General features: G+C 38.1%; 2 long non-coding RNA genes across 3 annotated transcripts; one reads left to right on the forward strand and one right to left on the reverse strand.

Moving 5' to 3' along the window:
* Positions 1-50,811: 50,811 nt before the first annotated feature.
* On the reverse strand, positions 50,812-96,503 carry LOC113435674 (uncharacterized). The gene is made up of 4 exons (XR_003373973.2): positions 96,423-96,503; positions 53,784-53,937; positions 51,655-51,703; positions 50,812-50,899 (listed from the first exon to the last, which is right to left on the reverse strand). It is a non-coding gene; the product is annotated as an uncharacterized LOC113435674 (long non-coding RNA).
* On the forward strand, positions 84,706-101,210 carry LOC148125648 (uncharacterized). Of its 2 annotated transcripts, XR_015743900.1 has the most exons (4): positions 84,728-84,770; positions 97,492-97,689; positions 99,265-99,372; positions 100,548-101,210. It is a non-coding gene; the product is annotated as an uncharacterized LOC148125648 (long non-coding RNA). The 2 variants fall into 2 exon arrangements; XR_015743899.1 differs by lacking the exon at positions 97,492-97,689 and having other exon boundaries at positions 84,706-84,770.
* The last annotated feature ends 30,889 nt before the right edge of the window (positions 101,211-132,099 follow it).

A 132,099-nucleotide genomic window follows, 5' to 3' on the forward strand; every position in this document is an offset into this window, starting at 1 on the left:
TTTCATAGTATTCCAGGTATAATTTTCTCAGTGTAGCATCAAGCAGGGTGATGATAACTCTTCATGATCTTGATATTTACATCTCTATATGCTTCAATATATTTCAAGAAGTATACCACTATACTTATTGGTTATATTGTTTAAATAGAAAATAATGTATGGAGCAGTGTCTAAAATTAGTAGAAACAAGAATGGTCTACAAACGTATTTAAAAAATGAAGAAGGAAGATATGTTTCTTTTTAAAACAAAATAGCAAACCTTACATTTTGGGATTAATTTTTTTGTGTGCTTTGCATAAAACTGCTAACCCTGAATGGGAATGGTGTGACAGATATGTATGTGCAGTAGGTAAGAATAAATCAACAGGCAGAGACACATTGCATTTCTGGCCTAGTTAGTCCCCTGCTTTGCCATATGATATATGCTCCCATGGCTCTTTTTATATTAGGATAATGAACTAGCACTGACATTTCTGTCTGTGCTCTCAGGCCAACAGAAGGCCTAGATTGATCCTAGTCCAATGCTATCAGCCAATTAACCTTCATACAAGTCTTTTATTTCCACAAACTTGTTGAAAATGCTTGGAATTCATTTTCATGTCTAGGAATTTGAAAAAAGGGAATGAAAATTTATCATCAATTATAAAGATATTATCCTCTTAAATAAGGACACAGCATGTAGTGTTAGGCCATACCTGTCCACAAAATTTTGGGGGGTGTCTATTAATATTATGAACTAGATTTGTGAGATTGCTCATCATGATGTAAAAGACTATGATTTGCTTTGTCATGACATCTTGCATAATTTTGAAGCTTTTCTGGGGCTTCCAGTTAGTAACTGGAAGACTGGTTTTGGCTAATCAAACTATTGGAAAACGGCTTAAGAATGACGCTCAGTGTATCAGCATGGATGTTTGGCTTCATTTTTAGAAACAGCAAATTGGTTTGCTTTACAAAATTGCTCAAATAATTTTATCATGTGAAATCTCATTGACATTTTCAATAGTCCTACTTAATCTCTAAAATGAAGATCATCTCTCTCTCTCTCTCTCTCTGTCTCTCTCTCTCTCTCTGTCTCTGTCTCTCTCTCTCTCTCCTATAAAATGTGGGTGCTGCCTGACTCTCAACCATTTTGGATGCTCACAAGTAAAAGCATTGAAACAAGAAAAAATATAATAATATAATACAGTAATAATACAGTTGCAATATCTTTTATTTTGTACTAATCCAACGCATTGTGCTTGGAGTGATTACTCTTCAAAATGGTTAAAAACTGTGGAAGATAGAGAATGGTCCAGACTAACTCCCATATGAGCCCATTATAAAAATAAAATAACTATGAGATTGTTAAAACAAAACAAAAAAGATCTGTCTACCCTCCCTCTCCCACTAAGACATAAAGTGTGCAACTTTATTCTTGAGGCCTGGGCACACACACCCTCCCCTAACTCTTGCAATTGGCCTCATTAATACAAGTTGTAGTTTTGTTGTCAAACATAGTTTCAGAGAAAGTAAGATTACTATCAGTCATGATGTCCCTTTTGGCCAGCAGATGAAGAATATGAGCAGGAGAATCACAGATTATTCCTTTTTCATAATTTTTGTGTCCTCTTGCCTCCTTAAATAATGCTATGTAGTGAAAAGACAAAATTAAACATTTACAATTAAAAATGCATATTCCTTAAATAAAAAAATAGAAAGAGATAATAAAACCCTTTAGGTTTAATCTACTGCAGCAATAAGATACTGATTAAATCATTTTCTTCTGCAAAGAGATAGCAATATGTACTAGCCTAACCTATTTTGATGGGGAACTCAGAATCTACCTAGACATTGCGGTCTTTTCCCAATGGCACTTTTTATCTGGAAATTGCACAGAGTTTTCCTTGCATCCAGTATACCAATAAGCATAGAACTGTCAATCTGAAGTTTACTTTAGAGATCAAGAATAATTAAAAAAACAGGAGCAAAATGAATCTTGAAGATACCCATTAAAATGAACATTTGGACAACAGGATAATAAAATACACAGTCTTTAAAAACACATTATTCCCTAATTTAAAAAGAAGGCAGGAGTAGCATAAATTATGTGTGTGATAATTTCATGTATAAATGTAAATTTAGATGTAATCATTACTCAATCTTTATCCAGGAATATAATTATCCTGGATCATTTGCATATATTAAAGATATATGCAAAGTGTGTGTATTCCAGGTCGTAGGATATGGACTGTAGTTTTGTGTCTAATGCTGGATCCAGAATAAAAATCCTCTTTGCATGTTTCTGTATAGCTGTAGTGGTCAAAATGTGCCAAGCCAGTAGCAGGGAATATTGCATGTAGCGTGCAGGCTACTAACTTAGTTTATTACTTTTCTGTATTGCTAAAAAGTATTGCGTGAAAGCCTCAGTTGACAAAAACCACAGTTATAAAAACTAATGGACAGCAATGAGACAAGAAAGTACAGAAAAAAAATGACTGGATCATTTGAAGACCCAATAACTCTTTATGATGAAAGTTATAATGAAGAACATTAGAATGATGAGAGATTATAAAATTTATGACATGCCATTATTTGATACTGTCAAGTGGATGATCTTAGGAAAAATTTAAGTGAAAGCATGGTGTATATATATATATATGTATATGTAAGTGTAAATGCAAATGAGCATCTTTTTTAGTATTTATTTTGACAATTATCTGAATGATATATACAGTTTACCTTCCATTAATTTCTCAGAGCAGAGATACAGATGTTATATAAATTCATGACCTAATATAAAATTTTTTACATGACTTCCATTCCCTTCCCCAAATTTCTCTGTTTTTACACATCATATACCATGCACAATGTTTTCAGTTACTGTAATTATCAGGAGGTATATCACGTGATTGGTTTAATTCTGTTAGGACTCATCATAGATGGGCAGCCAGATGTTTTTCTGTAGGGTTTATCTGTACTGGAAATGAACTCTCAGATCTTCACACCTTATGTCATTTATATGATTATATAAAGGTTCTCAGTAGTTTCAGGAGTGGATATAGAAGTTAGCAGAATGGTATATATATAGTCCACTTGAATAGACTGTATTTTGAAATATATTTCTGCTTTTTGGGTGATCTGCTTTTAATGTTAGCAGCCCTATATTGCCAATAGTAAAGGTCTTTTCTGCTATGAAAAATTTATTATTGAAGGTATCTCAGAGTTACCTGGGGTCCAGAGGATAAAAACATATATGTAGATGGCAAGAATAGAATGATTTGTGTTTGCATTTATCTGTACAATTCCCAGTGTAATTAGGGTCACCAACTCTTTATTTGAAAAAAGACTTCATCTACTTACCCACTCAGTTGAACAAATCTTACTGATACTTCAGCCTGGTATAACAATAAAGTTGCTCTACCCTTGGAATGCAAAAGCTCTGCTGGATTCAATAAATCACTGTTATTTTTTAAAAGGAGAGTTAAATGGGCATCACATTACAAACCACAAAGCCATTAATCAACCTGCTAGAAATTGTAAAGTACATCCATCAAATTACCACCTTTCTTTCTGGTCTATATACATGAATGCTAGGAAGTTAATGGGCTTAGAAAGTTCACCTTTTTTAAACACACATTCTTGATCTATTTGTGTCTTTTAGACATCATAGTGACAGGAGTTTATGTCATAGCTCAGCTTTTAATTTGCGCCACAGACTTACTTCTTGGCTGAATCAGGATTCTTTATAAAAATGTCTCTCATCTATCTAGGAATTACCTACTAAACCACTTTTAAGTGATTAAGTTGTCCTTCTATAAATCACCTCACAATGTTACAATCCGATAATGGAGAAATTATCAGACTTTACTTTACATCCCATATCTAAATATACAGAAATTAGTGAAAATCACTCCGTATGCTATCATATGAAGCTGGGGAGGTTGCATGTAGCAAAGCACACATTTCAGCAAAGATCTGTGATCTGGAAAACGTGCAAATTTTGAAATGAAGATCCTTTTTTAAAAGAAAATTCTTCTTGCTCCTCTTTGTATTCTATGTACATCAGTCTTTTCTAGTTTAATCCTCTCCAGAAATGTTGGACTGCAATGGTTTTCTCTGTAGTTTTATTTATTTATTTTATTTTATTTTTTATCTGTCAATTGCTTACAAGATAATATGTATAAATAAAAAGATAGTTATGAATACATATAAGAAAAATAAAAAAATATTAAAAAAAAAACCAATAGGACAGGGAGGGTAGGCACGTTGGTGCACTTATGCACACCCCCTACAGACCCTTAGGCAAGGGGTGAGGTCAATAGTAGACAGTCTATGGTTAAAGTTTTTGGGGTTTGGGGAAAAAAAACCACAGAGTCAGGTAGAGTATTTCAGACATTGGCCACTCTGTTGCTGAAGTCGATTTTATTGAAGTTATTGAAACTGGAGAGGGTAGTTTAATTTACCTTAAACTACACAGGAAATAACTGAATACCAATCCTGATAGAGATATCATGAGGCTTCTGGCTTTTAAAAAGGTTGCCCTTTTTATCCAGTAGTATTTATTATTATGTTTTTTTCCTGAAATGTGTTTTCTAAAGAAGTTCAGGTCAGATTTTGAGTGTCCATTCCTTTGCACTCAGGAATTTCCAAACATTTAAAATATTCCAGCAGGTCATTGTGTGATCTCTGGCTAAGCCCTTTTTTGTGACCTCCCGTATCCACTCCTAAGAAAGTTATTGAAGATCTTGGATATAATACTTGTTATTTTGAAAGGTAAGCCCATTAATGGTGTAATTTAAAGTCTGAGAGGTTGTGGTTTTTTTTAAATTGTGAATAATGCTTCTCAAGACTCCTTCTCACCTACTCCAAATCAGAAAAAAGACAATTCTTGCTTTACTCCTTGTATTCTTTCATCATCTGCCTAGTATTTTTCTCTCTCTCTCTCTCTCTCTTCCAAATGTTAATCATAGACCCTGGCTACAATCACATTGCTTCCTCCACTAGACCAAGTATACTACAGTACCAGGAATGGTAAATTTCTGGATTAAACCATCATTCAAGCCTAGATGAAAAATTAGATTGCTTATGATTGAGAATGTCCTTTAATTTTAAAACTCTCATCGCTCTTTCATTTTTTATTGCAGCTTTTATCATAAACAGTTATTAGCTTTCTAAATGCCCCAGTTAATTTTTTGTACTCTCTCATGTAATTTCTATCCACCAGTTCTAAACTAAAATAATATTTCCCAACCACCTACCCCCATCACACTTATTGAAAAGTTGCATAATTTTTATCAGAACTCATATCTACTGAATTATAATATGAAAATGTTTTCTAAACTTCTCAGAATCATGAAAAACACAGGTAAAAGTAATATTCAAAGTATAAATAAATATCAAGTTACAAATTTCTATTTCCATTGATAACCACTGAAATCTGGGTGATACTAGTATGTACATTCTGACTCATGTTCTAACCCTTCCATTCATGATTAAACCTACATCTTCATTTACTGTATTCATTTATCAACTCCACTCCACAAAAATATGATGAAAATCCAGTTGTCTTATACCATCATATTATTTGTTTGGGCATGACAAACTATGTTAAAATACAAGAATAATGTTAAGTTGTGGTTTAGTGTTTTGTGTGGCCATTGTCTTGTTCATTTTTTTAGTCTGTAAGCATCCTGTGATGTGTTTTTGTAAATATTGGGGGAGGCATAGTAGAAATATGTAATATTATAGATGTTGTATAAGGAGGCTTTCCTTGTTTCTTTTTTTAAAAATTATTTTTAAAAACAAACATACACATACAAAACATAAAAACATAAAACGATCTTCCATTTTATATACATTCAGTGTGTCAGTTGGTTACACATCTTTTGTGCTACCCTTTTGTAGTCATTTACTCACAACTTATATCAATCTTCACATTGTCGAACTAACATATGCTTATATATTTATCAGTTATTAATCATCCATGACTAAACTAGTTATTCCATCATTTTATATGAGATGTTCCAAGTTTTATCTTAAAATTTGTGTTATACTTTCAACCTCTGGTTATATATATATCTATATTATGTTTTATATCAGTCTATTAAATTTCTATCACAAAATTATCTAGTCTATTATATTACCATGCCTTTTTATCCAACCATTGATAAAACAAATCCCATATCATATAAAATTGCTTGTCTTCTTGTTCTCTAATTTCATATGTCAGTTTACTCATTTCAGCACAGTCCATAATCTTTTTGATAACTTCCTCCTGCATAGGTATTTTGTCATTTTTCCAGTTCTTCGCAAATACAATTCTAGCCTCTGTTAAAACATTTACAATGAAATATTTCAGTTCTTTATTGTATATGTCTAGTATGACTCCCAATAAAGAGATGTCTGGTTTAAAGTCTGTATGTTGTTTTATCATTTTTTCCAACCATGTGCGGATTTTAGTTAATATTTCTTCGCGTCCAAACATATCCACCACATATGGTAATATGAACCAGGTATCTGATGACATTTCCAGCATTTATCCAATTTATTCTTAAACATTCTCGCAAGTCTCATCAGGGATAAATGCCACCTGTAAAACATATTATACAAATTTTCTTTATATGCAGTTGACATTGTCATTTTATAATTCTGAGACCACAATTTTTGCCATTTTTCTAAATCAATCCTGTATCCAAAATTTTCCCCCCAAGCAATCATCATTTCTTTGATTTGTTCATCCTCCAATTTAAATTCTAATAGATGTCCATAAAGTTTTTAATTACCTTTTCATCAGTACCCATCAACATTTTATCTAAATCAGTCAACTTGTCGTAAATACCTCCTTCCTTAGAATCTTTATCAAACCTAGATTGTATGCAAATATGAAAATCAATTCATTTTTACAACTTGTTCTTCCAACACTTGCATAGATTTAAGTTCACCCTTTTCATTCAATATCTCCCCATATCTAACTATTTGTTCCTTTTTATATATTATTGGATAAGAAAAAGCTTCAATAGTTGGTATCCATGTTGGAATTTTTAAGTAATATTGTCTTTTTATCTTCTCCCAGTTCAAAAGCAATGCCTTACGAATATAATGTCTTCTGAAATACCCCTGTGTTTTAGTTCTCTTATACTAGAGAAAGGCATGCTATCCCAGCAGCAAGTCATGGCCTTCTAAAGTCAATAATCTACTGTTCCTTAGTGTTATCCATTCCTTTACCCACATCAAATTTGTCGCCTGGTAATACAGCTCCCAACTGGGCAAGGCAAACCCTCCTCTTATTCTTGCATCTTGTAACAGATTTAATTTTATTCTTGCTTTTTTACCTTGCCAAATATGCACTGCTCAAAAAAATAAAGGTAACACAAAAATAAGATATCCTAGATCTGAATGAATGAAATATTCTTATTAATACTTTGTTCATTACATAGTTGAATGTGCTGACAACAAAATCACACAAAAATCATCAATGGAAATCAAATTTAGCAACCCATGGAGGTCTGGATTTGGACTTACATTCAGAATTAAAGTGGAAAAAAACACTACAGGCTGATCCAACTTTGATATAATGTCCTTAAAACAAGTCAAAATGAGGCTCAGTAGTGTGTGTGGCCTCCACGTGCCTGTATGACCTCCCTACAATGCCTGGGCAGCAGGATCACAGCACACTAGCTCAAATCCCCCAGCAACTAAGACTAACCTGAGCACAACCAAGCCCCCACCTGAACAGAACACACCTCCAGCAATCAGAACATGGCCAACCCCCCAACCAATCAGAACACAGCCAAACCCCCTACCAATGAGAACACACCCCCACCCAATCAGAACACAGCCAAGCCCCCACCCAATCAAGTCCCACCCCCACTAGCAGTTAAAAGGAAGAAGCAGCTGCAATCTCACATCACTCTGAGAAGCAAGAGCTGAAGACAGAAGCCTGAAGATGATGAATGAGACTTCATCGAAACGTTGCCTAGATACTTCGAATCTTACGCGGGAGAAAACCCGAACAACCAAAGATCCATATATATATATATATATATATATATATATATATATATATATATATATATACACACACACACACACACATACATACACATACATATATATAAAGTGACTTTCCTCTTTATCATAAAAAGTATAAAAATTTAGTAATTCTTTAGTAATTTCTTTTTAACCATTTAGTAATTTCTTTTTAACCATTTTGATTTTTAATTTCTTCAAGTACTGTAAGTAAAATTTGATTTCTTTTCATTTTTCTTTCTGTTTCTCACAATTTCAAACTTTAACAAGACTCTTTTGTAAATCCAATATGGGAAAGTTATCCAAGTAACTGTTTTGGTTTGTTATTTCACCCACTTTCTTGGGCTACAATAGTCCAAGAAAGTGGGTGAAAAATGATATGGCTCATGGTTTGTTATTTGTATATCCCTTTTAATCATTAAGATAGTTGACTTCTGTTATACATCCAGTGTAGCATTTTTCCCCATATCATTCCTGAAGTCTGTTATTTTAAATCCACTTTCAGATCAGTTTCAGTCTGTCTAGGATAGCTTGTTCATCTTCCAGAATATATTTTAAAATATAATCTATCTATAATAGCAGTCACTCCCAGAATTAACAATGGATCCATTGTTCACAAATATCCTTCAATGATATTTGAATGAGGGTATTACATTATTTTGTTCCGTTCTGCAATAGCAAGTTAAAGTGTTCTCCTTTAATGTTTAGCTCTGGTTCCTTCTAGGGCCCAACCTTTAAAGTTTCATCCTGTTATGGTTTTTTTTTAAATTAGAAACAAATACATGGGAAGTATTTTTATTAATAAATTCTAAATTTCTATTTCAAATACTTTTGGATCCTTAATATAGTTATAACTTTCCAAATCAATGTTCTAATCACTCTTTTGATATTTATTATTTGTTTTAAGTCCTTAAACCTGCATTTAAAAATTTTAAATTAAGGATTGGAGAAAACTCGCCTGGTACAGTAAAACTTCTTCATCCAAAAGTTCCCAACAGCTGAGAAGCAGATAATAAGCAATAATCAAAAGGAAAGAAGTATAAGAACCCTAAGTCCATAAAGACACTGACTGCAGTTTGAGCGAAGATTTCTGGACCAATTGTGGGCAGTCTCAGGTAGTCTCTTTGTTTGGAGAGGAATTTGGAAGAGCCAGTCTACTTTTTGGTATTTTAGTTTGCCGGGGTCATCAGCTTCACTTTTAGCAGAGCTATCTCCAGTTTGCCATTTCTTCCCCAGAAGTCATGATCTGAAAAACTCTTAAGCAATATTTTATTGACATTGCTGGCCTTCTGGGACAAGATATCTCTGTAAATTGCAGTGTCAGAAGGAAGGAGAGGCAGTCTTGCCTTTCTTAGCAAATCTCAGAAATAGCATGTTTTTCAGAGCAACAAGATTTCCCATCTCAGGGGTGGAAAATATCTATTTTTCAAAAAGATTATTTAAAAAAACCCTCCTCATACAATAAACCTGAGATAGGGGAATCAAAATGCATTTTGTTTCAAGCCTGAAAGAAAACTTAGCATTTTTGAAGTTCTGTTGATCCAGGAGCTGGTTATGGTTTAGCAAAAACAAAACCAGAACATAAAAATTGCTCCCTCAACTAAAACAAAATCTTAAAAATGTAAGAAATTTCAGTCATGGGAGACATTTAATACCAATTACTACATGAAGAGGATTACTCAAAACAAACTTGTTTTATTTTTATTTATTTACTTTCTCTTTAAAATCTATATGGCAGACATTTAAACATACTCTTTTCCTCTATCTCATTTTTTATATTTTTACTCACACATCTATTCTTTCCTTTTCCTAAGATATATATAAAGAGCACTTTTGATCTCTAAACACCTTTGATTAATTTGGCAATTGGAAAAGAACATTCTTTCTTTACCTCATTCTCTTTACTTTCATTGTTTTTCTTTTTAATAGCCATCAGCATAGACCTTTTGCAAAAGATAATATTAATAGTTGCAGGTGCATGCTAAATGTTTTTTGTGTTCTTGATTTCAGCATGCCTTTGAAGATGATACATTCACTGGATATGCAGTCTGAATCTCAACCTCAACAGGAACCAAGAACATACTCTATGTGCACTAACTCCTAAACTTATTAGCCCAATGAAGAATAAGTGTTTTGCATATTAAATACACTTGGAAGTCTTCCTAAACAAAAGGGCATAAGAGGATGTGATATACAGACAATACTAAAATTTAAAACTGGGCTCCCCATCTAAATAGTTTTGTCCCAGGCAAGAAAAAAAATGGGCATCATTTTAACATTCCTATTTAGAAGAAGGATATTTCTCCCAAATAATGTTTTATAAATGTACTTATAAATAAATAAACCTGTTATGCTTTAAATATAGGCAGAAAACATTTTAGAATGCTGCACATTTTTCATCCCATACCCATGTTATGAAGCTATGGTGGTAGATTGGGGGATGAAATCATGTCATTACAGAGCCATGGTGGTGCAGTGGTTAGAATACAGTACTGTAGGCTACTTCTGTTGACGGCTGGCTGCAGGGCAGTTTGGCAGTTCGATTCTCACTGGCTCAAGGTTCCATCCTTCCGAGGTGGGTAAAATGAGGGCCTAAATTGTTGAGGGCAATATGCTGGCTCTGTAAACCACTTAAGAAAGGGCTATAAAGCCCTGTGAAGCACTATATAAGTCTGAGTGCTATTGCTATTATTGGCAGGCTTAATATTTTTGAAAAGTATGTGTATGCACCATACATGCAGATATACATATAAGAAACTACTTGATCATATTTTTAATGTTTGATGGATAATCCAATCCCAACATGTGCCATGTGCTTCCCATACCCATCCATGCTATTATATTAGTATAACAGAAAGATGACAAATGAGGCCAAACTAGAAAAATTAACCTTAATAGTTCCTATGACATAAAATATTAGGAAACTGCCTTTGTCTGGCCAGACCATGGTCTATCTCTATCCAACCCAATACAATTAATACTAGTTGGGAATGTTTCAGGCAGCAATGTTTTTATTGCAGAGTTATCTGAGACCAGAACACAATATACCTCTTGTTTGTATCTGTGTTTTTATCTATATCTTGTTTATATCTTTATTATGTATTCCATTTTCAAGCCATCAATCCTCTCAGCACATTGCATATACAGTCCCAGTTTCATCTTTAAAACAACTCTGTGAAATAAATTAGACTGAAAATATTGGAAGGAGCTTTCAAACAAGTCAGAACATTGTTCTATTTCAGTATTGGGATATGCTGATTATTCAGAGCTCTTCAAGGTTTTGAGAAAAAAAAATCATTCCCATATATATCAGGACATGGCAAGGCATTTTAATTACATCTTTTTGCATGTGGAATGTTAATCACACTAAAGGGTTTTTTTTTTTGCTTTTCTTTCAGGGAGAAAGTGAGAGAGAGAAAGAGAGTGAGCGAGTGAGCGAACTTTTATTTATATTTAGAAAAAAGTATGAGGTCACTTCGAACTCAAATATAGATTTCAAAACAATTGTAAAATAATTATGAAAAAAGGGCAGCATAGTTTTGTATTAATTTGTAAAAAAGAAGCCATGAAAACCCATTTAGGAAGCATTTCCATAGTTACAATTACAAAAATTCCTGCCATAAGATAATTTAGACAGTATGAAATGGGGATTAGACACATTTATGCAGAATTAGGTTATTAGTGGCTTTCAATTATAATGAAAATACAATTTCTCCCTTATGTGGGTGGATGCTCCTATATATGAATCGAGTGAATACCTTGTTCACCTACTATGAGTGCAAGATGCTGAATACATAGTTCTGTTTTGCATTTCTGAATGGATTCCAACCATTAATCTCCACAATTCAATTTGAATTGTCAATCACATTTAGAAAATTAATTCAATAATCTTAAAATCCAAAAGAGAGACTGAAACAATGTTAGAAAGCAATATAACGATGATGGAGTTAACTGAAGCACTCAAGAAGCAAAATAATGGAAAGGCACCAGGCCCAGATAGACTTCCAGCAGAATTTTACAAAACATTACAAGAATCATTGAATCTTCCATTGCTAGAAGTTATGAATGAAGTTATGTTAAAGAAGAAGACACCTAAATCATGGTCAGAAGCCTATATTACACTTATTCCAAAAGAGGAGGCCGACCCATTACAAATCAAGAACTATAGACCCATTTCTCTACTAAATGCAAATTATAAAATTTTTGCTTCAATGTTGGCAGAAAGACTTAAAAAATATTTAAATAATTTTATCCATCCTGATCAAAATGGATTTCTGCCAAAGAGACAAATTAAAGACAATATGAGAGTAATCTTGGACACCTTGGAATACTACCAGGCACATCCTGAAAAACAAATGGCTCTGATATTTCTAGATGCACAGAAAGCATTTGATAATGTGAATTGGTGATTCATTTTATTACTGTTGGAACAGATGGGTTTTGCTAGAAAATTTAATCAAGCAATAGAAACTATATACTATAAGCAAACGGCAAAGGTAATGATAGAGGGAGAACTGACAGACTCTATCAATATAAGAAAAGGAACAAGACAAGGGTGCCCACTATCACTGTTGTTGTTTGTGTTAACTTTGGAAGTTCTAAACAGAAATATTAGAGATGAAAAGAATATAAAAGGAATGAAAATCAAAAAGGAAGAATTTAAGCTGCAAGCATTTGCAGATGATCTGGTTTTCATCTTAGAAGACCCTTTAGAAATAGCATCAATATTGATAGAAAAGATAAAGACATATGGAAAGGTGGCTGGTTTGAAAATAAATAAAGATAAGACAAAGATCTTGACAAAGAATATGCTATTAAGACAAAAGGAAGAACTGGCGGACCTATTGAAAATTCAGGTCACGAATAAGATCAAGTACTTGGGGATATATTTGACAGCAAGATGTACTACATTAAAAGAGAATAATTATATCAAACTTAAACAGCAGATAGTGCTAGATCTGGTGAAATGGGAAAATTTACAACTGTCACTAATAGGGAGACTTTCAACAATCTAGATGAATATATTATCCAGAATTTTATATTTGTTTCAAATAATTCCAATTAGACTTGGAAAAGATTACTTTGAAGATCTAAATAAAATTGTGTTAAAATATATATGGCAAGGTAAGAAAGCGAGAATAAAGTTAAAACTTTTGCAAGATGCTAGAATTAGAGAAGGGTTTGGTTTGCCTAATTGGGAGTTGTACTATCAAGCTACAAATCTGATGTGGGCCAAGGAATGGATAACACTAAGAAAGACTAGATTGTTGACATTAGAAGAACATGATTTGTTGTTGGGCTGGCATGCTTTTCTATGGTATAAGGGAACTGAAACATAGGGCTATTTTAGAAGACATTATATACGGGAGTCTATGTGGTTGAACTGGGAGAAGATTAAAAGACAATATTATTTGAAAATTCCAGTCTGGTTATCGACTATTGAAGAATTTTCTTATCCTATAATATACAAAAAGGAATAAACAGTTAGATAAGGTGAAATATTGAATGAAAAGTGTGAACTCAAATCTATACAAAAACTAGAGGAACAAGGTATAAAGATGAATTGGTTTTCATATGCGCAAATACATTCAAGGTATGATAAAGATTCTAAAACAGAAGGTTTCTATGATAAATAGACTGATTTAGATAAGATTTTGACAGGTACTGATGAAAAGGTGATTAAAAAACTGTATGGATATTTATTAGAAATTAAATTAGAAGAAGAACAAGTTAAAGAATCTATGATTGCTTGGGGGAAAAATTTTGGATATGGGATCAATTTAGAGAAATGGCAAAAATTGTGGTCTCAAACTTATAAAATGACAATGTCAACAGCATATAAAGAAAATTAGTATAAGATGTTTTACAGATGGCATTTTCCCCCAACAAGAATAGCAAGAATGTTCAAGAATAAATCTGAAAAATGTTGGAAATGTCATCAGATACCTGGCTCATATTAACATATATGGTGGACTTGTGTGGATGCTAAAAAATACTGGACTAAAATTCACATGTGGTTGGAAAAAATGACAAAAAAAACATATAGACTTGAAACCAGAGATATTTTTATTGGGAATTTTACCTGAAATATATAGTAAAGACTTGAAATACCTGATTGTAAATGTATTAACAGCGGCTATGATTGTATTTGCTAAAAACTGGAAAAATGAGAAAATACCATCATAGAAGGAAATCATTAAGAAAATATTGGAATGTGCTGAAATGAGTAGATTGACATTTGAAATTAGAGAACAAGAGGATAAACAATTTTATAAAATTTGGGATCTTTTCTATCAATGGTTAGATAATAAAATACAGTAATGAAATAGGTAGACTTTTAGAAAATAATAAATATATAAAGATGTACTTCTTTCTTATTATATCTACAAAATGATTTTAGGATAGATTTGGGATGATAATATGAACTGTTATAAAATAAGCTAAGTAAATTATGATTAGCTTGTAAAACATGAATGAATAAAAGTATAGTCAAATGATTGATTAATAATGATACTAAGGTATTTAATTTTTGATTGAAAATATGAGATTATATGCAATGTAATTGTAATTGAAGACTATGAAATAGAAGCCCAAAACAATTTGTAAACCAACCGGCACACTGTATGTACACCTATGGAAGATAGCTTGATGTTTTTATGTTTTTATGTTTTGTTTGTTTATGTTTGTTTTTAAAAACCAATAAAAATTAAAAAATTAACAACGTTTAAACATCTGATTACCTTCCTCTATCATGATTTGTCCATGGTGTGGATGGTACAATATATGACAGGGTCTCTGCATATACAAAAAAGAAAAAAATGGAACAATTTTTGAATGATATATTACGGTTTTGCAAATAACAACAAATGGAAAAGCCACAATATAGGACAGAAAAGACTCATCTTGGACACAGTTTATTAGATATTTAGCAAGAAACTTTCATTGGCACTGCTGTTTTGCTTAACCAACCTATTGTGCTTGTAATCTGTGTTTTCGTCTTAATGACAATAAGGAGAGCTATAAGCTTTGTTTGACTTGCAGATATTATATGAAGGGGCGGATAAACACTTTTTTTTTTTTTTTAGCAGGTGCTGTGAAAACTTGTGGCAAGTCAGATACCCTGGTCTTTTTAGTTCAGAATCATATATCCTGGCTAGTTGTGTGTTTTGGGTTGAAGTCTTTTCCAACTGTATTACGAAAAGGCAAGGATTGAACCCGAGACCTGCATATTAAGCAGATGCTACACTACTGAGCTTTGACCCTTTTGTAAATGAGGTTTCCCCCTGAAGAGCCTTTTGGAACTGCTTGCTGTGAGAAAAGAGTTTTTTTTTAATTTCAGAGATCCTGGAAGAAGAATTGACGAAGCAGATCAGTTCCTCCATTTATCAGCCAGCCTAATAAGACACCTTGACAAAAGGCAAAGAATGAAATTACATTTGGCCTTTGCAGAGAGACAGTAGAGAGGGCACCATGCTATCAGACAACCTGCCATCAAATCCCAGAATTGATATAGATGACAAACTGGCACTGGGGATCAAACTCCAAACTAACAGCATGTGATTCTTGTCCTATATAAGTTTTGCACACCCTTTGAAAAAGACTTGAGAGGCTGTCTTTTTGCTAGCTTCTTATTTGATGGGGCAATAGAACAATGATTGAATTAGACTGAACTGCTGCCCTGTCAATGTTTCATCACTAACACTTTCTCCTATGTTGTCAGCATCTCTCCTTGAGTTCCCAGAAGCTTCTTTGAACTAGCCAACTTGCAAAATTCACATGGCAGAATGCCAACTTCCGGAGACGATATCAGCTCTGTGGATTATCTGCCAGGCCTTTTGCAGACTCAGTTTCCCAAGTAGGTGCATACTTCTGCTTGGTAGTTCTGAGCAAAGCAATTTGGATACACCAGGGTGAAAAATAGAGGCAATGCTATTTTCCTCATCAGGAGAAGAGGGAGACAATTGGTTTCTTTCTACAAGGTATTTCAAATCACCCTGATTTGTAGTTTCAGTAGTTGGAGGAGGTTTCTGTGTAATGCTTTCCACAACCCTTTTCTGGTTATTAGAACTGCTGAAGAAAGCTTAGAAAAGAAAGCAAAGAAGTGGTTATTCTTTGCTTTTGAAAATCAGAGATTGTATTATTTAGTGAAGCAGTTTTTGCAAGGCTCTGTCCAAGAAAAACATATCTTCCAAGATCTCAGTAACCCTGTTATTTATAATAACTGGTGGGATTTTAGGTCTGGTTATTCTTTTACTAAGCCTGCTTTCCTTAATCAGCCATATTTGAGTTATGTTGGAGCTGCAGTCCCATGACATCTAGAGACAACCAGTTGGAAAAGGCAGTCTTTCAGTGACACTCTTAAGGTCACCCTTAATTGTTTCTAAGATCACATCAAGGGGGATCTGTGGTACAAGCTTTATGTAATAATAGGATGAATGCTCACTGGATTTCTCTAGGGAGTCATAGAGATGATTTTGGAGAAGTGCAGAAACATGCACTGTGTCCTGAAAAGGAGAAAGTATTAGGAAGAGACTCAGCTGGCTTTTATTCTGACTTGCTGGAGTATAAGAGAGAGGGAAGATAAAACACAATCAGATTTCTGATATAGTAATTCTGTTACTATAGTCTCAATGAAGTATAGTTGTTGTCTTTTTATGGAGTCTGTTTCCTGATCTGGACAAACTTCATGGCTGATTATTTCCAGGGCTAGGTTGAACCAATAGCTGTGATAGAGCATGTCATTTAATGGGGCGAAAATTAATTTTTGTAATTTGTTTCAGTGTTGGTTTCTAAATGGAGGTTGGGCTCTTGGTGTTTTTACACCAAGAATTCAAATCTGCTGTTATTTTTGCAACTGCACGACGTTTAGCTTGCTATGGTAAATCCGTGTGCGATCATACACCCCACATATACTGTTAACTTCATCTTCTCAAAATTACACCTCGTGCTACAAAAATTAAAGTTTTTCCCCTGAAAGAATCTTACCTAGATAAACAAAAAAGAATTTCTGCAATCATAAACTAACATCAGAAAGCAATGATCTGAGTTTCAAAAATGTTTAAGTAAGTTTCATCAAGTCTTGTTTTGATTTGTTCTTGCTTCTTGGCCTCTTTTATAACTTGCCAACTTGCTTCTTGGCCTCTTTTATAACTCTCACGTTTGGGTATACACTCTGCTTGCTGCCTCTGTGACCTGTTTCACACATCTCACTGTTGATTGAGCATGACAGGGCCACTGTGGTACTAGCATTGGTTCATCAATGAACTTCTTTATTTCCGCTGTAGTCAGTTTGCACAACAAAAGTGGCTCATATACATCTTCAGCCTAGTCAATCAGTTCCAGCAAAGTAGATGCTCTGGCTTGATCATTACCAGTACATGGTACCACCTTCACAGCCAGTATTCACATTTGTAGAATCACCTCCTAAAAGTATCTTCAGTAGTTTGTGCTTCAGCACATTTTTGCTATTTTGTTAATTTGCATTGAAGGTTAATGTGAAGAGAGCTATAGAACTTTAGCCATACAGTTGACTTTACACAATATAACCCCCATGCCTTCTTATCTTGTGGATGGGCTTCTTTTTTTTCCTCACAGATAAGCCTCAAGGACATATGATACAAACCATATGAGATGGTTTCTGGTTTTCTGTCTAGACATCCTACTTCCTCATTAGTGGAGCATTAAGAGTGATCTTGATTTGCTTGGAGAAGGAGAATGGGACTACTCAGAACAGGCCACTCTTTAATAATACAACTATGTATCTGGAGAGTGATTTGGGGAGTACCATCCATATTCTCTAGCTTTGTTTGCCATCAAAACACCAGGACCATCAATACAGTTATTTCTTCGTAATGAAATCTTATTTAATTCCAAGGTGGCTTTAGGAGAAAGGGGTAGAAGATGACATATTTCACAGAGAAACTGCTACCTATCAAATGCTTTCCTGGGGAAACAGCCCACACTTCTTGGTAACTCTTAATACTTTTCTGATCCTCATGGCTTGTTGGAATAACAGCATGGCAGTGAGAAAAGCAAAACTCCAGTTTTTTTTTGTTGATAACTAACCTTAGTTACAATTCTGACATTAGACCATTATCTCCTTTATTAATGAAATAATACAGTCGATCTGTCTTACTGGGAAAGACCATGATTCTTTTGACAGGCAAAAAAAAAAATGTTTGCAAACATGGAATGGGACTTTTTCCTTTTTGCTTCATTCCCAATAGCAGCTTATTTTAATGCAGCATAAAGGAGGCAAGGAGGGTCAAGTTTATAAATGGCTGGAAAGTTAGTTTCCATAGCTGCCAGCAATTACTGTGCAGACTCAGACATGTGGCAATTACAGTCCAAGGCTGTTATTCTGTGCATCAGTGAGACATAGTAACAAATGACAAATTTAATTCATTATTGCAGCAAGTTGGTTTCAGCTCATTCTGAGCATAGGGCATAGTAAGTGTCTTCGGTAAGATTTTTCCACCTATAATATTCACCTCATTTTGTCTGCACACTTTGATGGTTTTAGCAAATAGGTGTGCATTCAACTCATAGAAGACCGAATGGCATCGGTCATTCACAATCACCGTGTGTTGACTGGGACTTATCAACTGAATCTTTGTGCATACAAGATGGATGCATACATGACATTTCAAGGAAAATGAATATGTTCACTGCTCATGGTCAACAGATACATCCACAGTGGTAGTGGGACTTCACAGTGTGATCTGGCTTCCTTTTGATTGACTGATGTGAGCATAAAACCCTTTCATTACATGGCTTTTCAAGTCTAATACTATATTTGGCTTTTCAGAGATAGATAAATTGTATAGGACTAAGAGAAATAAAGGGCAAGGACAAAACACCCTAAATTCAATTCAATTCAGTGTAATTTATATGATTACCCTCTTTCTTAATACCTTTTTCCTTCAACATATTAAAATGCATAATTTAATGGAAATGTTTAAAGATCTCTGGAATCCAACCCTAAACCTTTGGATAAGACCAGTGTTGGGATTCAATTTTTTTTCCGATCGATTCTGTGGGTGTGGCTTGGTGGGCGTGGCAGGGGAAGGATACTGCAAAATCCCATTCCCTCCCCACCCCACTAACTTGCTTTTCAGCTCTGTTCTCCTGTGCAGGGCAACAAAAGAAGACCCAGCCGATCAGCTGGGACCCAGGAGGCAGAGGGGCTGTCAGAGGTGGTATTTGCTGGTTCTCCAAATTACTTAAAATTTCCGCTACTGGTTCTCCAGAACTGGTTAGAACCTGCTGATACCACCTCTGGATGAGACATATACTGTACATCTCTGGTGCTATATCCCTGGTGTATCCCTGCACCAGTATGCCAGCTGGGGAATTCTGGGAGTCGAAGTCCACACATCTTAAAGTTGTTGCAATTTGGAAACATTGCTCTGGGTGGTTCATTTAGAAGTATAGCCTGCACAGTTGTCCATCCTTCCCTACACAGAATAGTATTTAACCCAGGTGTATGGATTTTATGCTGTGATAAGAGACAAAAGAGTTTCATGCACATCTTTAGCCATTTGGAGTTCTCTTTCCCTTCATTCCTTTTTTCTTTTATTGGGAGTGCAAAGGCATTAAAAGTAGATAGGCATAAAAGAGAAACATCTGCCCTTCTCACCCTGTGTGTGCATGTTCAAAATTTACTGTAAGCTTAGTCATGTCCCTTATGATACGGAGGGCCAGCTTGCTTTGCATGTGGGCAGAGTCAAAACTCCCCCCAGATTTCCACACATCGCCTGCCATTAATATAGTTGTCAGCTGCTTTATTTATAACATTATCAGCCCATATTGCAGAGCCATTCATTACTATTAGCACTCAATTAATAACAGATTACCATCTGTGCTGCTGCAGCTTGGTATTGCTATTTAAACCACAGTAAAGGTTACCCAATTAAGCAATGTATAGTGATTAATATTCCTACCAGTGGGACTTTACTAGGGCGTCCCAAACTACCTTCACACCATCTGTGCATTGATGAAGTGAGAGAATGAAGCAGTGTTGCTTTGGTGGGAAGAAAGATAATAGGAAGATTGAAAAGCAGACTATGAAATGGAACAGTACTGTAGAACTGTACAGCACCAGTGCTGTGTTTTCAAGCAGGGATTTACTGCAGATTTGTCTCTAGGCACCCACTGCACCTATGGACAGGATTTTGAAGGGTTGTAGGCTTGTAGCAAAAGGCTAAGACTACAATTAATGAACTTACACTACTGGGTCACAGTATGATGTAGAAGGTAATCAAAGAATAGCATTTACCCTGTAGCTGGGATATACAGAAGTGATCACACAAGTAGATGTATTTCATCTACTTGATCAAACAATATCAGTGTTTTACTATATTGTATCCCCTACTGTCTCAGAAATGGGATAAAATATAAATACATGGACCTCTATCAGTAACATTTTCCATCACAACTGCCACTTCTCATTTATTTGTCAATTTAAAAATATAGATCTTAATAATCTATTTCATTGATTAAAAATCTAGAAAACGGAAGGCCATTTGTTAAAGTTTCACAACTCACTGCCAAAATCTGCAAAAAACCATAATTAGGGTCATATGAATGGAGTCCATTTTGAAACCTTGGCTCTTGTTCCTTTTTTGCCCACCAGTGATTTTTGCACACCATTTGATTACATCTGCTTATTTATACTGTCTTTGGCTGCTTTCCTCCCCAAATAGTTAGTGTAATTGACAGTTATCTCTGAGTGTGTGCATCCTGTAATCACAACAAAGATAACAGTCAATTATACCCACGATGAACAAAATAATAGACATGAAATTTTAATATTAGAGGAAGGCAAAATAGGAACGAGAGTCAAACCTTTTTGGTCATTGGATGAGGTGCTATAACATAACACAAAAGTCTTTTCTTTAATTATTCAATCCATTCTTCCATGGAATGTTCATAAACATTCTGATAAGATTTTTTTTAACAGCAAGTATTATTAACACTTTTTTAATTGAGAGAATTTAGAAGGCAATTGCTAGATTATTTTAAAATGTGATGTGGAAGGGAGAATTGCATCAAGCTGGGCAAGTAAATGGCAGGTGACTGGCAAGAAATACAGAGATAAAATTATAAGCCAAACCCACAGCTGTGATTTTGCATGAATCTTTGTTTTCAGTGAGTTCCCAACTGGTGTACTGAATTAGATGAACAACAATAGATTTTTTTTAAAAAAAGTGGTCTCCAGATTTCATAAGTTTCAAAGAATAACAGAGTTGGAGGGGACCTTGGAGGTCATCTAACCCAACCCCCTGCTCGAGCAGGAGAGTCTATTCCAAATATTAGCCTCTACCTAGGACCAATTGTGATTTTTCTGCCACCTCTGTCAACAATGTTATATAAACAGGTGCACTTGCACTTATAAACCATGAAAAATTACTGGCTTAGATAAGTATTTAAATAGACAGTTTGAGCTGTTGGTCAGTTTAAAAGTAAATAAACAAATTGATTTTAAATGGACAAACAAAGCCAGATGGAAGTAATCATTCATAAATAGAATAAAAAATGGCTTGGTTAGCCTCTGGACTGGCCTGTTAATTTTCAGAATCCTAGTTTAAATATAAAAATGTAAAGGGATAAATATTATTACTATAAATGGGAAGAATAGAATGGCTTAGCTGAGCAAAATAATTTTTGTTACCTAGGAAAATGGTGGATTTTAAGGACATGATTGATAGCTGCAAAATTAAAAAATATATATCAGAAAATAGATATATATTTCTCATTTTCAAGGAAAAAACAAAAAGAACTTTACTTCTGAATTGTTAATTGAAAGTTAGGAAACTGTGTTCATATTTGTCTACAAAACTTAGTTTAAGATGCCCATCAAAATGAGGAGAAGCTGCATTGGCCTATTTCATGCATGCTTCCTCCCCCCACCAAACAAAACTCCCTAACCAGGTAGCAAAGCTGCAAAAAGAACAAACCTCTTATTAGTTTAGAGAAAGATTAAAAGCAGATAATTTACTTGAGACACTAGGAATCAGTTCTTCCGAGACTATATTTCGTGCTTGACTAACACAATCATTTGTTTCAAAGCTAGAAATTCACCCAGGGGATTTGCTTTCTGTCAAACATCCAAAAGGATGAACAGTGGACTGGCAGCTAAAATCATGACATGCACAGAACTGAATTTTGGACCCATATGCTTTAAAAGATAAAGCATTATTAAGTCAGGATATTTCTGGCTTAAAAGTAAAGTCTCTTTTAACTCCAGGTAACTTCATACAGAATATAGAATAACAGAGCTGGAAGGGACCTAGTCCAACCCCCTGCTTAAGCAAGACACCCTATACCATTTCAGACAAGTGACTGTCCAGTCTCTTCTTAAAAGCCTCCAGTGATGGAGTACCCTGAACTTCTGAAGGAAAGCTGTTCCACTGATTAATTGTTCTCACCATAAGGAAATTTCCAGGGGTGGGCTTCAAAAATTTTAGAAACCGATTCTCTGCCCGGTTGCTGGGGTGGGCGTGGTCATGGTGGGCGTGGCCTAGTCAGCTTCCTGCACCACAAGGTTTTCACCCTTCCCAGGCTCCAGAGGCCCTCCCGGAGGCCAGAAACAGAACTTCCGGGAGGCCCGTTTTTCACCCTCCCCGAGCCTCTACATGGGCCCTGTACTTACACGGCATCCAAAATGAGCTGCGTGGAGACTCCTGGGTGGGGCGGGGCAGGGTTGATGGGGCCAGCCAGATATGGATTAGAGGGCTTGCCAAACTGCGCAGCATCTTGCCCGAACCCGTGCAAACCTGAAGCAGCCCATCCCTGGAAATTTCTCCTTAGTTTTAGGTTGCTTCGCTCCTTGATTAGTTTCCATCCACTGTTTTTTGTATTGTCTTCTAGTACTTTGGAAAATAGGTTCACCACCTCTTCTTTGGCAGCCTCGCAAATATTGGAATACTGCTATCATATCACCCTAAGTCCTTCTTTCCCCTAAACTAGCCATACCCAGTTCCTGCAACTGTTCTTCATATGTTTTAGCCTCTAGTCCCCTAATCATCTTTGTTATTCTTCTCTGCATTTTTTCCAGAGTCTCAATATCATTTTTTATGTGGTAACCAGAACTGGATGAAGTATTCCAAGTGTTATTAGGGCTTTAAAAAACAGTACTAATACTTCACATGAACTTGATTCTATACCTCTGCAAACCTAGGATTATATCAGCTTTTTTGGATGTTGCAAACATTGTTGGCTCATATTTAAGGACTCCATGATTCCTCTCACAGTTACTGCTATTGAGCCAAATTTAACCTAATCTGTACCTGTACATTTCGTTTTTTTTGCTTAATGTGAACTCTTACTTTTCTCTACATTGCAGTTCATTTTGTTATATAGGGCCCAGTGTTCAAGTCTGTCCAGATCTATCTGGATTTTGAGCTTGTCTTCTGAGCTTGTCTGCTGGGGATACTTACCCAGCTTAGTGTTGTCTGCAAATTTGATGAGTTCCCCTTCTATTCCTTCATCTAAATTGTTTATGAAGATATGAAGAGTAAGGTAAAGGTTACCCTTGCGCATAGTTCCCCTCGTGCTAGTTGTTTCAATTCTAGGGGGTGGTGCTCATCTCTGTTACAAAACCAAAGAGCCAGCGCTGTCCAAAGACCTCTCCATGGTCATGTGGCTGGCATGACTAAACATCAAAGGTGCATGGAACGCTGTTGTCTTCCCACCAAAGTGGTCCCTATTTTTCTACCTGCATTTTACATGCTTTTGAACTGCATCATTTTATACGAGATATCCCAAATTTTATCTTAAAATTTATGTTATACTTTCAACCAATGGTTATATATGTCTATATTATGTTTTATATCAGTCTATTAAATTTCTATCACATTAAATTTTTATCACAGAATTATCTAGTCTATTACATTGCCATGCCTTTTTATCCAACCATTGATAAAACAAATCCCATATCATATAAAATTGTTTATCTTCTTGTTCTCTAATTTCAAATGTCAATTTACTCATTTCAGCACAGTCCATAATTTTCTTCATAACTTTCTCCTGCATAGGTATTTTATCGTTTTTCCAATTCTTAGCAAATACAATCCTAGCTGCCGTTAAAACATTTACAATCAAATATTTCAACTCTTTGTTATATATTTCTGGTATAATTCCCAATAAAAAGATCTCTGGTTTAAAGTCTATATGTTGTTTTATCATTTTTTTCCAACCATGTGTGGATTTTAGTCCAATTTTTTTTGCGTCTGAGCACGTCCACCACTTTTTTACAGAAGTCTGTAAAAATATGTTCTGTGACAAATTTACTTTTATTCTATTTAAGGAGTAAATAATTGATATTTGTGTTAATCTTGATTCAAATCAAATACATTTTAGTCAAAGTAGCATGTAGCAAGGAAAATCACAGAAATGATAACTAGTATCTTGATTTAAGAATGCTTTAATGTCTTCAAAGACCAGAAAAGACTCAGTGAAGGAAGGATTGTCCTCAGATTAGAACAGAAATGAATAGAAGAATAGATACATACACTTCCATGAGAAGAGAGTAGTTTATAAAATGGGAGCAAACTCCATTGCTTACTAGCACTGATGATGTTACCTAGTGTGGTAATGAAATGTCTTCAAAAAAACCAACAAAACAAAACACCCCCTAAGCTCAGAGACCACCAAGGACAGCACAAAAGAGAAACTTATTCGAATCTGTATGCTGTTTTTATTCTTTTTGCAGAGGACAGGCAACTAAAAGGATCATTGTGATCAGAAGGATAATTAAAAGTTACCTTGGTAATGCTTCAATATTAGATTTTTTGTATGCCATATGTGTGGGATTGCTCAGCTCAGAAGTTTTCTATATGAGTTTACTGTCAGAATGGAATTTCGGAAACTTTGAATAGTATTTCAAGAGAAACATTTTTTAAAAATCCAGATTTCAGCTCTCATTATCCATGCATGTAAATATATGTATAATATTTATGCATGAATGCCAGGTGTGCATGTATGTATTACCTATCTCTCTGCCTTTGTTTGCCAATAGCAGAACTATTTATGCTTAAGAAAGAATGTAAAATTATAATATATAGTATCCCCACATCAATCAGATTAGTAGCTTCTTTTCTGTTGTTTTTTTCTCTTTCAGATAAACTCTTGATTTTCTTATTTTTCAACATTGGCCTACCAAGTACTTTCTGCAATAAATAAAAAGATATCAGAGTGCTTTCCCCACTTCACCGTGATTCTTCAGGTAAAAACTACAGGTCAACTCTCCAACTTACAACCACAACTGAGCTCAACATTTCCATTGCTAACCAAGACAGTTGTTAAGTGAGTTTTACCCCATTTTACAACTTTTCTTGCCACGGTTGTTAAGTGAATCATTGCGCCTGTTAAGTCAGTAACACAGTTGTTAAACGAATCTGGCTTTCTCATTGTTGTTGATTCTAAGAAGGTCACAAAAGCAGATTACATGACCCCGGGACACTGCAACCATCATAAATATGTACCAAATGTCTATGGAGATTCTCAGTCATCCAGGTCATAGTTGTCCCAAAGGTGCTTTTTGAAGAGGCAACTGGACTTTCTGGTTTTTCTTTGAAGATGTTTCACTTCTCGTCCAAGAAGCTTCTTCAACTTCTTGAATGAGAAGCAAAACATCTCTCAAAGAAAAACCAGGAAGTTCAGTTGCCTCTTCAAAAAGCACCTTTGGGATAAATATATGCCAGTTGTCAAGATCTGAATTTTTGATCACATGACCATGGAGATGCCACAACAGTTGCAACTGTGAAAAACAGTCATAAGTCACTTTTTCCCCAGTGCTGTCACTATGGTCACTAAATAAATGGCTATATGTTGGGACCACCTGTATTTATTTTTGGCAATGTTTCTAATAAACCTAATAAAAGAATAAGAAAATACAATGCACGTACCTATAAGCGATAATGAAACAATAAAAGAAAATAATGGTTAGGGTAAAAGCACTATCATCCATTTGCAGTTTTGGTACGTCATCACCTAAAGCAGTGATGGCTAACTTTTTCCATGCTGTGTGCCAAAAGCCTGCACCGATGATGCAATGCACATGCATCTCCCCCCACCCCCTGCACATGTGTGTGCAACCCCCCACACCACATGCCTCTGCGCATGCACGTACGTCTCCCATGCATGTGTCTCCCCCCGCGCATTTATGGCAGATACAATCAGCTGGCATGTGTGCATGCACAGTGGGGCTTTTCCAAGCGACCTTTCGTGTGCCGGCAGAACTGGCTCTGCATGCCACTTCTGGCACATGTGTCATATGTTCGCCATCACGGACCTAAAGGATTGGGAAAAGAGCCAGTTCTTGATATCTTTTTTAAAGACCAATGAGGTCAAGGACACGGTATGTCAGAAGAAAGGTTGTTCCATAAGATAGTGGCTACCACTGCAAAGGTGCAACACCGAGTCCCGCCAAATGGCATTGTTTCAATGACATTAACCTGAATGCATTCTCCCTATAAGAGTATGTGGGGCTGGCAGATACTCTGGAGAGAAGGTGGTTTCTCAAGTAAGCTAACACCATGATGGTGCTCAGTATCAAAATCTTAAGAGTATTTACACCAAGACAAATTCCTTGTGTGTCCAATCACTCTTGGCCAATAAAATATTCTATTCTATTCTATTCTATTCTATTCTATTCTATTCTATTCTATTCTATTCTATTCTATTCTATTCTATGCTATGCTATGCTATGCTATGCTATGCTATGCTATGCTATGCTATGCTATGCTATTCTTATAAATGCAGGGTTAAATTGACATAGATTAGGATCTGGACGTATAGTGAGTCCTGGTGGTTAGAGTGCAATTTTGCAGGCAAATTATGCCCATAGCCTGGAGTTGAATCCTGACAGGGCTCAAGGTTGATTCAGACTTTGTCATGCTCCTGGTAGAGACTGACTCTGAGGGAGAGGAGGAACAGCCGACAGGGAGTGGAAGTGTGGCTCCGGAGGTTGTGGAGGAGGCTGGGGAAGGGCAGAGGCTGGCTGAGCAGACAGGCCCATCCCCTATCCATCCTAGGCCCATCCCCTATCCATCCTAGGGCATGCAGGGAGGAGAGGATAAGGGAGAGATGTGGTCTACTTGGGAGGAGAGGGCCTTGATTCTCTTCATGGGCTGCAGGTATGAGAACTGCATAAGAGTTTGGACCTGCATTCTGGCAAATGCTGGAGGCAAAGCATGTTTTATTTTGGTTTGAGGTTATCTTGGTTGGCATCCTTCCAACGGACTGTGCCTTGTTATCTCCTTGAATTTGGTAAATACTTCTCCTGTTCCGTTGTGGAAATTTCATCATTGTAGTTTGTTTGGTTTTTATTTTCACCTCTATCTGCTCATTAAATTTGGTCTGTATTGCTTTCTTTTGAAGATTATTTTTGAGTATGTTTTATCTCCAACTGAGAATTATTGAACAGTGGGGCCAAGTTGGAGGCATTAAAGGACATTTGTTTACATTTTGGATTTTGTTACATTTGTGTTACACTCTGGGTCATCACAGACTTCCATCTTTCTGAGATTGGTAAAATAAGAACTCAGATTGCTGGGGAAATATGCTGATGTTATAAAACTGCTCAGAATAGCATAATAAATACCATTATGGAATGGTATATGAGTCTAAGTGCTATTGCTATCGCTATATACCTTCCTACTGCTATTTTACTACTATAAGTAGTAGTAGAAGAATGTCAAGATCAGTAGTGGGATACAATTTTTTTTATTACCGATTCTATGAGCGCGGCTTGGTGAGTGTGGCAAGGGAAGGATACTGCAAAATCCCCATTCCCTTCCCACCCCACTAACCTGCTTTTCAGCTCCATTGTCCTGTGCAGGGCAACAAAAGAAGACCGAGCCGATCAGCTGGGACTTGGGAGGCAGCAAATAGATGGGGGCAGAGCTAGTCAGAGTATTTGCTGGTTCTCTGAACTACTCAAAATTTCCACTACCAGTTCTCCAGAACTGGTCAGAACCTGCTGAATACCACCTCTGGTCAAGATATTTGCAAACGAAGATGACCATTAGTATTGTCCTCATTGCCCTCTGATTTCTGAAATTAGTGTTGCTGTGAAGTCAGTGTTAATCTCTTTTTCCCTCTTTTCAGGTCTATTTCCAATTTTTAATGAACATGTCTGTGTCCACAATTGATTGGATCGATCTTTCTTCACAGAAACATAAGAAAAGAATTTGCTAAAGTTTTGTTTTTATCCAATACCTTTCTGCTACAGTACATCAATTTGTCTATTGCAAACACAGTTTAAACTTTTTGGAAGGGTGATCAAAGGAGCGTCTAAGCATATCGGGTTTGGGCAGACATTGGTGAGGACTTATAGAACCATAATGAAAAAACGTCACAGACAGATTATCCTTGAGGAAGGGTAAAGCTTTGCAAACTGGCCCATGTTTGAATGAATAGAGTGGGCAGGGGGTAGAACAAGCAAATGGGGGGGGGGGGCTTGGAGCAATGCTGAAGCCGCCCGCCGCTTTGGGCGCGAAACAGTGCTGCCCAAAAATGCAAATGATCTCCGATGACCAGATGGAGAGAGCTGACGTCGGGAGATCGTGATGTGATTTGGAGGCTGAAAGCCTGAAAAAATGAACTGGGCTATATCCAAACCTGCTGAGAAATATTCCTGTTTCGGCCAAGGAAGAACAAAAAGCACTGCCTATCCACAACGAGGCTGAGCCAAAACTGGGGAATGCTGTGGAGGAGTCCCGTGGAGGAGGAGGAGCATTCCAAAAATTAAGCCCAGCCTAGACATGTGGAGACTGAAGCACCTACCACTACTGGATGCTCTGAACAGCTCATGGGAGAAAGGATGTTGGTACTTACCTGACACCCCCGTTCTCTTTGAGCTGTGAAGAGCATCCAGCCCCACTCTTTTCCATCTGGTGGGGTCCTGTTTCGGCCAATGAATTGTTAGGGCATTGAGGACGAGGACATTTATTTCTCTCGTCTTTGCCAAAACTGGGGAATGCTGGGGAGGAGTCCCGTAGAGGAGGAGGAGCATTCCACAAATTAAGCCCAGCCTATACATGTGGAGACTGAAGCACCTCCCACTACTGGATGCTCTTCACAGCTCAAAAAGAACGGGCGTGTTGGGTAAGTACCAATGCCCTTTTGCTGCAGCTGTGAGGGGAAAAGATATAGATAACATAGATATAGATGAGAGAACTAATGGGGTACAGTGGTTAAGGTGCTAGACTAGGACTAAGAGGACAATCCAGTTAGCCTCTCTGAGCACTAAACCAAGAAGTTGAAAAACATTTATTTAGAAACTTGGATTGGACTAGTCCATAACTTTCAGTGAAGAAACCCTGTGGATTTATCTGGGATGATAATTATGTGTATGAATCCCACTTATTGCAGTGTAACAAGAACAGTTGGAACCTCAGTAATATCTGTGTTGAGAAAAATCAATTTACCAGGTCTCGAAGAGCCTTTGGGCAGAAGCTTTTGGCCCCCAGGGGTTTAGCAACTTTTCATATTGCTCACATGAGAATGGTCAAGTCTTGGTGTGGGACAAATCTAATTGGAAGCACATATTGAAACAAGAAGCTCATTTCACCATTAGCTGCAGTTACTTCATTAGGCCACAAAAAGAACAAATGTGGTTTTGCTCAATTAGTACACAGTAATTGCTCTGCATTTAAAGGCCAACCATATTGCATATTTTCATTATGGAAGCAAATGACACAGAGAATGCAGAGTAGGTTAGAAAAGTACATATTGCAGTGTGACTATGAAACAGTGGAGAAGTTATTTTCCCACAACTATCTGGAAAAGCCATTGGCTCTAAGGGCAGCATTCAGGGCTATCTGAACATTATTGCCCTGTTTGTGAATGTATGTGCCCTGTGTGTGTGTGTGTGCTTTTTTCTTTCTTTTGAATTTTACCTCTGTTACAGTGATAGATGGATAATCCAGATAAGGTCCATATTTGATCCTCTTCACTACACTGCAGTGCATCATGTTTTAGGACTGCAAAATTAAGGGATGTGGGTAGTGGATACCTGATATTGCCTCGAGACTGCCAAGCCAATCCTAGTATTAAAGGCCACATCTCTGTTGTAGGAATCTTATTAGCTAAAGTCAAGTTAAGAAAACAACAGCGTGAATAAAAGAGAATGAAAGATGGGTATAAACATGAAATCAGTATGCAATTAATTTCATTACAAAGTTTAGGCTCGGTTGTAGGATAGATAGAAGTATGCCACAGTGAATTTCTCTATAATCAGTTGTGGTATATTGAGTCAGAAGGACCCATGGTGGGTTCCTGGAACAACCACATTAATAAAAGCTGGTCTTATTAATAAACTGTCATCTAGTTTGCATTTCAGAGATTTGTTTTAACTCCCATCTGTTTCTGTCTACTGCAGAAAAATACTGGAGCAGAAAATAGCCCTGTCAATTATTTGCTGAAGAATAAAACAGACTTTTGAGGGTCCATTGTCCTGAAATAGGTTAAGATTGTTTGTGCTAGCCAGGTTCAACACATCTGGAGATCAACAGACTTGGGAAGGGTAGGTCATGGCAAAGATGCCATGGAACACTGTAGGTTTTGAAGAAGGATTTCATAAAAGCAAAGGCGAGGCCAATTACAAGCCTAACAGATAAGAAAGGAAAAAGTGTGCTATCTTTTGAAAGATCAGGCGAGTTAACAAATGCCTGAGGCCAGTGGAGGTAATGATTATGGACCGGATGCTTCTGGATTAAAGAATAGATGGGAAGTTAATATTTGGAATTTAAAAAGTATTTCAGGAATAAAGGTAAAAATGTTGCTCCTCCCTACTAATAAGCAAGTGAGGACAAATCCACTGCCTATTTTGTAGCATCTATTGTTCGAAGTACAGCCAAAAAAAAAAAGCTCCATGATAATATCTATCTTTTTGTGGTACTAAATTATAAGGAAGGAAGTAGAATCTGTAACTGCAGCCTAAAATGGCAGTGGAAAGTTTCCATGTAGATTCAATAAGAAAATGGAAACCATAAAGAATGAGAGAAATTTAGATTATAAATCGGTGAGCTTCTTTCTTTCTTTCTTTCTTTCTTTCTTTCTTTCTTTCTTTCTTTCTTTCTTTCTTTCTTTCTTTCTTTCTTTCTTTCTTTCTTTCTTTTATGTCTGTGGAACTGGTGGGGGTTCCCAACCAGGTCCGCTGTTTGAGCGGGAGCACCAGCCGCTCCCATTGGTTGGCTCCGTTTGACAGTCAGCTATATAAGCCGGCTGTCGGGCAGAGCCAGCCTGTTGTCGCCCGCTGGTCTGCAAGTTAGCAAGCAGACGCGACAACCCTTTATTCCCCGCAATAAAGCCTTGTTAGTTGTACGCTCTGGTCTCATGCCTCTTCCTTACCATCGCTCCACAACACTGGCAACGAGGGTGGGATGGTCGAAGGCTAGCCAGACGCGTCTATTCAAAGAGCTGTAAATCACTGAGAGTGAAGTCACGAGCACTGTAGCCGCAGCCGCGCAACGCTCACAAAGAGCGCGAAATTCAAACCACCATTATTCGAGCCGCAGTCACTGAAACGAGCCCCAGGCGCCGTAGCCGCGGCCGCCAACGCTCACCAAGAGCGCGAAATTCAAAAAGAGCTACGTAACCCAGAGAGACAGTCACAGCCTGCGCTCTTTTAAGAGCGCGATTTCAAAGGCGATTGAAGAAGACGAACCCGACACTTCCCACGATGAATGCTAATCCACCATTCCCACCATTCAAGCCAAGCGAGGAAACGTGGGACTCCTACAAGAATCGCTTCAGCCATTTCCTCGATGCCATCGGTTTAGCTGACGCTGCGGAACATAGGAAGAAGTCTTATTTCCTCAGCTATTGTGGGGCCGCCGTTTTTGACACCGCTACAGCGTTAGTCACACCACGCGCCATCAGAAGCGTCCCATGGGATGAATTACAAGAAATACTCTCCAATCACTACGCGCCAAAACCATCCCAGATCGCTAGAAGGTATGCATTCAGAATCAGGAAGCAGGCAGTGGGGGAGTCGATCAACGAATACATGGCTGCCCTGAGGACAGCTGCTTTACAGTGCGGTTTCAAAGAATATCTGGAAGACATGCTGCTGGACCAGATCGTCTGTGGGGTTAGAGACCTGAGACTCCAAAGACGTTTGCTGGCAAAAAAGGACTTGAATCTGGCCCTAGCCATGGAGGAAGCCCTGGCTGCTGAGCTCTCTGCCCAGTCAGCAGCTGAAATTCAGGGCACTCCATTAAAGCCCAGCAGCCCAACCGTCCATTCTGAAGAAGTGCTCAGTGAAGAAGACCCCACAGACTCGTCAGACATCAACCGCCTTAAGCACCAGAAGCCTTCACAGGTAGGAGCGGGACAGACAAACAACTTCAAACAACCGCCCTTGTGCCTAACCTGCGGAGGCTCCCACTCTAGGGCATCCTGCAGGTTCAGAAACGCCATCTGCCTGAACTGCCAAAAGAAGGGTCACCTCGCTAGAGTATGCCAAGCAGGGCGCTCCTTGCCTCAAAGACCTCCGCCACCTTCTATTCCCCAAAGGCAAGTGGAGGACTGCTATACCTGCTACCATGCTAATCATACTTCCCAAACCCCCGATAAAATTAAAATTTCTGTTTTCCTAGAAGGTAAACCCTGCAGGATGGAGGTAGACACGGGATCTGCGCTCTCAATCATCTCCTGGGATGATCCAGCCCAGACTGTCAAGGAAACAGCTCCAAAGATGCCACCTGACACTGCGGGACTACCAGGGCAAGAACATTCCGGTCCTCGGAAAAGGCAAGTTCCTCGTTCAATTCCAAGCCTTTAAAGGCCATTTGCCTTTAGTGGTTGTTAACGGTGCTCTCCCCAGCCTGTTGGGACTTGATTGGTTTCCTTCCCTTGGCCTTAGTGTAACTGGGATCCATGCTGTCTCAACTTCTGACGTAGATACATTATTTTCTGAATTTTCTGACGTATTTAGCAGCGAGCTGGGTTGCTACTCGGGCACCCCCATCTCGTTTTCTGTAGATCCCCAGGCAATTCCTCTCCGCCTTAAGCCACGCAGGGTGCCTTTCGCCATCCGTCCTAAATTGGACGCAGAATTAGACAAACTACTCAAGCAAGGGGTGTTAGAACCTACTGATTTCGCCAAATGGGAGACCCCCATAGTCACCCCACTTAAGAAGGACGGCAGTTTAAGAATCTGCGCAGACTATAAAACCACGCTCAACCGTTATTTACAGGTCAGCGCATACCCCGTCCTGGTTATTCAGCACCTGTTACACACATTCGAGCCCGGCACCATTTTCGCCAAGTTAGATATGTCCCAGGCATACCAACAGTTCCCTGTTGATGATCAGACAGCTGAATTACAAACCATAGTCACACATAGAGGGGCATTCAAATGTAAGCGCCTCCAATTCGGGGTCAGTGTGGCCCCGGGTATTTTCCAATCACTCATGGAACGAATTCTCCAAGGTCTCCCAGGAGTTGTCCCGTATTTCGATGACATCTTAGTCTCAGCCACGAGCCAACCTCAACTCATTCAGAGGGTCAGGACAGTGCTAGAGAAGTTTAGGCAGCATGGCCTCAAACTTAAAAGGGAGAAGTGCGCCATCGCCACTAGGCAGGTGGACTTTCTGGGTTATAGGATAGACGCCTCCGGCATCCACCCTATTGAGTCCAAGGTGAAGGCCATCCACGAGGCACCCACACCAACCAACAAGACTGAACTACAAGCCTTTCTGGGGCTTCTAAACTTTTACGCCTCATTCCTCCCGCACAAAGCATCAGTCGCTGAACCCCTACATAGACTCTTAGATAAAGACTCACCCTGGCATTGGGGACCCAAAGAAGCCCACGCTTTCAAATCAGTCAAATCATTACTCACATCGGAAGCGGTTTTAGTCCAGTTCGATCAACGCCTTCCTCTGGTCCTGGCTGCTGATGCATCCCCTTTTGGGATTGGGGCTGTCCTAAGCCACAGACTCCCCAACGGCTCCGAGGCACCAATTGCCTTCTTTTCTAGGACCTTCTCCTCGGCAGAAAGTAACTACAGCCAAATCGATAAAGAGGCCCTGGCTGCGGTTGCTGCAGTTAAAAAGTTCCATGAATTCTTATTTGGCCACCATTTTGAACTTGTGACTGACCATAAACCTCTCCTAGGATTTTTATCTGGAGATAAGCAAACCCCGCAGGTACTTTCACCCAGAATGACCAGATGGACTTTGTTTCTGGCTGCCTACTCATTCAAGTTGGTGCATCATCCTGGCAAGAACTTGAGTCATGCCGATGCCCTCAGTCGCTGCCCCCTGCCAGTCCCAGTCGAGGACCCTGCACCAATTCACGCCATCTTTGAGGTCAACGAACTCAAACTTCCAGTGACAGCCGAAGACATCGCGGCACACTCCAAAAGAGACAAAATAATCGCCCAGGTTCTGGACTGGGTGGGAAGGGGGTGGCCGGAAACTCAATGTACAGTTGACTTTGTTCCCTTTAAAACCCGCCAGCAGGAACTGTCGTGGCTACAGGGATGTCTATTGTGGGGCACAAGAGTAGTCATCCCAGCCACCCTTCGAGTATCCATCCTGAAGGTGCTTCACGAGGCCATCCGGGCATCATAAGGATGAAGGCGTTGGCCCGCAGCTACATTTGGTGGCCCGGCATGGATGCTCAAATCGCCAACTGGGTAGCTCTTGCCAACCCTGCCAAGAAACCAGGGCTGCCCCGCCCGCGCCACACCCACCAGGTGGGAAAGTGCTAGTGCCCCTTGGTCTCGCCTGCACATCGACCTGGCTGGACCAGTGCATGGCAAGACTTTCTTGGTGGTTGTGGATTGACGTGGCCTTGCTTCCCACGACCACCACCCAAGCAGTAGTCAAAGCCCTGACACGTTTGTTTGTCACCCATGGACTTCCAGACACGCTGGTGTCTGACAATGGCCCGCAGTTCACGTCATGTGAGTTCAGTATGTACGTGGCTAATTTGGGCATCAGACATGTCCTTACAGCTCCCTTTCACCCCGCTAGCAACGGGATGGCAGAGAGGGCGGTAAGGTCAGCCAAGGAGGCACTCACCAGGTTTGGCCAGGTAGACTGGCACTCTAAACTGTCTCGTTTCCTGCTTAGCCAACATACGACGCCCTGCACCACCACTAACAAATCTCCCGCCGAACTGTTAATGGGGAGACGCCTTAGAACCACCCTGGACAGGCTACACCCCCACTACTGCCCAGACACCCCTTTAGGGTCTGACAGTCTGGTCAGAGACTTTGCCTTGCAAGACCTGGTGTACGCCAGGAACTATGCAGGGGATCCTTTGTGGGTACCAGGTCAAATCGTGTCAGTCACAGGTCCAAGGTCCTACAGGGTCCTCCTGGAAGATGGACGCTTGTGGCGAAGGCACGTGGACCAACTCAGAAGGCGGTGTGCGACTGATACCAACCCAACCCGACCGGCCAGCGCCAACGTCCCCCTGCCGGTGCCAGACGGAAGCTCCTTGTGGGACTCGGTTCTCCCCGACGAACAGGAAGGTCTACTGGAGAACCCGAGTTTCCGGCCAGGGTCACCGACTCAGCAGCCAAGCGTTCCAATTTGCCAACCGGACCACGAGACTCGCTCGGATCAGCCCGAGCAAAGGGACTCGCCGACTTCACAAGACACCGCGCCAGAGCAAGCCCATGCCCCGACGACCGTCGAGGCACGCCCCGAAGGCCTGGACTTGTCACCAGCCAACAGTCCACCCGAACTGCGACGCTCCGGTTGCCAGCGTAGACAGCCGGCTTACCTGCAGGACTACGCGTGTTCCCAGCTGGGGGAAAGGAGTGTTATGTCCGTGGAACTGGTGGGGGTTCCCAACCAGGTCTGCTGTTTGAGCGGGAGCACCAGCCGCTCCCATTGGTTGGCTCCGTTTGACAGTCGGCTATATAAGCCGGCTGTCGGGCAGAGCCAGCCCGTTGTCGCCCGCTGGTCTGCAAGTTAGCAAGCAGACGCGACAACCCTTTATTCCCCGCAATAAAGCCTTGTTAGTTGTACGCTCTGGTCTCATGCCTCTTCCTTACCATCGCTCCACAACACTTTCTTTCTTTCTTTCTTTCTTTCTTTCTTTCTTTCTTTCTTTCTTTCTTTCTTTCTTTCTTTCTTTCTTTCTTTCTTTCTTTCTCTTTCTATTCCTCTCTCCATCTTCTTCTCCCCCACCCCCTCTCTTTGAATTACCTGATCACTCATTTTAAGAGGTATGAGTCTTGGCAGCTCAGAACAGTGGTACAAACCACAAACACCATAAAAACAATAAAGGCAAAAAGCCACAACCAGTTTCTTCTGACACAGTGAACAACATCAGTTTTAGGCTCCCTATCTCAGCACCTGGGGAACAAGCCAGCTCTTTATGGCCTTCTGATATGTTAAAAGACTGAGGGGCCTATTGGTTTTCTCACAAGAAAGGGTATTCTACAGCCAGGAGCAGTTCCAGAAAAAGTACATTTCCTAGGTCCTGCTGGATGGCAACACCATAGGGACAAATCACATAAAATGCCTTTAAATTACTCCAGAGAGTTTTAAAGGTAATTTTGAAATTTGATTTGTTGTTTGGAAGTTATTGAAAGGAAATTTCTTCAAGAGGGATTTTGATGTCTGAATATAAGCATCTATTAATAGTTATGTGATTTTTTTGGTCATTTTTTGTTTGTTCTTGTTAGGATTTATGTTTTTGATGTTATTTTTGATTTTGACTTTGCGGATTTTATTTGATTGATAAATGAAATAGTCACAACTGTGGATGCTTTGATACAAATTGTTGATTGTAATCTATTGAGACTTGATTGATTGTGGCAGGCTAAGATTGATTGATTGATTGAACGAATTAGTATACTCAGTGAACATTCTGGCATCACAAAATCTCAGATACTTTATTTATTTAAGAAAAAAGTATATTGTTGCAGCTTTCTTAACATAACAGAGATGGGATGACTGGTACAATGAGTTTTTTGATACAGATAGCCTTTGTTTAACAGCTGCCTCATTTAGAAATAACTTGCAGTTACAATAGTGATGTAAAGTAAGTTTATAACCAATACTCACATTTATGATCTTTTCAGTTCTGTAAAGCTAAGGAAAGCTGCAGTACAATCATAAGCATGGCAGGATTTCACTTAGCCATTACTTCACTTTATGTGATGGAATGTTCCACTGAAAAAGTCGTGTGTGTGTATGTGTGTGTGTATGTGTGTGTGTAGCTCCATGGCTTCCTAGGGAAGAGGTAGTACATTCCAGAGGGAGTTCAAGAAAATGGAATAATAATAATAAGAGACTGCACAGTCCTGAACTGGATAGGGGAGAGAGGAAAAGATTCAGGGCAGCTATATACAGGGATAGGATTCTATCTATTCTATCTATTCAACTGTAGAACCAGTTGTTATGAGTCTCTGTAGTTCAGAGAACCAGTAAATCGGGCCTCTGGCTGGCCCCACTCCTCTCCGCCCACTTCTCTGCTGTCTGCCCATCAGTCCTTATCACACATACACAATACTGCTGCCTGTAGCCTGCTCTTGCGTGCCCGCCAGGCCAGCCATTGCTGCCTGCCTTCTGCTGCGGCCCTGCCTTTACTGATCTTCCTGGGTGAGTGAAGCTCTGCAAGCCCCGGTCACCTTCCCCCCCCCACTTGCCTTTTGCCACTGCCACCGCTGGTCACCTTCCCCCCCATTTGTTTAAAAGAAAATAGAAAAATGGAGAACTGGTAGCAGAAATTTTGAGTAGTTTGGAGAACCGATGGTAACCTTTCCCCAGGAGTGGGGAGGGAATGGAGATTTTACAGTATCCTCCCCCTGCCACGCCCACCAAGCCATACCCACAGAACCAGTAGTAAAAAAATTTGAATCTCACCACTGTTGCAGACCTCTGAGTTAGGCAAACACCATAGTCACTAAATGAACCTTGTGGTCATTAAGCAAACACTGGTTGTTAAACAACAAATCCATTTTCCCAATGGGCATTTTTAACTGGAAACCAGAAGGAATTGTTGGAAACTGGCAAAAAACATAAAAAGCCTCAGTCACAAGACTGTGTGGGATGCTGTAACTGGTCATAAGTGTGTGTGTTTGTGTGTATGGCTGTCAAAACACCAAGAAACAGGTCAAGTAGCTCTGGGAAGGTCAGTTGTAAATTAAAACACTTGCTAAGCAACTGGCCATTAAGCAAGGGGCATTTATATTTGGTTTGCCAGTCACATGACCACCAAGCCATAACCACAAATTAGGCCATGCCCACATAATCAGTTGTTAAAACATTTGAATCCCACCCCTGGCTATATACCCTAGAATTTCCCAGGGCATATATATTAGGTTAGAATTTTGTAGCTTTAGTGTGGGAAGATTCTGTCTATTAGGAGTAAGCAAATAACTATCTGGGTTTGATTGAATCTCATTGTGTCATCTTTGACCTTAGGCCTGACGCAATGACCAAATTGCCGGTCCCAATTGTGGTTGCTAAATGAGGACTATCTGCATTGACATGATGGCTGGCCAATACTACCTCAAGTCCCACCTCTCAAAATGCCTGGGGAATGCTGCTCTGCTCTTTATGTCGCCCACCCTGCTTATAGAATTGAATTAGTCATATTCACTTGGGGACAGACAGAGACATTTTTCATTAGCTAAGTGGTCTGTGATAGTGTGTATTCCATTACAGCAGTGATGGCTAACCTTTTCCACATTGTGTGCCAAAAGTGCGCTCGTATTCCTGCACCCATGATGCAATGCGCACATGACTCCCCCACCCCCTGCGCATGCATACGTGACCCCACTGCACCGCACACCTCTGCGCATGTGCATGAAACCCCCCATGCTGCATGCCTCTGCACATATGCACACGTCTCCCACACGCGCATCTCCCCCCGTGCGTGCCAGCAGATACCCAACAATCAGCCGGCTGGCAGGGGGTGCGTGTGTATGCATAGTGGACTCTTCCAGGCAACCTTTTGTGTTCTGGCAGAAGTGGCTCTGCGTGCCACTTCTGGCTTGCATGCCATAGGTTTGCCATCATGGTATTAGAGGATTGCACGTACTTGTACTCCCACAATAATTGTGTTACAAGGAGGGATTTAGGTGATAGAATTCAATCCTCTGTTTAGTACAAGAATCCAGATTGAAGCTCTTCGGCAGCTAGCTTCCTGGCCTTTACTTGAACCCATCTTTAAGTTAAGGGAGCTCACCACTATCGCAATAATAATAAGAACAGGTTGAGAGTGGAGCAAATTAAGATTTTTTTCCTCTAATTTTCAATTGGTGTCTGTCTCCTGTAACTTGAATTCATTATTGAATGTCCTGCACTCAGAAACAAGAAAGCACAGGTCTTGACCTTTTTTATGTGATATTCTTTTAGATAACTGGAGAATGCTATCTCATTCTCCCTCACTTATCTTTTCTCGGGGCAAAGAATATCCAGTTCCTTCAATAGCATTTAGTTTCTATTTCTCTGACTATCGTTTTATCTTTCTGTGAAACTATTACAGTTTCTCTGAATTTTCCTCATGGTGTGGTGTCCTCTAATAAGCACTGTACTTGTGGTAAGTTCTGTAGAAAACAATTACTTTTCATGATTTGAAAATCATACTTTTGTTGATATAGCCTAAAATTTAATTGGTTTTTTTTTTCAGCCTCATTACTCTACTGCCTCGTATTCCTCTTGCAATCAACTCCTATTCCAAATTTCTTTTCACTTAATTACTAAACTTGGCAACTTCTACCCTATACCTATTCTTTTTTTGATATTTGTTTCTGAAATGACGAACCTTGGATACTGGTCTCTGTTAAATTTCAGCCTGTGATTTTCCAACACAGTTTTCTGACTAGTCAAGTTTATTTTGAATGCTGTTTCTATTTTCCATGGTATTAACCATCTCACAAAATGCTAATTTGGTGAGCATTGCCTCCATCTTTTTATCCAAGATATAAAGCAAGCATTGAAGAGTAGAAAACTCTTTATGGTACCCCATTCAGTGCTTCTTTTCAATTTGATGAGCAAGCATTGATTGGCATTCCTGATCACTATGATTTCTATACAACACAGGGTGTTTTATTTCATATAACGTTTATGGAATAATGGTAATAAAAACTTTTCAGATTTTTTTAAACGGTTGCCAAAGCAGTACATAACACATAATTCTCTGAAAAAGCTTATTTGGACAATGAATCCTATCAACAAACATACCAAGAAAAGCAAATGACCAGGGAATCATGTATTCCTCAGTGTTGGTAAGATTTGTTTTTAAAATGGAGCAGCCTGGACTTATGCATTGCTTTAGCACAACAGGTTGGAGTATTGCCATTTCCTTTACCCCTCTTATTTTTTCCTTTTTCAAAGAAGATAAAGATGAATGTTTCAATTATTTTATTGAGGTGAAATTATTTAGGAAATCCAGTGGAAACTTACAAGAGTTACTATTTTCAGGAACTGTGGTGGCGCAGTAGTTAGAATGCAGTATTGCAGGCCTACAACCTGGAGTTCAATGCTGACTGGCTCAAGGTTGATTCAACTTTCCATCCTTACCAAAGTCAGTAAAATGAAGATCCAGATTGTTGGGGGCAATATGCTAATACTGTAAACTGCTGAGAAAGTGCTATAAAAGCACTATAGAATAGTACATAAGTCTAAGTGCTATTGCTATTTCTGAAAAATTCTGATATTTTGATCCATTTTTGGTGTGTGTATGTGGGGGGTGGGGAATCTAACCCATTGGTATTTTCCCCATCCTTTGCTGAACGTTTTACTAAATCAAACACTCAAGTGCAAATCAAAATCTGTTGCCTTCAAACCTCAAATTACAATTTTGAATCAATTCTTGTCATTTTTAAAATCTTGAATCTAATAGGATTTTGTCTAATATAAACAGTGATTCTAATAAAAAGTAGAACCTACAAGTCTGCTCACTTCAACCCACATCACATTGTAATAATTCTTTTCTTAAATTAGAATTTGTTGTGCTATTACTTTGATGTTTTAGTCACTGCAAAGAACATGAATTTGTCATACTGGCAATATAAATTTGGGGTGGTGAGAGACTAAAAAAAAGAACTGTCTTGTTGGTGTCTTTTTAATTGTTGAGGTGTCACTGTTATAATGTCCTAGAAGAAAGAGAAAAGATTGTTAGTCTTAAGTCTGCAATGTGCCTTAGAAGCTTCGTTGTTGATCAAGACACATTGGGGAAATACCAGCTACTCATTATGAAATTGCATATTTCCTCAGGTAGTTCTATTTCCATAACCATATTTTTTCATTTTTAAAATTATTGATAATGTTCTCAGGTGGTCATAGTTTTTAAAAATACGCAAAACTCCACTATAGTTTCAAATAAAAAAATAGGTTGATCACTATTGGTGAGCCATAAATCAGTGAGGGACTTTCCTAGTTTCTTTTTCTGAAGAAAAAATGATAAAGTAGCAGTAGATCATAAGCTACAGTTGTGCATGATTGTGATCTACTAAGCCACTGTTCATGATACTTTTTATGGGAGGGAGGCAGTGAAATTAGGAAGTTTATTGAAATCTTTCTGGGCTATTACAATAGCCAATATACTGTATCTATTATTCATTTACATAAAGTTTTTCTCATAGCCATGTCTTCCCATGTTTTATATGTTATATATCTATAGGACTAAATGCACATAATAGAATAAAATATATTCCATCTTCCAATATTGTCCTCCATAATCACTATTTCTGTTCTTTTCCTCCATTATTATTACTCCTTAGATAATGTTTCTTCTTTTGTATAATTCACATTGAGTGCCTTAATGGATGCAGGTAGCTTAAAATTCAGTAAAAGTTTAAAAATAATTACAAGCAAGAAATATAAAACACTAAAACCTAAAATAATACTGTTACATCCAAACAGTAAAATATGAAATAAATATATATAGTGATTAATGCCTATAGAAATTCTCAATCATCCAGGTCATGGTTGTCCCAAAGGTGTTTTCCAAAAGGCAACTAGGGCTTTCTTGTTTTTTCCCCCTTAAAAACGTTTTGCTTTTCTTCCAAAAAGCTTCTTCGGTTCTCACTGAATTGGGGGTGGGGGGGAGGGGGGGGAAGAGAATGGAAGGATTTATATATTTTTTGCAGCACTGGTTTGCTAATGACCAGATGACTGTAAAGAATATAAATCCTTCCATTCTCCACCATTCAGTCAGAATATTCAGTTAGAACTGAAGAAGCTTGTCAGTCGGTGCTCCATTCAAAATCCAAGAAAGAAATACTTAGACTCCATAAATTAGAGGAAAGAATTCTTTTACTGAAAAATGAAGTGGTAACACCAGTAGGATTCTGAATCTGAGAAATTAGGCACGCAGATCACATATACAAAGGGATGGAATTGTTCCCACCCCCCAAAGTTCAAAAGATTCTTCCAATTAAAAGTTCTGAATATGATCATGTGGACATCTTCAGGTGGTGATGAGGCCTCTGTCCGTTGAACTTGGCATATTTTGATAAAGGTTTGCAGCTGTGCAGAAAAAGGAAAGCTAAGTGAGAAATAGAAACCTAAAAGCAGGAATTTATACTCCCCCCCACTCCTCATTTACACAACACAAGAATGTAACACCTCCAGCTCTCTTCCCAGACAATATCCCCCCTTCTCCCCCCATTACTTATGGCAGCCAAAAGATGCAAAGCAGTAGTAGAAGATCTTGAAGGCTGACAAAGCTTCTTGGATGAGAAGTGAAATATTTTCAAGGAAAAAGCCAAGAAAAGTCTAACTGCCTTTTAGAAAAACACTTTTGGGATATCTAGTGATTAGTTATCCACCTTTGCACTGTAATAAGGAGGGGTTTTTATTCACTTCCAGCAGCAATATAGGTGTAGCCACAACATTGTGTAGAATGAAGGTCAGAATAGTACTATCATGTACGGTGTTAGATTGTGGGCGGAGTGAAGACGCAGGATGCTCAGATCAGTAATACTGTTTATTTGCTTCTGTACAGGACTGAGGAACACTAGCCGTGGCAGTTCCTTTTAAAGGGAGCTGTCCATGACTTCGGCCATTGACAGACGTTTACTTTTCCCGCTTCTGTGGTTCAGCCAATCACAGGTTAGTATGCAAATATCTAACATACGGCTTTGTACATGATAGTGTACACAAATGGAGACAGCTGGGCAGGGAGACAGGACACACCATAGTCTCTTTCACGTCAGAAGAATCTTGTTCCCAACAAACCATTCAAAGCAATTCCACAAACATGGAAGAAGGCATTAGAGTAACAAATTGTTGACTTCATGATTCCACTCTTGCCCTGCAAATGTAAGGGCATTTTTAAAATGTTTACAACATAGCATAAGTTTGTACAGAAAAATTCAATTATATTTCTTCTGGTAGTAGAATGTCTTAGGAAACAAGAAGGGATAACAAGCATACAGTCCTCTCATGCTGTTGTGTTGCCAAAATTCTGCTCAATAATTTGAACATGATTGAAATGTATGTACTGTACTGTATTTTCAGTGTTGCCTTTTAAAATATTTTTTGTCTTTACATATTTTAGCCATTATGTGTCAGAAGTTTTAATGAATGTCTGGCTTCCTAGGGTTATTATGCCTCTTATAGGAGATACAATGAATTCTGATTTAGTGTTTTCTAAGCCTTCCATAATACAGTATCAGAAGTCAAGTGTTAAACCCAACTATTAAAGACAATTTTTAAAAGAGATTCAGTCCACTTCACTAATGATCATCTAATGATTTTTATAGCAGTATTCTTAATCAAACTGTCATTGGCACTGATTGAATTATTTGGAAGTTTTAACATTTGCTATCTGAACTGCCAAAAGTTTTAACAGGGCTGATATGTTTCATTATTACGTCTTTAAATAATACACTGTGCAGGGGTGTTTGTATGCCTAGTACTGTTTTGCAGTTAGCCACCAAAGATCCTGAATTTAATTCCAGCCAGGCAGAATCAGGAGTTTCTTGTTGCTCCTTTGTGCTTATTTGGCAGCAGCAATATGTTTTTATGGGTGGTATATTCTTTACCCAGCATTACTCAACCTTGGCAATGTTAAGATACTTCCCAGGCAGAAATCTGGGAGTTAAAGTTCACATGTCTTAAAGTTGCTACAGCTGAGGAATACGGCTTTAATCAAAACTTCTCCAGCATAAGATAGCAAAATCACAACTCTATAATCTTTCCAGCCCAATCTTTCTTCTAACTTCTTCAGAGTTAACTGACCTGCTTTTAACAATTATGTATCAGGTAGTGATGTAGCTTTCTCGAAACTATGCTTGTGGTGAAAAGCTTCACCTGGTTGATTATTGTTTGTCCCATATCTCCTAGACATGAAGTAAACCTATGTTGGTTAAGGATCAGGTTTTCAAAACATGAGCATGAGAATGTTATGATCTTGGCTTTTTTTCAGAGAAGACTGAGTCAAAAACTGACAATCTGCACCAAACTTCTAATATGGAAGCAAAGCCAAAGAGTATTGTTTGCCTCAGTTAAGAATTAAGTGAGCTCTGCATTACCACATCTATTCAAAGTTGCAGGCCACCACTGTAAAAGATAGTCGATTTATAGTAATTACATTTTATTTCAATAGCTAGCAATCTGAGCATGGGAGGGAAATAATACTACCAAAAGATAAATATAGGCAAATTAGCAACATAAGAAGATTTTTTAAAAGACATAAATCTGGTAAATTTATAACTCTCTGCTTCCCAGAGTGGCTTGACAGTGAGATTGGCAGCATATTAATGAAATAAATAAAAGAGTTTCACTATCACAGCAGCCAGTAGAGATTTATTATGAATAAATATATGAATTTCATCTTTAGTTTTTTCCATGGATTTAGTGGAGGGATGGTTGACAATATGATCCTGTGGTGCATCTGCTCAAAACCCAGGCTTTCTGGTTGAAGGTGAGTGCTAAAACATTAAATGCAATAGGGCATTTATTGCTCATTTTAAATGGTCAAATGTCAGTCTCCATCTGATCAGCTTGTCACCAAATTCTCCAGCTTTAAGAGATTCTGAAAGTCTTTTTGTGACATAGGGATGTCTCCTCCTAAATTAGCAAGGGCTAATTCATAATCAAATCTGCTCAACATTTCATCCTTGACAAATTGAATAGCATCATCTGATATCCGACATGTGAGAATAAGTTATTGTAGATATAGCAGTACTAATGCTATAGCACTTTTTCAGCTAAGTTGCAGAATTGCAATTAACTGGGGAAAAATGTGCCTGTTCTGCTATGCATTACAGGCACATGCAAATGAGAAAATATGGGATAGGATGCAGAGCAATATAAGAATTAACTAGAGATTGTAAGCAATCTTCTAGGGACCACCAAAGGAATTATGTCAACTTGTTAGCAACATCTGACTAGATAGTGTCTTGATTATACAAGCCCCCATCATCCCAGTGACATGGTTGAAATAGTATTCTTTATTTCTCTAGGTGTTTAGGAGGGAGAGCACTGGAAAATGTTAAAGTTTTAGAATGAGTTAAGGTATTTATTGCTCACTTTAAATGGTCATTCTCCATCTGATCAGGTTGTCATCAAATTCTTCAGCCTTAAAAGATTCTGAAAAATTTTCTGTTCCTATGTCTTTTTCTAAATTTACAAGGGCTAATTCATAATCAAAATTGGTCAACACTCCTCACTTGACAACTTGAACAATCACCATCTGATATCCAGAGGTGGTATTCAGTAGGTTCTGACCAGTTCTGGAGAACCGGTAGCGGAAATTGTGAGAGGTTTGGAGAATCGGCAAATACCATCTCTGACGGGAGATTTCACAGTCTCTTTCCCCTGCCGTGCCCACCAAGCCATGCCCACAGAACCGGTAGTAAAAAAAATTGAATCCCACTACTGCTGATGTCTAACATATGCATGCTGTCAGGATTCTATGGTCTTTTAGAATTGCCACATACATTAGTAGATCTAGCAATACTAATGCATTTTCTCACTTCCAAACTCACTAGTTTTTTTTTTTTTAGAGAACCAGGTTCTGCTTTCCACTATCAATTACCGAATGGAGCAAAATAATTGAGTAATAGATGTCCATGCATGAAGTAGTTTGCTGATCACAAATATGTACCATCCTGAGCTATGCTGTAAAGACATAGCCATAAAAGGACTCCATTTTTGACAAGCCATTGAGAGATATATCCTATTTTTCTCCCTAAATGTAAAGAGACATACTTTGCAAAAATAGATGCTTGATTGCTGTTTTTTTTAATGTTACTTTTCTTTATCCCCGTAGTTATATATTGCAAAATGTATTGCAAATATAGTTTAATATTTATTTTTACTTGCTGTTGTCGGCAACTCCATTTCAAAATATGATATTCACTCAAAAAGCACCACGGTAAGGAAACATCACTGAAACAACATTGATTTTTTTTCTAAGACAAGGAGCTAATCTGATCGTGATTTAAGCCACTTTTAGTGGCAAAAAGTTGTAACCCTTCACAGTAATGAATTACTGTAGAGATCATGCAGAGCTCCAGGTAGAATAATATCAGTGCTTCCTTAGGTAAAGCGTCTGAACATCAATGCTATCAACTAACCACTAGATGATGCTATTGCCTGAGCACTAAGAACCAGAAATGAGCATAAATTATCCCAATTTAAAGATACAGCAGCATTGTCTCCAGGTTAACATTCAGTCTGAGTCTCTTACAGCATCTGTTAAAAAAGGCACCATAATCTGAATCAGTATTTTTTTATCCCAGTTAGGATAATAGGGATGAGGGATGGTCTATCATTGGAAAATATTTTATTCAAAAGGGCCCCTTCCACTTCCCACAAGATTATGTTTCAGTAATCAAAGCTTAACTTGAAGAAATTTATTCCTGTACTGTGTTTAATAAATACTCCTATTTCTGTTATAGAAAATACCCTCATTTCTGTTAGAAAACTTCAAAGCAACTTTCAAAGTAATGAAAGAAAGAGAAGACCATTTGAATCTGTCTGATATTAGATCAGACTATCTGTCTTCGTATTCTAGCACAATCTACCTTGGCTGGTGGTAGCTCTTTAGAGATTAAGAAAAAAAGTTCCTTGCCTGGAACTTGTCCTTTGGCTTACCTAAACCCTTTGCACTTTAACAGAAAGTGTCTCTTAATTTCTGACTGAAAGCTGGAGGAAAAGGTTATTAATAACTGATGGAACTCTTTCTCATCAATTGGGCAGCTTAAATTTCCAAGATGTTTGGGAAACATGTTTCAAGGGTAGATTCTTCTCCATCAAGGTGAAACTTCTGCTCTTATTCTCAGAGAAGGAGAGTTCAAACCATTATGTGGCCATTGAGCTCTCCAAGGGACAATCTTCACTGCAGTGTATGAATTGAAAAGGGAAGAAGGAAATAAAAGCACCAGTATAAACATAAAAAGTAAAGAAGTCTCTAAGGTGTGTTAGAATGATGTGGTCACTAGGCCAACCGATAGTTATATAGTGCTTCCAACAGCCATAGCTTTTTGAAGGAAAGAGCATGCACACATACAAAAATCTTGAGTTCTGTCATCAAGTTGGGCTTGAGAAATATTTGGCTGAAATTCTAGAAAATTACTGCTGCTTGAATCTATATGAGGGTTATTGCATGAGTATAAATATAGTTCTCGGCGTATTCTCTTGTTATCAGCAATGTTGGAAAGTTTTCTTAGCAGCACCTGAACTTCAGGTCCTCTAAGGCAGGGATGTCAAACTCACATCGTCACGGCAGCATCATGTGACATATCGGGACTTTTTTCCCCTTTGCAAACTGGGTGTGGCCAGCACGTGAGACATCTGGTTCGTGGACCAGGAGTTTAACAGCCCCACTCTAAGAAAATGCAAGCTTAGCAGATATAAAACTCTAAGTAGTACAGACTAAACAAGTAAGGTTGAAATTGATAAGAAGGGCTTTGAAGCTGCCCAGCTACAGTTAATATCTACATTCTTCCTATTATGATGAAATTTATGATTGTGTATGTTCGAATTGCATTAATTATATTGAAACACACTTCAATTAGATCTGAAAATTCAAATGTTATGTATTTCTATGTCTTCTTTTATCCTGCCCTTCTTTGGTTTTGATAAGCCTATCAAAGAGGAAGCATATTTTTGTGCTACTTTTTGTAGGGCATATTGAATTCACTTTCAAAGAAGAATAAAACTCAGCTTTTGTTATTTGAGTAAGTAACTTAGGCTGAAATCCTATAATTTATACATAAGAACATAATATTTGTCCTGATGGATTAGACCAAAACCTCATATCACTGAATATTCTGTGTCATGTGTAGCCAACCAGAGACATTAAGCAACTTCATATATATGAATGGGAGGATATCTCTCTTCCTCTGTCTGCCCCCAACAGCTGGGCCATACTGCTTATGATTCCAAAGGGTGTGTATAGTTGGAAATATCATAAATTTGTTCAGTTCCTCTTTAAAATCCGTTACATTACTGATAATACCTATACCTGGTGGTGGAAAATTCCAAGTGAATTCCCTGAAAGCTACAAAAATGGACCAAACCCTATTTTTGTTTAAATTTCTGATGTAATTTCACTATTTCATTTATCTGTTTTACTGTGTATCTCTTTATTAAAAAAATTGACCACTCTAGTATTTTTACAGTGATTGGTGCATAAATCATTTTGGTGATAAATCACGATAAATCATTTATCAGTGATAAATCATTTTGGTGACATTTTGGCCCTTTCCTACTGGTACAATAACCCACATATACCTGGGAGTAGCACCACTGAATTCAATAGAATTGTTTCTGAATATACTTAGGATTATACTGCTGCTTGCCTAAATCTTCCTTTTTAACCTCTGTTCTCTCAGTCTTTCTCTCTGGGCTGTTTTCAGAAGAAAGCATTGTGCATTCTAACCCACAGTAAACAACAAAGAAGGCATTTAATGAACATGCAGTCTTATCAAAGCAAATCACTTCCATCACTGAAAGGTGCACAGTCCAAAATGCCTCTTTTAATCATTGGCTTTTTTCCTTTTATTCATTTGCCACTACACCAAATCAAGCTAAAACACAATACATGTAAAGCTGATTGATTGGTAAATGTAATGTAATGGCCCCTCCCTAGTTCTTGTGTTGTTAAACGAAGAACACTAGTTGTGAAGCTTCAACTGGCGATCTTCGACCTTATCCTTGCATTATTTTCAGCACTGAAGACTGCCAGGAATGTGAAGGAGTGGTCACAGAAATGGATGGGCCCAATTTGGAGGATTTATTTTATTGTTGATAATTACTCCTTGTGTTCATGTTTCATATCCAGTAAGGCTCTACAAAGTCTTAAGGTACCATTTTGCTTTAGTTTCGGGGGTGGGGGCAATGCTTTCGGTTCAAAGGCAAAAGGGTAATTTTAGATCTCACAGAGGCACACATACTATATACCACCTATCTACAAGTCCTTCAGTTAAAATGTGCCTTTTCTTAGCTCTATTGTGCAGTTATAGAGGAAAAGATTTTTTTAAAGAGTTACAGATAGTTGCTACCTGAGCCATCACACAATACCCCTTTTCTCCTGCTGAAGCAATGCAAAGCCTATCAGTTTCCCACTAGAAATTGTAATGTTAGATTTTGGCAATGGATCATCTAATTTCAGAGGCCTGAAGGTTTCATATAATGCACTAGAGGTGTTACCTATTCTGTTTTCTTCTCCAACCTGTTTTCTAGATATTTGGGACTATATTAGATATTGAATCCAGCCAGCATGAAAAATTACTAGGCATGATGGGAGTTGTATATTCAGTTCCAGCTATTGGTGAACAGGTTTAGGGAAAAGTGAAGAAAATGGACCCCTATGACTATGGAAATTTACCAACATGATGAATGATGCATAGAATCAAGCCCAATGATAGAAAATAGGATAGCTAGGCAACCGTGTTAGAGATGTCATTTTTATTTTTAAAATCTTCTCAGAAATAATATAAAATATTAAAATGATATCCATTCTGCATGTTGTAGAGCTACTTTCTGCCATCAGAAAAGCAGAAGTCAGATTGGACTTAAAAATGAACTCAAACCTGTATTTTTCCAGTCCAGAGGTAACAGTGTATCAAGAGACTTTAAGATATATCTAAGGATTTATCTAAAGAGGCGTAGAGGTTCATTTAAACAGATAATGAATACCAAAAATACAAGAAAGGTATAAGAAGGCTGTAAAGAATGAACGACAATTTCAGACAGATGTTAACTGAGAAAGCGAGTGCTTGGATTTAGCCTGAAAGAAGTTCTGGAAAGGACTTGGTAGATAGTCTGTAGAGTGGTAGACTGGTGAGAAATAAGAATAAAGTAGGAAGAAGAAAAAATAGCAGACACAAATATAGTAAGTTCATAATGAAACTATGAAGGCATAAGAGAGTGTCAAATGTTCTGACCAAATGTTCTCAACCAGCATCAGTTCCAGATAGCATGATCCATAGAATAGAATAGAATAGAATAGAATAGAATAGAATAGAATAGAATAGAATAGAATAGAATTCTTTATTGGTCAAGTGTGATTGAACACACAAGGAATTTTTCTTGGTTCAAATGCTCTCAGTGTACATAAAAGAAAAGATACATTCGTCAAGAATCATAAGGCACAACATACAAATAATAGTCATAGGGTACAATAAGCAATCAAATTATACTAGGAAACAATCAATATAGATCGTAAGGATACAAGCAACAAAGTTACAGTCATACAGTCACAAGTGGGAGGGGATGGGTGATAAGGAGTGATGAGAAGATTAATAGTAATAGTAGTGCAGACTTTGTAAATAGTTGGACAGTGTTGAGGGAATTATTTGTTTAGCAGAGTGATGGCGTTCGGTAAACTTGTGTCTAATTGTTCTGGTGTGCAGTTCTCTATAGCGTCATCAAGGAGGAAGGGAATTGTAAGCCCAGTCTTGAAGAATCCAAGTTTACAAAGGCTGATCTGGTATATGCCACTACTGGAAAGAAAGAAAAATAGTTTAATGCTTGGTTATAGCATCTGTTTATTGTATGTGACTTCCAATGTGCATTGACTACATGGTTCTTGATAGAAGCCTTGTTTATCTGACACCTTCATATTACTTATTTTTTTTGTTTCCTAATCTCTGTATGAGAACCAGTTTGGTGTAGTGATTAAGGCATCAGGCTAGAAACCCAGAGACCGTGAATTCTAGTCCTTCCTTAATCATGAAGTAAACTGAAAGTGCTTGAGACAGTCGTTCTTTTTTAGCCCAAGGAAGGAGTTAAAAGTGACTTGCCAAGGCAATTGCCAGGAGTCAACTTTGACCTAAAGGCATATGCACATTCAAAAACATTATCTTATTAATATTAATGTATTTAATATTTGATTGAAAATATGAGAATATATACAATGTAATTGTAATTGAAGACTACGAAATGGAAGCACAAAACAATTTGTAAACCAACCGACACACTGTATGTATATACATGGAAGATGGCTTGATGTTTTTATGTTTTGTTTGTCTATGTTTGTCTTAAAAACCAATAAAAGTTAAAAAAAAAACCATTATCTGCATTCAGAGAGATACAGATCGACAATATGACAATGATGCAATGTAGGCAATGATCTTCAGTGAAGAATTGGAAGCCAAGCCAGTCTTTTCTAATCAACAATACTAGACTTCTGCTTAGCAACTCTAGTATTGTACAATTTGTACAATTTGGCCTGGACACGTTTTCTGGCATTACTCACACACATCGGATGCAGTATCAGACATAGTGCAGATGCTATTCAGTCATTCCTGGAAGGGTTTCCAAAGCAATAGCGAATATGGAATAGGGAGAAAAAAAGAGAGAAAGCAGTAAATGATTTACACTGACTTCTTCAAAGACAGAACCCACTACCTATAAAATCCATTTCTATTTCTCCCTGGGATTTTGCTCCACTATACATTAATTAAAAAAATACTCTGGTCTGACATTTCAAAATGACTTTTGCATTTCTTCACCTGATTATTTTTAAAGCCAAATAAATCCTTTATTTGTTTTTTTGGGCTGCTTAAAGTATCCTGTAGGTACAGCAGCAAACTAACATAATATCTCTGCTTGTAAAGGAAATGCTGGAAATTCACTTCAGAATTTGTAAGACCGGGGAAAGAAAATCTGTTTATTGCAACTGTTAGAAATTCTGTTTATTGGATAGCTTTACAGATCAAATAAAATGTAAAGTCACCATAGCCTTGCTGTTTAATGGTTTAACTATAACAGGAAACTCTCCTCAGAAAAAAATGACTATAGACTATATATCATAGTTTATACCTAGTAAATTTACAAACACTGCTATCTATTGGCTGAATACTTCTGCAGTTTTTGCAATACAAAATACATTCCAACGAATGTTCCAACAACAACCATTATGTTTTCACAGGAAAACATTATTTGTGATAGTATATCATTACTTCCTTTATATTAAAAATGACCAAAATGGCACAATTATGAAAACACATGCTATAACATATAATTAAAATAACAGTTCCTATAGCAAAATATTAAATATGACAATAAACAAGTTAAAATTTGTCATAACGTCTTTTTTCAACACTGACTTCAGTGGTAGGGTATTTTACAAATGAAAGTACCTGTGACTGTGCCCATCAAACTAGTAAGAGACAGTATCCTCAAAAAGACCTTTCCAACAAATCTTAAAAGTCAAATTGGTTCAAAATGTGATAGTGATTCATTAGACAGGTCTAAGTCACTGGGAGCTTTAACAATTTAAAGTACCACCTTGAATTAACCTGGAAAACAATTGGCAAGCATTAATCATCTTTCAGTGTTCCTGATATAATGCACTAGTAATCAGTCTCACTATCACATTTTACACCAATTAAAATGATGTGACATTCTTGACTTGTAGACTTATAGAGAGGACATTGAAAGGGTGATCTAACTAAAAAGCTCAGATAACTGAAGCCAAGATCAGACTGACTAAGGAAATATTGTAGTCAATGCATTGAACCAAGGTAAAACATTTTGTGGAGATTGAATGGAAACAAGAAGTACTTTGGTGATCATGCAAAAACACCAAGAGAGATATTAGGAAGATGCTGTTTAGAGACCAAGGAGTGGATTAGGCAAAAGAATCCTGAGCGCATTGTTTTTCAACCTTGCCATCTTGAAGACATACAGATTTCAACTCCAGCTTCTGGATGAGGAATTATGGAGGTTGGCATCTTCAAGCTGCCAAAGTTGAGAAATACTGCCTTACAAACTCAGCTGAGTCGCAAACCTAATGTGCCCTCAGCACCATTTACTGTTCCTCCAATGTATCGCACGAGCCTATATGATCTCCTAGACCTAGAGACTCAAATTCCTCATGTCTCTTGTGAGATTATAGTGATTTCAAACTAGAAGGACACTGGAAGTTTTCCATCTTATTACTGAGTCATTTTCATGGCAGGGTGGCAGCCTGTAGTCTGATAATATCTCAAATAATTACAGAATCTACTGCAATTGTTCATTTAAAAAGATTTTTATAAAATCAAAGGAAAATAAACCTGTATAGTTCAAAGAGAAATATCTTTATTTCAGCAGTGAGCACAATGATGCATCCCTCACAGTTCCTTTCCATCTGAAGAAATAAGCATTTGGCATCTCATTAATCTCCCTTCCTTTCTTTCCCCTCTTTTTTTCTCCAGGATGTTGCCAAGTCATTTTCAAGACACATTCAATAACCAGAAAAATGCCCAAACAAAGCTACTCAGCCTGCTGCTCATTTGGATAAAGTTAATTACAGCACAGATTAGAATCTGCAAAGCTTGATTAGTGTTAGGGAGACATAGAGAAACACATCATCCTTTGGGAGATTCACATACCACCTACCTCTTATTTCTTTTTTTTTCGTTTCTTCTTTTGTTGTTATTTGTTGTTGTTACTCTTAATTGTTTTGTTTTCTTGTATCCTAGGTGTTTGGCAAAGCATCTGGATTAGTGAGCTGTGTTGCCTAAAGATAGAGTATGCTGCTTTTTCCATTCATCTGGAACAATTTTAATTCAGAAAAATAAATTAAGCCACATTACTTCATTCAGTTATTTCAGAGATGTAAACTTGAATTCACCTAACAGTCACAGTAAGTAAGACAAGTGCTGTGATAGAAGCAACGAAAATGCCACTAGGTAACGCACAAACTTTCACATTCTTCAGAATTCTTCTTCAAGAAGAATCTTAAATGGAAAGAAAAAAAAATCTGTTTAGCTGTTTCCAAATTATTAGTTTGTAGCAATCCTGAAGTAAAATGCAAGTTGTGTATTTCAGACATAATTGGATTTTACATGCTTGGAAGCAGAAGGTGTACGATAACTTATTTTATACTTTGCCAGGTGAACATAATTTTGATGATGATGAATTTGAAGGCAACACACAATTTTTAAAAAGAAACAAATAAAGTAGTATACCATTTGCAATTTTTTCTGTTGTCACTGATGTTCCAAGGTCTGCCTTTTAAAGAGATAATTCATTAAGAATGAATTCATCTGTCATAATTATGATACCACCTATAATTTCCCCTTCTTTTTCTTCTTCTTTTCTTTTGTTTCCGAAACGAACTAGTGTCAAAAAGGTTATTCAATCTGGAAGAGTTCACATTTTTGACATTTAATTTGTTTAGGAATACCACTATGGAGTTTCCATATTTTGAAAGTTTTCATGGTCAACATGACCATTACTTTTGATATTACTTTGTGATGTTTTAGAAAAACTGGTAGGGATTTTGGATTGTTATTCCATTCATATCTGTCTGGAATGTGTAAAATTGTTAATGTCGTTTGCAGAGGGAAGGGCTAATTATTAAATACAAATAGTCCTTGACTTACAAACATATGTTTAGTGTCCATTTGAAATTCTTAAAAAAGGTGATGTATAATGATCTTCATGCTTATAACCATTGCAACATTCCCATTGGGTACATGATTAAAATTCAGACACTTGGCAACTGGCATGTATTTATAATGGTTGTAGTATCCCACGGTCATGTAACTGCCATTTGGAACCTTCCAACAAGCAAAGTCAATAGAGGAAGCCAGATTCTATAATTGTCTAGTTTGGTTCTGCAACCCAACAAGACAGACACAGACTCCAGAGAGTAATTAGGACTGCAGAAAAAACAATTACTACCAACCTGCCTTCTATCGAGGACCTGTATACTGCACGAGTCAAAAAGAGGGCTGTGAAAATATTACAGACCTCTCAAATCCTGGACATAAATTGTTTCAACTCCTTCCCTCAAAACGATGCTGTAGAGCACTGCACATCGGAAGAACTAGACACAAGAACAGGTTTTTCCCAAAAGCCATCACTCTGCTAAACAAATAATTCCCTCAACACTGTTCAACTATTACAAAGTCTGCACTACTATTACTATTAATCTTCTCATCACTCCTTATCACCCATCCCCTCCCACTTGTGACTGTATCACTGTAACTTTGTCACTTGTATTCTTACGATTTATACTGACTATTTCCTAGTATGATTTGATTGCTTATTGTACCCTATGACTATCATTAAGTGTTGTACCTTATGAATCTTGACTCTTGATGAATGTATCTTTTCTTTTATGTACACTGAGAGTATTTGCACCAAGATAAATTCCTTGTGTGTCCAACCACACTTGACTAATAAAAAAATTCTATTCTATTCTATTCATTTAATGACAGCATGATTCACTTAACAAATGCTATGATTCACTGAACAACTGTGGCAAAAAGGTCATAATCTTGGGCATGACTCACTTAACATGTGCCTTGTTTAGCAACAAAAATTCTGGTCCCATTTGTAGTTGTAGTCGAAGACTACCTTTATCCTGTAAGATTTTTCCCCTTCTCTGTCCTATGTACTATATATCTACTATATATATCTACTAGTTGAAATTGACTACAGAAAATTGAGAAACTAGGTTCAATCTGGGACACTAGTAGATCAGATAATGTCATCTGAAGTATTATCAAATGCCACATTAAGCTTTGCTCCTTGACATCACTCTCCATGCAACAATAAAGCTAAGAGATTGTTCTCTGCCTATCTGAAACATGGAGAAATGTCAGGCAGATTGTAAGAGCATACTTTCTTGACTCATGGAGAATTATGACTCCCTTTTTCTCGAAATATACTGAAGGGTTGAACAAGGTCACATTTGCTGACATTCTGAATGAGGTGCAGGCCAGGGCAACTTAACAGGTCTGTAAGGGGCGTGTATAAGTGCACCATCGTACCTAACATCCCTGTCCTGTTGTCCCTATTTATTCATACCTATTTCCTGTATTCTTACTCATGTTTATACTTATACCTATTATCTTGTAAGCAGCTGACAAACAAACAAACAAACAAATAAATAATAACTCTTATGAATAGAAGGGAGCAGAGACTGCGGGAAGAAAAAAAAAATCTTTTGAGTTGGGCCACCAGTTATTGGCTACAAAGTTCAAATAGACATTAAATGTCAACAAAGAAATAAAGATGCCCCTATTTTTTTTCTCACCATATAATGGTTGGCTGGTAGTTTTACTTTAGAGGTAAGAACAGGACTTAAGGTCATATAATTTGCAGTATAATTTGTTAAGTGAATCATGCTGTCATTAAATGACCAGCTGTCTGCAAGGAGTATAAATCCTTCCATTTCCCTACCATTTAGTCAGAGTTGAAGAAGCTCCTTGGATGAAAAGCAAAACATCTTTAAAGAAAAACCGGACAGTCCAGTTGCCTCTTGAAAAAGCACCTTTGGGACAAAGTAGGGTTGGGTTAGTTAAACTCCATTGGGATGCTAGCAAGGAAGGTGATGGTGGTTAAGCAATTGAAAATATGTATATGCATGTATATATTTGTACACACACACACACACACACACACACACACACACACAGTTTTAAAGTATGCCACGTATGTTGAATTTTTCTGGATCAGCAGAAACAATGGAGAGAGGAGGTCCCTGAAATAACCAGAATGCATATCATGAAGAACTTTATAGGTAACAACCAGTATCTTGAGTTGCACATGAAGGTTTGTTGGTAACCAGCAGAACTCTGTAATATGAGCATGCCATTGTATTCTGGACATGCCATAAACTTCATTCAATAGCTTCAACCCAATTATTTTCTCAGCAATAGTTCTACAAAAGGGAAGCTTGGAGATTGGATGAAAATTGCCCAGAACTATTTGGCTCACTGATGGCATCCAGCTTTCTGCCCCCCCACCCCAAGCAGGTGGGATCACTCTAACTCAAAGATGAATATACTACCCTATAGACTAAAACCTTGTGTCACCTGTTGGGAGGCCTTTAGATAAGAAGGGCACTAATCTAATGGAAAAGCAGTCAGCTTAACAGTCTCAATGAACCGGTCTGTTTTCTCAACAGTTTCAGAATGATAGATTTGCCAAGTAATAGAGTAACAGTTGACTCATTCAGACTTGTCCAGTTAGTGTTCATTTTCAAGATAAGCAATATTATTCTCCAGTAGCTAGAATTTTCCTGATATTTTTTATGAAGATTCTCTGCCTTTCTTGTAGTCACATACCTGGCATTGCTTTATGCAATTTACTAGCAAGTTCTTTATTTCAACAAATAATGGCCAAGATTTTTGGATCTTGCAATCCTAACAGATTAGAGATGACTGCTCCAGGCTAGATGGTTTTGGCCACCTTACAAGGAGCCTTCCAAATAGGACTTCTTTTTGTGATCAAAGGAATGTCATCTGTCAATTCTGAGTTTAAAATTACCCTGTAAAGCTGTATGCAACTTTATTATGATAGGTAGTGAGTCTGAAGCTCAAATGCATTCATTGGAATCATTCATCCCCAAATTAATTATCTGTTATGTTACAAATTGCTTGCATTTGTTTGACCAATCAGTTCCATTGTATGACTGCAGACATCTCATTTTTGTCACGAAAAAAGAATCTTTCTTTTCTCCCCTCAAAGCTCTGCACCATGCTGAGCTCTGCATAGTGTTAAGAAATGGCAGCAGTATTAAAAAAAGTTTACTTTCATCCCAATATTACTCCAAGGAACCAATTGCCTTGTTTGAGATAATATTATACTGAACTTTTCCCTGGATTAATTACCGATGTTCAACTACTTTATTGATATTTCCCACTCAACCTTATTTAAATGCTGATTTTTGGAAAGGAGACTCCTAGTCTTTAAAGAGCAAATCCAAATGCACTTTATTATAAGACATGGTATGGGAGAAAAGAGACAAACATAAAATCAACATTGAGTTGCTTGAAGCTTTTCCTCCACTTTGTTAGATATGAAGACTTCAAGGAACATAGAAGATGTATCAACGTTCATTTTTAGTTGTTAAATGAAGATAAAAGGGACTTTTTGAAATCACAACAAATGTAATTGATAAGGTAGGATTTTTTTTAAAAAAAGAAAGGAAAACATTGTGGAAAGTTTATGTAATTGTATAACTAAAACCACAAACAAAAATTATTTGAATGATTAGTTTATTTTTCCTTGTATTATGTTTCTCTGATGACTAACCTGAGATTGTGAAGATTGTCTTATTGACCATTCTTAAATCAGTAGCACAAACCAAAGATATCAAACCGCTTGATCCATTCATTTCTAATATTTTGTTTCTAATCACAGAGAGACTGTACACTTCAAAATGCAGATGGCAGATTTTATGGTACATGGCTTGATCTTTTCTCAAATTTCCTGGGTACAAAAACCTCACCAGCAGGAAGAAGGATGAAAAATGCTTGGAATTGCTCAGCTTATGGAAAAGTTTAAACTCAAAGATTTTCATCTACAGACCCTGATATATTCCAAACTGGTCCTAGAAAGATGCCTTAGATTAGTATTTTTCAAATTTGGTATCTTAAGATGTGCAGACTTCAATTCACAGAATTCTCTAGCCAGAATTTTGATGGGGTATGTGTGTTTCTGGGAGTTGAAGTCCATGCAAAGTATCTTAAAATTACCAGTTCTGGGAAAAAAAACCCCACTGCTTTAGATTATACAATCCGTGCTAGGTTTGCCAACTAATTATAGTAAATCCTGGTGCAGTTGTGATTGGAAAAGTGAGCATGTCATCCACTCTGAGCCTGGGTCTGATTTTTACAATGATATCATTGCAAATCTCAATGATTTATGTACATGAAGACATCCAGAACACTATACAGTATTTATTTCAGAAAAGAACATTTCTAGGTGGAAACTAGACTAAGGGATACATGTGCATTTGAAGCATTATGATTGCAAAGCTTTTTTTTTAAAGTCCCTATTGTTTCCCATTGCTCATTTCGTTTATTGTTAAAATATTTGCTGAGCTCATGGAGTTGCTTCAGAAACTGTTTCTAATTTTCTCTATATCTGTGTGCATGCACAGTCAATGGTACAAAAGTAAAGCAAAGTAACTGTGTATAAACATGCATTGGGAGACAGCTCACTTCAGCATCCAAAGCAGATTTGTGAAGCTTGCAAAAAGTGATTGCTTTAATGAATCAGAAACAGGTATTTTGTATGCGCGACCACACGATGCAAGTCACCTCTTTTGAAGGCTTTGTACACTCCAATTAATTATCACTTAGCCTGAGAAAAATGTAGATACACACAGAGAATAGAATATATCAGCTTCTATGGGAGCTGCTTTGGCTGCTTTCAGCAGTGTCTTCACTATGATTACACTGCCTAGGTGCAAATAAAAATAAATATAGCTTAATATTAAGGTTGTTCAAATGGGTGATTCCCTCAAGGGAGATTTGATTAAATCATCCCTTCAAACTGCAGGTTAGAACTGAATTAAAGCATATGCTTTAAAATTGATTTAGAGAGATTCCAAGGTGATCTGAAGGGTCAATGGATTGTCTTGGTTTAACTTTCATACGTATGGGGGGGTGGGGGTGTTGGCTGATGTAATGGGCTTTCTGTTATTGCTATAAATACCTTCTACACTAATTTATCACCACTGCAAACCCTGCCTATCAGAGGTTTTGTGGGAGGACTGTTCTATCACACTCACTTTTTCTTAGGACTTGTTTAAACAGCTTTGTTTAGAGAGAGAAAGGGAAAAATGGACCTCAGATGTATTCTGCAATGCTTTTTAAAAAATATGGACTTGTTTTCTTCTTAAACAATCTACCTTTTCCCGACACCACTCTCTTTTATCCTAATTTTTCTTTAATTCTTTACTTACTTGCCTGACTTGTAGTATAGCCTCTGTTAATTTTTGTGTCTATTCTATTTGCAGTTCTTCAGATCTTTTAAGTCACCTTTTCAGTTTCCATGTTCACCCGCCACATTTAAAAACAAAACTTATTTTCTTGACTTTCGTATACTGTATCTTCTTTACTGAATGTGCCAGTTTCATATTGTGCTTTCCTGTTGACAATATGCATAATGTAAGTTATATGTGAGGTCTTACCTTCATAGAACCACCAGGCCTGGCCATCCAAGCTATAGTAGAAGGATTGAGTACAGCAGGATTGAGTGCAGCAGATTCTTTTCATTTGTATCTCTGCATCACCATTTTTCTCTCCTTAGGAGCAAGGCCAAAGGAAGCAAACTTCTGGTCACTGAGATTTAATTTGCAACTGGCAAACTACCTATTTATAACTTCCCAAGACACAGCTATGATCATAAATTTTTGTATAAAAATAGCATTTATTTCATTTCAAGATACTTTGCAGAAAAGTGGAACATGAATAGGTGTTGATCTTAGAAAAAGAACTGAGTTCAAAGAGTAAATGTAAATTAATCAAAGGACAAAGGACAAATGTTCTAAAAGCAACAATATTTAAACTCATTCAAGAATGTATGCATGTGAAGTATGTGTATTCTCAATGAATGGGTGAACATATGCAAATATACTGTATATATATATATATATAGATAGATAGTAAATTGGCAAGTGAATCTATAGAGACAGAGAACAGGGCATATTTTTTAATATACCCCTAATAAAAAATTCGAACAGTCTGACATTAATCCTATATATCTGCATATGATCAATTCTTTCCTTAGTCCTAGAAATTTCTTACTCTATAGAACTGATTTTCTCTTCCCACCAGATCCTGCTTGAGAAGACTCCATGACAAAATTCTTAATCACATTCCTCTTTGCCTATTTAATATTAAAATGGGAGGGGAGTTGCATTTACACAGGAAATTTACCCCAGTGCCCCTCCATCATTTCCTTACTAGAAGTAAAACTACAAAGAAGCAGTCTCTTGTGTGTGATTTCTAATTTAAAAGAGTATTCTATGGTTTATGAAGCTTGAAGTTACCATTATAGCAGAATACAGATTTTTAAAATATTATACCTTTTTAGAAGTGTTATAATTATATTTAATAATGGTCAGACAGACATTTTGCAAAAAAAAAAAGTTGAATTAGTTACATAATAGCATATGATTCCAAGGAGATGTTAACCTAATGCTGAAGAACTATGGAAACAAACTAACCAGCCAAAAAAAGAAGAGGTCAGAGAATGATAATGATGTTTATTTTTAAAATGGAGTAGGGCGTTTTCTGCTTTGATTCACCACAACATCTCTGTTGGTACTTTGATAAAAACTTGGAAACTACAGTACTGTCCATAATCTCTGCTTTAAATGAGATGCTGGTGGACTATTTTTTTAAAAAATGTTTCCACTGAACATGTGAAAATATCCAACTGAAACTTTGTAGGACTAATATTTTCTAATGGATTATTTTAATTTCATTTCAACCTCACACAAAAAATGAAGCGGCTATTGACATGTCGCTGCTTCCCATTTATTGCTTGTAGTTGAATAATTTATCAGATTGTATGTTGACTCTTAAATCAGTTCAAATTGAAAATGTTTTTCTTTCAATCCTGGATCAGTTCACAGTGAATCTTGCTATTTCCAGACCTGAAATCTGAGTAGATCTAAATTAATTATCACTTCATTCATTCCTTTGCTTATGTCCTATTGTTTTTATTCAGGAGTTCAAGGCAGTGTATGGTATTTCTTCCTATTCCCCCCAAAGTAACAAACCTGTGAGGTAGTTTGTGGCTAGAGTTCGTGGCTGGTGCAAGTCCCCCCATCAGCTTCCAACTGTGAAGGAGTGACCCAGATATCCAATGCACTAGTTCAGTATCTTAACTATTGCACTATACTTGTTATATAAAATTAAGTAGCTTCATTTTAAGCTTAGAAGTAGCTGCTTCTAAGAAAACTGAACCTTGGTCAACTCTCCAGCAATATTCCATGTTGTCCTTTTCTTTACATTCTTCCATATATGCCTTTTTCTAATGGTTGAGGCATCTGGTTAGAAGCCAAGAGACTGTGAGATCTAGTCCCAGCTCAAACATGAAAGCTGGCTGCATGACTTTGGCCAGTCATTCTCTCTCAATCTAGCTCACCTCACAGGCTTGTTGTTATGGAGAATATAGGAGGAAGAAGGAGTATTAGGTATGTTTCCCACCTTAGTTATTTATAAAATAATAAAGGCAAAATAAATAATAATTTCTCCCAGCAGTACAACATTTAGCACATCAAGCAGAATGTTCAGTGGCCATGGAAGGAATTATGGGAATTTGATCCTTCTCATATGGAAAAGCCCAGATTAGGAAAGATGAACTGAATCATTAGTTTAAATATGGCTATGATCAAACCCAGGTAGGTGGAATGTAGAATGAGCTTACTTTACCCATAGCTGCATGAATACCCTAGATATAGGTCTTATTAGTTGTGTGTGTGTTTGTGTTTCTATTTCAAATCTTTCCTTCTCAACTCAGATTCCACTGTTATTTCAGTATTTTTTGTTGGTCATAGCAAGGAATCAGAGGTTTCATAAGTGGTTTGTGGAGGTAATGAGGAACTAGTGACTAAGACAGCTCAAACTGAGAAGGATCTTTTAACATTTTAAAAAATTAAGCTATCCGTATTACAGAACATAGAAGATGTTCATTTTTTAAAATGCTGGAAATGAGAGAATTTCATGAAAGCCTCTCACCTCAGCCCTCTCTTGTCTGCTTTTTAATCTGCTTAGGGCTAATATGCTGCTTTATTAAAGGGTAAATGGAGTTATGTAGTAATTGCTACCACAAAACATCAGCAGAAATCTTTCCTTTAATCTCTGCCCCGCTGAGGTTTTCCATTTCTTTATTCGTGCACAGAATGCAAAGTGAGCTTTGAAATAAGTGAAAGTTGGACACAAGGCTCAGGAAATTAGTGTTCATTTTGAACCAGCAGAATGTTTCCCTCAGGATTGGGGGGTTCTTGTGTATTCTACAACTGAAGTTCTGACTATTTTTGTTCTACCTAGTTACCTACAATTAATAGCCTACAATTTCCGACTCCAGCCATATCAGATCTTTCTATAAAGAATGGATGAGAAAGTAACTCTGCTTTCTCATGTGTCTTTTCTCTAACAACTAAAGGAAGTGGGGTGCAGTTTCTTCCCTCATATTATCCCCACAACAAGGTAGTGACTTCTGTGGTCAAGTAGAGACCTAGATATCTCCAGTCAAAATCAATTCACATAAATATTCACACTCCTACTCACTAACAGGGTAATGTTACTTTGTTAACATTAATATACTCATTTATGTTTTTAACTGTACTCATTCTGCACCCAGCCTTTGTTGCTGATTATCTTCTGCAACGATAGTAAACAATAGCAGCAATGACTCAGAGGAGGAGTTGGTGATGGCGAGAGTGACAAGAAAGTGGATGGGCAGGTGAGGGGAGAAGTTTGGGAAATGATATGACAGCTAGGCAGAGAAAAGGAGGAGACGAAAATGGCAAAAAGTAGAGATATGAAAGATACAGAGAAAGGAGAGCTGGAAGATTGAGAAAACTGTGGGATGTCACCAGAATACCGAGGAGGAAGAAGGTTGTGGGTATGTATGGGGATGTGAGTAAGGCTTCTCAGAGGCTATGCCAAACTCCTAATAAATGCAGAAAGCATCCCATACTTTTTAGCTGTTTTTAAGATTCCCAGTCAGATGAAACATTCTAGTATTAACTGTGTACTAACTATCCTTACTGAAGGTTACATTAACAATATCTTGTAAGTGTGTAATACCTCTCCTGTTCCTTACATCTATTCTCCTGAAAACTAAGGAGGGTTTCTTCTGAAATAGATTTCTCCACCCTCCTGTTTAAATCTCACATTTTGTTTATCAGACTTATCTAGCCTGTGGCTCTTCCTCCTGACTTGCAAGGTAATTTCCACATACCATTACACATTTTGAACATGTGTTAGCATACACATACACACACAAACATACACTCTGCATATGCCAATTATGTGATTGAATTTGCTGGCAATTCTCATGGCATTAAAATAAGAAAGTCACCCTGCATTGTTTCTTGGAAGACCAAACCATAAAACTTCAGTCATCCCCTGCCCCTTTCCAGGTATTTCTTCTGACTCTTATTAGAGTACACCCTGAATGGCTTTAAAAAGGTCAGTTAATAAGGAAAGTGTTTTTCCAGTTTGGGGTATTCAACAGTAAGCATTCTTAGTTGGGGGAAAAATGGTGATAGAATTAAATGCATCTGTGAAGAATGATTCATTATAGTACTGTGCATTGAAAATAATATATGAAAGAGAAGCATTTCTCCTCCTTTGCTCTGCCTGTGGTCTTCTCTTCTATGCACAGCTTCAGGACAATGTAAAGCACAGCAGGATCTTAAATGCAATGGAAACACCCAGCAGAGTTTCCAATCACAGGAGGTCCTTCACAGTCTCTGTAGGAACTACATTTGCCCATGCTGTATTTTTTGCAGGAAACAAGGTATCAAGCAAAATGCAGATCCTGCTATTTTAATTATGTGAATTAAGCATAGTTGCGTATTCTGATGAGTTGAGTCAGGTTCTGCTAACAAGGTGGAAGAGACGAGGAAGCACACGAGGAGGGCTTTCAAGCTTGTTACTGCAGCACTACAGTCCACAAGCTTGCTTCTTAGAATGGAGAGCTGAAATTTTCAGAATGCTGAATTTTGCCCTTTTGCTCTAAACATGTTGATTATTACATTATATGTTTCAGTTGTTGGGAAAGATTGACAGCAAAGGAGAAGGGGACAGCAGAGGATGAGGTGGTTAAATAATGTCATCAACTTAATGAACATGAATTTGGACAAACTCTGGGAGGCAGTGGAGGATGGGGTGGGGCGTGCTGACATGTTATGGTTCATGGGGTCACAAAGAGTTGGATATGACTTAAACAACAACACTTTTCAAATATGTGGTACCTCCAATATCTGATGATGGCAACCACACACACAAATGACTATACTGGAAGTGATATACCTTTATAACAATATTTGCTGGCAATTAGGTATGCTCAGATTGGTAATGATAGGGCAATCCATGCAGCTTTTCGTCAGGTCATTTAAAGATGGGAGCAGAATAGTTATGTGCCAAATATGTTCTCAGCACATACAGGTATGTAGCTACGGAGCTCAGTGGGTTCTTTTAAATGTGTCCTAATAACAGGGACCACAAGAAAATTTCTGCAACAAGTTCCAGTGGAATGAATACCGTAGGAAACTTCCTGCTAGATTTTGCCCAGCATCTAAAAACTTCTCTGCTAATACAAATGTTAAGTCCTCAAGTGCTGAATGGTTTATGGCTGTCCTTTCCTTTTTACTGCTTATCTTAATAATTCATCCAAGCACTCCTGCCCCTTCTTCTTGGGAAATTGCTCCACAATTTAATCAATCTCACAGACAAAAGCCAGCCAACCCTCTCTGATATTTAGCCTTTTTTCTGCTCAGTTTAAGATCATTAGTCTTCATTTGAGTGGCTTGAACCAACCCTCAACTTCCACTGTTTCTTTCTTCTCCTCTTTATCCTTCAGATGCTTTCAGGAGGTGATCTGCTAATCATTTTGTCATTGCTCTTCAGCTGAGCTAAACATGCTCTTATTTCCCCCCTCTCATCAGTCAGTACTCTCTGTTCCTTCCATCATTCTTTGAGCTCTTCTGTGAACTTTCTTTCTGTTCATCAGCAGCCTCTTTCAAACATCAAGGGCTATTGTGGGAAACTCCAGCTCTATTCTAACTGACACTCAACAAATACAAGCTATCATCTCGCTTCTTGTTTAGGGGATGCTTCAGTGGTTAATAGCAAAATAAACTGTCATTCAAAGAAATATCAGGAATCTATTTTCTTTCCAATAGGCCAGAGCATCACAAGCCATTTCACACATCAATGCAGAGCATTTTGATTAAGAAGATCAGAAGTGGTCGAGTTTTATAGCTTCTCTTATGACACTTCTCATTTTCTACATCCCAAAACTTATTTTCTCTCTCTCATTTTCCTATCACAGGAATTGTCTATTTCTATCTTTCCAGGTAGGCACTGTGTTTTTCAGAGAGCGGTTCAAGAATCAAAACATAAGAGTGGTGTGGATTTCAGATTCCAATTTATATATGTGTGTGTATGTGTGTCTGTCTCTCTCTCTCTGTGTACACAAACACAAATTATAGAGAAATGTTGGTTTTGATATTTCATGGAACCAGAAGAAGAAAACAGTTAAATTTATTTCCACTTTATATCAAAATTCTTTTTAATCCTTGAATCACTCAGGCATCAAAATATTCTAAAACCGGCAGGTTTTGTTTTTAATTAATGGTTTTAGATAAGTCAACCTTCTTCAAATATCCTGGGGTTTGGCCTTCATAATACCCAGACAAGTATAGAGATGAAATTGACAAGAAGGTTCATGACACCTGTCTAGGATCATGATGAGCATGGCTGACTGATTTTAATTTTCTAATTGTAATGTAGAATACATGTATAAATATTACTATTTTCCCTGATCTTCAAAGTAAAGTAATGTGCTCTACACGGGCCTATCTTTGACAGTATTTGGAAGCTACAACTGGTGCAGAGTGTGGTGGTGTGGCCTTTGAGGGTCCTAGAAAGACTCACATTACACCAACATTCTATGAGTTGCACTGGCTGCTGGTTTGCTTCCAGTATCAATTCAAGGTGTTATTACCCATAAAGCCCTGCATGGCATGGGTCTAGGTTACCTCAGGAATTGTCTCATCCCAATTTTTATTTTTTTGATTTTATTTGGTTTGTCAATTGCTTACAAGATAATGGGTATAAGTAAAAACATAGTTATGAATACGTGGATACATATAAGAAAATTAAAAGAAACAATAGGACAGGGATGGTAGGCACGTTGATGCGCTTATGCATGCCCCCTACAGACCTCTTAGGAACACAGAGTCAGGTAGAGTATTACAGACATTGACCACTCTGTTGCTGAAGTCGTATTTCCTGCAATCAAGTTTGGTGCGATTAACCTTGAATTTGTATCTATTGTTTGCTCTTGTATTGTTATGGTTGAAGCTGAAGTATTCATTGACAGATAGGACATTGCAATGTATGATTTTATATACTATACTTAGATCGGAATGTTTTAAATGCTTAAATGTTTTGTATACTCTAGTTAGTAGTGTAATATTACCAGAGAAAAAGATTAGGTTAACAACTCTTAATGCCTTTTTGGCTATGTAGTTAAAGTGGGCTCTTAGATCATTAGAGATGAGTACTCCAAGATCCTTGACAGAGTCTGGATCATCAACAAGGTCTTGAATATTCAGCCTGTATTTTATTTTCTGTTTTTTTTGCCAATATGTAAGACAGAGCATTTATTTGTTGAGATTTGAAGTTGCCATTTGTTTGACCATTCTGATACATAGTCAAGGTCTTTTTGAAGGGTAGCAGTATTGTTTGTGGTGTTGAATAGCTTTACATCGTCAGCGAAGAGAACGCAGTTGCTCTTAATATGATCATAGAGGTCATTTATGTAGAGTATGAAGAGAGTTGGTCCTAGAACACTGCCTTGGGGGACACCACTGTTGACAGCTACAGAATTTGATAGGATGGTCCCAATTTTGACCATTTGTTGTCTGTTTGACAGGAATACTTCTATCCAGTTATGCAGGTGTCCAGAGATACCATAAGATTTTAGTTTTAGGAGTAGTTCGTTGTGTACCACTGAATCAAAGGCTTTACAGAAGTCTATGTAGATTGTGTCTATTGTTTTGCCCTGATCGAGTTTTGTAGTCCATATGTTTTTGCAGTGTAAGAGTTGCAGATTTCAGGATAGTTTTTTTCTGAAACCAAATTGTTTATTAGAGAGTAGGTTGTTTGTCTCTAAGTGGAGGATAACGGATTGGTTAATAATTGATTCCATGACTTTACAGGTGACGCAGCACAAAGAGATTGGTCTGTAATTTTCAACTAGGCTGGGGTCTCCCTTTTTGAAGATCCCCATGTTCAAAAAGGCTATGACTATGGCTTGTGACCATAGTTTTGGCAAGGAGCTGGCCTTGAAAGATTTTTCAAAGATTATGCTTAGAGGTTCAGCTATGGCAGTGGATAGCTTTTTTAAGAAGTAGGCACATATTCCATCTGGTCCAATAGATAGAGATGGTTTTAGATTGCATAGTGCTTTTTCAACATTGTCTTCTGTAAAATCGATATGTATTAGATCATTGTAGTTGTCTGTGGTTCGACTAGGAAATACTGGGCATGATCCATTGCTGTTTACAAATACTAAGCCAAAGAATGTGTTAAAGAGGTTGGCTTTAATAGTGTTGTCGTTGCAGCCTTTACCATTAGGTCCTTTCAGGGGTGGGATGGACCTTGAGTCTTTTAGTTTGTGGTTTTAAAATTGTAGAAAGTGCAAGTGAAATTGGTGCATAGAAGGTTTTCCTCTTGTTTAATGTGATAATTGGCGCATTCAGTCTTTATCTGGTGGCATAAATTTTTGTATCGGCTTTTGAAGTTGGCAACGTGACCAGATTTGTTTTTCCGCCAAAGTGATCTCTTTTTGGATTGAAGCTTCCTTATTGTTATGGGTAATCTGTTTTTTCTGGTTTTTGGAGTTGTTATTGGTACATATAGTTTGATGACTCTTTTGACTTCAAGTAAAAATATGTTGTAATGGTCTTCAACAGTATTGCATCCAATGAATAGAATTTGCCAATCAAGGGATGAGAGATCGTTGTCTATAAGATCATAGTTGCCTTTTTTTGAAGTTATAATTGGGGATCACATCATTGTATTGATTTTCGTGTGAACATATGTTGAGACAAAAGTCAATCATGCTGTGGTCACTGTTGGAAAAGGGTTCTTTAATTTGTATTCCATAAATTGAATTCAAACTACTGCAGAAGATGAGATTGAGGCAGTTGTTAAGTTTAATATTGTTGGTTCCTAGTTGTTCCAGTCCCAGGTTTGTTACAGCATTGTAGAAGGTTGCATGTATGGGTTCAGTTTTATATTCATTTAGGGTCCAGTTAATGTGAGGTATATTGAAGTCACCAAGAAAGATAAAAGTGTGTGGGCATGATGTTGCCCATGTTAGTAGTGAATTTAGCTTGTTTACATGTTCGATGTCATAATCAGGGGCTCTGTAACATAGTAAGAATCAAAATGTGATATTTAAGGACAGTTCACAGATGATGGTCTCAGGAACAACAAGCTCTTGGGTAACTTGGATGTTTTTTAGATGTAAGGACTTTTTATAGAAGATAGCAACACCACCTCCTCTACGGATTTCACGATCTGATTGGTAAACATGATAGTCTCTTACTGTGGTAATGGAGTCAGGGAGAGATGCATTGAACCATGTTTCACAGACAAATATGATGTTGAATTTAGCCATATTTAGTAAGAGGGGAAATTCAGGTATTTTATTCACAAGGCTTCTTGCATTGAGTAGCTTGCATTTAAAGCCAGTTGTAGTTGGAATTGAGGTAGTTAGGGGCGTGTGTGCCTAGTTTTGAGTGATGGTGGGTTGGATGAGTTAGGGTTGGATATGGAGTTGTGGGTTGTGTGACTTTCTTTTGATGCAATCAGCTCTGTAGTCAATGTATAGATCCTTTTTTTCCATTGTCTAGATGGTTTTTGAGTTCTGCGCAGAGTTCACGGGAGCGGATTCTTTGCAGTATGGATACGTCTGGTCTTGAACAAAGTTTTTTGTGATTGGGATTGATTTTTGCAATGGCATTTATTGTGTGAATGAATATGCGTTTGCTGGACTCATTTTTGCATACAACTCTACAAAATCTTGGGGCCACAGAGCCGTCATTGAATTTTACCCATGGCCATCTCTGGTTATTTCAATGATATCTTCAGGAGAGATGTTTGTTGTATTAGAGTTGCTTGTGATATCACGAACTTTGGTGAAGTCATCTGATTCATTGGTGTCTTTGAGACCAGATAAGATGGCATTTGGATGTTTCTGTTCACATTCCATGGTGTCTCTGTTGAGCAAAGAGATATTATTTGTGGAATTATTTGAACGAATAGTAATTGTTTGTGGTTGTGGTTTGGTGGTTATTTTTGGTTGTAGTTGTGATTGTAGTTGAGGTAGTAGTTGTGGTAGTGGTTGTTAGGTTGGGGTTTGATTTTGGGCTGATAGGTAGTCGCTTATCAGTGCTGTATTTTTTTTTTCAGGGGAAATTAGGCTTTCTTGTATAATTGTTTCAAAACGTGTTGCTAAGCATTTTTCTATTGAGTGCATGAGAGTTATTCTATGCTATCAACTCTGTCAGGCAGGGTATTGGGTTTGTTTAGCTTAGGAAAACATGATGGACATAGACAAGGGAAAGTATCTGATGCTTTTAGGAGATCAGCTAGGTCTTTGTTTCAGTTTAAGCAGGCAAGGTGGGCTTGATTGTCACATAGGTAGCATTTGATGTTATTTTTGCTTTCTTTGATGGTTTTAAGACATCTAAAGCATGTACAGGAGTCTGGGACAAGTCCAACAAATCCAATGGGACAAGTCCAAACCACCCACGCTGGCATAGGAGGCATGCTACAGATTCCATCAGTCAAGGAATTTCCACTGGTGAGTGGAGCCTTCTCTGCCATGGCTCCTTCCCTTTAGAACATCTTGCCCCCTAATGTGAGAACTGTTCCCATCCACCTGATCTTCTGTAAGGTCCTGAAGACTTAGTTCTGCCAATGGGCTTGAGGACTCAGTGGGGGAATGTCACACTGGAGGTGGTTGATGGACTAATAGCAAATCCCACCTCATCCCCTGTACACTTTGTTCCCTCCCTATCTTTTTATCATAATTTTAACAGATAATCAGAGTTGGAAGGGACCTTGTAGGTCATCTAGTCCAACCCCCCACCCTAGAGGGAGACCCTACACTATTTCTGACAAATGGCAGTCCAATCTCTTGTTCCATTGGTTGATTGTTTTCACTGTCAGAAAGTTTCCAGGTTAAATCTCTCCTTGTTCAGTTTCCATCCATTATTCCTTGTCTGGCCTACAGGCACTTTAGAAAATACCTTGACCCCTTTCTCCCTGTGGCAGCCCCTCAAATATTGGAAGACTGCTATCATGTCTCCCCTGGTCCTTTTCTTTACTAGACTAGCCAAGCCCAGTTCCTGCAACCGTTCATTGTATGTTTTATCCTCCAGTCCCCTAGTCATCCTGGTTGCTCTTCTCTGTACTTTTTCTAGTCTCAACATCTTTTTTATAATGTGGTGAACAAAACTGGATGCAGTACTCTAGGTGTGGTCTTACTAAGGCTTTATAGAGTGGTATTAGTACTTCCCTTGATCTTGACTGTATCCCTCTCTTAATACAATTTAGGATTGAATTAGTTTTTTGGCTGCTGCTGCATACTGGCTCATATTTAGTTTGTAGTCCACTATGACTCCAAGATCTCTCTCACAGTTACTGCTATTGAACCTGGTTTCACCCAGTCTAAAATTTATAATTTTATTGTATGTATGTATTGCTTTTAACCTTGTAAGCCTCCCAGAGTTTACTTTTGGTGAGATGGGAGGAAAATAAATGTAGTAAATAAATAAAATAAAAATAAACCATGGGAAAACATTAATCTTCCAGTGATCGATCAATCAAAAACCAATCATTATTGATTTGATGGCCAATTCCACTCTTTGGGCCACTGGCTGATTGGTTCTGCTGTACTTTAGCACACTGGGTGATTGTCTGTAAATATTTTTGTCTCCAATCCATTGCTCCTGAATTTCTACAAAACTGTTACAGATCAGAAGGAGATAGATTTAAGTCCCAATGCTGTTCTGCCATACTAGTTCATATGTTTTGTATTTTTTTCCCAGATGGACAGAATGTTGTAAAGAAATGATGTAGAGAGGTTTGGGACAGTCTGTCAGTCAGCAGGATTAAGAGTGATCAAAACATAACACAACCTGTTCGGTATGGCAAGAGATGCCAACCAAAGAAAGAATTTGAAAATGTGCCAGATCCATTCCAGGATCTGTGATAGAAAAAAAGCCAGAAAAAAATAATCCAAATTCATTCCTAGAGAAAAGGCAGTTGGATAGTGGCTACACATGCTAATTGTTCTATATTATACACTTTTCTTTCCTCCTTCCTGATCAAGTGACCCAAAGTGGAACTTCTTTTAAACAAGGCAGAAAGAAGTCCAGGCAAGTTATTTTAGTGTTTTTTTCTATCTCCGTGTCTGCAATTTGAATCCTCACTGTTGAGAAAACTGGACAGCTGGAAAGTGCCAAGGGTAGCTAGTTCCTCTTTAAATCACAGGTTGTAAAATATTAGAGGGTTGATTAAAGAACTTTCAGTATGGCCAGGACCAAGCTTTTATCTCTATGAAATTATATGGAGGCTTTCAGTATCTACTGACAGTCTGTGGATGGAAATTTGTGTGACAACTATCAGTAATGGTTTGTTGTCTTTGTAAAAATATAACTTGGATGCCACTCCACTGGCCATATTGCTCTTTTTGTGTATTGCTTTGCCTACTCATATTTAATTTGCTCTTCAGGGACCCTGTCAGAAAGCCACTTTCAGCAATTATTGCCTTCTGAGGTCCTTTTTCACATTGATTACGTTTCAAACAGCTTCAAAGATGAATCTCATTTCATTATTTCTCACAGGCACCCTTTGAATGCTACAGCTCTATCTTCACCAGTATTTACAATGCCAATTATACTTTCCTGCCATCTGTGAAAGCAATTAATGCAATGTCTGTTGTTTTAAGGGTTTCCCAGGTGTAGCTTTGATCCAAATCTATTTAGGAGAGCCTGACTTCAGTAAAAAGATATAATCTGCCTTGAGGCATTGCAGTCTGTGCATTAAGGCCAGGAAACACATTGGCTTGGGGGATAGGTAGAATAAAAATCCTGACTGGATGGAGGTCACAAAGTTGGCCAGGTATGGACTGCAATCATCCCAGTTACAAAGCAATTCCCACCGTCCCTGCAGTGTTTGCCTTAATCTCAGTGGGTGTGTAAGATCCGCAATACAGGTTCTGAAATGTCTAATTCAATTATTTCAGGCAGAAGAATTGAAAAAAGCTTCTGATGACAACTTTGGCAAAGCACAGTCAGTATTGTGATGCTAACTGGACAGTTCTTTCTGTCACATTAGGGTCAGACCACAAGGGATAGGTCAGAGCTCCATTTTCTAGTAGCACTCCAAAATTATAATAGCCCAGAGGTTTCTAAAAATTCTGGTGCACTAGGAAAAAAAGTATATATAATATATATATATATATATATTTTGGTTGATCTTTGTTGTGGTTTTCTCCCGCGTAAGATTCAAAGTATCTAGGCAACGTTTCGATGAAGTCTCATTCATCATCTTCAGGCTTCTGTCTCCGGCTCTGTGCTTCTCAGAGTGATGTGAGATTGCAGCTGCTTCTTCCTTTTAACTGCTAGTGGGGGTGGGACTTGACTGGGTGGGGGCTTGGCTGTGTTCTGATTGGGTGGGGGTGTGTTCTCATTGGTAGGGGTTTTGGCTGTGTTCTGATTGGTTGGGGGGGTTGGCCGTGTTCTGATTGGTTCTCACTCTGAGAAGCACAGAGCCGGAGACAGAAGCCTGAAGATGATGAATGAGACTTCATCGAAACGTTGCCTAGATACTTCGAATCTTACGCGGGAGAAAACCCGAACAACCAAAGATCCACATACAAATACCCGTGAGAACCTCAGAAAACAAATATTGCACCTCTACGGGGAGGAAACCCACCATCTGACCAGGACTTATGAAAAACTTGAAGTCCAAAGAGATTCCATTTTATGTGACCTTGCATTCCTATGCAACTGCCGAGATCAAAATTTAATTCCCACAAGCTTCCAATTGAAATTCCACACCAACACAGCAGCCACCAAACGCATCCTAAAAAGAACAGAATTGGCCCTAATTAGAAATGAACTTCACACAAAAAGGTTTCTCCTAGACCAAATCAACAAAGATCTCCTCACACTCCACCTCAGACTCAGCAACGAGATTCACCCCCTACTTTGGGACAAATCCAAACAACTCGCTGTCTGGAGAGCCGAAACACAGACCACCCTCAAGACAGACACACACACCAACAAACTCAGGAAACTACAACAATGCCAGAAACCAACTCCTCCCCCCCCACAGCCACACATGAAACAAACAGTGCACAACATCTCAGACAAGATCCTCACTGAAGCTGAAACCAAGGTCCTTTCAAAAGGATTCAACTTTGCTGTCGCTCCCAAACACATCCCCACAGAAACCATCATATGTGGAATTGAAACCAGCCTGACCAAAACCAACCCTGATGATGCCAACAAAATCAGACTCGAAATCACCAACATCCTCTGCACTAGCAAACCACCTAAAAGCAACTTATCCAAAGAAGAACAAACTGAACTACTTAACCTGAAAGAAGACACCAGCATAATAATCCTACCAGCAGACAAGGGCAACGCGACAGTGGTTATGAACACATCTGACTACCAAACCAAGTTAACCAACCTACTCCAAGACCCCACATACAAACCCCTAAAGACAGAGCCCACCACCTACCTAGAAAAAACTACCAAATCCAAAATAAAAGCCTCCCCCATCAGTGAAGAAATCCAGCAAAGAATCATACCCAGAGAGAAATCATCCAGATGCCCTAAGCTTTATGGTCTCCCCAAGATACACAAAGAAGGAACCCCACTCAGACCAATAGTCAGCTCCATAGGCTCACCTCTACAAAACCTGGCCAAATTTATCGCCAAACAACTACAACCCTATGCAGAATCCATCAACTCACACGTAAGAAACTCATTCCAGTTCATCGAGATCATAAAAAAACAAAACTTACAACCCAGCGACCTACTAGTAAGCTTCGATGTCATATCCCTCTTCACCCAAGTGCCAATAAAAGAAGCCTTGACAGCCATCCAAAAGAAATACAACCCCCCCAAGCACATCCTAGATCTGACCAACCACTGCCTATCCAATACATACTTCACCTACAATGGACAAAAATACAAACAAATAGAAGGAGCACCCATGGGATCACCCCTCTCACCTGTCATCGCAAACCTCTACATGGAACACTTTGAAACACAAGCTCTAGAAAAATACGACCACAAACCCAAACTCTGGCTCAGATATGTAGATGACACCTTCATAATCTGGCCACACGGGAAAGAAAAACTGAACAACTTCCTCACACACCTCAACAGCCTACACCCCAAAATACAATTCACCATGGAAACAGAAGCCAACAATCAACTTCCCTTCCTAGATGTCTTGGTATACAAAAGATCCAATGGCTCCCTAGGACACACCATCTACCAGAAGAAAACACATACAAACCACTATCTACATGCACTCTCACACCACCACCCAGCACAGATCAATTCCGTAGCCAAGACACTCATCTCCAGAACAAAATGCTTAGCCGATGAACAACACCAAAAAACCGAACTACACACTCTCACCAACGTACTTACAGCCAATGGATTCCAAAGAAAGAAGATTACCCACCTAATCCAAAAAGAAACCCCAACCAAAATCCAAGACAGAGAATAAGAAAACGGCAAAGCCCTCTTCCCATATATAAAAGGCACTACAGACAAAATCAGCAAGATCCTCCAAAAACACAACATTAAAACAGCATTCTGCACAAACAGAAAAATATCCACCATCCTAAGAAACCCCAAAGACAAAATCGAATTAGAAAACCAAGGAGTATACGAAATCCCCTACACTGCCTGCCCTACCACATACATTGGACAAACTAACAGAAGAATAAGTGCACGCATTGAAGAACATAAGAACTCAATCAAAAAAGAAGAAACGACCTCTTCCCTGGTCCAACACCTCAAAGCCACAGGACATGAAATTGACTTTAAAAATACCAGAACCATCGCCAAAACCGAACACTTCAACAGCAGTATAATCAGAGAAGCCATAGAGATAGAAAAATGCCCACATAGCATGAACAAACGAGATGACACCTCCCGCCTTCCAGCCATTTGGAAACCCGCCCTCATGAACAGACGAGTACCTAACATGAAGAATGACACCAGACCCACACCCATGAGAGCCACACAAGATGCCACCACCACACTTCCATGTAGAAAACAGACTCACACCCACTCAGAAGATGAGACACGACCACGGACCAGAAGCTGCACTGCAGCTGTATCACTACCCACTTCAAACCCCTCCGAGCCATACATGAAGCAAACTGACACCCACTATGAAGATGCAGCACGACCACGAACTCGAAGCCAAACAGCAAGATCACAGCTCACCAACTCAAATCCCTCAGCAACTAAGACTAACCTGAGCACAACCAAGCCCCCACCTGAACAGAACACGCCTCCAACCAATCAGAACACGGCCAACCCCCCAACCAATCAGAACACAGCCAAAACCCCTACCAATGAGAACACACCCCCACCCAATCAGAACACAGCCAAGCCCCCACCCAGTCAAGTCCCACCCCCACTAGCAGTTAAAAGGAAGAAGCAGCTGCAATCTCACATCACTCTGAGAAGCACAGAGCCGGAGACAGAAGCCTGAAGATGATGAATGAGACTTCATCGAAACATTGCCTAGATACTTCGAATCTTACGCGGGAGAAAACCCGAACAACCAAAGATAGATAGATAGATAGATAGATAGATAGATAGATAGATAGATAGATATATTTCTATGATACATCTTCATTTTAAATATATATATATATATATATAGATCTTTGGTTGTTCGGCTTTCTCCGGTAAGATTTGAAGTATCTAGCAACGTTCGATGAAGTCTCATTCATCATCTTCAGGCTTCGTCTCCAGCTCTGTGCTTCTCAGAGTAATGGAGATTGCAGCTGCTCCTCCTTTAACTGCCAGTGGGGTGGAACTTGATTGGGTGGGGCCTGTGTTCTGATTGGGTGTGTCTCATGTAGGGTTTGCTGTGTTCTGATTGTTGATTGAATATATATATATATATATATATATATATATATGTTTTCTGAGGTTCTAGGGTATTTATATGTGGATCTTTGGTTGTTCGGTTTCTCCCGCGTAAGATTGAAAGATTACTCTGAAAAGCACAGAGCCGGAGACAGAAGCCTGAAGATGATGAATGAGACTTCATCGAAGCGTTGCCTAGATACTTGAATCTTACGCGGAGAAAACCCGAACAACAAAGATCCATATATATATATATATATATATATATATATATATATATATATATATATGTGTGTGTGTGTGTGTGGTATTCAGCTTTGTTCTGGTATTTTCCCATGTCATTATAGTTGTGCTTTTAAAGTTGTAGCAATGTTTCGCTTCAGAAGCCTGATGATGGCAGATGAGATTCTGCCAAATGACGTGGGAAAATACCCGAACAAAGCGGAATACCATACATGTAAGTATCTGCGAAAACTTAAGAATGAATACACACACACACACACACACACACACACATAAATACACACACATATATAAATAAAATGAAGATGTATCATAGAAAATCACAACACCAGAGCATTGCCTCCCTAAATGTTTGATAATAAAGCAAACTCAAAAATTTGTAGAAAATTCTCAAATATCATGAAAGGTTAAAACAAGAGTGCTTTCTATCTGGTAGTAAACATGGTTGTAGATAGCAGGACAAGCAAAAGGAGAGTGGAGAAATGTAGAAAGGATGAGAAAGACTAAGAAGAAAAAGTATATAGGGGATTCAAGGAATTGTGGGAAGGAAAGAATTGTGTATTTCAAAACATTTTCTATCGTCTTTCAATTTCTGCAGCATTCCTGGATGGTTCTCACAGCCATTTACAGTACATCCCTAAGTTTGTCAGACATAATGATGTGCATTGTGACATATCTCTCAAGGTACCCTTTACACTGTGAGACAAAGTAGTTCATAACATCCTGACCCCTATGCTCATGATTTCTGAACCAGAAAATCAATTTGCTCTAGCCTTTTTAAGAACCAGACTTTGCTATTGCGGTTAGAGACATCAAACTAGTTTTGTTAAACCTGTTTTCTGACTGCCAGAGATTGTGCAGACATTTTGGCATCATTGGAGATGAGGGTTTCTAATCCAAAGAGCTTTGCATATGGATAGATCTCCTGAAATGTTCCCTACTGCTCATTATTGGGTTTTAAGAGGCTTGGAGAACATGTGGGGGAGTGGGTCATTGGGGTTTCATTCAAATTTTCTTTTCAGACAATTTTAAAGCTATTTATTCTTTAGCCCAAAATGTGATGTTCTTTCCTCTGAGGCAACCTAAGCTGCAATCTCTTCTGCCAGCTGTACTTCTAGTAATGAAAATATAAACAAACTTTCAGAAACTCCTGATCCCCAAGGTCTTCTGGCAAACTAGATGAATAAAGTTTTGTTTGAATGCATTTGGCTCAAGTCTGCAGAAGATTCAGAGTGGTAGAGAACACATGTTCTTCTGTAGGTAAGAGAAAGGATATAATCATTTTAGCAAACTGCATCTCCATATTAAGAAAAAGGAGTAAAAAATAATGGTGGGCCTGAAAATCAACTCCGTCACAAAAGAAAATGCCAATGGTACTGTTCCACTTCTGTTCCCAAAAACATTGATGTCTTCAGGACTAGTAGCCACCAACAATTTTATTCCCCCTCGGTCTGTATAACCTCTTTTAAAGCCATTCAAATTGGTATATATTGCTAGACTTCAACTCAAGTACTTCAGGTTGGCTTTTATTTTTTCATCACTACTAAGTATTTTCAGGGTTGTAGCTTCTTTAATATTTTCTATGAAATTCAGTGAAGTAATATTATCCCATTTGGCTGCATCAATCAATTCTGGAAAGTGACTAAATAAAGATTGGCTTGGAAGTATTCAGTCATACTCAATTTATTTCTCAAATACTTTGGTGAGATTCATGTGAAGTTCACATATGTCATTGTAAAAACAAGGCAAAAGTACATTATATAGTTATAGGCTACTTCGGATAGTCAACAAATCCAGCAAAACAAATAAATATTTTAAAATGACACAATATAATTATTGTGGTTCAAAGGACTATAGGTCCAATTGCAAGACAGAAGCGCAGCAACAGTCTCTGCATACATCTCTTATTTGAAAAGCAAATATTTTAACAAATCTTACTTGATCCTAAATAGATTATGTGGCAGTAAATTCTTGGTATCAAAGGAACCTATTGCCACGTAATCTCATTTAGTGATGTAGTATAAAAAGAAAAGATGGAACAGGCTGTTACTTAATGCACAGTTTGGTTGGGGGTAAACATTTTAGAAGTAGATTAGACTCTGACTAATGGTGCCATAAGGAAACATAATTGCCTACGTTTCATTACTTGTAAGTGCAAAGCTTGCATATTACATTGTGAAGGAAGAGAGATGAATGGTAGAAACTGGAGCCAGCAGTGGCTAGAAGCATTATGCAAGCTCACTCCATCTCATTTCATTCTATTAAATTCAGCTGCACTTCAACTCATCTTGCTCCTTCTTCTCAAGCCTGCTAATGCTCTCCTTGATCTTCACCTACAACATTCCAGGCTATTAAAATCTAGCAGGTCATAAAAATAGAGATCAGGATAAATTATTTGATGCTTCTAGAATCTATCCTTCTAAGCAACTAGAAGCTAATTCCATATAATAAATGTAGCCAAGTGACAATATCTTTAAAGGCCTTATATCATGTTTGCAAAATTAAGTTGTGGTGCCAAGTTGCTATATGAGCAGCAGCAACAAAATATGTACTCTGCCTTTCTTCCTTGAATCCCAGACTTTTCTTTCCTTAATTAATCTTTTGATTCATCCTTAAAATCGTCAAGATGTCCATCTACAATTATATTTGCTGATCCTGTCCAATAATCATTGGAAGCAACACTTTTTTTTAGCCGAAGTATGCTTAGCTTATCATGCAAATCAGTCGAAACTTATCTATCCATGTTAATGTATTTTAATGACTAACATGATCGAACAGAAAAGTATTCAGAGGCATAAGAGGTGTTAGAAATGATAGTCACCTAACAGTTGGATTGGCAATATATAAACCAGGATAGTCATTTAATACTGTTGTACCTTTAAGAGAATGCTGTAATTGTGATTGGCTGAGGTTCCTCTGACGGCCATAAAATGGAGCCAGAAACCTGGTTTGTTCTTCTTGCATTTCCTTGTTGCCTTTTGCCTGAATGTCATTCTGCTTGGATTGCTGTGAGTCTTGCAACTATTAGCAAACTCCATTTACTGAACTTTGTTTATGATACTGGACTTGGTTTTTGGATTATCCCTAGACTGATTGTATTGAATACTACCTGCTTTAATTCTGTATGATTTGGACTGTTCGTTGGACTTTGTTTACCCATTTACTGGAAGTAAAACCTACATTTTACTATTCAGTGTATCTGTATACTGGCTGTGTGTTATTCAACACCACTCTCACTATGTTTCCCTGAGTGCACTCATTCTCCTAACGGGGAATACCTCAACACTGATTATGAGCCCAGCACATACCAGACTCAGATAACTGAGAGTTAGTGTGAATACACAGTACCATATACAGACAGCTGTTTACCGTTTAATTGTGGGTTACTGTCCTGGTAAAGTTGGCACAAGATCCGTCAACAAGTGATAAACCGGTTGGATGGAACAAACTATGTTTCCTGGTCTATGAAGTACAGTCTACTTCTGCATAGGGAAGGGTTATGGGCTGCAGTTTAGGATCCACCGGATGTAAATGCTTGGGATTCAAATAATGAGGATGATGCCAAAAAGTTAGCTGACTTTAAACGGAACAACGAATGAGCTCTTTGTATAATTGGACTAATGCTGAGTGACCAGCAGCTAGTCCATATTTGTGGAGAAGAGTTTGTTGCTAGGTGTTGGGAGAATTTGAAGAGGATTTATGTTCATGACAGTGTAGGTGCACACATACGTCTTACACATAAACTGTTTAGCGCACATTTTCTGAAAGGTAAAGATATGTTAGTTCATTTGAACTTCATGAAAAGAACTTTCCAAGAGCTACATGAAAAGGAACTGATTTTTTCAGAGCTGCATCAAGTTTACATCATTCTTTCCTCATTGGATGAAAGTTATGATGATTACGTATCTTCACTGGAAGTCCTGACCAGAAATGAACTGACATTGACTGAAATAACCGAACGATTATTAGAAGAGGCAAGAAGAAGGCTGGAAAGAGACCAACTGAGAGAGAAACAACCACAAGAAGAGGATTTGTTTTCAACTGCCTATACTGTTAGGAAATGTTTTTCTTGTGGGGCTAGGGGACATATAGCTAGATTCTGTAAGAAGGGAAAATGACAGAATACTGGTAATCACCAGAAGGCTAAGAAGAATGTTAGTTTAGCTATGTCTAGCAATTCAACTGTAAACCATGATTTGTGGGCAGTTGATAGTGGAGCATCGCAGTGCATTACTAGAAATAGAGAGAGGTTTGTAAAGATGTCTACAAGTAAGCATTGGCAAATGGATGGAAGATGAAAGCATATGGTGAAGGTACTGCATATTGTTCATGTGTAAATGAGCATTTATCTAATGGGTTATCAGTAAGGGCTTTAGTTAATATTGGTTATGTAGTAACCTTTAGGGGAGATAACTGTATAATAGAAAAAGAGGGTAAAAGTGTTATTGTTACTTTAGAGAATGATTTATTTGTTATACATGACGACCAGTTGCAGATGGCTAACTCGTTTTATAACAATGTTTAGCCACATGAAGAATGTATACATTTACTGCATAGATGTCTGGGGCACATTAATTTCAAAATGCTGAAACAAACTTTTAAATTGTCAGAGGGAGTAAAATTAAAACCCTGTAGCAAGTACTTAAACTGTAATGCCTGTAATCAGGAGAAAAGCAAGGTTACTCCAGCAAACAGACTGAATGGGTTTAAGACCAAAGAACCTTTAGAGGTTGTTTTTGCTGACATAATTGGTCCTAAGAAACCCAGTTTGGGAGGTGCCTGCTATGTTTTGAATATAATGGACCATTACTCACAGTACGGTTTCTGCTATCTAATGAAAAACAAAATAGAAACATTCCAACATTTCTTTAACTGGCCAAGATTTGCTGAGAGAAAAATGAGACATAGGGTACTTACTTTAGTTATAGATAACAGGACTGAGTTTATTAACAATAGATTCCAAATGATGTTGAAATTGGCTGGTATCGAGCATAAGCGTTCTGCACCTTATGGGCCACAACATAATTCGTTTATAGAACGAAGAGGACAAACGTTACAAGCCATGGCTCACACTATGTTATCCTATTCAGATTTGCCTGAAACACTGTGGGATGAAGCCATAAGGTGTAGCAACCATGTGTTAAACAATGTGGTGAACACAACAACTGGTGAATTGCCATTCACTCATTGGCATGGCAGAAAACTGTTAGGAGTATGAGTCACCTAACAGCTATTTGGGTTGGAAATATATAAACCAGGATAGACATTTTAAAACTGTATCTTTAAGAAAATGAAAAAGTGTAATTGGGTGTGGTTTCTTAAACAGCCATAAGATGGAGACAGAAACCTGGGTAGTCTTAGTCTTAGTCTCAGAAGAAGTCTCAGTGAGTCTCTTTTTCCTTCTGTTGGAGAGTATTGTCGTTCCTTCTAATTGACTGATATTCATGGATTTGATGTAAGTCTGATACTGAACTGTTTTTGACACTAAACTTTCTTATTGGATTATCCCTGGACTAAAAACTGACTGATCTTCCCCGTGAATGACTTTGGACTGCTTGTTTTGAACTTTGCTTAAATCTTTCTGGAAGTAAAAACCTACATTTACTGTACAGTGTATCTGTGTGCTGTGTGTGTATTATTTAAACACTTCTCTCAAATACATCTCCCTGTATGCGCTCATTCTCCTAACAGGGAATTACCTCAACAAAAACCAGATTTAAGTTATCTACACACATTTGGAGCTCCAGCATGGGTGCATATTCCATCATAAGTAAGACTGAAAGGGCAACATAAAGCTAGGAAATTATTTTTCGTAGATTACGAGGCCAACCATAGATCATTTAGATTTTTGGGATCCAGGCACAGCTAATATTCACTGTAGCACTAGTGCTAAATTTCTTGAGCACATTTGATGGCATAAACTAGAACAGGAATCTAACAATGATGTTGTTATCGACCCAATAATGTTGTTATCTTGGGTTGAAAATATTTAAAACTTAGAGGAGGCTACCAAATCTCATAGGCAGATAAAATTAACCAGTTACTGAAAAACTTTCTGTTGCTTTCCAACATTATATCCACTTTTCAAATTATTTTTCCCTTTTTTGGTTGTTTTTTTAAGTCTTAAATTCTCCATTCTCTTTCCCCCCTTTCCCCTTTCTTCCCCAGATAGAGTTACTTGTTCATTAAAGATGGCTTCTTCTTTGTCCCAATCTTCTTGTTGCACAGTCTTTTCTTGTTGTTTCTCGTAGTTACGAATCACCATTTCTAAGAATTGAAAAATGGAGCCAAAGGAGCCCTTCCCTTCTTGTGCCTCTTCTTTATATTTTTTAAATTCCATTTTCAGTTCATCCAGAATTTTTTTAAACAACCACCCAATTGTTTTTAGTGATTCAAATATAATATCCAAAAATCCCAAAGTCACCAAGCAGTCCAAATACACACAAGCTGTTTTTTTTTACACTTTCTTCTTTTTTCACTTTCTCTTCCTGGGGTTACTATTTAGTTACAAAATTCCAGTTAAAATGTATCTTTTAGAAGTCTTATTGAGATTTTACTTTAGATTCTTTTGAAGTCCATGCATTCTCCTCCTTCGAGATCCTGCCCTTATTCTTTTCCTCTCCCTTCCTACTTATAGACAAAAAGGATTTTTTAGTGTCCAGAAATCTTTATTGTCCCTTTGGCATTTAATTATATTTTCAGCTTAATTATTGGTGCCAAAGTGGATTTTTCCGATTTCTTATTCAGCTCTCTTCGTTGTCAATGTGAGGAAGGAGAGAGAAGGAAAAAAAAACTTTCCCTTTTCACTTTCTTTCGCTGCTTCCGACTCTTCTTTGGGAGCGATGTTATCTTTTATAAAATTTAAATTCCAGGGTACCTTAATTGTTGCTTTTTATCCCGGTCAGTCAAAACTTTCACTTCTTATCTTCCTCCTGCACTTTCTTTTCTAATTGAGTGCTTCTTTGAGATGGCCATTTGTGACCACTGCTCCTTCTGCCTTCGGAGTTGACCAGCTGAGGAGGAGAGATGCGGCTCTCCTCGACCCTGCTTGAGGTCTCCCCCCTCTTCACCACCTCTACGGGGTGGCTTAGCCCTGAAGCCAGCTGGCTCGGGGCGCTCCAGTGGCTAGCACAGGCAGAAACTTCGCATGATCACGGATTCCTGCCTGCTGCCGAAGCCCTGCAAACCGGAAGACCAGGGGGGATATATTATATTGTAAACACACAAACCAAGTGGTAGATTCTTGGCAAAGAAAGCTTTTGTCCCCCCACACAAGGCACAGCAGTCACAGATAGTTTTGTTCCCCCACTGTTGATACTCCTCAGAGTTAATGATTCATAGCCTTCGCTCTGTATTTAAGTAGCTGTTCAAATAGGGTGAGGGAAGCTGAGGGTGCTTTGCTTAGAAAAAGAGGTGATGAATGTGTCTTCTGGTGCAAGGTATGTAAATGGAAGCTTCCCCTTCCCTTATTTTCTCTTTCCCCATCCCTTTTCTCAGAGTGCAAAGGACCTATAAAACAATTAGAGCTTAAAATTGGACTCCTGGCAGAGAGTGGGAGAAGGAGTTTTTGCCATACTAAGTATAATCAGCTCGGTGATAAGGGGAGGGGGCTATTTCACTTGGGTCTGATATGATTACATCATAAACTTCACATTATAACCAGGGCTGTAGAGGTGAAAAGGTAAAGAGACAGTAAGTGATGCATTGTCCTTCAAGAGATGTGGCAAAGATAAATTGCTAAAAAACATTTTGCTAACCCAAAGGGGAAAATATCCATGCTTCCTTCTTTCAAATGTGATAATAAAGGAGGAGTGTTGGATTTAAATTAGCAGTATACGTAACTACCACCTTGGGTTCAGATAATCATCTAATTAGCCTCAGACTGATTTGGCAACTGCTTTATTTGACTTGGGGGATGAATCTATAGCTTGTTGAAGAAATCCACAGTTGGTGTCCTCCATTGATTATTCACTGGAAATCAATCTATTTTTGAAATGTTTTTCCCTGCTTTGTAGGTTTATATATTTTTGTGAGTTTAGGATTTATAAGGGGAAGAGAAATCTGCCAGAGTTTAGCTACATAAATATAATATGGCTATATGGATCTTCAAAGGTGTTTTGCTTGAAGGTTGGTGCAAAGCACCCAGTTGAAACCACTCTAGGATACAATTTTTACTTTCTAACAGGAAACAATATGTCTGCACTGTTTTTGCTTTAAGGCCTCTTCTAACAGTTCCAATAGCCCAAAGAGGCCTTTGCACTTCAGCAACTACCAGATGAGGCTCTGAGGTGATGAAAAACATCTCATTGAGGAGAAGCACAATACTACTTTGCTGCAATAGTAAGAATAGCACGAAAAGGCTTTAGCAGCAGAAGAATAACACAGGGTAGCATGAGGATAAATAGAGGAAGTTCTACATATGCTGGCTTAAGCTTCTGGAGAAAGACATTTTATAAATGCAACAAATAAAATCAATTCATACTAAAACTTATCTGCGATTTGGAAGGAAAATAATTTGTTCCAATGCTTATCTTTTAGAGAAAAAGCACAAAGTCTGCTCTAAGATACTTTCTTATCCTAAGTGTGTGAGTATGTAGGAGGTGGGGTGGGTGATAAGAAGCAGGCCCCCAGTTTAGCCACCTTACACATACAAAAAAGGGCATTGTTATTCTTAGCCTTAGAAGCAGTTTGAAGGTGACCCAGAATCACCTTCACTTCTGCTCGCTTGAAATACTAAGAGCAAGAAGTGAAAAATCACTGGTTTGTTCACTGTTTTGCAGAGGCCAGAGCTGCTGTGGGTTCTGTGTTATCAAAAACACTCCCTCAAAAGAGAACGAGAGCAGGCAGCTTTTGTTCTATTTATTTATTAAACTTCTATCCTATTGCAATTTAATGACTCTCAGCAGTTTACAGAGAATACAATAAAACAACATCCATGGTAGGATTAAAACAAATGGCAGCTTTGTAAGCTCCTCCAAAACAGCAAACAAGAGCAAAAAAAAAAAGAGTTTAAATGAAGATAATGACCTTTGGAATAGTTTCATTTTCAGAGGTTTTCTGAAAGCCAGCAGGGAGGGATGTAGTATGATCTCTGTAGAGAAGCTGTTCCAGAGCTTCAGTGCCTCCTAGCACTATCACACAACCTAGGAACACTGCAACCATTATAAATATGAGTCAGTTGCCAAGCATATGAATTGTGATCATGTGACTATGGGAATGCTGCAATGGTTGTAAATCACTTTTTTCAGTGCTATTGCAACTTTGAACGGTCACTTAACAAACTGTTATAAGGCAAGGAATACCCTAACTGCATTTTGGACAAATTGTTACTCTGGGGCTAAAAAATTGCAAGTGAGAAACTGGCAAAACTTTCGTCAATTTCACTCCTGTTTTTGTCTGAATTGCAAAATTAAACTAAGCCTCTTCCAAGAGCTGAAGGATAAGGCATGACTTTCTTTCCCATTGTGGGAAACCCCCACCCCCAAGAATGAAATATTTGGGGAAATATTAAAAAAGGTAGAATAATATATATCCATAAAGGAGAAATGGAGAAACATGTTTTTAAAGGCAGAAGACAGACTCAATCTTTCTTAATAGCCCCCAGCAGATATTTTGTGCCCATTAAGAAAGTTTGGGCCAGCCTATTCACAAAACAAACGAACGAGACTTCCAAGGATGGAATTAAAATTTAATTCTCTTTAGGACATAATAGGGTTAAGCCACCACCATTTTGCAAAAGACACAAGCCCCTTCAATGCACAACTCCTCAGAACAGTTCAAACTTCAAAGTCACAGGAAACTATAAAGATCGACCGATTCATTCAACCATTTGTTCAGCTGACCCAGAACTGCTGTTGGTTCTATTCATCATTAAAATTTCTTTCCAATCCACCCTTCATTTTATTTTATTCCTGGCTTGGACCTGAGTTAGATGGATTTTCCTTCCAACACCATAATGGGGAAATGAACTCACAACACCAAAACAAACACCTTGAAGCCTAATTTCACAGTGGATCCAAATACATTGGAGCTGAGCTGGAAGTAACACAGCTGAGAATGCAGAAGTCTAAAGTTCTTTTCAATTGGTTCAGAATTTTTATATAGAACTGCCAAGAGTTGTAATAAAACAACTCTTTATTCCTTGGTGTGTTGTTTTATAAAAGAGATGTATTCTTATTTAATACTAAAATTTGGCGCTACCAAATATGCTGTCAAACAAGGTAGTCTAAAATAAGGGATAGATGTTTATAAGCCTTAACATTTTGTCAGCCATGTTCCTGACAAGTTAGTTTTACATTTTTTATTTAAAAGAATCTATATGATTGCCCATCTGAAGCTAGTATCTCTGGAAGTTAACAAAAACATAGGTAAGCACAACAGCAACAATTCAAAGGAACAATTAAAACCATTCTTTGTATTGATATATGGGAAATACTTTTAAAAATGATGAAAAGAGATGCTGCCTAGGTAATAATCAGATAAGAGACACCATAGCATAATGGGTGGAACAAAAAGTTTAGAAGGAATTTTCTAAATTCTCAGGCTGTAAAGGTGGAAACGGGGATATTATACATATTTTCAGACTTGAAAGATTCTATTAATGTAACTTTACAATAAAGTAGAAGTAGACTATTTCGTCATGTTTCCTGTCTGCTCTATCTGGTAAGGTTGAAATTTACAGATTTTTTATCAGAATAAAAACATAACTCATATTCTGAACTCTACTAACATCCTGGTTCCAGTGTTTGGAAGAAGAACCAGGTGAGGCACATCTGAATCTCAGGGTATCTCAGGGTATAAGTCTGTTCCACAGGACAGGCTCCCCTCCTATGTCACACACTTCAGTGATGTTGCTTCACAGAAGGAACCTAAATCACAATCACTTAAAATTATAGTCACAGATAAGCCAAAACCACTGAAGATAAGTAAAGTCCAAAGGTTACCTGGCCATGTTCCATGGAGGACTATAAATTTGATTTGCGGGGGGGCATATTGAATATGACACACGAAGAAAAAAATACTGTCTGAGAAACTAGGAAAACGGTAAGATTTCAGAGTGACTTTATTTTAACTTCTCGGAGTATAACAGGGAGGGGAAATATGGAAAACGGAGTTAGGTTTTCAAGTTTCTGTCTCTTTGGCCTATATCAACAAAACTTTCCCCCAAATTAGGAAAGATTCTAGATGAAGCATTTGCTGACTGATGATATCTCTGGTGACAACAACCATGATGAAGAACAAGAGACTGGCAAGTGGCTCGGTCCTTCAGAACCTCTCAGGAGAAGGAGAGAATGGTGGGCTATCCACAGACACCCCAAATGGCAGATCCTTGCAAAGGGAACATAGAACAGCAGTGTCATGTGAAAGACTGACCATTCGGAGATAAGGAAGACAAAATCTTGTTTTCAGCCATGGAGAAAACTTTAGAAAGGATACTAAGCCAGCTGTACTCATTTTCTAATCATATCTTGTATGTAACTATCTCATGGATATTAAATATGTGCAAAACACCAATTTTAATTTTAATTTAACACCTGATGTGTTTTACCTTTCTCTCTTCAATACAATAAATTTTATAATAGAGACTTAAGATTTTAAAAATATAATTGGCAGAAAGCAAAAAACAAAAACAAACCCAAAATTTTTCTTGATTTAAGAAAGTTATAAACAGATTAGAAGACCAGAAGAATTTGGAACATTTATAGTTTTGCTGTAAAATGGGGAAAACATGTATGTAATTAATACATACAAGGAAAACAATTGAAATAGAACTAACTCCATATTAGGAACTAAGATTCTTTGAATGTTGCAAATGGACACTAGAGGGGACTAAAAGATCAGACAGAAGGGGAGGGAAGTGCATCTACTAATGTTTAAATAAAGTTTTAAAATGGCTAACCCTAATATCTGATTGGTATCCACTATCAAGGGAATGATCAGATAAAAGGGATCTGAGCCCAGGTCAAGAAAATAACAACATCTCAGTCAGACTCTTTCTTAGCTTTCACAAAGATAAAGGCAGGGAAGAGCATTCAGACTTGCAAGGCTATGTTACTATAGCTGTTATAATAAATGTAGTCTTGACTTACCTGCAAGAAGTACATCTTATTCTGATGTACTCTGAAGGGCTAAAAAGTTTCTACCTGCTCCTTGGGCAGGAACTGTCTCTCCAGGAGAACAGCTAGATTGCACATCAACTCTGGGGTGGGGATGCAAGTTGATTTATTATTAACAATGGTGTTAGAATTTAATATACCAAGATATAGCAAGATCAATTCCAATCAATTTCATAGGATACGTAGAGCCAAAGTCCACCTCTGAACAAATCTAAACCACCTTTTCCCAACAAATTTACCCACAAAGACCATGCAGGAATTCTTCTTATCTAGGAGTATATTAATCACATGGAACAGGGTTAACCAGATAATCATCTATGGATGCAATAAATAGAGAAATGAGTATATTTCACTGCTCTCATTTCCAGAAGATAATCCTTAATAAAGACTCTTACATGTTTTGGATCATACTTGCACCTTGTGTCTAACAATGGTTTACTTCATCTCCTTTGATAATTAGAGGTCTCTCTGAGATTCAATTGCATAGAGAGTGCACAAAAGCACAATCTGATCCAAGCGAGCACTCCCTCTTACTGATTGAGTTCTTGGTTGAGCCATGCAATAGGTTTCAGGGACTACTTCAAATTCTGTTTGTATCTTCATTTAATCCATGAAGTGTCTTGGGTGGACTATTCAAACTAATCCTTCCTCCCTGCAAAGGGGGAGCCACAGAGATTAAGATTAGCATGGAGGGACCGATAAAACCATTCCCAACTTCTACTGGAGTTACCAGTGTCCTGGACAAAAACAGATTCAACATGTGACACCCATTGCTAACAAACTTCTGATATGAAAATTATGTATTGCTTAGGTGTAGTAGGACATACCAAGCTAGCCATCCTTTTGTTCTTGTACCTTGGATCATGACTGGAATAGTTAATTGGATGTCCATGGACATTTCACTGGCCCTCACCAATCTAAGGCTGAGTTAATGGTTTTAAAGATTCTATTAATGGATTGTTTAGTTATGTGAAAGCACTTAGCTGCCTTTAGCTAATTTCAGAAGCCTAGAAGGACATCATATGGAAAGTTCTGGCCTATAGAATGATCTGAGATGTTGGTAAAAAAATATTTGAAGAAGGCAACAGCAAACCAACTCTACATGGGAAGCTGGCACACCATAAAACAAAGCGCAGACTCTTGCATAGTCTTTATTTACATAGCTTGTAACCTTTACACAGGCCCCGAGACATTCTTAAAAAATTAAAATGATGTTTCCTACAGCCTAGTGCTTTGCTTGCCTGATAATGAAGGTGCATTTAAATTGGTAGGAAGCCTCCTGAAAACTCAGAGAAAGAGGCAGAGAACAACTTCACCCATCTGTCTGCTAGAAAATTGAGTTTTATGACTGCTCATGTCCATCATGATGGTTACTTTGGGAATAGGCAAATCTCTCTGTAAGTCATAGACTTTATTATCATGAATTATCAATATAATATGAAATATACTGGCATATGGCAACGGTATCACTGGAATGTAATAAATAAATTCAGTTTTGTGTTTTTTAGAAACCCCCCCCCCTCAGTTTCCAGTTTACCATGACATTTTCAGGCAATATGTGCTTTAACATCATGGTCAGCAGTAACATATTCCAGCTTTTTTCCAAAACGATAGTATAAAATGACTGGTTGGAGCACACTACCTCAGAGTTCCATCTGTGCTTCAATGTGGGTTGAATTGCTTTTCGTAATGTCATTACTAGGCAGCTGGAAGATATGCTCTAGTGGAGCGGTCACCAACTGGTGGGCCACGGCCCACTGGTGGGCCATGAGAAAATTTTGGTAGGCCGCTGAGAAATCTTACCCCCAGAGCACCCCCACAAAGCAATTAATCCAGGATGCACAGAAACACAAGGCTGCTTAGCCCACATGGCCCACGGGAACCCTCCCCACCCACTCACTCCTTACCCAGCAAACTTGTCTTCTAAACTGCTATTTTTCCTTTTTCCGACCATCATCTGTTCTGCTGTGCCGGGAGATTTAGATTAGCTAGGAAGCAGGAAATGGTTGGATTTCTTGCTTTCTAGCCAAGCACAGCCAAACCTCCCTTAGGACTGAAGGTTTGCTTGCAAGCAAATTCAGTGCATGCTCACAGCAAGCAAATTTGAGAGATTGAGCTAGTTGATGGCAGATAGATAGATCACTGAATGAATCTGTGATTCTGTGAGCAACTCAATCTGCCTGCCTGCTTTGCCTGATTTTGGGTAAAAGTTGCTCTTTTTTTAAATAAAAAATTCAATATTTACATGTATGGTGTGTTGCCAGTTAATTTTGTGAGTTTGCTTGCAAGCAAATTTTATGTGACAGACTGAGCTAGCCAATGGCAGGTAGATTTCTGAATGAATCTGTAATTCTGTGAGCAACTCAATCTGCCTGATCTGCCTGATTTGGGGTAAAAGTTGCTCTTTTTAATAAAAATAATACTACTGATATAAATATTTATAATATTTACATACAAGCCATGCCCAGCCAGTCACATGACCACCAAGCCACACACATAAATTAGGCCATGCCCACAGAACCAGTTAGTGGTCCCTGGGATCTAAAATTATGAGTTTTGTGGTCCCTGAGGTGCAAAAGGTTGGCGACCCCTGCTCTAGTGGATAGCAGGTAAAAGAGCAACCTTTTTAGAAAAGGACAGAGCTGTTTCCTTCTAGATTTATCACTCCTGCATGTGAAGGTGGCTTTGCGGTTAGGCAAACTGAACAAGAGAAATCTGACAGTGGGAGAGAAAAAGGAGCCAGAATATTTAAATTCTCCGCTAGTGTGAGAAAGAAACAAACAAAAGAGAAATACCTATCTCAACATACAGTACATTAACTTGATGTTATCTACTTAACATTGAAGCCAGAAGCTGATCCTGTTTTATCTTTTAGGAGGGTTAATAAAAATTTACTTCTGCTTATTGAAAAAAACTCAGACTCTCCTGGTTTCTAGCCTGGGGCCTAAACCACTAAACCAAACTGGCTCTATAAAAAGAATATTTGAAACATCTGTGAGGTAATATAAGGTAGGCCTGCTCTAGCACAGTGGCTTACCACAGATTATATTATCATAATGTATTCATTAACCTAAATTTCTGGACTGGAAAAATATTCTATCCCCAACTAACCACACAGACTGTATTTGTATTATACAGTAAATTAAATTGTAATAGGTTGGTTCATGGTTCAAGGTTTCATTGAAACCTGGATCTTCCAATGCACCCTTTTGGTGATAGTATGTAGTGTATTTTCTGCTCCTAGGTACAAAACACACTGTGTATATTGTGGATGTGAGGGAATATTTCTAGATGCCAGGTTATTTTAAGTTTATTGTTATAGTTTTGTATGGTTTTATTTATTCTGATTTACAGCTTACAGGAGTTGTATGCTGCTTAGAGTCTTGTTTGTTTGGAGCAGCACAGAAGTCTAAGTAAGGAAATAAATGCATATACTGACTTTTATCCACAATCAGAGGGAGAAATGGAGCTTTCTTTATACATTTTATGATGCCATCTCTGAACAGAGTAAGAAAGAATGATAATCACTGCATTCTGCAAGTTGGATAGTTTATTCTATCATCCTTCATCCGCAAGAATTTTGTGCCAAAGATATTTTTTTTGGCAAGAAGATTGATAACTGAAAGGAAACTTCTCAAGGATCTACCTAACACATACCATGTTCCCTGTAACCTGAAGAGAGTGACAGTCAGCATGCCACTGATAATTTTATAAAGAATTGCCTACAAAAACTTTCCTGTCATTGGAAAGCCACTTCTAGATTATGTGTTCCCTAAATGCTACTAACTCCAGATCATATAACTATGTAAATAGGTAGCTTGAGCTTTAAGAATCTTACTTTTGTTTTTCAAGTGAGTCCAGGCAATGGTATCTGCACTCATTAGCTTGACAAATTATCATGCTTTGTCTATGGAGATTCTCAATCATCCAGGTCATGGGTGTCCCAAAAGTGCTTTTTCCAAATGGCAACTGGATTTTCTTGGTTTTTGGTTTGGAAACATTTTGCTTCTCATCCAAGGAGCTTCTTCAGTTTTTAACAGTAGGTCCATGCAATAGGCTTTATGTAAGATCGGAAAGTGACAGAGCAAGAACATTGGCTTGTGACACCAGCTTTAATTAGTATTGTATAATAAGATTTAATCAGCTTCTCTTGTCTTTGTCCTTTGGAAATGGGCCAGTTATCAGCAATCAGGAGTCACTAAAGTAAGTTCCATGTATGGGAAGTGGCTGTAAAGCTAAGTGGCATGACAACATTATTCTTCAGTGAGTGAGGCACAGACTCCATTTCAGTGCGCAACAGGTTATACTCATTGATTCCCTGTGACTCAGAAGGTTTCTCTGGTCTGTAGGAAAATCTTGAGTGGTCAAATTAACATCCTGTGAAAGTTTTCTCCATTTTGCTTGACCATTATGATTGCTATTTATCCTTCTATACAGTATAGACCAATACATTTGTACCATTTATATGCTATAGACTCTTTCATCATCTTCCTGAAAACCCAAACGTATCCTTGGGTTGTCTGTTTTCTCTTCCTTTTGTTTTTTTTATCTCTTCTGTGTATCACTGTGATATTTTTCCTTGCTTTCACTCCTACTACTTAGAGTTTTATTTTAAAGTTAAGGTGGTTGGCCGGGCTCTATTCAGTTCTAACCTTTCTTAATTAAATCCTTTAGAGAAAGAAGTTTATATAAGCATCAAAATCTTGAAGGTTTATGTTTTAGCACCATAAAATATATTTTATGTTTTATTAGCATGGTGTGCAATCCCAGCCCATGATAGCTTAATTAATAAGACTTAGTTAGGTTTAAAGTGATGTTAGATTCCAGCCATTGTTTTAATGGATAGTCTTATAATTTCTCTGACATGGAAATAAAATTACCAAAGAGCTACTTGTGTGTGATACGTGTGTTTCATTTTCATATCTCATATATATTAATACAAATGCACATACATATACCCAGAAACTTATATATACAGATAGATGTAGGTACAGCTATATCTACAAATACAGAGATAGATACCTAGAAAATAATCTATATCTCTTGGCCCAGATTAACCTGTTCCTGCCTGAGATTAACCTGTTTTTTTTTCTACCCCAAAAGAGCTGAACTGGGTGGGTTTGCTTTCTCTGACTTCTAGCTGGTTTGCACTAAGCAGTAAGTCTTCTCTTGGGCCTCCATAGGCCTTTTAAGGATGGCTTGCCATGATAGTTCATTACTTTCCCATTCTATCTTGACATGCTGAATGCCAAGGATCAGAAGCTCCCTGTGCAATTCAGATCCATGGATCAATATTTGGTTCTCACAGAGGCCCATGGGAGTCTCTGAGAGGTTCTGTATCCTTGAAGAGTCCTAGAAAAGACATTAAATTAATATGTTACAGATTGGATATGGCAGTGACAGCACCCCCCTCTGTTGGGTAAGTCTTGGCAAAATGTGAAGCACACTCAATGGCACTTACATCACTATTCCATGATCATCACATAACAAAATAATTGCAAGAACAATTTCTCCAAAATTCTCTTTTGAAAACAAATTTCTAAGCAAATCTTAAGCAAATGGAATTAGAACTAATAAGCAAAAAGCAGGATAAATTTTCTATGCTGCATCGAAAAACATGCTTTTGATAACATTCTAGAGTTTGTGCTTTCTCTATATTTGTATATGTTGAGGCAGAGGTGGCATTCAGCAGGTTCTGACCAGTTCTGCAGAACCGATAGTGGACATTTTGAGTAGTTCGAAGAACCACAAATTCCACCTTTGACTGGAGATTTTACAGTATCCTTCCCCTGCTACTCCCACCAAGCCACGCCCACAGAATTGGTAGTAAAAAAAAATTACTACTAGTAAAGAATCCCACCACTGTGTTGAAGGTGTATGTCTAGTGAATAGTTATTGTTCTCTGCTTCAGAATTTTATCATTGGCACCAAACTGCAGCTTCAGGATTTCTTACAGGAAACCATGACAACTAAAACTGGCTTAAAGCAGTCTATCCATGTTTTCATACAGGAGCACTTAAGCTGTAATCTAAATCCACCTAGAAATCAATCAGTTTACTAGATGTGGATACAAAAGGGCTTTGTGTTCTTTTCTTGCATCTCTAATGAAATTGTAGTACACTGAGCTGTGGTGCAGAATCTGGAGTAAGAACCAAGCAGCAAGAACTGAGACAACACATGCTGCTCAAAGGTTCTTTGTCTTGGAAATACTTTAATTTGCTTCTTGCTTAGGGAAAATCAAAACAAAGCTTGTGTGGAATCTATTGCGATGTAGTAAGTCTAGTCTTGTTACTGCATTACTGGAATGGGCTGGGCTTTAATTTTCAGGTCTGTTTTCATTTTGGGGGATTAAGTGGGTGAGTATCTTAAAAGGTTGAAGACATAATTCTGTCCCTTAATTACCTTGAGTATGAAAAATTCAATTTGGAGAAGTTTAATTTTCAGCAGATACTAAGATTGCTTTATGTCAGGGGTGTCAAATTCACATCATGTTGTCGTCATGTGATGTATTTTCCCCCTTTGCTAAACCGGGAGTGGGCGTGGCTAGTGTGTGACACATCCAGCCCATGGGCTGTGGGTTTGACACCCCTGCTTTATGTGTTTTAGATTCTGCAAAGCTTAATCTCTCTATCCCTAAAATGAAGAAGAAAAGTATCCAGCTGTCTACTATCTATGGAATTTAATTTCTGTACAGAATTCTTTATTGTTGTTGTCAATGAGCTACTGACTGACAGCTAATGTCACAGTTATTCAAATACATTGAAGGAGCCTTCATTTGATCTTTCATATTTGACATAGCTAGCTTGACTATTTTTTTCCCACCTGACAGTCAAGCTGGACAATTCTCTTCCAAGCTTACTAAATATCAAATATCAAAATATACATACATATGTATAATAACAGCATAGGAAGGGAGAAAACAGCATGAACAGAATTATTGCACTATGCAATATGCCCTTCATAAACTATACTTACTGCTTTGGTGCGTGTTGCTTTGCATAGCAAGACCCACAGCTTAATTCAATTTGAGAATACCTCCTTTTCTGCATCAAAAGCAGCCCTGGAAAATTTCAATCAATTAGAAGGAGAAAGTAATGGTGGGGAAAAGCTAGATTAGAATGGTTATTCCCATCAAATTATGGATATTAATTAACATTGCTTTAATGACCATGATGTTCGCCTGTGGCAGAAGAACGGAGACATCAACCTTTAAAGATCTTGAGAATGGTGTATGCTTGAAGTCAAACAGATGAGGAACGGTGTTAATTGTCTGAAAAGATTTTATATTGGAATGATAACGATGCTTGGATTTTTAAAGGATGACATGTACCAATTTGTATCTTCCCAGGTACAACTTTGATTTTGCAGAAAGCCTTTTACAATTTCATGTATAATTTCCCACCTTTCCCTACCATTGCGTAAAATCACTTGTCCAGTTTTTTGAGTAATCCAAATACTAAGTAAAAAACAACAACAACAACAACACACACACACACACACACACACAATCCTGATATGTAATATTACTTATTATATTTAATTATGTTTTTGTGTTTTTGTCATGAAGTCCTTTGAAGTCCGTATAGATCACAGTGATGTATAAATATAATAAACAAATAAGCAAACCTATGAATGTATGCTTGTAGTCCAAAAGAGAGATTTAGTGACATGTTCATAGTGTTCCTTTGATAATACTTAAGGTGGGGTTTTACATAAACAAAATAAAGACTAATAATGATTTCCCATTATTTAGAAGTATGTTTTTGTTAATGTTGTCTAAAACTGTATTTGCATTTTTTGCTGACCCATTTTTAGTTTACAGTCAATTATTACTGCAATATCTATTTCCATAGTGTCATTAATAAGCATTTGATTTGTTTTTTGTAATTGAAAACCTCTGTGCTTACCTTTGATATTTTCATTCTGTTACTAGTAGCCTATCAAGATGATTTTCCATATTTTAGGATATTACTTAACTCAAGCAGTTTTGAGTCAACTGCAAATCTGATATTTCCTTCCTCTACATTTCTTTCCTCTACATCAGGGTGACAAACTTGCTGCCTGTGGGCTGGATGCGTCACACGCTGGCCATGCCCCTGCCTGGTTTTGACACTTCTAATCTACATCCAGGGATTACAACAGTACTAAAGACTAGAGAATCAGACTGATCCTTGTGTTAGCCACTTGATAATTTTTTCCCATTACATCATGAACTACACAACAACTATTGTGATGAACTACGGTAATGCAGCAGGTTCCCAGGAAGGAGGGAATGCATACCAAGGAAGGGGTGGTGGTGAAACAAGAGACAGTACAGACTGTAGCTGGACCATGGGAAAAAAACCTGATTTAGGATTGCTGCAACCTAGAGTCTCCCAGGGTATATCCATCAGGTTAGGGCGATAGAGGTTTAGTCTGGCAAGATTTTTATTTATACAGATAAGCAAATAAAGGACTGAACTTTGGCTGATTGTTTTACATCATTAGGTCTGACAGTTACATGTCATGCTGTTCATCCTATATTTAACTACCTTGTTAATCAACATGTCATGGGGTATTGTATCAAATGTTTTGCTGAAATCAAGATTGGTGAAATCAGTTAATTGGAACAAAATGGTGCCTCTGTAATATGTTATCTTCTTACTCTTTCTGTGAAGATTATCTAAGGATGAATTTCTAGGGTGGATTAAAAAGCAGCAGGTTTCCTAGCAGATCTTTGAAGAGAGGAAACAATTTGGAAGGCTGAAATAATTACATTCATAACTGTTAGTGTTATTTCTTTAAAATATTCATGTCTAGGTTTACCTAGATTTACCAAAGTATGTTGCAGTTTGTTTGGATTTGGCTTAATCTGCTATATAAACATAGCTAATGTGATTTAGAAGCCATAGTTTGCAGAATGGTAGACAGGCAGTGTTGAGCCTTGAACTGCCAATGTACCAACAGAAATCTCCTTTGAGGTTTGGGACTTGTGCTTTAAAAAGATTACTTACTCAAAATTAATACAAAGTTAGCAACTTGCAATAGTAAGCACTAGTCTGAGTTTCTATTTATTAATGCACTTATTTGCTACAACATCTTCAGGATTGCAACATTACACTGGCAAATAGACAGTTTGTGACTTGCCATGTCTGTTGTGGTGGTCACAACTATTGTGAATCCATCCAGTAGGTGCCAAACACAATTCTAGCTGAAAATCTATTCCTGGTTTATGGTATGTTCTGTATTATACAAACTAAGCCATGTAAGGCAGATTTAACAGACTGTGGTTTGAGAAACCAAGACTTTAATCAATGTGTCAATTTAGCTTATCTTTTCAACAACTGATTCCACATTTGAATTGGCAAGATTTGGGAATTGGCTAGATGTTATTGGCCTCAGATCTAACATCCCAGCCATATTTAACGATTTTCAAGGATATTGGAAGACTGACTCCAACAAAGTGTAGAGAACTGCAGATCTCCATGGACTTAAAATGGACATGCAACATTAGAATCATCATTGAAAAGGAAAACAAAGAATGTTCTTTATGTGTCAGCTCAGGAAGTTCAGACTGCTCCAGGAGCTGTTGATACAGTTTTATAGAGGAATTATTCAGTCAGTCATATGTACTTCTATAACTGTTTGGTTTGGTACAGCAACCAAATAGGATAAGTAAAGACTCCAACAGATAGTTAGACTGCAGAAAGAATAATTACAATCAACTTGCCTTCCATAAAAGACTGTATGTATATTGCTTGGGTCAGAGAGAGAGCTGAGTAGGTATCTGCACACATCTCACATCCTGGACATAAATTGTTTCAACTTCTCTCCTCAGGATGACACTACAGGACACTGCAAGCCAAAACAACTACAGACAAGAACAGTTTTCCCCCTCAGGCCATCCCTCTGCTGAACACCTAAATTTCACAGTGCTGTTTAATATGTATGTGTATTTATTGAATTAGTATGGCTGTAGCCTTATTATTTATCCTTCTTATTATACTTCTTACTCACCCTCTTATTGATATTATTATTATGATTATTATGATTATCATTATTATGTTGCTATGCATGTGTACTGAAGTCTGATTCAGAGACAAATTCTAATCACCTATTCTATGCCATGCCATGCCATGCCATTCTTTTCCCATCCTATAAACTATTCAATATCTGTATGTGTTGGTCACTCCTGGAGATGAACAATAAACATACCAATATAAAGTTATCTGGTGCATGCTGATAATCTGTATAGTTATTATCAATATTAGAATAAGTTAAATATAATTATAATTAAATGTTCACTGTTTTTTCAGTATAATGCAGAAAGTATCCATCAGTTAAGCCCGTACATTTGTTTTTAAAAATGTTCCTCTCCTCATCAATATCTGAAATTGCGACCCTGATTTTATGTGCAACAGGACAATCTTTAAAAAGGCCCTTTAAAACTATAAGCCAAACAATAAATATTGTGGACTGTTGACTCTGTCCCCCAGGGCCATGTTGTCTTTCACATTGTCTTATGAAACATGCTTAAATGGGATACTTTGTGAAGAAAAATAATATTAGCTTTATTCTGACTGTGGCCTCATATCACTTTTCATTTAGCTAACTCCTGTCTATTGTTTTAGAACCTGGAGGTGAAGTTTTCAGCAAACAGCATGTTTAGAAACTCAGACAGGCCCAATAATATTTATGCTGAAGGACATCAAAGTTTGTGTTGGATATGGGTACTGTAAAAGCCTTTTAAAAAAGTCTTCTTCTTCTTCTTCTTCTTCTTCTTCTTCTTCTTCTTCTTCTTCTTCTTCTTCTTCTTCTTCTTCTTCTTCTTCTTCTTCTTCTTCTTCTTCTTCTTCTTCTTCTTCTTCTTCTTCTCCTCCTCCTCCTCCTCCTCCTCCTCCTCCTCCTCCTCCCTCCTCCCTCCTCCCACCTCTCTCCTCCCTAATTCTTTAAATTAAGCAGCACCATAATTCAATGAAGAACATTTCTTCTATCTACATTAGAATCACAGAATTTTTCTTCTTCCATTCAATCATGTTCAATTCTCAGAGATTGTATGGACAAGTCCCTGCAGTTTTCTTGTTGTTATTTAGAAGTGATTTGCCATTTCTTCCTTTCTAGGGCTGACAGAAAATGACTGGCTCAAGGTCATCGAATTGGAGCAGGATGAGTTTCTCCTGATTTCTAGCCTGATGCCTTAACCACTACATCAAACTGTCTCTTACTTAAGTATATACTGTACATAATCAATATAAATATTGGCCATGATAGCTTGGAATACTAGTGTTTGTACTTCAGAATATTTATAGTGTGGCAACTGGAATAATTTGATATAGAAATTGTTAGTGTGAAGAATGGTTTATTCAATATTTCTATGTAGAGAAGTAATAACAATAATAAAAAGCTCTGTGCAGTTATAGAGTAGGAATTTGATGGGAATTCAAATTCCCATTCAGTCATGAAAATTTTTTACACTGAGCAAACCATCCTTCAGACAAACTTATCTCATAGAGTTGTTCTGATGATAAAATACAATATAAAAGACTGATCTTTTTGAAATGTAAGAAGATATTGCTGTTCGTTGAGACAAGAAGCTATAAATCTAGGGCTGCTTCACTAATCTGTGCTTTGCAACTTTTCACAAAGTAAGATCTAGGATTTGCAGTTGTCAAAATGTTATGTTACAACTCTTCACTCAAAACAACAGATCATGAATGCATAAATGGATATTTGTTCATGTAGGAATATATGTTTTGAGAATAAATGTTGAAATATGTATTTAAATCCAAATGTCCATATTATTAATGTTCATTCATTAGTATGAACATTCATATTAATCTTGATAAGATGTTAATATGTGTCATTCTATTTTTTTAAAAAAAACATTTTAACTATTTTTACTTATTTTATAACTTGTAAGTTGCCCTTGTAGGGAAGATGAGCAGCATAAAAGATTAATACATAAATACAATTAAAACACATTAAAATGGAACGGATATTTGAGTGAATATCTGCAAAAGTGATGCCAATAGAAACAGACTGACATGGTTGTTGCATTGCGATTAAAATCTACACATACTACTTCATAGTAGATCACAAGTGTTTGTCTCCCCACCCCCGATTAGAAATTTAAATATATTTCTCTTTAAGATATAGATATTTGGTCAATAAATGTTCATGCTTACAAACCTTGTGTGTTACATTTCTTCAGGGAGACAACTATAGTTTGAAAGAAAAGTTTAAGCATAGCCCTATTTCTGATATTCTACTTTGTACAAGGGCATTTTTGCCCTTTCTTTCTGTAAGTTTTTTTTTTAACATATGGGAGAAATTTAAATAGCATGGCTTATGTTCTTATAATATAAATTCACTGTCAAGTTTACAAATAAAAATATAGAGCTAAACTATGAATAAAAAATAATGGCCACTACCACTGTAGAACCAAAGGACAACACTGGTCTAGAAAGAAGGATGATTTTGTACAGAAGTGTCTGCAGGTAGGGGTAAAGTTGGCAGCCAGAACATGATAAAAAAGCAGCCATCTTGATTTTTTTTGGCATTCTTCACAGATTTCCATATGATGCCAATGTTGCCCTCTAAAAATGATTAGAGTGACAGAAATTGTTTTACAAGGTTCCTATTATATTACTGATAGCTAAGCAACACTATTATCATACACATTCATGGATAAATCCATCTGCAGATAAGACAAACCCAATTTTGGGAGTGTATTTTTGCACCAAAAATTCTCAGCTTACCTGTGAGTATATATTGTATGAATAATTCATAAGCCATATCCACATTTTTACTGAAGGATGTTAGACTGCAACATTGAAATGCTAACTGTGGATGAAGAAATCTGTAGTTATGAGACATCTCAGAGGGATCCAGAATGAATTATTTATGCATTAATTAGAATTTATATAAAAAGAGCACCCACAACTCAGCATTTGAATCAATTAACTTGTTCCAAGTGAAATGAGTTGTCTTTGAAAAAGATGCACCTAACAGTAAAGATACGCTGAAATTTGAAATTCACTCAGATCATCTGAATTCCTGGGTATTGCTTAATGTTCAATTTAAGAATGCACTTCCCCACCAGAATGTTATAGCTATTATTTCTTCCATTACTTTTCCTTATTAAGAGCTTTCTGTGTTCTGAGAAGTCTGTTTGAGAGTAAAAGGCTAACTATCATATCTTGCAGTTCCATTTACTGTACATGTTCACAGTGGACCCAGAGACCTATAACTGGGAATGGTTTCCATATCCTTTATCTAATCTACCAATCACCTTATTTTTAAGTGCATGCAATCCTTTATTTTTAAATAACAAACCATCAAGGCACACATTTTTATCCTTGAGTAAATAAGGTATAATGGAAAAATTTATGTCAGGAGGTTATAAAGCAATAATGGTTGTAAAGCCATTTAACAGGGTTTAGTTGAAGGTGACATAAAAACTGTATAAATTCAGCTTCAGAGTTAACTGTCCCAGAACTGTCCAGTGTGAAATGCTAGGCATGGAATTTTCTTGGCGTAAACAAAAAAATGGTTCAATTTAATTCTCTTTCTCTCTGTGTCATGTATGCACATATACATACAGAGAAGCCAACACTCTCAGAATGACAGTCTTACACCTTAAAATCTGATACATTTGTGATATCGTTGCTGGATCCATAATCATTTGTGTTTGATTGATTAAAAAGGACTTCATAGATAAGATAATCATCTTATTTCCAGCCAGTGCTAATTAATGTCAGAATGGTTATTGTAATCTTGTCCCTGAAGATCATGAATTGTATTTTCATGGGCTACTTTGGTGTTTTCTCTCTCTCTGCTTTATGTGGAAAGATATATTTCTACATGTCTATTAAAGTGGAATAAGAAAGATTCTGAGCTAAAAAACTGCAATATTTTCAGCATAAGCTTTTTTTTTTACTCAGATACAGACAGTTAGAAACTGCTGTGTCCAACTCTTCAAAATTATGATGGTACTGAAAATGTAGATTTACAACTAGTTCTTGAACTTATGGCAGTTGTGATTTAGGTATTACACAACTGGCACATATTTATGGCAGTTACAGTGTCTTGCAGTCATGATCGGTATCTGTAATTTTACAGCTGGCTTTCAAGTCATGTGAAAACTGGCAGGAAGTCACAAGTCTTATTTACATGATGCATAATAAATGACTCATGGTGATTCACTTAATGCTTACTGTGGAACTGATGTTGTAATCTAGACATGGTCATATGATGTTTCACTTAACAATTGCATTGCTTTGCAATGGGGTTGCCAGCTCCAGCTGTGGCTATTAAGTGAGGACTATCTGTAACAAGATCTGTTTTCCACAGTTAAGCACCCCTCAGATTATTGAATATTAGCTTCTACAATTTCCTATTAAACTGAAATTATTGTGCAGATAATCTGGAAGACATTAACTTGGGCAAGATTGAAGTGGATCACCAAAGGAAAGAGTTTCTTGGGTAGTTAGTAAGTTTTTGAAAACATGTTCTTGTGTTATGTTGTATTAAGATTGACTGATTTCTACATCTGCCATGAGGCAGATACATTCAGAAGTTCTAGAATTAGATTCAAAGCTAAAATTAAAAACCAGAAGAAAACATACAGGTTTTGATTTGAATTCTAGAACCTGGCCATTTCCAGAGCAATTCAGGTTACTGCATGGGCTCCAGGTGAGATATGAGTGAACCTTGGGCTGGATACAACATTGTGAAAACAACTTGGTTTATTTTTACTCCACAGGGGAATAAATTTTAAACATGATTGTCTTCACCTAGATAATATTACCATATGACAAATCAGTTTATAACACAGCGTATTTTGTGTTCGTCATAAGATGAACTGGTTGAAAGGTTGAAACAAGCTTGAAGTTATCTGAATAAACAATTTGCCTGGTTTCTTTCCTCTTTAACTTCTGTATAAACAACATTGTAAAAGAGCTCTATAAGCCTTCTCTTTATGCCCCATTGGTCGGAAGTAGGAAGATCTCTTTATTACTGCATACCAATGATACAGTACTTATGTCAACAACATTATTTGCAAGGACAGGAATCTTGACTGAATTTGGCATTTATTCTAGGAAAGAATAACTACAAATACATTATTTCAAAACCAAGATAATAGTATTTGGCAAAGGGCCAAAGCATCATAGATGAACCCGAAATGAAGTGAAATCATTCAAGTACACCATGACAACCTTTTACTCCCTTTTTTATTTATAAGGAGGCCAGTTAGTACAACTTGCTCACAAGACCTTCTGGGAGGAGGAGAACACTCTCACAGTTGATATGAAGACATGTGGGGCCCCAATTTGAGATTTAAGTGAACCAGAAGAATTAGAAGGTGTCCAGATAAAATTTGTGAGGTCAGTTGTAGCTTTACTCCAATGTTGAGATTACAAGTAGGATTTCCATCAATTTATATAAGGGTGCAGAAAGCAGTAGTTTTATATTTTATGTTATAGGAGGCTACTATCAGTCTGATATTTATTTTCAAAACCATGCCTCCATGAACAATTTAATAATGCCAGGTGGATGAATTTGTATCTAAAAATATTCTCACAATTTTCACTAGACCTAGAACTGTTGAATGACATGAATTATTAAGGAAACATTTACTTTTTAAAGATTTTAGGTAAAATAGAGCACATGTATACAAATTAAAATTGGCCAAGTGGTATTGATCACTTAAAAATGGAAAAAGAATATCATCTTATTTATAGACTTTCATATTCCACTCCCTGAGACAAGCTTTCACAAAACGTCATTTTCAGATAATGCCAACAGCTTATCTGAATGGAAGATATAAAGGATTGCCAATTACACAGCATTTATGCAACTGTGATAATTCCTAGGTAGAAGATCTTATCTGTTACTTATTATATTGCAAATTATTTCAGGAACCCAGAGCTAGATTTATTATGTCTTTGTTAACTTACCTGAATCAGTCCAGAATAGAAGAAACCCCACCTTGATTTCCTGCTGACTGATTTAGATGAACATATAACAAACATGTTGCACTGTTTCTAAAATAAGATACAAAGGCAGATGTTGACAGTTTTAATTTTGGGGGAAATGAATTGAACTGATACGAATTGTTGTAATTTGATATGAAATTGGCTGAAACTTATGGTTGCAAATAAATGTATTTAACTAATAATTTGCATATAATCTTCTGGGTCCTATTTCATGCTAAGAATAATTTCACCAGACGAACACAATACAGAAGCCCGATGATGGCAGATGAGATTCTAACTATATATATTCTAACCTGGTCTAAACTGTTACCACAATTTTTGAAGACTATGTTCTTTTACTTGCATAAGTGAAAATCGTAGATTTCTGATGATGCCTCTTGCAAACAACACAAAGACAGAGTACTCATAAGGAATTCAAGATATGCTGAAAGTTAAAATAAAATCGGATTGTATTTTCTGAGAAATGTTTTCTAATAGGTGGAACAAGATTGCCTATAGCATAATAGAGAAGCCAGTTGTCCATTCATTCAGTCTGTCAATCTCCTGCTACAAGGAAGTATTGTTAGGAACCACTTGCTTTATCCCATGGTCCTGCTCAGATCTGCATGAGGAAAAGCATTAGTTTCACTTATCAGGGTTTTCTCAAGCCTGCCATTACTTTTTGCTTGCAGTGTACCAAGCAAGGGTTCTACTGCAGATGTCCATCAGTGCACAGTTTGGTGATTCATAGTTCATGCTTGGGAACTGGTGGCAATCGTGGCTAAGATTCATACAAATCCAGTTGTTGTACTCTGACCTGGATTGGGTGATCCATTAGACAATCACTTATCTTTCCTCTCCTCACCGAGACACTACTGCAATATGGTCTACATGGGGCTGCCCTTGGAAACTAGTCAAAAGCTGCAGCTGGTACAGAATGTGACAAGACAATTATGGGCATATCTTTTCAGGCTTAGATAACCTTTGCTCCTTGAATTGCGTTGGTTATCAGTAGGTTTATGGGTACTTTCAGGGAACTGGTTATTACTTATAAAGCCATTTATGGTAAAGGGTCTGTTTATCTAAAGAACCACCTGTCTTCTGTGTCTTCTGTGTTGCCTGTACATTTGTGAAGAACTAGATGTTCCAGGTTCCATCCATTAAACAGTGTCACCTGATGGGATCTGGGAATATGCCTTCCTTATTGTAGTATCTGTCTTCTGAAACACCATCCCTCATATGCAAGATATGCCTAGACCTGACTCTTGCAGTGTTCAGAATTGCCTTGAAAACCTTCCTCTTTCTTCAGGCCTTTGGTGAGAGTGGGTGGCAGGTTCCATTTTGTATTAAATGAAATTAAATTCTAATGTTTTTCATTAGAATTTGTTTTTTATTTTAACTTATTGTACAGTGGTTTCTATGGTATGCTGCCCAGAGTTGTCATAGGGTCCTCATACATCAAGCTATTATCATCAAGCTACAGGGTCAAGCTATTTTCCAAAGCACCTGAAGGCCAGACAAGGAATAATGGATGGTAACTGAACAAGGAGAGAGAGAAATAAGGAGAAATTTTCTGACAGTGAGAACAATCAACCAATGGAACATCTTGCCTTCAGAAGTTGTGGGAGCTTCATCACTGGAAGCTTTCAAGAAGAGATTGGCCTGCCATCTGTCAAAAATGGTGTAGGGTCTGCTTTGGCAGGGGGTTGGAATAGATGACCTAGAAGGTGCTTCCCAACTCTGTTAATCTGTATAATCTGTAAAGTCGGTACATTTCCAAAATAAATAATAGACAAATGCAAATATGAGGGTCAAGGAAAACACAGTAAGTTAGACGGAAGAGGCTAATTAGGGAAGACCTGGAAGAAATTTCAGTGATAGCTTCTAGCCTGAACAAGTTGCATTAAATGGATTGGAACATAACTATTTAAATAGCTAATTGCCTGTGTACCCAAACCAAGTATCTTAAAGAATGTAAAACCCAGCATCAAACATAGTAAGCAAGACAGAGCTGACTAACTTACCATATTTTTAAACTAAAACCCTCCACGGAGCTCTGCTTCTGATGAATATTTTGGAAGTTTATCATGTTGGAAATGCATGCCCCAAATGAGGATGGAGACACAAAAGCAGTGTCTTTTTATGGTTGTTCAGGTAACACCTTGAGGGGAAGAAATTAAAGTTCTTGGTTTCTGAGTCTGACAAGCCTATCCCCAAGCCTTTAACACAAATTCATGGCTGCAATTTTGCTGTTATTGCAGTCACATCTCATCATTGGCCAAGATGCATTTCCCCCCGGGTAATTTCTGTTCTGTCTTGTATTCCTGCAACATCCCTCCACCCATTTTACTTTTTATTATCCTAATTTTCTTTCTCACAGGGTCTCCTGTAATAAATTTATCCAACTTGTCACCTCTCTCATTTCAAAACCCATCCTTTCCCTTTGCTAAACACATCTCCTTTTGTTCATTTTGTTTAAAGACATCACTTTTAAAATTATGCTATGGGTTTTCTTACTTAATTTTCTTCTCTCATTTATTTACTGAAAATAATTTATTCCTTATTCATAATGTTGGGTGCAAGGCACAATGATGTCCAATGGAACATGAAGCCATAACACAAATAATGAGATTTGTATCAATTCTTGAGCAATCAGTGTAGATTATAATGTTTCATAGGTGTTATTTTTGCAATAATTTCATGATACATGTGATGTAACTTCCCCTATATAATTCATATTAGCTTTCATTTTATATGCATATGTATGTATGCATGCATGTATGTATGTATGTATGTATGTATGTATGTGTTTGTTTTCATAGATTTTCATGGGTACAGGTATGCAGGTCTTGGCATGTTCGAGTCTTTTCCCATGTAAGATTGAGAGTATTTTGGTGATGTTTCAATGAGGTCACTTGCCATCTTTAGGCTGGTGCTTTCAGCTTTGTGCTTGTGCAAGTAAAGCATTATCGCTCAGTATATCACATCACGGAACTCAGGAGGTTACACCACAAAACCTCAGGAAGTTACAACACAGCCAATGACCCAAGAGATTATAGCACAAGACCCAGGATGTCACAACAATAGAACTCAAAAGGTCATCACACAGCCCATTTTACGCAGGTCGTTACAATACAGGAGGCTGATAGATACACAACCAATACCTCAGCCACACATGTTCTTATGAAAAAGCCAACCAATCTGCAAGCATCAACTCCATCAACCAATCAAGAATCAACACAGCCAACCAGCCCACTTACAACAGAGCCAGCACACCACACCTCCCCACCAGTATTTATAGAGAGATGGCAGCTCTGATCACGCTTTACTTGCACAAGCACAAAGCCAAAAGCACCAGCCTGAAGATGGCAAGTGGGACTTCGTCAAAATGTCACCAAGATACTCTCAATCTTACACGGGAAAAGACCCGAACATGCCAAGACCTGCATATGTATGTATGTATGTATACATCTATGTATGCGTACATATACATATACATACAGGCATGCATCTTTCTGTCTGTCTGTCTGTCTCTTTGTTTGTGAGCGATATTCCCCCATGACCATTTGGTCCAATTGATGGTGCACATCTCTCTGACCTTTAGGCATTGTTAGTAGAGAAACTGAGACTGTAAAGGGGAAATCTCAGCCAAATGGCAGGAGTGGAAAAGCTTTCTGTAAAGCTGTGGAAATTGTCAAAGCGAACCACTAAAATCGCTATACTACTACAATCTAATGACAATGTAACTATAAAACTTTTTAAAACAACCTATTAAATTTTGTAGAGAAAAATAAGGGAAGGAGGAAAAAGAGAGCGACCATCCAAAGACAAATATTAGAAGAGCAGGATCAGTCAATCATTTGGTAGGTTGTTTCCTAATTGATACTTAAAAGTAGCCCTGATTGAATGGAACAATTGTATATAGAGATAAATAGAGACAATCAAGTGTTTTTTTTAATTGTGACCGGATATCCATGCCTTCTCCAGTTTTAACCACCAAAATGTTGCAAAGATACAAAGATGCAAAGTACAGACAAGTAGTACTTATTTCACACATCATCATAATGAAATTTTCTTTTGGATTTTTGACTCACTCATTATAAGTGATGCAAATGTATTTAACCATTTTTATGTGCTGTTTGAATTTTTATGTGCTGTTTGACTATTCTTATACTGCAGGTATAAGATTTTGTAGTAATAAAAAGTGGTTTAGAATCTTTTAACCATATTCTTCTTATTCCTAAATTCTTTAGTGGCAAACACCTTTCTCATAGATTAGAAAGCAAGATCCTACTCTGTTATAAAATGGTTACAAAATGGGACATGATTCACTTAGCAACTGCATTGCTTAGCAACAGAAAAGTTGGAATCAATTTTGGTGAAGGACTACCTGTATTTTCAACATTGGTGGGAACTGCAGATATAAGTTGTCTTTTTTATTATTACTCTTGTATCAGTTAGGCTTGAAAATAGATGATGGAGATTATCTAGCTGTAAAAGATAAATTGGGTTTATTGTATATAGTTAAATCAAGCATAAGGAATTGAGTCCCTGTCTTCAAACAAGGCTATTTAAATTTTGTAGTTTTTAAATTGTTGAATCAGATAAAACTCTGGGCTTTGTGAAACTCTTTGGAAAAAATTGAAAAGAGTAGTTTAAGAATTTTTAAATAAGCACATAGGAAGTGCATTAACATATATGCTATTTTTTTTTAAAAAAAACACACGCTTTCATGATTTCTGAATATCAGATATCCTTTGCAGATTGAAAAGCAATTTTAGTTACCATGCTTATCAGAATTCTGTAATATGGTATTCATTATTTTGTCTTAAATCCTTCCCTCATCCTGCTGTCAGGTTTATTATTTAAAAGACAAAAGAAAAAGAGTTTGAAAAGGAAGAGGAGAATAACTCCCAGGCACTCGTTCTTATTTATGCAGTTAATATAACTAGCTAGAATGCATACAATACCTTGTTCCTGAGAACGAGTCAATGGCCAAGGTCACCCAGCTGGCTTTGTGCCTAAAATGGGATAAGAATTCATGATCTCCTGATTTTGAGGCTGATATCTTCACCACTATCTGAAGTGTGCCTTTCTGTTCCCACTAAACCTGATCCAACATGCATCACTTTCCTTTGTTATTATTTCTCTTAGGACAATTTGCTAGAATGAACTGATTTGCTAAAATCGCCCAAACTTTTATAGCTGATAATGAATATACGTTCCAATCATTCCTGGAAACTGTGTTAGAGAATGTACAATGACCGAAAGCAAATGATTATTCCTTTGTCTTTCTTTTCTTCTTTTTCTTTCTTTTATCCTTTCTTTTGATTTCAGCAACTGGGCCAGGAAGATGTCTATGGAAATTCTAAGTCATCCAGTTCATGGTTGTCCCAAAGGTGCATTTTCAAAAGGCAATTGGATTTCTTTGTTTTTTCTTGAAGATGTTTCGCTTCTCATCCAAGAAGCTTATTCAGTTCTGAATATAAATCCTTCCATCCTCCACCCTTCAGTCAGAACTAAAGAAGCTTCTTGGATGAGAAGCAAAACATCTTCAAGAAAAAAAGCAAGAAAGTCCAGTTGTCTTTTGAAAAAGCATCTGTGTGCCAGGAAGACTGTTTAAGTGTGACAAAGGGAATAGTGCAGAGTTTCCTTGATCATTTACAGGTGAAACTTGAAAAATTAGAATATCATGCAAAAGTTCATTTATTTCAGTAATGCAACTTAAAAGGTGAAACTAATATATGAGATAGACTCATTACATATGAAGCAAGATAGTTCAAGCCGTGATTTGTCATAATTGTGATGATTATGGCTTACAGCTCATAAAAACCCCAAATCCACAATCTCAGAAAATTAGAATATTACATGCAATCAATAAAACAAGGATTGTACATAGAACAATATTGGACCTCTGAAAAGTATAAGCGTACTTGGTTTGGGCCCCTTTTGCAGCAATGACTGCCTCAATGTGGGTGGCATGGAAGCTATCAGCCTGTGGCACTGCTGAGGTGTTATGGAAGACCAGGATACTTCAATAGCGGCCTCCAGCTCTTCTGCATTGTTCGGTCTCATGTCTCTCATTTTTCTTTTGGCAATGCCCCATACATTCTCTATGGGGTTCAGGTCAGGCGAGTTTGCTGGCCAATCAAGCACAGTAATCCCATGGTCATTGAACCAGGTTTTGACAGTGTGGGCAGGTGCCAAGTCCTGCTGGAAAATGAAGTCAGCATCCCCATAAACCTCGTCTGTGGAAGGAAGCACGGAGTGCTCAAAAATCTCCTGGTAGATGGCTGCATTGACCCTGGACTTAATGAAGCACAGTGGGCCAACATCAACAGATGACATGGCTCCCCAAATCAACAAAGACTGTGGAAACTTCACACTGGACTTCAAGCATCTTGCAGTGTTAGCCTCTCCATTCTTCCTCCAGACTCTGGGTCCTTGGTTTCCAAATGAGATGCAAAAGTTGCTCTCGTCAGAAATGAGGACTTTGGACCACTGAGCAACAGACCAGTTCTGTTTTTCTTTAGCCCAGGTAAGACGCTTCTGACGTTGTTTGTTGTTCAGGAGCAGCTTGACAAGAGGAATACGACATTTGAAGCCCATGTCCAGGATCCATCTGTGTGTGGTGGCTCTTAATGCACTGACTCCAGCCTCAGTCCACTCCTTGTGAAAGTCCCCAACACTTTTGAATGACCTTTTCCTGACAATCCTCTTCAGGCTGTGGTCATCCTTGCTGCTTGTGCACCTTTTTCTTCCACACTTTTCCCTTCCACATAACTTTCTATTAATGTGCTCTGATACCGTGTCGCGCCGAGCGACCGGTCCGTTGTTCCGCCGGCTTTCTTTCGCTGCCTATGGAATTCCCCACAGGGAAGAAGTTTAGCGGGACCCTCGCAAGGGTGAATACCAATAACAGACACCAGACATCCGATTGCTTCAAAGGAGGGAGCACATCGCGCCCGGGGCAGATGGAAAGGTCCAGGCAGCAGCAGCCCCGAGTGCTTTGTACAAACCTCTTTTATTATCCTCTTTCAAGCGGGTGGGGGAGCACACAGGGGGTAGCAGAGTTTTACCTTATATGGAAGAAAATCATAAACAAAGAACAAAGAACAAAGTATGTGATAGTTTGCAAGCTTGCAAGTATGCTTATCATACAGAGCTAACGTGTCCTGGGACGGAAAGTAACAACAGTCAGTGTTTCGCGATCATATTGAAACATTTTGCAGTTGGCTAAGACAAGGTCATCAGATACGTGCAAACATCCCTGTATCCGTGTTTGACAATGTCTGCTTAATGGTGGAATAGCTACAATTCCTCCTTTTTATTATTTTTGTGATGCCGTCTCAGGTAAAGTCCTTTTTCCTCTGAAATGGATTCAAGGGTGGCAACAAACCCTTCGGTTTGTTGAGACCCTGCTGCACCAGTTAAATGCGAGGAGGAACACTCACCTTCTGATTCTTCATCACTCATATCCAATAAGGCTCCTTTGGGAGCATAGGAGGCATTGTATCTATTTCATTCTCTGACTCTTGGTCAGAAGACCATTCCAGCAGAGGCTGTTTAACAGAATCTTTGGATACAATAACAGATGTGAGAAAACTGACCGTTTTTGAGTATTACTGATTTCACTATCAAGTGCTTGTAAGCGACCTTGTAAAATTTTAGCAATCGTCCCATAACACATGGACCTATTAAACAGGCAAGGCATAGAAATATCAGAGGACCGGCTACAGCAGACAACAAGGTAGTTAACCATGGAGAATAATTGAACATGCCTTGATACCATGCTTGATTCTGCTGTCGCTCATTTTCTCTATCCTTCAATCGTTTGCGTAATTCAGCCATTGAATCTTTAACAATACCTGAGTGATCAGCATAAAAACAGAATTCTTCTTTTAAGGCTACACATAATCTCCCTTTGTTTAAAAATAGCAGATCAAGACCTCTTCTGTTCTGCAGAGCGACCTCAGCCAGAGAAGTGAGCGAAGCCTGGAGTGCAGAGATCGAGGTCTCAATACGTTTGAGATCCTCATCTACTTGTAAACTGAGTGCTGCTACTTGTTGATGACCAACAGCCAGAGCTGTGACCCCAGTTGCTGCACCGGCAGCACCAAGGCCCAACAACACAGACAATGTGAGCTGTGACAATTTCTCTTTTTGTGAAGTGGAAATTTTGGGGTTCTAACACATTAACAAGTTCCGGCCCTGGGTAATAAGTTATCTTGGGGAGCAATTTTACTTGTATGCAAAAAGAATTTTGAGCAATGAGAACGTCTCCATGAACACAGGCTGTGGCTCCCGTGGAGCATGCCCAAACAGAGTTGTTACCGGAATGAAATATTGACCCCGGAGGCGAGCAGTTATGTCGCCTCCAGAAGAAAGTATATAATGGGCCATATCCACCATGCCCGGTAAAGGATGTGATGGCTAACCGTTCTTTGGTCAAATAGACTTGGCAATGATAACCTGATGAAACATTATGACAATATTTGGAATAATTAGCAGGGATATTTCCCAAACAGCATCCCTGACCTACTATGTCAGTAACCGTGATGGAAGAAGCATTCCATCGGCATTCGTTATCTGAGGTGGAATTGCGAATGGGTTCATTTGAAGCTACTGCATCATAAAAGGGTGGCAGGTCAGATAGGCAGAGCCAGCATTGGTCCGTTTGGAGGAGTCATTAAGGGTGGCTTTTAATAATGCAAAAGAAGAATTAACCAATTGAATTAATGGATTGGCCTGAGTGTCAGATTTTTGTAAAAGGCAGATTTCAAATTTTGATTTGGACCTATGTCATCACGTGGGCAAAGACATTGTTAAGCGAATAGTGAAAATGTTGCCTTCATCCTTTTGACCATCCCATTGGCGTCCCCCATGTAAACCCTGACATCCATTGTTGTTGAGTCAATGTCTTCCCTTTTTCGGTAAAGGTAATGGTGAGCGGGTTCAGTCTCTGGCCACAACATGGCCACGAAGAGCAGGGAAGCTGTCCACGAGTGCGGGTAATGTTGATATAATCTCCTTTGGTAGGGGTAACCACGAATGTGGCCAGTGGACACACAGTTCCATTTTTTACAATACCTATCAATTGGACCACCACAAGCAGCGGGATTCGCGGTACTGTGAGCAGGACAAAAGTACAAAGGAAAGTTATGAGCAGGAGTTGGAGAGCAAGAGCCCTGTTTGTCCCATATATCAGCTTGCAGTTTTTTGTCAGCAAATTTCTCAACCCCAGTACCCATTTCAGCAAAGTCCATGGATAATGGGGGAAACCATGGCCACCGAGTGTAGTTGGTGGTGCTATTAAGAACTTGTCCTTGAAAGTCCAGGATAGTCCAGGTATAGGTATGTGGTTGATGTGCATTCGTGGAGACTGCTCGAGGGGATCGACGGACACGATGAGTGATGTGTGGAGCGTGCTGTTGATACAAAGTGAGAGTCAATCGGGAGGAAGTGGCAAATCCATTGACCATTTTTGTAATTTCACACTGGTAATGTCCATAGTCAGCCAATCGCACATGGTGAAGGGCCAGGGTTGTAGCACGGAAATGATAAGTGATGGAATATTGGGTGCCATCTGTCAACAGAGTGTCATTTTGAAACCACCTCCAAATAGTTCCCTTCTTTTTTACCAGAGAGCATTGGACACATTCCATGGCATTGGAAATGGAGCTGAGACCTGGAACCGCAGGGTATCTGAGGCGTGCGTCCGGATGAGTGTGGTTGTTTTGTGAGAAGTGCCATCGAGGATGAGGCGATGTCTGCGGTCGAGGGTGGCTTATAACCGCCTGGCCAATAAGATGGAAGAGTGGATCTCCAAAGGCAGGCAGCGGAGTCGCAGGGTGGAATGCAGCAGTGAAGGTGTCTCTCCAGGCGTTCGAAAGGAGAGGCGTTGGAGTCAAGCAGCTGTAGCCAGGATAGAAACGGTGGGGATAGGGAGGAAAAGCAGAAGAGGGGGTAGACAGTAAGAGAACAGTATGATTGAGGTAAGTATGATTAAAAGAAAAGCCTAAACAAGAATAGGAGCCAATTGTTTGCGAAGTTACCTGTATAGTCAGAGAAATGAAGCAAGGGAAATAATAATATGAGAGAGTGATTTCTGAAGCAGGCAGAAGAGGGCAGCCATTATGCTGAAAGGCATAATTGCAGGCAGGAAGAAGAATTGTCTTCATAAACAAAGGTTACTGTGCTGTGAAGGGGGCTAGGATAACCCCTGGAGATGCATTAAAGAGTGAAAAGACTGGAAATATCATTGTCAGCAAGAGGGTGAGAGATAGAGGAGTCTTGGCCATTGGGTGGCCCATGGTAAGGCGGACACAACGAGCAGGAACCCAAAGCACTTTGTCAGGAAGTTGTACTGCAGCGTATCCTTTTCCCCACGTGATGAGCTGTGCAGGGCCTTTCACGCAGGATCCGGGAGTTGCCTGAAATAGACAAGAGAGGCGAGAGGAGGGGGCACTGGCTTGGTAAAATGGCGAGAAGCAGCCGTAGAAGAAGGAGAGCCAGTGAGGTTAAGAAAGTTAAGAGCATAGAGTGTAATGTTCAAGATGTTTTGTAATGCCGGGAGGTTCGGGGGCCTAAACCCTTTTTCCCGTTTGCCGATCAAGGGCTTTTTCAGAGTTTGATTTGCCCTTTCCACAATAGCCTGACCCTGGCTATTGAATGGTATACCGAATTTATGAATGATGGCCCACTTATGACAAAACTCAGCAAAGGGAGAGCTGACATGAGCAGGACCATTATCTGTTTTGAGAATTTTTGGACATCCCAATGTTACGAATGTAATAACATTTTTAGTTGCCTCTCCTCTTTGCAATGTTGCCATAATAAACCCTGAATAAGTGTCTATGGACACATGAATGTATTTCCAGGGAGCAAAGGGAGGATAATGAGTGACGTCCATTTGCCATGTGTCACAAGCTTGGATACCCCTGGGATTAACACCTTCAGGGATACCTCTAGCCTGGAGACTACATGTGGGACATTGTTGGATTATTGCTGTGGCTTCCTGGTACGTAATCCCGAATTGCTGTACCAGGGCCTTCTTATTTTGATGGAAATAGTCATGCCTCTCCCCAGCCGAAAGTGGTTGAGGAAAAGGGGAGGATGTCATGATTTTGCAGGCCTCATCGGCCATATGATTGCCTTCTGATAAAAATCCGGGCAAGTGTTGATGACTTCTAATGTGAGCCACAAATAAGGGCTTACTTCTTTCTTTCAGTAGAGCTTGGAGCTGTAAAAAAAGTGTCATGAGAGGGGGAGGGGTAACAGGGGAAATATAGGCATCAAACATGCAAACAGCCATTTGAGTGACATACATACTATCAGATATTACATTTAAAGGTTGCTGTGGAAAAAGAGACAAGGCTAATGAAAAAGCAGCCAATTCAGCCTGTTGTGCTGATTTCTGCGGGGCAGTTAAGCATTTATTCCATTGAGCATCTATGTACCACACACAGGCCCCAATAGTCCTAGAGCCATCAGTGAACACAGTAAGGGCTTCTTTCAAGGGCTGCTGAACAAAAGGTGACTTCAGAACAAAAGGGACTGTTCGCAAAACTTGCAGCCGAGTATCAGGGGGAAGATGGCATGACACTTGACCACACCAATCTTCCAATGCATCCTGCAATACCATGGAGATTTGCAGGAGAGGTTCCCATTGAGCAATCTTAAAAGGGATATATAGTGTAAAAACATCCATTCCCATCAAGGCTTTGGTTCATTTTCGCCCCTTCTCTATAAGGGAAGCCATCTGAGCTGCTCTAGTGGTTATAGATGTCTTGGGAGTGTGTGGTAGGTGTAACCATTCCAAAATATGGAGGCGTTTTTCATCCGAAATTTGGATCACTATAGCAGTTAATAGCTGTTGGGTAGAGAGAATGGCAAGGGAAGGTGGTCTATCAGTGAGGGCACGGTCCACCCATCTAGTGGCCAGGGCTGTATTTACCTGGTGCAAAGCGTGTAAGTGTTGTTCTGAAAGATAAATTTTGTCTGCTGGATGTTTTAATCCTACTAATGCCTGAAACAGGGGTGACAGCATATGTGTGGTCAATGCAAGATAAGGTCTAGCCCAATTGATGACCCTTAGGCATTGTTGCAGCTGAACCAAGGTGGTTGGTTGAGGAAGTGTAAGCAAGGGAATAGATGGAGAAGCCGTGGAGGCTAATACCTTGTGACCTAAATACTGCATTGGGTAATGAGACTGGATTTTTTCAGGTGCTATGTATAACCCTGCTTTTGCTAATGTGGTCAAAAGGACTGGAAAGGTTTTCTGAACTGTTCCTTTTGGCCCATCTGCAGCAATCAAAATGTCATCCATGTAATGATAAACAAGAAAAGTGGGAAACTGAGACCTATAAGGCTGTAATGCCTCGTTAACAAAAAATTGACACATAGTTGGTGAATTTAACATGCCTTGCGGAAGGACCTTCCACTGGTACCGAGCCATGGGCTTTGAGTTGTTGAGCTCGGGTACTGTGAAGGCAAAAATGATCCTGTCCTTTTGTGCTAAAGGTATGGAGAAAAAACAGTCCTTCAAATCTATAATGATAAGATCATATCCAACAGGAATTAAGTTAGGATTAGGCAAGCCACACTGCAGAGGTCCCATGGGCTGTAAGATAATATTCACAGTCCTGAGATCTTGCAATAGGCGCCATTTGCCTGATTTCTTTTTGATAACAAAAACAGGAGTGTTGTAAGGACTAGTGGATGGCTCAATATGCCCCTCCGTAAGCTGTTGCTGAACAAGAAGGTGCAATGCTTCTAACTTTTCTTTGGTAAGAGGCCATTGATCAATCCATACAGGCAAATATGTTTTCAATGTGAGAGATAAAGGTGCAATAGACATATTGAAAGAAAGCAAAGATTTTACACAGAGGTGTTAGGGTAGCTGGATATAGGCATGAAACTGAGAAAGCAAATCACGTCCCCACAGATTGCAGTGCAGGGGAAGAACATAAGGCTTAAGGTATGCTGTTATAGTTGAATGTGGAGTAGAAGCAGAGAGCCAATTAGAGCTGACCTTAGCGGCTTGAGCTCCGCCTACGCCTTGCACTGAGGCAGCCTCGGTAAGAGACCAAGTAGGTGGCCACTCAGCAGAGCAGATGACAGAAACGTCAGCACCGGTGTCAATCAGGCCATCAAAAGTGTGACCATTCAAGGTAACAGACAGGGTAGGTTTAGAAGCGTGCACAGGTTGCTGTAATGCAAACAGGGAAGGCGGATCAGTAAGTGGCATTAAGATAAGCGTGGCGACCACGGTCCCCTTTTGAGGAAAAACAACGATCCCCTATAGCAGCGAGAGCCAAGTTATTGAGAGCAGAGGAGTCATATAGGTAAGGAGCAGCGACAATACCTTCTATGGTAAGAGTGGAATTGGGAATGAGCAGAATAGCAACTTGAGGGAGGCAAGGGTGTTAAAGAGTTGCAGTTAAAAGGCGTTACAACAGCACCAGGGTCATCATACACAAGGTCTTCAGATAACACTACCGGGAAAGTGGTAGTGGGGAGGTCAGCCTTGGTGGCGGGGCTAGCTGAAAGCCCCATAGTTAGTTTCCGAAGGCAGAGGAGAAGGGGGTTGCTACGACACTGCGAAGCCCAGTGAAAGCCTTTACGACAGCGAGGACAGATGGTTTTTGGTTTTGCTTTAGAATCAGGAGGCAGAGGGCCCTAGCAGTCGCGGGGTGCCCCTCCTCCTCCCGGCATCCGACACTGATTTTTAAAATGTCCAGGCTTGCCACAGTTGAAACAGTTGCCATTACGAGTTAAAGCAAAAGCATCGGGAGAGGAAGCAGAAGCAGGGAAAGAAGAAGAAATAGCCACTGCGGCGCATCCATTTTATGGGAGGTTGTGCCAACAATTCTACAAAGCTGGAGAAACTCAGCCAAAGTGACCCCTGGCTTGTTAGCAACAGGTTGCAAAATTTTTGACAGTCATGATTAGCATTAGAAAAAGCCAATTTCATGAGTAATTCCTGTTTAGCAGTAGCGTTATCAATCTGCGATCAATTCAGTTTGCAGCGACTAATGAAAGAGGCATAGGATTCATCAGAATTCTGCATTACTTTTAAAAAGGCTTGGGTGGATTGTGAATCTGTATCATCCACTCGTTTCAAAGCATTCATTGCACACATATGAATGATGGCAAAAGCACGGCGGGGACAAGTCTGTTGTTGAGCTAAGGTGGCAAATTGTCCTGTCCCTTTAAGATGGCCTTCCGTGACTGCTGCCGGCAAACCTCGCCGATATTTCTGCATCAACACATTTTTCATATTCAGACTGCCACACAACATATTGTGCTGGGGTCATGAGCATAGAAAACAACATTTTCCAATCATAGAGCAACATGACAGTATTACCAGAAACCAAAGAATCAAGTATGCCTCTAGTGTAAGGTGAGTGCAGACCATAATTAGTTACGCATCTTTTATGTTTTTCAAGACCTTAAATTCAATGTTAGTATGTACAGGGTTGCCGCCACCTCCCGAGGAAGGGCAAGAGGGAAGGCAGAAAGAGTTTCAGAATCATCCAACGGTGAGGGGAAGAAAGGAGATTGCTAATAAGGCCTCCTCGAGGAATTAGTGGAGAGGAGGAGGGGTAGGGGCAGAAGGAGAAGGATTAGAAGATTCCGCAGGATTGATGTAAGGTGGGGAAGAGAGGAGTTTCCACCTGTGCCACAAGAGGATCTCCAGATTTAGCAGGGTAGTAGAAGAAAGAAGAAGAAAGAGAGAGGGGAGTGTCAGAGGTAAGAGGTGCAGCATTCTCTTTTGGAGGATAAAGTGTGTTTAATGCTGCCATGACAGCCCGCCAAGATGTTAATATTTCAGGCGGGGCTCGGGGGATATCGTGTAGGTACTTCCCCAATTTCTGCCATGAAGAGTGTCGAAGTGTTCCTTCTCAGGATAAGATGGACAATGTTCCTCTATATATGCCAATAGGTTAGTCAATGATTTTTGAAAGAGGATATATAGTGGTGCCATTAATTTTTGAAATGAATTAGCCTTCTTCACTATAGTATAAAGTTCGTCCCTATGACCTGACAAAACTTTGGAAAGTGAGGAGCCCATTTACTTACGATTGTACGATGCCTTTGCCAGGTGCGTAAGAACGGGAGTGAAGGAGATGCACCTCTAGACAGAGATCACACCTTTGAGACAGCGAAAGGCAGGCGGATCCCGGACGAGCCCCCAGTTGTCGCGCCGAGCGACCGGTCTGTTGTTCCGCCGGCTTTCTTTTGCTGCCTATGGAATTCCCCGCAGGGAAGAAGTTTAAGCGGGACCCTCGCAAGGGTGAATACCAATAACAGACACCAGACATCCGATTGCTTCAAAGGAGGGAGCACATCGCGCCCGGGGCAGATGGAAAGGTCAGGCAGCAGCAGCCCGAGTGCTTTGTACAAACCTCTTTTATTATCCTCTTTCAAGCAGGTGGGGGAGCACACAGGGGGTAGCAGAGTTTTACCTTATATGGAAGAAAATCATAAACAAAGAACAAAGAACAAAATATGTGATAGTTTGCAAGCTTGCAAGTATGCTTATCATACAGAGCTAATGTGTCCTGGGACGGAAAGTAACAACAGTCAGTGTTTCGCGATCATATTGAAACATTTTGCAGTTGGCTAAGACAAGGTCATCAGATACGTGCAAACATCCCTGTATCCGTGTTTGACAATGTCTGCTTAATGGTGGAATAGCTACAATACCGCACTTTGGGAACATCCAACTTCTTTTGCAATTACCTTATGAGGCTTTCCCTCCTTATGGAGGGTGTCAATGATGGTTTTTTGCACAACTGCCAGGTCAGCAGTCTTTCCCATGATTGTGATTCCTACTGAACCTGACTGAGAGACCATTTAAAGGTTCAGGAACCCTTTGCAGGTGTTATGGCTTAATTAGCTGATTAGAGTGGGACACTTTGAGCCTAGAATATTGAACCTTTTCACAATATTCTAATTTTCTGAGATTGTGGATTTGGGGTTTTCATGAGCTGTAAGCCATAATCATCACAATTATGACACATCACAGCTTGAACTATCTTGCTTTGCATATAATGAGTCTATCTTATATATTAGTTTCACCTTTTAAGTTGCATTACTGAAATAAATGAACTTTTGCACGATATTCTAATTTTTCAAGTCTCACCTGTATAACAGAAGTAAGAATGGTTAAAAAAACTATAGAATGATTGGTTTAAATTATTCCAGGCACAACACTAAATAAAGTGTACTTGGTTAATGGCAAAATGAAATCTGTCCATAATGGTTTGTGAAATTCTTGGAATTCTCCTTTTAGTATCTTCCTTTTCCTAGATTCTATGGGTTTTCACTTATTATCACATTTGGTAGAAGTTTTTGGGTAACCTTGAGTAAGAGCTGAAAACAGCAGTGCCTTGGCAACCCAACTTCACAATGGAATTGTATAGAGGTTGAAGGCCTTGTGTTTCAAGCAAGAGAACAGAATCATAGAGTTGGAAGAGACTTTGAAGGTCTTCTAATCCAACTCCCTGCTCACATTTCTTTCTCCTTCTTCCCCTTCTTCTTTTCTTTTTCTCTCTTTACAATGTACATTTTGAAAACTTTTAACTACTGCTACCAGGGTTTAGTTGTTGATGATTATGCATTGCATTCCTCTGTGCATTGGCATTTGTAAAACCTGATGTCATTTTATAGCAATTATAAAATATTGTGAATTTACAGCATTGGGAAAGAGCTGTGATTTAAATAAAACCAGGCCTGGCTGAATGCATTGAAAATATTCCCCTGTCTTTATACACACAATATTCTGAGTATATTTGAAATGTCCTCCGAACAAAACAAAAATTACAATGGTTTGCACCAGGGACACAATCCATCAGGAAGAACTGTGCAAATCGACTGGGATGAATGTTTGTGCTCTGGTGCAAATCCCGATCATTACAGCACAGAATAACATCCTAGGGGATCCTCACAGAATGATTGCTTTGATGCTAGCACAGCCTTCCTCAATTTAATGTCTTCTAGATGTGTTGGATTTAACACCCATAATCCTCCATCCAGCCTGGGGATTTAGGGGATTTAAAGTCCAATGCTTCTGGAAAGCAAGCTGAAGAATATTATGCAGAGTTTATGCTAGCTATAGTTTACTCTCTAAGCCACAATGATTATGCTGCACCAAAAAAAAAAAAAAAGCAACTTTTGGGAGAAAGCATACTTTTTGCATACTTGACTGATGCTGACAATGGCAATGGAAGGTTGGGAGGGAGAGAGATTAGTCTCTATGGGCACAGCTGATGATAACTATAAAAGATTGCATAAATGCAAAAGAAAGGAAAGAGAAAGAAAGAAGAAAAAAGAAACATGTCAAACATTTGTAAAGCATTCCTTGCCCTTGAGTTGCCATTAGAAGGAGGAGGGGGGAGTGATCTGATGGAGCAGTTCAATATTCAAATATATTGTACAGTATGTCTAAAACTAAGAAAAGAAGGTGGTAATAGATCTGAATGCAAATGGTCTGATATTGATATTATAGAAGTATAGGCTTGACATTAAACATTAGTATTTTAACCCTTAACAGCCATTGAAGAACCAGAGCCGCCATAGGAATAATATCTAACCAAAACAGGAAATACAGGTGGACAGGCACATAATATATGCACCTATTTTAATCCAATTGTACTACATTCTCAGCACAAAAGTCCCAAAGAAGGTGCTGATAGGATTTGTTTTATGTTCCCTTCAGGATTATAAGGTAACTCAGGACAAACTTATATCAGTGTTTTCTTGTTTCCCAGAAAACCTCTAAAATAAGTTCTTCCTCATATATGAAATGTGAGGTGATGGGAGATTGGAGACCCTGTGCATAATCTAGGGTTTTTCCTGGACTCATGACTCCTGCCCAAAGAGCAGATGATGGTTGTGGCCAGGAGGGCCTTTGCGCAACTGTGGGTTGTGTACCAGTTATACCCTTTCCTGGACCAAAGGTCCCTACTCAGTCACTCATGCCCAAGTCACTTCCTGTCTTGATTATTGCAAAGCGCTCTACATTGGGCTGCTTGAAGAGCATCTGGAAGCTCCAGTTGCTGCAAAATGCAGCGGCCCACATGGCTTTGCGCAGACCCCAGTGTGCACATGTATCACCTCTCCTGCAGAAGCTGTATTAGTTGCCAATTTGCTTCTGGGTACAATTCAAGGTGCTGGTTGTCACCTTTAAAGCCTTCATGGCTTGGGACTGGGTTATCTGAGGGAATGTCTCTTGCCGGTCACATCTACCAGACTCATTAGAGTGGGGAGGCAGGGAATGTTGCGGGCCCTATCCCTGAGGGAAATACACCTGGTGGGACCCAGAAGAAGGGCCTTCTCCGTGGTAGCTTCCTCTCTCTGGAATATCATTCTCTCAGATATTACTGTAGAATAGCCCCCACTCTAGCACTCTTCTGGAAGGCACTGAAGACCTGGTTCTGCCAGTGAGCCTTCAGGAACCCAGAGCAGGATGGAGCCCATCAAATGGCTAGTGTGATCTGCTGTTGTCAGGGCGGGGGTGGATGGGAGTTGGGAGGGTGATTTTTTTTTCCAGATTTTGTTCTATTGTACTTTATTAATTTGATTCTTTTTGTTAGTTTTTATTGTTTTTTTATTTTATTTTTTGTTTTAAATATGGTTTTACGTTGTGTAAGCCACCTCGAATCGCCATAGTGAATAGGTGGCAATATAAATAAAATAAATAAATACATAAATAAATAAAAGTAAACATGGTAATTGACAGGAACCTCCCAGGGCATTTAATTTTTCAGAGGTTCCAGTATTGGGCTCCTCTGCCAATAGAAACTAAGCTTGCTGTGCCTGAGTTATATTAAGGATGTTCTTGTCATCAGAAATCAGCCAATTAATGTGTAGAAACATGCACCTTTTTATTCTGAAGATTCTTTTTTTTTGGGGGGGGGAGAGGTGTATTTCAGATGAATAATTAGGAACAAGTTATATTATGTCTTCTACCCAAACATCACACGATGAGTGGATGATGGATAAAGATTTTTTTTAAGCAGGGAAAAGTAAAAAAAATGTTATTTGCAGCTGGTCCAACACCCTGCCCAAGGTAGGAGTCCTACCATTCTGGGCAAATGGTTGTCCAATCTTTTCCTGAAAATCTCCAGTGATGGAGTAGCCACAACTCTGAGAGACAAGTTGTTCCATGGACTAATCATAATTACGGCCAGGAATTTCCACTTTGAATTTCCTTCTGATGGCCTTCCAACCATTGCTTTGGATCCTGCCCTCAGTTGCTATGGACAGTCCTTCAGGTATTGGAAGATTGCTATCATGTCTCCCCTGAGACTTTTCTTCATTAGGCTAAACATCTCTGGTACCCATAGCTGTTATAGCAATAGCACTTTGATGTATGTACCACTTCACTGTGCATTTACAGTCCTCTCTAAGCAGTTTATAGAGTTGGTATACTGCCCTCAACAATCTGGGTCCTCATTTTACCAGCCTGCAAGAATGAAAGAATTAGCCTGCAATACTACATTCAAATCATTGTGCCACCAGATCCTCATTTAGACCCCTTATCAGATGGATGTATCCATGCTAGTTTTCCTTGTGCTATTACATTCCTTATTGGAGGAAATTGATATAGCTGATCAGTTCCTTTGCAACTACAAAACTACAGAGAAACATAGCTCATACATCATTGAGGCCTGCTGGCATTTTGTATACACCCTTCTTCCTTTGTTCAGTAATATACAACATCATCCTCCATTTTCTGATCCTATAAATCTTTTAAATATTCGCCTAGCTGATTAGGATTTAATAGACTACTAAAAAGACTAATCATCTGTATGTATAGTTCAAGTATAATTGTTCCATAAGAAGACTCCTGAACCTTTAATTTCTATGCCATGTGTCTGGAAATACATATTATGAGGAAATCTTGTAAATAATGTTTTGTTTGATTTGTAAGCCAAGTCTGAAGTTTTCTATTTATGATGTTGCTTAGGTATTAACACAGCACTAGGCTAGGAGGAAAAGAAAATACGTTTGTATTAAAAAAGGAATTGGAAATTTATTTGTAACTGCAACTTTAGAAATAATCACTATATACTAAGAACAAACATTTGATTTCTTATCATACTGGAGAATACTATAACCTCAAAACCCCACTTTTGCTTATTTTTTCAGCTTTAAACTAGATTTGGATTGGACAATCCATTAAAAACAGCTTTTCAATAGTTCTTGGTATAGCAAACAGTCCTCTGTAATCTTTATATACCTTGCTCAATTGCTTGACTGTTTTAAAAAGGCATGTAATCCTAAACCAATTCAACTAAATGTGAATTTTGATCAGGGAAATGCTCCCTCTGGAGCCATCAGCCTAAGGAAGTTGGGAGAAAAGCAGCACTCTAGATTGATGAGAAAATTCAATTAGTGTTGAACTACCATTTATTGTTTTGATCTGGCTTGTGCCTATTTTTAATTAAGTTGTTCTGATCTATTTCCTTTATGCAATTTTAAGAAGAACAATAATAGGTTAGATCAATGGCCAAGTGGATACTTTTGGAAAGCTGACAAGTGATACTTGAACAACATATTATCCTCCCACCTGGATTTTCTGGAACTATTTTTGTGAGATCTACTAGCCAAAAATAGCCTCAGCTTCCATAATTTGTTTAATCTTCTCTTGCAAGTTAAAGATTTGCAAATTGTACTATCTACATTAAATAACAAGTGAAGTGATGCTTCAAAGCAAGACCATAACAAAGGAATGAGGGAAAAGGGTTGTAAGTTGTAGAAAATTAGTCAGTGATATCAACAACAAAAAATTCTGTTTAGGACCATGGAGAGCAATCATCTAGGGAAAAAAAGAGAGAAATTATTCCAGCACTAGAATAGAGCAACTGACCAATATAGTGTGATGTAGTCTCAACCTTCTCAGCTGTTGAAGCTGGCTATAAAATGTCTGGCACCTGTTGTCTAACTGCCTTTCTTGGAGATTAACTTTTTAAGACATTTTAAGCAAGTTGGAGGATTCTCTCCCTCCCCCCTCTCTCTTCCTTCTCTGTCTCTGTCTCTGTCTCTGTCTCTGTCTCTGTCTCTGTCTCTGTCTCTGTCTCTCTCTCTCTCTCTCTCTCTCTCCTTTGTTCATTCCCTCCCTCTTCTTCCTCCCTCCCTTCCTTTTTTTTTAAAAAAAATCCACATTTGCTTACTACAATAGATGTTGTGACTACTTATTTAGATAAATGTTGGTGTAGATACTTTCTATTGCTTTTGAGTATATTTGTAAATATATTCCTATTCTGCTTCTATCAAGATACTAACAAGAACAATATTCATGTTAACTGTGAATATGATAAAAAATACCATAAACTAAATTTTCCATTTTGTTTTATTTTTTTTCTGAGTCTCAGATAAATTTCCTTTTCCAGGATGTGATCAGCATTAAATCTCATTAGGCAAATACATGATTCCATATTTCTGAAAGCCACATGTTATATTTTCTCTTTTAACAGTAGGTCTTTATGTGAATCTTAACATTAGAAATTACTGCCTATCTTAAATTCTACTTAGAACTGTCTGAGTCAGATTCATTTTGTTTCCAAATAGTTGCAGTCCTCATTCTGCTTTGCTTTTTACTTCCTGGTGATTTCCACACCTGGCATCTATACATAGCATATCTTCTCCTATGACAAAGAATTTAAAACACCTTATTTCTAATGATTTGAAACAGGTGTTCTGTAGCCAGTATGAACTACTAGTGCATACTTCTCAGGGGAGAATTAGATAATCTTTTGATGTAATGTTTGTTGGGTAGTTTCATATTAATATTATGTGAAGCTACCCAATTATGTTCACCCACATTACAAGGGCTAATTTAAATGTACATCCATCCTTTAGTACGGAAGCTGAGGAGGCCACCATACTATCATTCTCCCAAAAAACTCTTCCCATAAGCCTCTTTCCTATTAGTTTGAATGAAATGGCATACTGAATCTCTGTTTCTAGAATGATGCTTGAATCTGGCCAAAATTAAATAGCTGCTTGAAATAAGGCAACCCTTCCTCACTCCTTATACAGAAGCTATATGGAATTGCATGCTTCATGTCTTTGTCTACCACTGCAAACTAATTTAGGGTTCCTATTGCAGGATTTATATGGCCATCTCAGTTCCCCAACAGAAGGAAACATTGGGGAATTCTAGAGAAACACTCAGAATCTGCCATCATGTCCCTTCAGCATTTTTCCTAAGGGCCTCCTGTGATTGTATCTACAGATAGTTATAAATAATTATCTATGAATGTGCTGTCACGGCCTGTTGCTATATGTGCAAAATAACTCCAGCTCTTTATTCCTGTAACTTGGTGAGGCAGCTGCAACATTACATATATAATTTCTCTTGCCTTCATCAATTGGCAAAAGAGTACAAGCTTTCTTCTTGCTCCATGAGAATTACTAATCTCATAGTGGGAGTGTGGGTCCATTGGCTGTGGAGGAAACTGGGGAAGGGCAAAGTTTAGCTGGGCAGAGCAGAACAAGGGAGAGGGAGTTCAGAGGAAGATCCAGGCCCACCCCTCTTCATCCTAGGGCACACAGGGAGGAACAGAGAAGAGAGCAATGTGGGTTGCAGGGCTTACGTGGAGGAAAGGGCCCTGATTCCCTTCATTAGCCACACCTGGGAATGAGAGTTTAAAAGAGATGCACGATAAGTGCAGTGTCTGCTGGGAACAAATTTGAGTTTAACTTGTGTTGACTTCAGTTATCTGGATTCCTGGCATCCTCCCAATCAGATTGAATTACTGCTGTTCCTTCATGTCTGAAGTTCCTTCTCTTGCCCTGCCAGACTAATTACCTCATCTTGCCTTGATTGGACTTGTAGTTACAGTTTTTGTTGACCATGTTTTGGATTTGATTCTCTGCAGCCAAAGGCTGTTCCTGGGAGAATTTTTCTCTAGGCCAGAAGATAACCAGGTCATTAGGGGCAAGGTTGGAGCTAATAAAGGGACTCCTACTGAATATCTGACTGTATTGCCTTTGTGCCATGCCCTGGGTAATCACAATTAGGGGGTTGGAGGCTAAACATATAATGAAGAGCTGCAGAAGCTGGGTATATCCATTCTAACTAAAAGAAGGATTAGTGGACATGATAGTATTCCAATATTTGAGGGTCTGTCACATAGAAAAAGGGATCAACCTATTTTTCAAAGCACATGAGGGCAGGACAAGAAGTAATATATGCAATCTTATCAAGAAGAGATACAACTCAGAATTAAGGAGAAATTTCTTGACAGGAAGAACAATTAATTAATGGAATGGCTTGCCTGAGAAGTTTTGGGTGCTCCATCACTGGAGTTTTTTAAAGAAGAGATTGGACAACAATCTGTCTGGAATGGTATAGGTTATCAGTTTGAGCAGGGGGTTGGACTAGAAACTTCTAAGGTCCCTTCCAACTCTGTTATTCTGTATTTGGTATTCTATTCTGTAAACTGTTTGGACTTCAGTTCCAATATAGTTATGATTGCCATAGGTCCCTCTGAAATAGGAACTGAAGGATAATGAGATGATTTAGTCTGAGGTCTCTATCTTGTTTGTCTAAACTGTGAACTGGAATTGGGTGGATCTTCATGGCATTTAGGGCAGTCATGACAAATAGCTCAGAACTATGGACCCGGGGAGTAAATATAGCCAGTAATGCCATATTTACTAAATGTTAGTGTATTGATTTAATATTTAAATTCATTTGATTAGATTAGTTTTATATATTTTTAAAAAATGATTGTATTTATATGTAAGTTTTAAAATTTATGTACAGGAAGCCTAATGGAAGGAAGCCACTTAAAAGGAGCAGAAATGAGAAATAATCTCTTTGTTATCATAAAAGACAAATAAAAGATCTACTTCTAGTCATCAGTGACCAGCAAAGATGCAGTTGCCAAGAGTCTCAAATGAAATATTTTTTGAAATTAACAAAATATGAAATATTAACAAAATATGAAATATTTTCTGAAATAAAACAGAAGGAAAAGACAAAAGATAGAATTTGTTTTCTGGACAAAAAAGACATTCACAATTTTAGACTTTTAAATATTGCCATTTTTATTGTACTGAAAGCCGTTAAATAGCCAGCCATTTCAGCTGAAGATTTTGATAACCTTTGAAGAACATTGCTTTAGGCTTAGAGGGCTGAAAGAATGTGGGAAGAATGAATGAATGACCTTAATACCATAGCCGACACACTGGAAAAAATCTGTGGAATAAGGCTGCTTAAAATGAAGATGATTCAGTTTTAAACTGACGGGTCCTATTCAATCAACTGATTATTTTAGCAGATAGTTGGGTACCTAGAAAGCTTGAAGTGAAAATGCAATTCCTAAGGTTTTTGCAATCAATGTCTCATGGCTGTCCTTGATTCCAAGAAAGTCATTTATATGAAAGCAAGAATCAGAGCAATACGTTCTTTGTAACTTTTCAGAGGTGGAAAATCTTAATGGGGCTGATAAAAAAAATCTTTTTTGAGTCTTCTTCTAAGGTATTTCATCTAAAATTGCCTGAAGATTCAACACCAAGCTCATATTTAATTACATCAATGGAAAGAGCTTGTACACTGCTTTTACTTCTCTACTAACCATCTCTTCAGAAAATGAGAAAGTAAATAATAACACCATTTTTTTAAAAAAAATTCACCTCTTCTGTCTCTTCATTTTGGAAGAGGTTCATGAGGGCATTAATACAAGTTTCTACAAAAAACCATTTCCATTTTCTTTCATAGTGCTATTCTTAAATACAGGATAAAAGAGTTCTTGCTTGAGATGTATTGCAGCTGAGTCAGTAAGAGGTAGACTCAAAATAAGAGAAAAAAGATAAGAAGTAGGACCTGGTTAACAGCAGCAGTGCTACTTTGATACCAAAGTGGATAAAGTGGAATAATTTATTATAATTTTTTGGATGCTCAAAAGACCATCATTATGGCCCAGATTGGATGCATGAAATGCATTTGGACAATCTATGGATTTTTGTTTTCATCTTTTGCTCACAGAATTTGTATTTTTGTCCTGTGACTAGAGAAATCATCAATAGAACTGTCTTTCAATCCATTAAATTACATCATGAGAATGATACCTCTTCCTTTATTATTTGGTTTGATTCTTGAACAAATAACAATCCCCAAATATTAAAGGTCTGGTGGCCCATGCCATTGAATATAAGTTGTTCTCACATATCAGCTCTTTGATGTAGACTAGGTCAAGATTAGACACCACAAGAAATATGTCAACTTTGTTGGCATAGATTATAACAACTTAAAAGGCTGGTGGGGTTTCTCTTTTCCTCCCTCTTATATTAAAGACAGTCTAGGCGGGGCATGACAATAACACAGCACAGACTCAGAAGTTGAAGAGAGGCTACAGGGAGATTGTCAGCCTGAGGGGATTCATTTGGAAGAGTCACAAGCAGGGGAAAGAACATTGCTAGCAACCAGGAGCGAGCACATTTGCTGGTCTCAGAAGATGAAGAGTCAGTACTAACATGTTCCCCCTTCCCCCCATGCAAGAACCTGGTGTGAAGAAAGGAGGGCTGAACAAAAGCACTCAGCAAGACTATACTTATTTATTTATTTATTTATTTGTCAAGCAATTATAAGATAATAGGTATAAGTATAAACATAGTTATGAATACATGAAATGGCTACATATAAGAAAAAAAACAGTAGGACAGGGATGGTAGGCATGTTGGTATGCTTATGCATGCCCCTACAGACCTCTTAGGAAAGGGGTGAGGTCAATAGTAGACAGTCTAAGGTTAAAGTTTTGGGGGTTTGGGAAAGAAACCACAGAGTCAGGTAGAGTATTCCAGACATTGACCACTCTGTTGCTGAAGTCGTATTTCCTGCAATCAAGTTTGGTGCAGTTTATCTTGAGTTTGTATCTATTGAGTGCTCTTGTATTGTTGTGGTTGAAGCTGAAGTATTCATTCACAGGTAGGACTTTGCAGTAGATAATTTTATGTACTATACTTAGATTGGACCGAAGGCAGGGTAGTTCTAGGTTGTCTAGGTCTAAAATTTCAAGTCTGGTGGCAAAAGGTATTCTGCAGTGAGTAGAGAACTGTATTAATTCAACTGTATTAATATCAGATACCTAATGTGGGTTACAGACTGATGAGGTGTATTCAAGTACTGGTCTAGCAAATGTTTTGTATGCTCTGGTTAGTAGTGTGATATTGCTGGAGAAAAAACTACATAGGATTAGGTTAACTACTCTTAATGCCTTCTTGGTTATGTAGTTACAGTGGGCTTTAGCACTTAGATCATTAGAGATGAGTACTCCAAGGTCCTTGACAGAGTTTGGATCATCAAGGTCTTGACTATTCATCTTATATTTTATTTTCTGATTTTTTTTGCCAATATTACTATTAGCTAGAAGGAACCCTGCCCTGCCAAAGAGACCAATCAGGGTCATGCCACCCCTATATAAGAAGAGCTGCGCCCACAGATACGTTGGCAATAACTCTCCACTTACCTCACCATTGTGTCTATCAACTACATAGCCTATCTTCTTAAGCAGTGAGCCTGGACATTCATACCACATTTGTATGATCTTCTCTTACTTTATGATTTAATTAGATTAAATGTAATTTAAGCTGGTTGACTTTTTGAGGGCTGGGTATTTTGGGTGTGAAGGATGTTGTTCAAACATTTTTGCTATTAGAGTTCTGTTTGAAAAATA

This window comes from Pseudonaja textilis, chromosome 5, assembly GCF_049901715.1.
Source record: "Pseudonaja textilis isolate UNSWEBS1 chromosome 5, rPseTex1.2, whole genome shotgun sequence".
Classification (NCBI taxonomy): Eukaryota; Metazoa; Chordata; class Lepidosauria; order Squamata; family Elapidae; genus Pseudonaja; species Pseudonaja textilis.